Consider the following 144,179-nt stretch of genomic DNA (forward strand, 5'->3'; position numbering starts at 1 on the left):
ATGCTAATTTCATTACTCATTGTGAATCATCTAGACTGTGTAAGATTGATCGTAGAGGATACTAAGTCATGATGATGATTATATGAGCTTGAAAATATGGTATGAGCTTTCGAGCTCAACAACTAGCACCAAAATTAATTTCCTGATCTTTGGATATCTGGTTATTGGATGGAGAAGAGTTTTAGAAGTGTAGAATACCAGCAGTTTGGCCCCTAGCTCTTCTAGTATGAGGGTCGAGCTCATTGCTACTTTTGAAATTGCCAAGTAAATGTATAAGTCCTCTGCACTTCCGACTTAGATAGTAAGAGAGGCAATATGAGATACTTTTTCAGGTCTTGGAAAGCTCGCACTCATCATCCCATTTTTCTCATTATACCCTTTTGATTGCTTTGAAAAAAAGTTTGCATGGATTGGTGAATCGTGAGAAGAAGCGGTTGAGGGCGGCTGCTCGTCCAATCAAACTTTAGATCTCCTTCAAGGTAGTTGGAGACTCCATCTCTAGGATTACTCGGATTTGTTTGAAATGTGCTTCGATTCATCGTTGGATTACTAGGTACCTTAAGAATATGCTTGAAGATACTCCAAACGTGCATTTGGCAGGATTGAGCTTCATTTTGTACTTTATGAGAATGTCGAAAGTTTCTGCCAAGTTGCCAATGTGATCTGATTGTTGTTTACCCTTCACCATGATGTCATCAACGTAAACCTCTATGGTTACTTCAATTTGCTTCTTGAACATCATGTTTACTAATTGTTAGTAAGTAGCTCCTGCGTTCTTGAGGCCAAAAGGCATAACTTTGTAGTAGTAGGTGCCTCGCTCGATCATAAACACAGTTTTTTCATTGTCGGGCTTGTGCATGGCTATTTGGTTGTAACTGGAGTATGCGTCTAAGAAACTAAACAGCTGGTTCCTAGAAGTTGAATTTACTAGTAAATTGATTTAGGGAACTAGATAAAGATCATTCAAGCATGCTTTGTTGAGGTATGTGCATACGCAAACCTTCAATTTGCCTTTCTCTTTCTTCATTACTAGCATGACGTTGGTAAGCCATGCTGAGTGTGCTACCTCTTCTATGAACCCGGCCTCCAATAGCTTATCAATTTTTGCTTCAATGATGGCCACTCATTCAAGTGCGAAATGTCTTCTCTTTTGGATCACAGGTTTGGTAACGCGGTCGACATGCAGCTTGTGGAAAGCTATCTTAGGGTCAATGTTGTGCATGTCGAAAGGTGACCATGCAAATATGTAATAATTTTCCCTAAGGAAAGTCGTGAGTTCTTCTTTTTCCTTCGGACTCAGACGTGAGTCGATTCTAGCAGTCTTCTCCGGTTGTTGGGGATCAAGAATGATGTGTTTGGCGTCTTCTTCGGGTTTCCATCCGGTTTCGTCTTCTTGATCAGTCTACTGTAATTGCTATTTGGTATCTTCGTCGCCTCTTTGGACCTCTGTAGCCTCTACGAGGGTAAATGATTTCTTTTTTGTTTCTTTCAGTACTTGCACAGTGCATCGTCAATATGTGGCCTTATCAAACTTGATTTCTTTGACTACATATCTTAGGATGCGAAATCAGATTTTTTTGATACTTGACGGAGGTTACAACATCCAACTTTATTAACCAAGGTTGCCCTATAATTTCATTGTAAGGAGAGACAGGTCATTTACTATTGTGAACATCTGCTTTGAGACAACTAATGGTGTTCTCACGTCAAGTATAATGTTGCCGATGACAGTCGAGGTGTGTCCATTGAATCCGGTGAGTACTTTCGCTCGGTGTATGATTTGCTGAATTACTGAGAGTTGAAGTAGGTTAACCACACTTCCGTTGTCAACCATTATTCTGTCGACTATAGCGTGAGTTAGTTGGACAAATACCACTAGTGTGTCGTCATGTGGGAAGTCGACACCTTCGGCATCTTGTTCGATGAAGCTAACATGCGTCGTCATATGGGAAGTCGACGCCTTCAACATCCTGCTCAGTGAAGCCAACGATGGGTCCAGGTTGGGTGGGGCCCAAGTGCTTGGATTTGGCGAAAATGCCATTGATCCGAATTGTCTTAGTCGGTGACTTTTTGTCGACGTTTGTGTTTCTTCTAGGATATGTGGTTAGCTTGTCTAGGTATCTATCGATTTTGCCTTTTTTCACCAACCTTTTTGGGTAGTTCCTCTAAGTGTAGTAGTCATTAGTTGTGTGATCGGGACCTCGATGGAATGCACAATTCTTGGTGTGGTCCAACTTGGAGGTATCTCCATTTGATTCATTCGGTAACTTGAACCATGGTTCGCTCTTGATGTCACAGAGGATTTGGTGGATCGGGATCAAGAACTTAGAGTAGTTTTTGGTCGCCAGGCCTCGTTTTAGTTGGAGATCGGTCACTACGCTTGGTCTCCTACCTGTTTTTGTTATTATACTACTTCTCGTCCTCATTCTTTTGAGCTACTACCGGTTAGGCTGCTAAGGTGCCTTGTCTACTCGCTGAGGCTCATCCTAAAATGCATGTTTTTCTGCTAAAGCAAATGAGTCTGCCATAGTTAGGTCTTCTTTCATGATCAATTCTTCAAATAGCGAATGATTTGCTAAGAGTTTTTTTTAGAAGGTTGTATTAGCTATTGATTTGTTGTATCCAACTATCTTTGTCTTCTCTGCTTTATACCTATTCACATAGTCACAGAGCGACTCCTTAGGGTTCTTCTTAACTTGAACAAGTGGTCGAATTTCTTATTGATTGAGCGACATAATGAATACTCCTTAGTGAAAACCTAAGAAAGTTCAACGAAACTCCGGATGGATTGTGGCGGCAGGGTATGGAACCAATCTTAAGTCTCGCTTTGTAGAGTGGTGGCGAATATCTTGCACATGAGAACGTCATTGTTCTGATAGAGGATCATTATGTCTATTCGGAGCGCCTGAATTTAACTAGAAGCCATACTTATTCCTCAATTTGCTTTTGTTGGGGTAGCAAAGTTCTCGGTTACCCCTAGTTATGACCTGCTGGTCTAAGATGCTCTTCCATGTATTCGACTTATTTATGTCGCGGCTACGGTGCATGTGGTATGTTCCTAGTAGGCGACCAAATTATTCGCAGGATGCCGATTGAACTTGAGTTGGATTTAGTGACTGGTTTTCTTTTGTCTGTCGTGCTGCCTACTCTGATGTGAGGTGGATGATGTTTTTTACGAGCCTAGCCACGAATAAACACTTTGCCTGAAAGTTGCTCATTTTGATTATCGGAGTGTGGCCTCAACCGTAAATGTATGCTTGTCCACATGCCTAACCAAGAGTGCACGCTCCTTCGCGTGCTAAGATGAGAGTATACGCTATCTCGGGGGCCTAATCGGGAGTGTACACTGCCATAACGCTCGGTTTGTGGCTGGTCGGGTGGTTACTTATTGGGACGTTGTTGGAGAGGTTTGTCGTCTGCCTTGTCCTACTTTGGGACACCTCGTTTGGAACATGTTGTATCTTGGTGCGCTGCAAGAGCAGATTCACTAAGGTTGTCTGTTACGCGAGGGCGTTTGTCAACTCTATGACTTGTCAAGATAAGTGTTGTTCTCCATTTGGGTTGGAAGAGCTTGGATGATATACATCTCATTGAGTAGTGGAAGTGTAATGGACTCTGGGCGCGAGATTTGAGTTGGGATATGTCAAATCTGCAGAGAAATGGGGCGAAAAAACACCCAGTTCAATCGTAAGTCCAGAAATTTGAAGTTGGGACGGTTAAATAGATCCTGGATCTGTTTGGGCTGGTAAGAGAGTCATGGGTGTAGATTGGACCATGGAAGCGAGTCAGGTTACCGAAGCAGGTTGGGCCGCTAGAGCTCACGTGCGTTGGGCCTGGGCTTGACATTGTAAAGTGGCATGGGCCTGGGCTTGGCGTTGCTTTGTGGCATGGGTCTAGGCATGCCAGGCTGCAGTTGCTAGCGTCTGGGACTATGCTTACTCCTGGGCATGGGTTGCTGCAGTGGCAACAAGCTGGGCTACTTACACCTCTTGGGTCGTGTTGCGCTCCCTTATGGTGCAAGCCTGGGCTCGTAGTTGTAAAGTGACACATTCACCGTGGACTTGGGTTTCGCCATAAGTTGCCGAGTGGTTGCTGCTGTTAGCATAGCCACGGTGGTGCCCCGTATGGGTGGTGCCGCTCCTCTTGTTGTCGCTTTGAGCCTCGTGGATCGTTGTGGTGGGGCTACGTCACGATCTCCATCACTTGGTCCAAATCCTTGAACGTAGGAAGTTTTATTCGTTGTGATTTCTGAATTTCTCGTAATCGTACTTCTCTTTTACGTTTCTTCAAAGCACTTTATAAAAAATTCTAGGAATAAGAACGTACGAAAAATCTACGAATGAACGAGAAATGAGAAATTTTGAATGCGAGAGTCTTCTTCAAGCGTGTGAATCAAACTCTCGATGAAAACACCAATTTGTGGATGTAAGTTTCCGCCATCTTCTCATTTGACGAAAATGCACCTGCAAAATAATAACACCTAAGATTAAAGTCAAAAGTCTCACGCACCCACGATGAATTGGGGGCTTTGGCTGAAGCATCTTTGATGCTAAAGTTAAAATTCTGAAAAGAATGTATTTAAGAGTTTGTGGGTAACAAATGACCTACCTTTTTAGTAGGGTAATAAGGCTATTTATAGGGAAGTGGCCAACCTTGTTTGGAGAGTAGTGGTCAGCCATATGTGGTGTGAATGGGTGAATAATTGCAAGATATTATGTGAAATAATATCTTGCAGTTAATATGGCAATTAATCCTAAATTAGATAAGAAATTTGGGAGTTACCTTTTGAATAAGGATTTGATGAGGAGTGATGAGAAAGATTTGAATAAATACCATTTTGATAACCTTTAACTCTTCCTTGATTGAGCCGTTATTGTCCGTTGCATGTGCATGGGAATCTTGGTGTGCCTCGAGGGTAATTTTGTCATTTTCACCCAAAAGTCCACATGTCACCTTTGTCACATCTTAGTCTCGACTCCGCCGTAGTAAGATATTGTTTGCTTTGGGCCACGCCCTCACGATTTTGTTTCTGGGAACTCACACGAGAATTTCCTAGTGGGTCACCCATCTTGGGATTGCTCTCACCCGAACTCACTTAACTTCAGAGTTTTTATAGGATCCATAGCCAATGAGTCCCCAAAATGCCTCGTGCTATAGGGAGGGGAGCATGTACATATAAGGCACATCACACCCTCTCCATTGGTCGATGTGGGATGTTACAATCTACCCCCTTATGGGTTCGACGTCCTCGTCGGTACATTTGAACCACATGGCAGAGTGGCTCTGATACCATTATATCACATCCCAGTCTCGACTCTGCCATAACACGATATTGTCCGCTTTGGGCCCTGACCACGCCCTCACGGTTTTGTTTATGGGAACTCACACGAGAACTTTCCAGTGGGTCACCCATCCTGTGATTGCTCTCGCCCGAACTCACTTGACTTTATAGTTCTTATGGGAACCGTAGCCAATGAGTCCCCAAAAGGCCTCGTGCTATAAGGAGGGGAGCATGTACATATAAGGCACATCACCCCTCTTTGTTGGTCGATGTGGAATCTTACAACCTTCATAATTTTCTTGATTATTTTTTGCTCCACATCAAGTATCGACGTAGAACAGTTTCTAGCTTACAAAATATAAGTATTTTATCGTATTTGGTTCATTTTATTTGATGGATTGTGGTACTAATATTGTGATAATACTAATATTAATTTTATATGATTTGTTGTAGAAGAAGTAACATCTACATCGTCAATATTTCCAACATCCTTAATGGAGTTAGTTGTATTAGCCCATATAAAAACCCCAATCAACACATTCTCATAATAAACCCCAATCACAATCCCTCTTCTTCGACACTGCATCCATTGCCCCTTGAATCGTCTTAAAATCTGATGTCACGATCTCGTTTCTCTCTTTCATCCATTTGGTGGATTTCTTAGTTCACCACACACCGAAACACCTTCGATATCGTTGCCAATGCGAACTTCACCAGATTGACACAATCGCCCAAAGCCACTAGCACTTGGGACCACAAAGCCTCCAATTCTATTGTGATTATAGCAATAAATAGTTTAGAGACGAGGAACCATTGTAAATTTAATGACCCGTGCTGTTTAATCATTTGTTAACTCTCCTATCTCCTTTCTTGAAGAAAGAATAGAATTCCCTTTCTCATTCTTTTAAGGTTGTGAAGGTACCACTCACTTTATGTTTTTTCTTTTTTTTTTAAACATATTCTTTTGCGTAAAGAGAGATTTTTCACATGTCGAAAATACAATTCGGTACATCAAATGTAATAATACAATTAATTAAAAACTTGAAAAAAATTTCTAACTAATTATGTTATAATACTTGATGTACTAACTGGACTTCGATACACTAGAAAAATTTTCTTCGCTAACAAAAAAACAAAAAAATCCTCCTGCAGAATGTACGACAGGTGGATTTATACCATTGTGCTCCTTCACAAATCGGGGCAGGTTAAAAATGAAAAATCACATTCTCTCTCTCTCTCTATAACTTTTAACCATTTATTTTGATAATATCCCTCTCTCTCTAAAAATTCTCAAAAAAACTCACCACCTCCGCCACCACAACCCCCGTCGTCATCGTCGTCGTCGACGATAAATCCGAAAACGACGCCGTCTCAAAAAATCGTAACCTCATCTCCGGCGTATCTTAGCGGCCGCCGCCGCCATCGCTGCTTACTTCCACCCCAAAATCCGACCCATAACTGGACTTGTAGAACCAAAACGGAAAAACCAGTATCCTTTTCCCGGCGGGTCATTCTCCGGCGAGTCCACGTTGGAGAAGGTGCGCACCATCATTAACCTGCGCACACGGCACACCTCTATATTTCTCTCCCCGTATTGACCTTGTTTCCTGGGGAGCTATTACTGCGTGAGTCTGGCTCTCTCTGTATGCTCTCAATCATCGGCTTCTTTGTTTGGATTCGCTCATTTCGATGTGAGTTGTCTTGAAATTAGGGTTTCTAGGCATGAATTTAGGTTTGCCGTTCGTATTTAGGGTTTCTTGTGGAACTTTGAAGGGGCTTTTTGGCGGTTGATTTTGTTCCAGTCTGCGAATTCGGTCATTGATCTATTGCTTGCTTTGTTTGGCTTGATTATATGATTGGTCTTGTTGCATTGACAAATTTTTTCGTTACCGAGTTGGATTTTGTAGAATTTTCAATCAGTTTTCGCATGGTAGGCAGGGGTTTAGGTGCTTAGTTGTGTCTACTATATGAGTATCGGTATACACTCAGTTTGTTTTTCTTCTAGTTTTCTATGTCTATGAAATGAGTCGGAAGTATTTAGCGATTCCTGGTGTTTTTAAAGTCAATACAGTGTAATTCAACTGAAAAACTAAACCTGTATGCTGAAAATATGTGGGGGGAAGAAAGAAAAAGGAATTTCGAATTGGTATACCATCGTTTTACTTAAAATGTAATTCCACATGGCATCTTCAAGATGTTATGTTCGGTCCTAGCCCATTACAGTTCTCCATTTTCTCTTAAATAACTGTTTGTGATGTTCATTCTTGGGTTTTCTTTAGTTGTCTCAGGTTGGTGGAGGGTTCTAATTTTTTCTTTTCTTGTTCTGTGAATAGCCTAATTTGATATGGCATACGCTTAATGAAATATGTTTGTTGTGAATCGAGCAATGACGGTAACACACTGTTTCCAGCTTGACATGAATATGTCTTTGACCTGTTGCAGGTGCAGACATTATTAATATGAATCCATAGAATTCCCATGAGAAGTGATGGCTTTTTTTAGGAACTATTCTAACAACACAGTTTCACGAAGTGTCCTGGAAGAAAAGACCCTAGGACAAAGTGTTGAAAGAATTCATAGCTCCACAGGGAATGAAGATATGGATGTAAATTCTTATGAAAAGGAATGTGATATCAACATGGATGTTCAGTATCAAAGTGAAGGCGAACATGAAGATGCTAGTAGGTTGCACAATGAGGCAGCAGAAGATGAGGTTATTGGTACAAAAGTTTCCAATTTGCCCACTTCTGGGAGGAGAACAGCTGTGGCTGGAAAGTGGGGTTCAACCTTCTGGAAGGACTGTCAACCTATGCGCTCACAGGGTGGGTCTGATTCTGGTCAGGAAACTAAAAGTGGGTTGGACTACAGAAATGCTGTTGGATCTGAAGATAATTCTTCGGATGTCAGGGAAGATGGAATAGATTTTGAAGATGAGGGCAAGCCGAAAGTAAGCAAGGGACAACGGGGTCATTCTGACATCCCTGCAGATGAAATGTTATCTGATGAATATTATGAGCAGGATGGGGAAGAACAGAATGAATTGATGCGCTATAGAGGGTTTCATCACTCTGTTGGGTCAAATTCTAGGCCACAATCAAAGCCTAATTCAGTCAGCGACCGTGCACACTATAGAACTTCTAGAAATGATATTGAAGATTTTGAAGATGGTGATGATGCCAACGAAGATCTTGATGCTGCTGATGCTGATTATGAAGAAGAAGAAGATGGTAATTTGCTCAGCAATCTTTTTGTTTATTAGAATATTGCTGCTGTTGGGCAGGAATTTGGATCCTTCATTTCTTATATACCTTTCATCATTTTAATATTTTGATGATGTAGTAATTTTTTACTTCTCTTCATCGTTCTGCTTGCTCGCAGAAGATGATCCTGATGATGCCGATTTTGAACCTGATTCTGGTGTTGGGAGTGCTCGCACTGCACAGAAGGTTATAAGCCTAGTTTTATTAATTTACATTGGAAGTATTAGTTTAGTGGTTTGAAGTTTTCAGAAGTTAGTATACAAAACATTGTTCTGACGGCTCTACGCTCTGCGAGATCCTCATTTCTTGTAACTGCTATTTTCACTTTATTTTCCCAATTCCAATTTTGAAGTTTTTACTTTTAAGTGCTTAACTGATAAAAGACAGAGCTTTACTTGCGCCCATATGGTTAACCTTGAAGATCTTTTTGCAAATTTTAGTGCATAATTTTCAAGTGAACAGTTTCAAAGAAAAACAGTTATTATTTGTTGACTTACTTTGAGTAATGTTCTATTTGTTTAATTTTTCATGTATACTTGTCGCTTTCTCCATCTCTCTGTCTTTTCTGTTGGATGAATTATTTAGTGATTTTTTCTTTGTACTGTACACTAATGAAGTTGTTCTTTGATGACACCAGGATAATAATTGGAATGGTGAAGATTCTGATGATGATAATGATAGTGATGATGAGCTTGATGTTTCAGATGAAGATGATTCTTATTATGGAAAGAAACCTAAGAGTAGGTATCGTGGTAATGCTAAATCTACAAGGGAACGCAAATCATATCATTCGTCTAGTCGGCAAAGAAGAGGGAAGTCATCATTTGATGATGATGAGTCCTCAGCAGAGTACTCTGAAAGTGACAGTGACGAGGATTTTAAAAGTATTAAAAGGAAAGGTGTACATACCCGCAAGGGTAATGGCCGAAGAAATGTTACTGGACAAAATGGTGAGGTACGAACTTCTACTAGGTCTGTTAGGAAGGTCTCCTATGTTGAAAGTGATGGAAGTGATGAAGTTGAAGAAGGAAAGAAAAAGAAGTCCCAGAAGGTATCTGTTTACTTTTGTGATATTAGTATTACATCCATGTATTTTGGTATACTCTATTTAAGATCACATTTTTCATTTGCATGTGTGATTCTCAAGTTGGAAATTATGCGACTTGTGGAAACTAAGCCTAGATTTTCTAACGAGTGGCATAAGATTTGTTTTTGTGTTAAGGATTGTCATGTAATGATATATTTTGCTTTGCTACTCATCTCTTGTCAAAAGCTGTAGTTGGAAAAATTAATGTAACACATAAATTAGAATGCAAATGAATGTGGAATTTCTTTTTGGTTTGATTAAGTTTTCTAAAGTGCAGTGTAGATGTAGTTTAAAACTGTTTAAACTCATAGGCTAATATGTATTGGCAGATTTTTTCTAGAACATTCGAAGGAACGTACTGGATGGATGTGTAATTGTGCTCATTGTAAGATAGGTTAGACAAAGGTTTCATTTGCAAAAGAATAAAAAAGGAAAGGAAGGGAAAGAACTGAAAGATTTCTATGAAGAATCTTCATGTTCAAGTTTCCCATTATGTTAAATGTTAGAATGTCTAGTCTTAGTGGAATTTGGTTCCTTAGCCTGTTTTGCTAAACAGAGTTCCCCTTGGAACGAGTTTGAGATTGGGTGGTGATTTGTGTATCATTGAAGTTTAAGAAATTTGTTAGGCAGATAATTATTAATGCTGCATTGATGGATATCAAATCAGCAATGTAAGGACAAGGTCATGTAATTGGTCCTCTCCATCTCATAAAAAATGGGGACGTATTAAAATTGTGAAGCTGGTGATATTCAGGTTAAATTCCACTAGAGCTTTTGTATTTAAGTAAAAATTTTTGGACAAGTTTGAAATATGGTTGCATGTTAGGGTTCCATTTAGTTTTCATCGGTTGGTCCAGCAGTAGTTCTTGGACTGTTTATGCTTTCAGGAAGCATTTGTAATATTTTCTTTTCTCTAAATTAGAATGATCCTCTGCTAAACTAGTCCAGTAATCATCTTTGGAGGACTTTCAAAGTCCAAGTTCTTGCATGTGGTGGCACATGGGAAAACTAGTACTTGCAATGTGCAGCAAGAAAGAATACCAAGGTGTATTTGTCCAAATATGCTGGCAAGAGTGTTGGCCTTCCTCCTCCACATTGCAAATTTGTACTTAGTGGTGCTTGGCCATGAAAGTTTGGTCCTTTTGCTGGTCAAGGAGCTATTAGGTTCTGGGGCCTTGAGGAAGATTTTACCCATTGGTGATCTCCAGTTTCAGCTTTTATGTGGACCGTTTAGAATAAATACAACTACATACAATAATGGGGTTGAATAGGATATTCCCTTGATTGTGAATGTATAATTAATATTGAGTGGATAGGAGTGCTAACTTAATTTAATTCTTGTCATGCTATGGTAGTCTGTTATGCTGAGACGGACCTCTGTAGCTCATCTTTCTCTACTACGTTATATTTTTCAGTTCATGTCAGAAGTAAAAGAAAACAGCTCTTCCTCAGTTGAAATGATTTTTTTACTGTTTTTTGTTCTTTAGCTTGATCATCCCTCCTTATAATTATTCAAGATATCCTGATTTCCATCTGATTAATGGTGCTACCTCTACTATGTATGTGTCTGAGCAGACATGCGTATGTGAGTCATTTCTATATTTACAAAATGAAATGCTCCAGACCGTCAAGAACATGTAATGGGGCAGGGAACTATTGCACTTGGTGTTCCATGAGTGTACAGTTGTTAGTGTCAAACTGCTTTAGTTTGGGCATCCCTCATTGATTGTACTTTAAATTTTTTTATCTGTTATTTCTTATGCTTAATTTACTCATTTAATTTAGTAATCTCTTCTTTTAGGAGGAGATTGAAGAAGAGGATGGTGACTATATTGAAAAGGTGCTTTGGCATCAGCCTAAGGGCATGGCTGAAGATGCTCTGAGGAACAATAAATCAACGGATCCTGTGCTATTAAGTCACTTGTTTGATTCTGAGCCAGATTGGAATCATATGGAGTTCTTGATAAAATGGAAAGGGCAGTCCCATTTGCACTGTCAGTGGAAATCAATTTCCGAGCTACAAAATGTAATGCTTTATATAATTTCTTCTTGGTTATGCATAAACATTGGATTGAGTTAATTTAGTAGAAACATTCTGTCAAATGTAATTGGTGTTCTAACATTATCTTGTGGCTTTTCCTACAATCTGTTGTTAAAGATGCTCTTATGTTTTTGGTTTCTGTACTTTGCAGCTTAGTGGTTTTAAGAAGGTTTTAAATTACACTAAAAAGGTGATGGAAGATGCCAGGTACAGGAACACAATTTCACGTGAGGAGGTACTTTTTATTTTTCCCTTTTTCACCATGGATTTTATTTCCGAACTGATCATATCTCAATAAAAAGATTCATCTGCATTGTATGATATGTTATTTCAATAAAATAACGTATGACTTCTATTTCTTTAAGCTATAATAATGCAGTTTCGTTTTCTCATTAACAAATTGTAATACTAGGACAGTCATGCCGATGCAGGGTTTGCATAATCTGCCCACAATAAAAGCCACACAAAATAGAGAACACGAAACTTGTAGTGGTTTGTTTGTGTAATTCTTGTAGGGGATCCCAGTTTTAAATATAGAGCATTTTTCATGTCGAGATTTGATAGGTAGACTTTTTATGTCACTGTAGGAGAGTTATTTATTTTACCATCAAATTTTATGTAGTTTCTAATAGAACGCAGTAGTTGACAAATGGTGATTTTTTAATGAGGGCAATGAATGGGAATATTCTTGAGAAAGAAATAGCGTGAGTAATACCAGTAGATGAAAACAAAACATGATAGTGAACATGTCACTATTTCTTCCTTTTCCTTTCTGTTTTGTATTTTTTATTTTTAAGGTGGGATCATAGATCGCATAAGATTTTATGGTTTTTGTTATTATTTTTTAGTTGTTTTATTTACATGTGAAGTAGCTCATTTATCTAATTTTTTTTGGGATGATGTATATGCTTGCTAGATTGAGGTTCACGATGTGAGCAAGGAAATGGACTTAGATCTCATCAAGCAGAATAGTCAGGTTTGCTTTCATGCATTTCACAATTTTTGGTTTACTTTTCTGAACGTACATTTTTCTCTTTTGCTTACAATTGTTTGTAATTGATTCTCAGGTGGAGAGAATAATTGCAGACCGCATCAGGCAAGATAGCTCTGGCGATGTGGGTCCGGAATTTCTAGTCAAGTGGCAAGGATTGTCTTATGCTGAAGCAACATGGTAAGAGTAATGCAGATTATTTGCTTTTTTGTTTCTCATGCCTATCTCTTTCATATATGCTTAGGATGTTATAAGTTGCACTATTCATGCTAAATTAATTGTACAAGTTTCCAGTGCTTTAACTTAAATACTGTTTGACTCTTTGGTGCTTTTGTTTTTTCTTCTGTTTTAATTGCAATAATGAATGCTTATATTTGTCAATGATATCTGATGATAGGGAGAAGGATGTAGATATTGCGTTTGCACAAGATGCTATCGATGAGTTCAAGGTAGTGTGCTATCTTAAATCTTCATATTTTTTAGTTTTCATGCATTTGAAGGTACCTGAACATTGGTAGTTATTTCTTTTAGTACTTATCTGTTGTTAGTCCTAGTGTGATGGATAAGATGTGCAGTTACTGCTATGTGCTAGGTTGAAATATGAGAATATATGCTTAGTGGTGAATATATGGTATGATTACCCTAATGTGATCATGATATCGGCATTAAATATCTGGTATGATTACTCAATATGATATGTTGATCATTGTGATGAATGATATAACATTATATATAATTGAATTCGGAAAGAGATTAATGGTTATTTTGAAGTTATCATATACGGACATGGTGAAATACTGAAAGTACTCTTTGTAAGGTACTTGGTAGTTATTTGTTTATGACTAGGCATATTTTAGGAATCACGAAAATATTCTTTGAAATTATCTCTTCCTTTTTGCTGCGTCATTGGGTTTCTTTTCCTCATCAAGCTCTTTGGGGGTCTTCTTATTCTTGTTTCCTTTTAAGTATAATGATATGATAATTCTGCTTGTGGTGATTTTATTTTATTTTATATTTATGTGTACATGGTTGCTCATGATTAGATTTTTCTTTTGTGTGTAATCTTGGTTGTGGATCGTTATTATGAGCAGGTTCGTGAAGCTGCAATGGCTGTACAAGGGAAAATGGTGGATCTCCAGCGCAAGAGGAGCAAAGGTTTGGGTTTTAGTTTTTGAACTTATATCTTCTTTTTGCATTTTCCCCCTTTAATTCTCACTGCCTGGGTCATGTCATTTTTTTGTTTTTCTTTTTTGCTAGCAAGGTAGTCATTGCATCCTCTTTTTTTGATAGGAACATCAAATTTTAAGCATACAACCAGAAAAGGCTGGAAAAACATTGCAGTTAATTCATAACTTCCCTTTATTCATATCAATTATACAAGGCAATGACCTTAAAATTCTTAAGGAAGTGTTTAGTTTTTTTTGTTATGTCTTATCAGTGCATGGGTCTTTGACCCTAAATCTTAATTGGCCTTATTACTTGTGTGCTACTGTTTCGTTTTAGATTTGGTATAAAGTTTAAGTGGTTTTTAAAAAACCAAAATCATCTTAAAATACATATTTGACACATTAGTGCTCGATTTTGTTTCCCCTCATCAGTATATATGATTGTTGTGGATAATTGCTTGGCTTAGAAATTTTTGATTTCTATGAAGGGGGAAAAAGCTAGAGCTTCGTGGGGCTGTTTGGCATTGGCAGTTTGAAACATTTGGTTTGTGTAGTGTAAGAATTTTGAGGATTATAAGGGAGTGGGAGTAGATGAACTATATGGTATAGTTAGATACTGGGCATCAGTATCGAATGAGTTCAGGGATTATTCTCTTTCTTGTCTTAGAAATTTCATAGTTACACATTTTTTATCTTGGTCAATGTTTTTTGTATTTCAACTCTGACTCTCTGGGTTTGACATTTGTTTTTCTTCTTCCTCTTGTTCGTTTTGGCGAAATACCCTTTGATATATTATCATCTTAAATGTCTTCATTGACTTCTGATTCTATACAGTATTTAGGATATATGGTATGCTGACTATAATACACGGATTTCCCGGGAAGGAAATGCCCCTCCTTCGCTCTATTTCTTATCAGCATCTCACTTGATATTTGATCCTTAGTTTGGAGCTTTGTTCTTGACCCTTAAGAAACCATTCAACAAAGAGTAACTGTTTCTCAGAGCTGCCCAGTTCATACCAAAATTCTTAAGAAATAGACTCCAGATGGAGGGTGTGAATAAGCAACAAAGAAAATATGACTGAAACATCGCTTGCAGCTATTCTCAGTACACCTATGAGGTGATAGTGAAGTGTAAGGCATTATGTTTACGGTGTTCTCAAGTATTAGTGTTCCCATTAATCCCATACCAAGCAAGAAACGGAATTTTGGTTAGCACCCTAGCATTCCAAAAGGAACCTAAGATAGGAAGATTAGGGTTCTCAAGCAACAAAAGCAGTGAGTTGCAAGAAAAATACCATCACCCTGAGACACACCGAACTCTAGTCAGGATCATCAGAAGGCAAGAGAGAATCACTAAGGAGGGACAATATACCAGAAAATCTTTCCGATTCTTTATTGCTAAATTCCTATTAAAAGTCAAATAGAGTCCACGTGAGTGGATGAAAAGGAAACTGAGGAAGTTGTGACTGCTCTGTGGTTCAAGGAATACCTGTATAGATGAGGATTCAATATTTGACAAACCAAAGGGGTAGAAATTGAAGATTTTATGTGGAGTACTGCAACCTATCCACTAGGCACTAACCCATTTCCTCTTGTTCTGTTATTCTTCTGAGTAATAATGAAATGGATATGCTATTGAAGTATTTTTTTCTTCTTATATTTGAACATATAACGGTATATAATATTTTTATAGTATTATAAAGGCATATAATTAGTGCATCAGCTGTGAATTTTTTGCTCTTTCCCTTTTCGTCCCTTTCATTTTCTTGCTTTGTTTTGTTTTGTTTTGGTTTGTTTTTGCTGCTCTTCTTGACGTATTGTGATCATTGTTCTTTTATTTTAAAATTGTTGTTAATGTTGTTTAGGAAGTCTAAGGAAGCTCGAGGAACAGCCCGAATGGTTGAAGGGAGGAAAGCTTCGTGATTATCAGCTTGAGGGTTTGAATTTTCTTGTTAATAGGCATGGCTTGTTTATTACTTCTAACTCACATTTGTCGTTGGAAAACAGATACCTTAATGTGCCATCCTTGGAAAGTTTCTAATCAGCGGCTGTTGCGTGTGGCAGTTGGAGGAATGATACCAATGTCATTTTAGCTGATGAAATGGGTCTTGGTAAAACAGTTCAATCAGTTTCAATGCTTGGTTTTTTACAGGTGAAGATGAAATCCAAACTCTTTGCCGACTAGCTTGTAAAGTGTTATATTATTTAGCGTAATTTCAAACAAATGTGAGATTGTAATTTACATGAAATATTAACCTTTTTATTTATTGTTTTTTATTTTTGCATTTTTGCAGAACGCTCAACAGATCCACGGGCCATTTCTTGTTGTTGTACCATTATCCACGTTGTCTAACTGGGCCAAAGAATTTAGGAAGTGGCTCCCTGATATGAATATTATTGTGTATGTTGGTACTCGTGCAAGCCGAGAGGTAAGACGTGCTTTCTTGTACATGTGTATGAGGTTCATATATCAATTATTGATCTGTTTGTTATTTTCTTTGGTTGTAGGTTTGTCAGCAGTATGAATTTAATAATGATAAAATAGTTGGCCGGCCTATTAAATTCAATGCACTATTGACGACGTATGAGGTGGTTTTAAAGGATAAGGCTGTTCTTTCCAAGATCAAGTGGAATTATCTAATGGTTGATGAAGCTCATAGATTAAAGAACAGTGAGGCACAGTTGTACACAACCCTCTTGGTATGCAGTCAGCCAATCAATTCTTTCACACCTTTATCGAGTTTAATCTCGTCTTACTTTAAATGCTGCCATCCCGGTTTGACAGGAATTTAGCACAAAGAACAAGTTGCTTATAACTGGTACTCCCTTGCAGAACAGCGTAGAGGAGTTATGGTAATTGATTTGTTTTCTTATCCTCATATTTCTGCTTGTGCTTACATTAGTTCTGTTTTCGTTAAAGTGCCTGTGTTCGTGTGTGTGCTTGCTCAAGCGTTTGGGTCCAAAGGTGACTCTATACCCCTATGTATGTGTTAAGAGGGGTGGGGGTTTGGGCATTGCATTAATGTGTGCACATGTTCATATCATATGGGATCTTCCTGAACATGTTTGCGAGCGGTTTTCTCTCAGCTTGCATCACTTACCCTAACCATTACATATTTTCTCCCAAAAGTTACTCTTGTTCTCCTTTCCTTCTTCTCTCTTCCCCTTTTTCTTCTCTTCCTCTCTTTCTTCTCTTACTCTTGATCATATATAATTGGTGCCTTGAGTGGCCCTGATCCGAGGTGTTCGGCCACCCCTTGGATTCAGTGCTGGAGAAAGAAAATAGAAAATGAGTAGAGGGGAGATGCTGGTTTCCGATTGTTTGGAGGTAGAGAACGTGGATACCAAGAAGCTGGAGGGGTTGGGTGATGATGAAATGGAAGGGATGGGAGAAAATAGAGGGATAGAGATAATTTTCTTCCTATATGAATAAATATTGAATTTGTTTTATTCTGGGAAGGGTCTTTAAGGATTTTGAGGGAGCTGGTTTCGTGGAGCTTTTGGGTTGAGTTTTCTCTCTCTCTCTCTCTCTCTCTCTGTGGGCAAGAGTCGAAAGCATTTGTTCTCCAATGGCTTCTAGTGTCTGTGCTCTGTGTTTTCTTGTTTTAGTTTTCTAAGTCGTGTTTGTTTTCTGTTCTGGTTTGGTCTTCTTGGCCAACCTCTTTATTGTTTCCTTTGACCTTAATATAATCGTTTCTTGAATTGCTTTCTGGCAACTATAAAGTTTTTTTGAATAATCTTAACAAAATAAATGGTATACTGATTAATTCTTTGGCATCAAAGAGACCCTCCCATTGTTTTCATTGAGTTGTTTTTTCTTTTTCCTATCTTCTTCTGAAAGAGTTGATTGATTAGCACTGATGCCATGGGTGATGCATGAGCTTTCCAATGCCTTCCATATATTTTCTTTCTTCTTTTCTGTAAATTTTAAAAATTGTTCAGGGCTCTGCTTCACTTCCTTGACCCTGATAAATTCAAGAATAAAGATGATTTTGTTCAGAATTACAAAAATCTCAGTTCCTTCAATGAGATTGAGGTATTGTCCAGCGAACTTCTTTTTTACATTCTCTCTGCACCTTGGATTTTTCATGTTCACCTTTGTTTTGATAACTATTATTTGTCTATGTTTGCTTTGGGTTTATGTTTAGCTTGCTAATCTGCATATGGAATTGAGGCCTCACATTCTTCGAAGAGTTATCAAGGATGTGGAAAAGTCTTTGCCTCCTAAAATTGAACGGATTCTTAGGGTTGAAATGTCTCCTCTTCAGAAACAGTACGTGATTGAACTTGTAATGAAGTGGCCTTGTTTTAACTCTTTTCAGTGATTTGACATTCTGCTCTCTTGGTTCGGGATTATTTAGGTATTATAAGTGGATTTTGGAACGCAACTTTCATAACTTGAACAAAGGAGTTCGTGGGAATCAGGTTTTTTTCCCCTTTCCTCTGCCATGTGTGGAATTAATTGTAACTGTATGGTTTGCAATCAAGCATACCAGTCAATATTTTTTTTGGTATTCTAACTAAAAATTTGACTGTGTGTTTGTGTCTGCCTTGTGTAGAACAGTAGAATTTATTGTAACTGTATGGTTGCAATTAGCATATGCCAAAAAAAAAAAAAAAAAAAAATTTGGCATTGAAACTGAAAATTGGACTCGATCTGTGTTTGTGTTTTATCTTTCAACCTTAAAATAACTCAATCATTTGCATGAAACGAACTGTTGTGGTGAAAATTATTGATAGTTTGTCTCATTAAGTAGGGATGATTATTTTCCGAACATCGTCGGAGCTAAAGATAAATTTGGAAAAGCCTGACATTCTAACAAATAGTTTGTTTGAAGAAATTATATTCTCTCTGTCAAGTTTTATTTACTTTGATGCTGCCTTTTTATGTTCACTCAGTAATATTTCTTCCACTTCTCTGAAAAGAGTCAAAAGACTGAAATGTGACATATTACATTTTCACTTGTCTCTTGACTCAACATTTGAAGGCCGGCCTTCAGTTTCTTCTGACGTCCGGTAATTACTGAAACCTCTCCAATTTAGTTAAATACAGCAAGAAATTCCGCACCAAACTTAGGTTTGAAACTTTCACAACACCCTCTTCCTTTAAAACTTGATACTACATAAAACTTAGGACAGAAATTCCGTCTTTGAAAATTGGCAGTAAACATATAAAAATTATGATAAATATGAGTTAAAGTTGCCAAAATATTGCCTTATAAAAGATATTATAGGTGACTTTTGGGCAATGATTAATATAATTTGGACTATGCTTACAGCTGATAGAAAATATAATCAGTTGAAGAATACCTGCTTTACCTTTACCATCCCTTTCTTCTTTGTGTGACGATTGTTTAAAAATAATAGCAGTTTCATTCTTTTACTTTTATTCTTTTTTTTTTCTTTGCAGGTTTCGTTGTTGAATATTGTGGTAGAATTGAAGAAATGTTGTAATCATCCCTTTCTGTTTGAAAGTGCTGACTATGGTTATGGTGGGGACTCAAGTAGTAAAGATGGCAGTAAATTGGAGAGGACTATTTTAAGCAGCGGAAAGTTGGTTATACTCGATAAGCTTCTTATGAAATTGCATGAAACAAAGCACCGTGTTCTCATATTTTCCCAGGTTTATTTACTATTTAGTTGGATTTAATGTTTGCAGATACTTTCATCTTGTTGAGTTGTTTTTGATGCACTTTCTAACTTCACAGTTTTCTTTACTCCATTTCTATTCAGTATTGGAATCCATATCTGTTGCTATGTGTAGGGCAATATCATCCGTTGGTTGTTTGAGGATATAACACTTCTGGCCCTCTTTCTTGCCATGCTTTTACAGTTTCTAGAATTACCACTTTCTTAATCTCTGTTGAAGTAGGACAATGGTCTATTTGTTTATATGTCTTGATCTTTGATTTGGTGAGTGTTGCTGTTCATGTGGTAACATGACTTGTGTCTGTGTCAGCATTTTATGTCTTTGTTTCTGTAGCAGTTGGCTGCATGCTGGAATATGGGTTAAATAGTTAGCGACTAGAAAGTTACTCAGGCAGCTTAGATACTGGGGTTATTGGTTGATACAGAGATAGTATTGTTGAGAATATCGCGTTTAAGAATGGGAAAAATAGAACAAACTCCGGAAAGCGAAAAACAAATAACCAAGATAAATAACACTAAGAATTTACGTGGTTTGGCAATATGTGCCTATGTCCACGGGACATCAACAACAATCTTTCACTATATCAATAATGAGTACAATCAATAATCTTGCCAAATCTCTACAACTAGGACTTGACGAAAAACCTGAAGGAACAAGAACAAGAAATACACTATCTCTTTTCTTTTCTCTCACACATAGTTTACAATATTCTCTCACTCTAATCCCTTAAGTGGTATACAATTTATTGTTTTGCTCCCTCAAATTCAAAACTAGTACAATAGCCCCTTTATATAGACATAATAAAGGTCTTCTTCAATAAGGATTAGTAATCCTAATTGGAATCTAGTTATGAATCCTACTCCAATCGAGAAACTAACTCCAATTGGGTAAACAACTCCAATTGGGAAAACTATTTAATCCTCTAAGACTATAATTCCTTAGGACAACTTATCATGGGTTGGAAAAACCTAACAAGTACGCCTACTAAGTTATTGAAATAATTTATTGCAGATGGTAAGAATGTTGGACATACTGGCGGAGTATATGTCAATTAGAGGTTTTCAATTTCAGAGGCTTGATGGAAGTACGAAGGCCGATTTACGCCACCAAGCAATGGAACATTTTAATGCGCCTGGTAGTGAAGACTTTTGCTTCCTCCTTTCAACTCGAGCAGGTGGCCTTGGTATCAACCTTGCCACAGCAGATACGGTTATAATATTCGACTCAGATTGGAATCCACAAAACGACCTGCAGGTCTACTTAAAAGACTTTTTTTCTTAACCTTACCAGTGGGCATAGTTTTACATGTTAGTGTAACTAGCTTTCACACTGAAGACCTGACTTTGAACCTCCGCTTCTCTATGATTATGAATCAGGCAATGAGCAGAGCTCACAGAATAGGTCAACAAGAAGTTGTTAACATATATAGATTTGTCACAAGCAAAAGTGTCGAGGAAGATATCCTGGAGAGAGCTAAGAAAAAGATGGTATATTACATAACATTATCTTGAGATATGATTTATAAATTTGAACTGTGCAGTTTGTACATATAGTATCTGCATATGCATTATGCATATAATTTTTTGCTTGAGTTCTATTATTCAATCTAATATGTTTTGTTTTTTCCATTGTGTTCCATAGGTGCTTGACCATTTGGTGATTCAAAAATTAAATGCAGAGGGTAGGTTGGAGAAGAAAGAATCTAAGAAAGGGACTTTATTTGACAAAGTAAGGACTTAGTTAATTGTTTATCATGCTGAATTCAGTTGGGTTACATGAGGACTTATAAATGTGGGGGAAAATGGAAGCAGAAGGATTCGGAGATTATCTGTGGTTTTCCATTTATAGATGGATCTCCTTCTACACACACACACACATATATATATATATATATATATATATAGAAGGGGACAATACATATATTTATATAATACACACACATAGTTTTACTGTACACCAATTGTTCACTTTCTCTGAGCATAACTAATATATCTGATTTTTTGATTTCGTAATTGCAGAATGAGCTGTCTTCTATTCTACGATTTGGGGCTGAGGAACTTTTCAAGGAAGAAAAAAATGATGAAGAAAGCAAGAAAAGACTCTTAAGTATGGATATTGATGAGATTCTTGAAAGAGCAGAAAAGGTTGAAGAGAAGGAAACTGCAGAGGAAGGGAATGAATTGTTGAGTGCTTTTAAGGCATGTTTTTTCCATTGTTCTTTGTTCCTTTACTTTGATTGAGCCCCTCCTACAGAAGAGTTTTCCCTTTTTGTTGGTTTTTTTCTTTAACACAATGTCACTGTGGCCTAAAATCAAAGGCACAGGACTTCTCGGGTTTGGGGTAATTTTGGGTAAAGATGGTGGTGGAGGGATGCTGTATAGTTGCTACTGCTTTCATTTTAAAGCATATTCATCTTTGTTTTGTTAATAAACCTTCTACTCCTTGGTACGTATACTTCCAGGTTGCAAATTTTGGTACTGCTGAAGATGATGGTAGTTTTTGGAGTCGTTGGATAAAGCCTGAAGCAATATCCCAAGCCGAAGTACGAATCTCTTCTGTTATATACTGTCGTACCTAATAGTATTGGACTGGTCTTTCAGTAGGATAAAATGATCAATTTGTTATTTCCTTTTAGGAAGCTCTTGCTCCTCGTGCCACTAGGAATACTAAGAGCTATGCAGAAGCTGATCAGCCTGATAGAAGTAATAAAAGAAAAAAGAAAGAATCTGAGCCTCAGGAAAGAGTCCAGAAAAGACGGAAAGCAGATTATACAGTCACCTCAGTGCCAATGATTGACGGAGCATCTGCTCAAGTTAGGGGATGGTCTTCTGGGAACTTATCTAAGAGAGACGCATTGCGATTTTCTCGTGCTGTAAGCTCCTACTTATATGTTTCAGCTATGTTGTGCATAGTTGTATTAGGGCTCATTTAGGAAGTGCCTTTAAATGACTAAAAGCTCTTTTAAGAGAAAATGTTCTTTAAACCAATCCTTAGTACAAATGCAAGTTAGGGTGCTTCTAGCAGGAAGCACTTCAAGTACTTTTGGAACCCAAAAACATTCTCTAAAAGCGGTTTCAGTCATTTAAAAACACTTCCAAACGAGCCCTTAGTCATAACCTAGCAGTAACTGTGGAAAATACTTCTTTCTTCTCTCCATCCAAACCACCCATAACCACATATTTGCTTGGGTTGAGAAAGCTCATAATATTTCTACATGTGTAGCACCCAAATATATATAACAGAAAAGGTACCTGGTTTAAAAGAGGAAAAGAAAATACACTGGGGTAGGGGGGAGCATATCACTTTTGGATTGATATGGCTAGGTACTTTTTACAACACTAATCCGTGCCTCCTGGATATTTGATTTTTGTATTTTTTTTTACTTTATGTTATGATTTATCAAATGACAGAAATTTTTTTAGACTTGATCTGAGTGGACACCTTCTCGCAAATGGTTTTATTGTTCTCAGTTGTTTCTTTAAGGTGCATCTCATTGTTTTTGTTATAATACATTTCCTTTACGTAATTATAGATATCTATAGATTGTTCTGTTTCCGATATACTTGTATTTCAGAATTGAAGCAGCAAGACAACGTACCCTGGTTTTATGTCGATGTATTCTTGCTGATTCTATGATCAAAGTCCACTTTCTTTGAGAACTATTGTTTGGCATTTTATATGGTTTTAGCCTTTCCTTTTCGATAGAAAATAAATAATTTGCTATTTCATTGCTAAATTTTCAGGCTGGAGTAATATATGATGAACCTTTTTTTGTTCTTGCCTTCTAATTTTGAGTTGTTTTGGAACATTTTTAGACTTAATAATAGTTGGGTTGGGCTTGTCTTTCTCTTTTAGAGTAAAATAAGGGGGCAGGAGTGTTGTGTTCATCAATCAGGTTTTGTGAAAAGAAGTATGACCTGAAATATTAAAGGTCTGGAAACTCAGAAATATCAACTGAAGTATCAAGTGTAAGAGGCAAACATTGGAATTTGGAAGAAAAATGGAACTTGTGAATAATATATATTTTGACAAGGAAATAAGTGCATTTGCTTCTACTTTTTCTTTGTGGTTTGTTGTGGATAGTGTGTCGCAAGTCTCCTAACGGAGGAAAGCGCATTGCATTGAACCACTCCGAGCCAGAAGGAAACTACTACGACAGGAGTGGTTCTAAGGATATATTTACTCAAAAACTGTTTACTACAGAGAATAAATTATCAAACATTTCTCAAATATTGTTTATAATGGTCTAATTACTTATTTGTAAGTAATTCATATACAAAGCCAGAAGGCCAGAGTACTGCCATCTCACAAGGAAGGAAGGCATAAGTATCAAAGATACAAGCAGCATGAAGTTACCAACTAAAAAGTAGGAAAAACACTTGCAAACCATTAACCACACAAAGCCAGAAAAAAAAAAAATGGAATAGTTGGACAAGAACAGCAGTCTCACCATGCGATGATAATCCATTAAAAAAAAGGAGGGCAAGGCAGCCCATCTGCTAAAAAAATGTTACTTGTGCAGCTTTATAAATAGATTTGGTCAACTGCTACTTTATAAATTTATGCTTTATGTTTTTATGCATCATTATCTTAATACTGCCTCTTCTTATTAAATTAGGTTATGAAATTTGGGAATGAGAGCCAAATTGCGTTGATAGTTGAGGAGGTCGGTGGTGCAGTTGCAGCAGCTTCAACTGATGCACAGGTTGAGCTTTTCAAGGCATTGATTGATGGCTGCACAGAAGCAGTGGAAGTGGGGAGTCTGGACCCGAAGGTTGTTTTGGATAATGTCTATTCATATTTGTTTTGAACTTTTTGAATGCCTATGTTTAATAATTTTTCTTTTTGTTGCGGGGGGGAGTACTTGCTGGCTGATGAATTTTACAAATTTGTGGTACTTATTAGGGGCCATTGCTGGATTTTTATGGTGTCCCTGTCAAAGCTGGTGATCTGCTCAACCGTGTTCGTGAACTTCAACACCTGGCAAAACGCATTAGTCGATATGATGATCCCGTTGCTCAGTTTCGTGTCTTGATGTACCTCAAACCTTCAAATTGGTCGAAAGGTTGTGGCTGGAATCAAAGTATGTATTACATATTTTCTTATAATTTATTTTTTCCTTTTCCATCTAGAAAGGCGGTTACCGTTTGGTTACCTTTTGCTGATATTTACCTTGTTGATAGTTGATGATGCAAGATTGCTCATTGGAATATACTACCATGGCTTCGGAAATTGGGAAAAGATACGTTTAGATGGAAGGCTTGGCCTTACAAAGAAAATTGCTCCAGTGGAACTTCAACACCATGAAACATTTTTACCCCGTGCTCCAAATTTGAGAGATCGGGCCAACGCTCTTTTGGAAATGGTATGCAATAAACTTATGATCGTGCTTATAATTTCTGAAGTAGGATTGGAAAAGAAAATGGTTCTTTCTTGACCGGTTTGCGTGTGATTTAGCAGATACCTTATGAGTGTGCCGAGATGATTGTTGTTTTAAGAACATGTGACTTTGTCAAACTTAATGCTAGGTCTAAGATTAACCCTTCCATGGTCAAAGCTGATCCATTCTGAATGTGATTGATATTCTTGAATAATGTAAGTAAATGATTTGGCTCCTATATGGCATGAGTTGATGAATAAAACATCTGTAACCAGGATATTGCAGCTCTTAGTGGAAAGAATGCAAATGTTAAAGTGGGTCGTAAGGCTTCAAAGGAGAGGGAAGCTACTCGCAATGTTTCTTTAGCTCGCAGTGGGCCAAAGAAAGGAAAAACCAGTTCTTCTAGAGCTAATTTTCCAACGAACAAGGACAGACCACTGAAACCCCAGAAAGTTGAACCTTTAGTGAAAGAGGAGGGTGAAATGTCAGACGATGATGAAGTGTATGAGAAGTTTAAGGAGGAGAAATGGATGGAATGGTGTGAAGAGATGATGAAGGATGAAACTAAAACCTTAAATCGTCTTCAACGGTTGCAGACGATTAGTGCCAATCTCCCGAAGGAAAAGGTGTGGCTTAGATCATAAATTTGTATTTCTGCCATTTTTTGATCATAAATCTCATGCTGGTATAGTTTTTCATGTTTTTTTCAGGTGCTTTCCAAGATTCGAAGTTATTTACAGCTTCTTGGACGAACGATAGATCAAATTGTTTTAGAAAATGAGGAGGAACCGTATGGACAAGATAGTATGTGCTTCATCCTTGTATGCTTTATTTTTGTCATTCCTGATTGCTTCTGTATCTACGATTGTTGGATGTTTCAAGTTTAATTGATTAGATTATCATCTTTAAGTGAACACTTGATCCTACATTAGACAAGCCCTAGGACTGCATAGGTGAAAAATTCGTTTTTCCTGCTCACGGGGCATGTTTTAAATTGGAGTCAATATAGGTCATAGATTAACAAAGTGTGCCTCTACAGGGATGAGCATGCGCTTGTGGAACTTTGTTTCTACCTTTTCAAATCTGTCCGGGGAGAGACTTCATCAAATATACTCAAAACTTAAACAGCACCAGGATGTGGAGGCTGGCCCTTCCCACATGAATGGCTCTGCTTCTGGTCCCTTTGGCAGAGACAATGACCCTTCTCCCTTCTCCTTCCATTCGGACAGGCAAAGAGGTCCTGATACAGCGAAGTTTGAAGCATGGAAACGAAGGAGGAGAGGGGAAGCTGATAGCAATATCCAAGTTCAGGCCCCATCTCAAAGAAATATGAATAATGGTACCCGGTTAACTGATCCAAGCTCATTAGGGATTCTTGGTGCAGGACCATCAGAAAATAAACGCGCTGTGAATGAAAGGCCTTATAGGACACGGCAGACAGGTTTACCAACAAAACAAGGTTTCACATCAGGTATTAAGTAGTTCTACATACAAATTGGTAGGAAAGTGGCTGGTTCTCGTTTACTTGGGGGCATTTATGACTTCAGCCCATACATATATATTCTCTGGATTTTTTTTTTCAACCATGGGAATAAATTTTTGGAGACCCGACTTGGGTTTCTGAGATGATCAGAACAGGTTATCGGCCAAGTGGGATTGGCACCATTGAACAAGACGCGGCTGAGCCGCTGAGCTGACGATCCAAGGCTGGTGGAATTCTGCTGCATTTTATTTTTCTTCCCAAGATGAGTTCGGTTGGTACTGTGTTGACGTAAATAGGGCCAGTTAGTGAAACGATTTTCTTACTCATCGAACGTATACATACAGAAGGAGAATGTAGCAGGTGTACATTATCAATTTTGAAGTAGTTTTTGGTATTCTCCTCTTCCCCAGTAGTTCTGGAGACTATTATTTATGTCATTATTTCATATATTGAATTGTTGATAGTTATTACTTTCCAATATCTATATTATGGTTCATTGGTTGTATAGCAAGAATAAGATTGCAAAATCTTCCGAAGAAGGATCATTTGGACATGGTAATCGATCTTTTTCACTCTATTTTCCCCTTTTACCTTCCGAACTAGCAATTCCTTGGTGGTGAATGCGTGCTCAATTGCATTTGAACACGATGTTGAAGGAGAACATCTCCATCAACTTCACCATCACCTTCACCTTCACCTTCACCTTCACTAGTGTTTAAAATCTTATCGACCCATTAGATTCCTCCCCCATTCTGCCCCATAGTGACAGTTATTGGTCCCTCGAAAAAGAATGCTTTCGTGTGGCCGGTTTTAAGAGACGTCTCTCAGACTGCTTGGTTCCTTCGTTTTCATTTTTCTCGGCAATTTCTGTTTCCGTTTCTTATGAAGTGATGCAGACAACCTCATTGAACCAACGCAAACTACACATTAGTACATTACGCCCCATGTCTTGTGGAATGGAATCCATTATAAGAGGCAACATTTTCCTCTTAAAAAAAAAAAATTATCTAGTTTATTTTCTCACATTGCTCTGTGAGCTATTGAAATTGTACATATGGTTTGATTATACTTTTTTTAGGAAAATTAATGATAAAGAGTGTCAAAACTTTGCATTTTAACCAAAAGTCATCTAATAACTTTATTTAATGTTAAGTTTCATAAAAAGTGTAGTGTTATTAAGTTTTATAAACAGTGTAGTACCATTAAGTTTCATAAACAATATAGTAAGTTTTATAAACAACATAGGCAATTTCATAAACAGTGTAATAAGTTTTGTAAACAGTATGTGTGACGACGTGCCGGTCCTGCGCATCAGTTTCTTTTTAATTTTTTTAATATTAAAATTATGTCTTTTTCATTAAAATTTATGTCCTTTTGTCCTTTTTATTAAAGTTTAAGAATTTTTCATTAAAATTTAAGTATTTTTCATTAAATAAAGTTTATAGCATGATTTTTGCTTAAAATAAACTTAGCCCAAGCCATTTTTATGAAAGTTCCCTAATTTTTTTTCAAGGTCCTTGTGGCGAGGCACTAATTTTGAATTGATTCCTGTAGTAAAAAAAAACTATTTTTTTTTAGTACAACGATATATTTTATACTAAGGGGAGGGGAGAGTTCGGCTAAGCACACAATGGGCAATATAATTTTGTATCGAATTCGCCATTCACGAGATTCGAACATAAGACCTTTCACTTGAAAGTGAAGAGGAATACCACCAGACCATAGTACTGAGTGCCTAACAATGTAGTTCAAATTCGCCTTTCGTGAGAATTGAACTTAAGACCTCACTTACAAATGAAGAGGAATATTACTAAACCATAGTACTAAGTGGCGATGAAAGAACTATTAATCATGCCCATGTGGTGAAGCCTGTTAATGATGTTTCCTCAACCATTATAAATAAAAAAAATGCAATATAGTTTAACTCAAAGAAATTATTAATCGAATGTAAAATCTCTCACTTACAAGTAAAGAATAAAAATATAGTTTAACTCAAAGAAAAAAATTAAGATTACAAAAAAGAAATGGACAGAAACGTAGGAAGAAAACAAATGAAAAAGGCGTGTGTGGTGTTGCTTCCCACAAAGTAGGTGTGGTCTGCAGCTTCCCTTTATCACTTTATCCTTCACTTTCCTTTCTCAACCTCAACCTTCATTTTATCATCCAAAATTTTAATTCATTGAATTATTCTAGTAATTCATGTCCATACATTTTTTAAATATATTTTTATAACTACATTTTGTACTCCTACATTATCCTAGTTTCTTGTTTGGCTTGCATTCTTTGGTTTTTAATTTTTTATTATTATTATTTTCATTTTCATTTAAGTGGATTTATACAAGCAGATGCTGCTTTAACCCAGTGACAGAAATCAATTATGCCTTGTACTCTGTTACAGGTTTGATCCCATCAACTCTCCTCCCTCGCTGACAACTAACTATCTAACCCACTAACGCTATCACTCTACACAGAAAAAAAAAAAAGGAAAAAAAAAAGGCGGTTTGTAGAATGTACTCTTTTTTGTACTCAAGCTTTACGCTCTGTATATTTATATTAAAATAAAGAAATAAGGATTTAAGTTAAGTCATAAAATGAGTCAATTGCAAAAATTTGGTCCCAAACTGGCGATCCACGAAAGTCGAACATAAAATTTCTCACTTTTTGTTGGTTGTACAAAACTTCTCTCACAATATTAATACCAGTAAACCATAATGCTAAGGACCCTATGTCGTTTAGATTAGAATATTACTCAACTAAAAAACCGAATTGAAATAAACTTTATCTTTATACAACAACATTTGGATAAGGAATTAGAATAAGACACATAATGAAAGCAATAATTTAATTTTGAGCTCGTCATTTATGAAAGTTGAACACAATCTCACTTGCAAATGATATGAGATATACCATTGGACTGCGATGACAGTGGAGAAATTAAAATAAACCTTAACTCATAATTATTATTTTAAATTTTCGAAGTGGAAATCCAATGCAGAAATGAAATGAAAGAGGGTTTCATTGGTGTGGCTCTTATCTGCCACGTTTTGAGAAAAGTGGGTCCCCGTCAACATCCCGCCCACCTCATATCTTAGAAATATAAAAAAAATAAGCTTAAAGAGGAGAGCAGGCACTTGTCTTGTGCTTTGCTTTGCCATCAACACCCTGAAGAGAATTCTGTTTTGCCTTCCACTCGTTGCTGCCTTTGGGTACGTAAAAACTCATCTTCTTCCTCTCTTCTCTTTTCATTCATTATACACACACATACACACATATACATACGCATATATATATATATATATATGTATCTGTACATCGACATATTTCTGATAATCAGTTGGCGTTTATACTACATATCTGTTTTCTGAATTTTCTGCTTTCACTTTTGTTATCATGCTTTTACCTCTAATCTCATCTACATCACTTTTTGTCTCTTAATCAAATACAAGATATATATTGATCTTCAGCCTCATAGCTTCCTTCTCCAATTGGCGTTGCATGACAATTCTTCCGCAAAGTCGATTTATCACCAAAAACATTCTAAGTGTGCAAATTGACTGAAATTAAGGAAAGGAAAGCAATAAAGCTCTTTTATAATCAATTCCTTACAAAACCTAGGAATAATTCACGTGAAAATATGATAAATAATGCACCTATCACATACACACACTCTGTGTGTGTGTAGTTTAGTGTGTGCGAGTGTGTTTTTTGTATGACCCCAAATTTAAGTAGTTCTATATTAGCTTTTGTTTTGATTCAAAATATAAACAGATTAATACTCCTAATTCAGTATTTAGTTTTTATGTTAAGGGTGTTCTTAGTTCAATTTCAGTATGGTTCAGGTATGTAAGGAATTTGAGGTCGCGTTTGATGTCTAGGATTAGATTGTAATGGATAATTCTCTTAATACCGATGTTGCTCTTCATGATAAACAAATAATACAGATGTTTGCACTGATATATGTATCATTTGTATTTCTACAAAGTTTTTCAATTCAAATTCAAATTCAAATTCAAACGATTTTCACAATTAAGCATCAATTAAAGCATAACAAGTGGATGGATGAGTGTTTTTGTTTTTTTTTTTTTTTTTTAACTTCAGTTGGACTTTTTTTACTGTTTTTGTATAAAACTTAAATTATCGACGTGTATGTATGTCTAGTAAATAACACAGGTATGTTGATTCTCGCTCTACTCTCTGTACAACCTTAAATTATTGCAGGCTCAATATCGATACTACTTTTAAGAAAATAGTTGAGAAAATGAAGCTCAAGAAGTCATTAGCAGTAATATTTTCTGGTTTTAGGCTAGAGGAAATTAAGGAAATTAAAAGGCTTAAATTTGGCTGGTGGGGAGAAAAGAATCAAGGTCATTAGCCTGCACTGCAGAAAAGAATGGAAGATTTAACCCCCTCTGCCATATTTCTCCGAAACACTGTCAGTATCATTTTCACAGCATCGACAGTCGACGGACTAAAACCCTCGTACTACTACTTAGTCCAAATGATTCTGTGTATTTTACGATTGTGGAAAATGCATATGAAATGTATTCCCTGATTGGTACATAGTATGTCCGTGCATAGGTGTGTGTGTGTGTGTGTGAAAACATAATAGTTCTTTTTGTTTGTCTGAGGCTGAGTTCAAACTTCAAACTAGAAACGTGCACAGACGGAGACTGCTTTTTTTCGGTGCGGCTGAGGTTAAATCTTTAAGTTGGTTTGCAGCTGAGGTTCGGCTCATTGTGAGCCTGCAGGGAGGTGAAAATGGACTACGTTTATGGACCAGGAAGGAACCACCTCTTTGTTCCAGGCCCGGTCAATATTCCGGAGCCAGTCCTTCGGGCCATGAACAGGAACAATGAGGATTACCGTTCTCCCGCTGTCCCAGCAATGACCAAAACTCTGCTCGAGGATGTGAAGAAGATTTTCAAGACTACATCTGGAACTCCATTTATGATCCCTACCACAGGTATCTCAATAACCATTATGGTCTCAGTTTTTTCCATTCAGTTGTAATGTACTTTTCAGATCAGTTCTTTCTTTTATCACATCTTGTGAAAAGTTGTTTGTAGCGTCTCAGTATTATACATGGTTTGGACAACTAGAAGCGATCTTACGTTCATAATTAGGTGAATTGAGTGTGAATGGCTAAGTTCTTTATAACATTTCTCTAAATTTTTTTAGGCACTGGTGCATGGGAGAGTGCACTTACAAACACATTATCTCCCGGGGACCGGATTGTATCTTTCCTGATTGGCCAATTCAGTTTACTGTGGATCGATCAGCAGCAGCGCCTTAAGTTCAATGTGGATGTTGTAGAAAGTGAATGGGGCCAAGGTGCTGACCTTGACGTTCTGGAATCAAAAATTGCAGAAGATACCGCGCACACTATAAAGGCAATATGCATTGTTCACAATGAAACAGCCACCGGAGTCACCAACAACTTGGCTAAAGTCAGAAAAATACTTGGTAGGCTTGTCTTCTTCTATGCCTGATTTAGCTTTCATTTTATATCCGTAATCTGCTTGTGTACATGTTCTATTATCAGTTCTAAAATGGTTGTCTATATGCTTATGTATGTGGCTCTCCATTATCTATCCGAGGCAGAGCCACAGAGTACTTGCAGACATCAGTTAATCTTAGTCACATTTTCTTCTCAGTTACCTTCATGGAATGCTTCTCATGCTTTTTTCATTGAACTCTCAGATAACTACATGCATCCGGCTCTCTTCCTTGTCGATGGAGTGTCTTCCATATGTGCTCTTGATTTCCGTATGGATGAGTGGGGGGTAGATGTTGCTTTAACTGGCTCTCAGAAAGCTCTTTCCCTCCCCACTGGAATTGGGATTGTGTGTGCAAGCCCCAAAGCTCTGGAGGCATCTAAAACTGCAAAATCTGTGAGGGTGTTCTTCGACTGGAATGATTACTTGAAGTTCTATAAGTTGGGAACATACTGGCCTTACACCCCTTCCATCCAGTTGCTGTATGGGCTGCGTACAGCACTCGATCTTGTTTTTGAGGAAGGACTTGACAATGTGATTGCAAGGCATAGCCGTTTGGGCAAAGCAACAAGGTATAGCTTCTGGTTACAACTATTCGTCTCCCAATTGCTTACTGTTGTATTGCATTAAACGGGGTATTTGAACGTTGCCTACAACTTGGAAGTGCAGGCTTGCTGTGGAGGCATGGGGGTTGAAGAACTGCACCCAAAGCGAGGAATGGGTGAGTGACACAGTGACTGCTGTTCTTGTTCCTCCATACATTGACAGTACCGAAATTGTGAAAAGGGCATGGAAAAGGTACAATTTGAGCTTAGGCCTAGGCCTGAACAAAATAGCCGGCAAGGTTTTCAGAATAGGGCATCTTGGCAACCTGAATGAGGTAATGTCAATCCCTTGCATCTTACATTATTTACATATTTCAAGCACCATTCGACATCAGTTGGAATGGAAGTACAAAAGGAAGTGGACCTCTTTTCGGCTTAAACAGGATATCATGTAATAAAGTAGGTAGAAACTAGCCTTTTGACCTCCCTCTGTCAATTACGCTCCATACGAAAATGGGAGAACACAAAAATCTACAAATTATAACTTCACTTCAATGAGGCTTGTTTATAGCACCCAATTCATTTATTTATCATCCTCGAAGTTGTGCTATATACCATATGCTTTGCATTTTTGTTTGTGTAAAGAGAATGGGGCAAAAGTTAAACTTAACGATACATATGAACATCATTGGGGAAAGCTTGCAATGCAAGTAAAATGAAACGGTTATAATGAAGTACAAGGTTTACGTAGTAACTTTCTCAGTTTTTGATATCTGATAATTATTCTGTTTCCAGTTGCAACTGTTGGGTTGTCTTGCTGGTGTGGAGATGGTGCTTAAGGATGTCGGATACCCTGTTAAGCTCGGAAGCGGAGTTGCAGCTGCCAGTGCATACTTCCAGAACAATACCCCTCTGATCCCTTCCAGGATTTGATTCACAGTTTATCTGTGTAATTCATTTTCTTTCAGGATGCTCTGTAAATAATGCATATTTGTTCCTCCTCTTGCACTCTTTTGAGGCTAACAAAATTACCTACTTAATACATGGTCTTTTGAATGTTCGTATATCTGATTCAATTCGAGTACAATCTACTGTTTGTGTTTGTTTTGAATTTTCTTCCTAGTGAAGTGTGTACAATTAGGCCTCTTTGAAAATCAAGCTTTTGGTATTAGCTCATGGTTGCTTTGGTATTACTATCGTTTGAAAAAAAACTATTTCTGTTTGGCTGCTTAACGTTTTCAGTTTTTTTTCATTAAAAAGTGTAAAAATAAGCTATTTTTAAATGTTCACCAAACTTTTTTTTGAACTCAGCTTTTTTTTATACCTACTTTTTATAAAATGATGTCAATACCAAACCAGTACTAAATCAAATAGGTTTTTATAGCAGCTATGAAAGTTTTTCTGCGGACGTAAAGATGGCTTTTGTATTTGGTAGCAGTACATAAAAGCATAATTGCGGGCGAATAATTGGAGATGGTTTATCCAAACGTCTCTGCACTCTCTGCTCTCCTCCTCCTCCCTCTGTCAACATACTCAACACGTCGGCCGTCGAGTCCACTACACCATATTTCAGATCCAGACTTGCACGCTTCCACCTCCAACAACCTCCAAATCGAAGCTTCTCAAATCTGAAGGTGCCAAACTTCATGAAATTATTGTACCTTGATTTCGATTTGGATTCTGAATTTGAGGATTAGGGTTTTGAACTTCCAACTTGGGGATTTAGAATTAAAATTAGGATTTTTGTTTTGAAAATCCCCTAATTTCAATTACTGCTTGATTTCTTTCTTTTTGGTTTTCTGCTTTTGAATTTTGATCGACGGCTTCTTCGATCTTTGACTCTTTGATTTTTGAGGGTTGTCTGCAAATTTGGGATTAGGGGACTGGAAATTTGTTATTTGGGGACTGCATTCATTCGATCTTCCTAAATCCGACTGCATTCATTCCTGATTCCGAACCGAAAAACCGAAACAATTTCGGGAATCCTGACATTCGGGAACACCGAAAATTTGGTCGGTTTCGGGTTTTACAATCCTATACCGAAGAGAGTCTGTTTGGGATTGGGACTTTGAGTTTCGGTTGGGAATCCCGACCTCGAATCAGCCCAAATTATCCTAATTTATTTTTATGAACATTTTAACGTAAAAATATTTAAATTTCAATAAATAATAAAAAATTACACAAATACAAATACATTGGTATTGTATGAAATTTGATTTAAATAATCCTTTTTAAATTATCTGGATGTTAGATTTAATTTTGGGTCTCTGATCCTTTTTTATATTATTAGATTTGATATTATTTTATCACAACCGTTGAATTATAAGTTTAAAAAAAAAATATTTGAAATATAACAGTTTGGTGGACCCAGAATGATTTAAGCTAAGTATAATTTCTGAGGAGAATCTAACCCAAAGTTTTATTTTCTCTCTAAGGCTTATTTTAGACCAATAATTGGAGATGGTTTGATGGGATTTAAAGCTTAAATTTTAAGCTTGTCCCACTCATTGGAGATGAATTAAGTGTACGTAAATATCGTTTGTTCATAAAAAAAATTGTAATCTCCTGTTTGGTTAGCTAGATGGGATTGGACGATAAGAATATGATTGAATTGAAAACGACTGGTAACTCATGTATGAAGATAAGTTTGATGATTCACTTTATTACAGATTCATAACATATCATATTTAGTCTTGTTTATTTCTCATTTTGACGCAACAATGGATTGGACTTGATCCATTTTAATTAATCACAACATATCTCATCCAGCCCACCAAATAGGACCTTAGGCCATTTCCCATTGCCCACTCTGCACTTGATTTCCCAAACCAGACTATCCCGCAACCTATTTCCCATTGTGATTCTTTCCCCGAGTGACGGAGGCTTATACTGTTTCTTCTTCTTGCTGGAGATCTGGGAGATCGGTGAATAGGGGAGACACAAGTTCGCCAACGTGAAAGAGGAGGAAAGGCGCGTTCGGCTTCTTGTTAAGGATCCAGAGAGGATCCAAGTCCCACATCTAACCCGTGTCACATATTCACCTACTACAAATTTTGGGCTGTTACTAACAAATAATATCGTTTGTTAAAAAATAAAATAAGGCATAAACTCTCTTAAAGAGAGAAAAACAATGATTATCTGACTCCTGGTTTTTCTTCACGATAATTTGTTTAAGCGAACACTTGTATTAATTTTACATCTAATGTAAAATTTATATGAACAGGAAAGTCACAGGTCAAGCATACTGGATCACTTCTTCCGAGCCACAGCCGCTGCAATTCCACCAGCAAGCAGTCCAACAGCAGTCGCTGCAATTCCTATGCCAATCGCACCATCTGCATTCAAAGAAGGGAGAGTATTGACAGTTTCAGTTTCATTTTCAGAGAGAGGAAAGCGAGAGAGAAATGATTGATTTCTACCTCTTTTGATCCGGGCTTCGTTCATTTTCTTAAGGTTCAGTGCCTGTCTCCAATCAGGTGCAATCTACAAAAGAACCATATCATGGTAAATCTAGTGCAGACCATACAAGCACATTCGAGGATAAGAGATAAATAAAAAACCAACACTTCCTTAAGCACGCATAAGTACTGGCGTCAACATAATTAATGCAATCTGGACTACAATATAGAAAGAGACGGTAAACAGAAGATAATAACCAAGTGTTTTCCACCCATAGCTCCTGAGGAGCAGTTCTACATCTCCTTCTAATATTGACTATTGATGCTTTAAACGATAAGAGACATGCAGAGCAAGTAGTTTCAAAGTACATAGTCGTGCATTAAGTTCTGATATGTTTGCATAATCAAATCTAAACAAAATCATACCATCAAACTCTGTTCCACAAGTTCCCTGCACCTGGTATGGTCACCACTTCTGTAATACCCAACAGCAAGAAGATATGGCGGCTCTCTCGCTTCCAGTGGGGCTTTAGTTGGATCCCTCATAACCTCTGCAATATATCAAGTCAGAAAAATAAAAAGTAACAAAAAGCAATAAATTGAACAGCACAAAGGAGGTTGCGGTGTCAAGTGCTTAGGAAAAGACATCATATGGTCCAAAGAGTCACGGTAAGCAAATTGGCTCATCTAAAAAGACCTATGGAAAAAAGTGTTTGTGTATATATTGTACGTTAATGGGAGTGAGGGCATATAGGTGTGTAGGGGGGAGAGAGAGAGAGAGAGAACCTTCAAGCATTGCTATGCCACGTTGCACGTCTTCTGGATTCCTTGAATGAACAAGAGCCCATGATAATCGCATGAGACATTCCTTGAAAACGTGATCAGGGGAACCATTCTGAGCATCAGCAACCTCTTTTTCAATACCCTGTCATAGCATGCATTCAAAAACATAAATCACGTGCAAACATCTGCTAAGTGTGGTATGCAGCATGACCATTCCTGCCATCTCATCAACTCATCAACTTGTCAACAAATCATTTTCCTTTCTAGGATGTTTCTTAGTCATTCATTTACTTCCCCATCTGACCGGATTAGGACTCTATTATGAACCATCCAATACTAAACCTTTAATATCGTAAAATTCCACTATGATTTTAAATCCTGATGTTTCTGTTGGCTGCTCTACCATTGGTAAGGTGGAAGCCATCTACACCGGTAGCTTCACTCATCTACTAGTATGCAACCACTCAGCACTATAGTATATAATACCAACTTCAACCCTAGACATGGGATTTGGCTCATACCACTTGTTAAGAACCAGTCACTACTCTTCAATGGCTAGATCATGGAGCGGTAGAAGTAGTTACTTAAGCATTAAAATTGTAACAACATTCAGATGCTTACAGTAATCGTCGCACTTCAGACATAAAGAAATGCATTGCTGTTATTAGTAGTAAAGTAATTTGAAGCTATCATGTACCACAAGTTGTACACTTGTATTACACCTTCAAAAGATGGCGGTTTCTGTAGAAGCTGTTTGGACCCTAAATTGCTTGCTATTAGGAAGGTTCTAAAAGATACTAGGCGTTAATCGGACGGTGGGCTGGGGCCTAGCGCCTAGGTGGCTAGGGGAGGCCTAGGTAGGCTCCTAGGCGGATTTAAGTAAATGTATTATATTTCATATAAAATAAGTACCCATTTATACTTAAAAAATATATATAATTGTATTGAGATGCTAAATCGCAAAATCAAATGACATATAGATTGAAGTACTATAACATATTGAAAAGATGGAGAAAAAACATGCAGTGAGTGTTCATCAAAGTATTAAAAAAGTCTCTTACAATTTACTAAACAAAAATAAAATGTAAAACCAAAGTTATCGATTTTCTGTCTAAGTGAGCCGCGACCTAGGAGGGTTTAGGCGAGCGCCAGGTGGGCTAGGCGGACGACTAAGGAGAGCGCCTTTCTTGGTTTTCAAAGGCCTAGGTATTAATCGGGGCAGTGGCAAGTCACCTAGCGCCTAGGCGGAGATTTACAGTTCTGTTAGGGATATCAGCGGCTGAAAGTTCCTTTCAAATGAATTTAACTCTAATAGATCTATCCCAGTGCCTAACAGTAAGAGGGAATTTTGTAATATTAATAATATATTTATCTGATTTAATCCCCAACTGATTTCTATTCTTCCATTCTTCAAATAATTCAAAGAAATAACCAAAGAATTGTATTAACAGACAAATCTTAATAGAAAAATAAATAAAAAATCACGGCCCTCGCAAGCCACTGAGAGAAAACAAAATGATCGAATTCTGAAACCCTAAAGCTGCAATCCTATTTCAAATCACAAGTATGCCAAAAATTAAACACCAAATATTAATACATATACAAAAATAGCAGGGAAAGTGCTTACAGCGATGAGGTCGCGGTCGCACCATGGGATCTGATCGTCACCGGAGAAGAAATTGCTAACCGAGTCCAAGAACTTCCCAACGTTATCTGCCATTCTCGTTTCTTCTGCGTTGTTGGGTTTTTGATTGAGGATCAGAAAGGCGACTAAAACCCACAAACGTCACAATTGAGCTTTCTCTATTTTTCTTTTTTCTTTTTTTGGGAAACGCTTCCCTGTTTTTCTTTCGCTTTCTTTCTGGTAGGGACTCCGTTGAGTTTGATATATAGGGATATTTTATCGATTTAATTACTTCGGGTGGGAAAGATGAAGACGATTTCTGGAATTTTTTATTTTTTATTTTTTTTACTTTTATGTAGTTAATTATTTTAATATTTTAATTTTTTTATTAAGTGTTTAGCCACGTGGCACAAATGTAGCAACCACGTCATCCCAAATGGAGACCCCATATTTGTCACGTCATCACTTAACATTTAACTTAACAGATTTTTTAACGGTTGTATGAAATTGAAAACAAAATAATACTAAATGTATGATATTGAAATGTTTTAAAGATGTTGTTTGAAGTTGTAATTGCATTGATACCTGATGGGGTAAAATGTAATTTACCCTAGAACTTTTATTATATTAAAAAACTAGTACAAGGCTCAAAAGGAATTTGATAAACAACAGCAGAAAAGGCTTAAGCAAAGTGAGAGTTGCAACCCAAGATACAACGGGAGATCCTCACAAACTTAGGCTCGTAGGTTGCAATAACAAACAACAAAGAACCCCTAGTCTCAATTAGCATACACCTGACGCCATCATATCCTTAGAGAAAACTAAATTCTGAATCGAGATAATAGACACTAGATCTAAGTTCTCTTCACAAACCCCTACAAATATATGCAAACAAAGTATCATTTCGAATTTGTTCCTTCAAATTCATCCTCCTCATTTTGGTCTTGAAATGTGGTTTTAAAGTTTGATTGAGCATATTCCTACCGTCCAATTTTTGTGCCGACCCGTCCCGAATTAAAATATATTTTATCCTCGAGTGCATGGAAATGACTATTTTTCCCTTGTGGGTGACGTTACAAGAGCGTGGATGCAAGTTAGGGTTGAGTCAGGTATGTAGAGAAAATGTTATGTTGAAATAAGGGAGATTAGGTTGGTTCTTTTAGTTTGATCCAATTACATGGATCTTGGGTTTGGTAGCCCATTCAAGGCTTGAGGTTGTTTTAGGTGACCAACCTCGTAAACCACACACACACACACACACACACACACACACACACACACATACACGCACACGCACACGCACACGTGCAACCTTGTTCTTTCTCTCTCTTTCTTGAAAATTCGTTCCGTTCGTATGATTTGATTCCTCCAGCCCTCAAACACCATCAATCACCCATGGATCGAGTGATTGGAGGTCACCATCATATTCCTTGTGACTCCACAATTCTAGTGACACTTTTGGGATGAAGAACATTTCACGGGGACCTGAGAACTTAGAAGCTCCGACGGAGTACCCTGTTTCCCTAACGTGATCGTCGACGTTTTACTTTTTCTTGAGACTTATAAAGGTATTACTACAACTCCTTTAGTCTTTTAGACTAATTTTGGTTAAGTTTGAGCGACGAAATAAGCTCGACTATGGGTTTCCAGGTTTAGGCGGCTTCTCATCAGTTTTAGGACCTCTAAAAGGTAAGAACATGTTCTACTCGTTCAGGGCTTCAAATTGATATAAGGTTTGTGAAATTTGGTTGAAAAACGACGAAGATATTAAGGTTGAAAGATTTTTCCAATTTCCTGCGACGCAGCGGCGATCGGCACTGGAATTCGGCGAACCGCCGGAGATGGAAGGGGAATATTTCGTCAACTTTGACGAAATATGCTAACAACATCAAGTAAAGTTAACGGTATATGCTACTATTTAACGAAATATTCCCTAACGGCGTTAAAGATTCCGTCAATGGGCTAGGCACGTGCCTACGCATAGCTGTGCCTTGGCCGGCTCGTGAAGGCTTGTGGGATGTCGGAAAATTATTCTAAAAATATGGGGATGCTTGTGGTGTTGAGTAGGCCACGATGGTATATACAAACACCCCAATTGAGCAATGTATGAGAAGCTATTACACAGTTTTGGTTATGTACTTAAAATTAACGTTAAAATAGTGGTTTCACATATAGGTGAGACATTTCCGGAGGATGAGTGCAGTCAAGTGAGACTCGGGGGTTACGATCCAGCTACATACCAATAAGTGGGCTTTTGATTTTCTATATATACATATATATGCTTTGCGTTTTCCCAAAAATTTGTTTTAAATGGAGTCATGATTTTAAATGCCATGTCAGTTGCATTATGCTTTAGAGTATGCATTAGTATAGATATGCACATTGTTGTTTGATGCTGCTGACGCCCAGGTAAGCTTCAGGTGAGTATATATTGATGATATTGGATGCATTGTTTGTGGTTATACATATATGCATTTAAAGCTCATTATCCTACACCTCGGTGCTAGTGCTCCCACCCGTGGCCAGGGCACAGTCCTTCACGTGATGTTCACCTCCCGCACCGTATGCTCACCTTGGATCCAAGTTTGGTGCAGAGCTCTGTCGTACAGACCACATTAGGTGGTTCTGACTCGTAGGTGACATGTGATTATTCACACAGCCTTCACGTGATCGTAGCACTTGAGCGTACTTATTTGCACCCAGCCCTGTCGTACAGACCACAATAGGTGGTTCCGACTTGTGTGCAGGGATATCTGATAAGCTATAGGTTCAGCCGTACAGGTCACGTTAGGTGACTTCGGCTGGCATATCCTTTTACATTGATTTATTTCACCTGGTTACTTATTTCCATACTGGGACACTTGACATGGCATATATTTGATTTTCACTACTGTTGAGCGTGATTTTTATATACTTATGTATTTTTATTTTCTGGGAAACTATACGGGTTTTACGGTGAGGGGTTATTACTTTTGGAAAGAGAAATGGTTTTGAAAAGCTTTGTTTTTGCTCACTCACGTTTTCTGTTTTGCATCCCTCCAGGTTCTAGATAGAAGTGCGTGTTGGTGGCTCAAAAGGACTCTACAGCGGTTCTGACAGACATCCATCAGTGTAGGGTTTTCTTTCAATCCCTGCATAATTAGTATTTGGCCTGCTGGACTACACCTTGGTACCTACGCTCTGATTATGTGTATCTACACTCTAACACTTCTTCCTGCACTTGTTTACTTGTGTTGCGCACATGGCTACGTCATCATCACATGACGGCCAACATGCTTCAATTTAGGTTGGGGTGTGTCAATTTTAGTCAAAAATTTTATTACTGTATTTTTCTAGCGCGTGTAGATCTGACTGATCCAATTATATTTCGCCACTAACCGTAAAAATCATTTTTAAGGAATTTATAAACTAATGATAAAACTATGTAATATTATTAAAAGAATAATGCTAGGAAGATCAAGATTTAAAGCCAAATTTGTAAGAAATTGTTATTAGCACTCCAAAATTCTCACTTGGCACTCCAATCTTTCTATATTTAGAAAGAAAAATTAGACCTGGCATTCATGTCGTGTTTCCCGTGTTCGTGTCGTTTTCGTGTCATACCCGATATCTTAATGGGTCATGTCGTGTAACACCCGTTAAAATAAATGGGTAAAATAACCCGACCCGATAATATTAATAGGTAATATGACCCAACCCGTTAGCCGTTAAGGAAAATATATTTTAAACCAATAGATAATTAAATGGAAAACACAATACTAAATAAGTATATACATACCATATTATCACATTCAAAACATAAAAACGCATTTGTCTTTCAAGTATTACATATTTACATACCCAAAATAAGAGCATAATACATTATAAAAAACATTAGACCATTACAAAATATCAAATGTTCAAAAGATTTGCAAAATTAAGGGAGTTATGTTTCAAGGTTTGGAACCTTGCACATTTTCTTACAATCAAACTCTTCAATTTTCATCAATCACCATGGGAAACGGTATTGGAACTTTGACTTGATATATTATCTTCAAGAGTTATATTGATGATATTTTCAATGAGGCCTTCTACATTAGCACTTTCTTCTTATTTATCCTATGGCTATTGTTTAAGTAAAGTCTTTAATAGTTTTTTAATTAATGTAGAAGTGTAAAAATATAGAAAAAATATATAAACGCTCGTAATGACAAGTTTTACAACTTTCGTGAAGGGCTTAACTTTGAAATGTGCCAGTATAATTATATAAATCATAGTTCAAAATTTAACTGTTGATTGTTGTTTACATTTATGCTTCATTTTTCTCACCAAATTTTGTTTTTTGAAAACATGATCTATTAGAGGATATAGGAAGATGAATGGTTCGAATCGTTGATATTATGTTTAGAGTTTTACCGTTAGTGAAAATATTGCTTGATGTTTATAAAGTCTCTACAAACTATATAACATCGACTTATATTTCAATTAACCGTAAATATCGGGATGTGATATCAAAGATCCGAACCGTTCATCTTCCTACATCCGCTAGAAGATCATGTTTTCAAAAAAGAAAATTTTAAAAATGAAATTCAATATAATGAATAAAGCCTAAACGACTATTAGTTGTAAAGCTTGTCACTACGAGTGATTGTGTGTGTGTGTATATATATATATATATATTTTTTTTTTTTTGTTTACATTTCTTACATTTCTACAATAATTATTATTAATTTTACACTCAAATAAAAAAAACTATTCATGACGGTTTGGAGGGTTTTAAAAATCTAAACGATAATGTAAGTGTAACCATTGTCTACTCGTGGAGGAATGATGAATCACGAGTGTTTATATATTTTTTCACATTTTTCATACTTGTAGGGATGTCTTATTGCCTATACTAATACTATACTAGTTGATTTTAATTTTGGACAACAACATGTTATGTAAAATTTATCCTATTAATGATAATAAAAAACTCTCATAATAAAAATAAATAAATGAATAAAACTTAATTTTTTTAACTTGCATAGAATAATAATACAAAAAAATATATTTAATATAGAATATACCAATATATACAATATGGCTATTGTATTTTATAATAAATTTTTTGGTAATTAAACTTTAAAATTATAATTTATTTTTCTTAACGGGTCAAAACGGATTACCCACGTTTTACCAATGTGTATACTCGTTAAGAATCCATTATTAATGGGTTCTTAATGGGTCACCCGATAATGACCAGATTAGTTATCGTGTTGACTCGAAAACTCGTTATTTTCGTGTTGTTTTTGTGTCGTGTAAGAAACTGCCGGGTCTAAGAAAAATACACTTGTGAAAAGTGCAAAATAAGATTTTTGGAGTGCTAATAACATTTTCCATTTGAAAAACAAATTATGTGTCACAATTAGAAAATAAGTATGTTATTCTATACTTAAGTAAATATCCACGTCATTTGGTTGACAAATTTAGTTTAAAAAATTTGGTCTTCCTAGCATTACCATTATTAAAAAGAAGGGTAATGCTAAATAGACTAATGATTATTTTTTGAGATTATTACTTAAGTGTTGAGTGTTATTAACGTGCTTATTTTTCATTAGTAACACATCATTTAGTTTAAAAAATTTAGACTCTCTAACATTACCCTTAAAAAGAAAGCATCATTGTATTCCTTTCATTTGGTTCTTCCTTATACATCTAGGTTTGTGTGTTTAACATTTTTTTTTATTTTATTTTTTATTTTGATGAAATACCACCACATATATCATGATTGAAGTCGACACATTTCGTGGAACAAATTCGGATCCTAGCCGGATCATCTTTGTAAGAATCTTCAGGATTCATGAATCATGTTTGTTCATCGTATATCGTGGGGTAAGAAGTTATTTTAAATTTTTTTATTTAAAATTAAACACTGTTATTAAATACAAACAATACCTAATAAAAATTGACCGCACGATGTACGATGAACGAACACGATTTACGAATCCTCAGAGTTCTCACAAAGAAGATCTGGAGAAGATCCTGTTGGGTGTTCGAACTCCAAACGCTTTTCTAAACTTCTTGTTGTTTGGGGGGGGGGGGGGTCTTGCAAAAATCACTCTAGACAGCTCAACTCAGTTATCATAGAACCGGATCCCCTCTGGACCCAATAAAACTGAGCTTGCTGAGCAAGGGATTTGGGCAGTTGAAATTTGATCTAACGACTACAAATAGGGTACCCTCTAAAAGTTATAATAATTATAACCGTTGAATTAAATTTCAACGATCCGGATCTCTTACTCAATAGGCTTAGTATATTTGGATCCGGAGGAAATCCAGTTCTGTATATAGGTCCTCTACTGTATCGTGTGAATCGTTGACCTTCTTCCGTTGACCTGATTCCATTATGTAGTAACTAAATAGTTCGGGTGCAAGTCCCATTTCCGGAACTTGCGTCCCTCTTTGCGTCATGGAAAAGTTCATGAACCGCACCTTTCACATGTCACTAAATTACGCACCCCACTACTTGTGAGCCATGCACGAGTGACGAGTTGGCGACATGGTTGCTCTTTCTGTACAACATGCATTGGGTGGGTAGTTTGGTTACTCAGGCTTAAATCTTCTCGTAACTTTTTATCAGTTTTTTATTTTTTTTATTTTTTATTTTTTATTTTTTATTTTTTATTTTATTTTATTTTTAAGACAAAGAGACATGCTGATAACTTCGTCAATGCAGTCCACCCTTTTGGACGTCGAAAAGACTCACATAAACATTTCGGTCTCCCCTTGGCCAAACTCAAGACGTGCCGTATGAAATATAGACCTAAAATTCGTTCCTAACTATTGAGGCATTGCATGGTGGTTAAATCTTCTCGTAACCTAACCCTATCCTAATCCCATTTTACAACACCGTTCTTACAAGTACCAAATATTTTGGCCCCTACAAACATCAAGTTATATTGTATCCCTAAAAAGATTTGAGGATCCAACTCAGTCAATCTTCGAAAGGTACAATCAAAATCTGATAACAACTCTACATAGACGTGTCCTGTAATAACTAAAAGAATAAAGACATAAAAACAGAGAAAGTAGCACCACACGCTCTTCCAAAAGAAAAAAAGAATCAAGCGAAAGCTACCCTAGTCCATTTCCGAAGACACCTGAAAAATTGTGCAGGCACTTCAACATCTCAACTGACCTGGGCTCCGTCAATCAGTTTTCACGGCAGTTGATAATCTTGGTAAGGACAATGTCCAGCCTTTATAAAATCCAGGTGTCTGTTGGGGCTTCATCTGATTTAAAAGCTATATTTCCTTATTTCATAGAGTGAACAAACCACCCATTAAAGCCAGGAATCTTGGACAAACTGTATATGAAGCCCTGGCGAAAGTCAGCATCAATTGTCATTCCATTCTTCCTCCCTCTAGTCTACACAGCAAAACCACTAGCAGTTGAGAAACGTCCACCACCTGAACAACTTCTACCATTTTATATCTGGACTTGACCAGAACGGGGCAAGTTTAGATCTATCTAATGGACAATGGTGAAAGAATGGTTTAATTTTCTTCTTCCTTGCCCATGATGGAATGGGATGGTGTCATCCTAGGAGATACGATCTAGTACAATTCTGGTCTTCTTAAGCAAATTTCCTCAGAAGGTGAGCCGTTTTCTTCTTCATGCTTCAATAGTTCTCCGTTCCCATTACAAAGTCGCGCGGATAATGAAGGCGACACAGGTATATAACTACCTGCGTTTAAGAGAGTAAGTGGTTAGGAAATATATCATACTAGATAACAGAAAAAACAAAAATAAATAGCAGATTGGTCTTATACCTCGAAAAGACGAGCTTCTATCAAACTCTCTCGTCGAATGCAATACGATGGTTCCACATAATACAACAATAAATCCACATATTTCTGATATGATGGCTGCCCCACTTTGGTCATCCCAATCCTAAGATCATAAATTGTAGCATGTAATTACAATCATCAACTAAATATGCAATTAATAACCTGTTGTTTTAGAAGAACAAATAGTATTCTGCTAGACTGTTTCTTTTTTATTCACAGTGTAGATATGAGTCACAGTTCAGCAGTAAAAAACCGAGTATCTAAATTAGGATCCTGATATAGGGTATTTTGAAGTATAGACAGTAGCGCACTGCTGTTGTACTCTTTAGCAGGTTTTCTATAAAGTCCCTTGCCGATCCCAATCCATTCAAAAACAACATTTTTTTTCACGTCAACTAACATAATGAACTTGTCTTAGGTTCACAAAAAGCATGGGTTTTTAATTGGGGTGGTAATCTTTGCTTGACTCCGGTTGAAATATTACTACTCCACTCAAGGCTGAGCTTGAGCTACTTTTCAGAGTATGCTTTTAAGTCACATTCCCGATTCATGCCTTCCGTTAAACATCAATCATATTAACAACAATGCAACTTGGAACTGATGCTATAGACTTGGCAAAGAGGTATCACACCATCGCTTAACAATACCTTAAACATTATGACACTGGCAATGATTGCCAGCGTGGTAAACATGACGTAATAAATAGGGGACACGACTGCAGTGTTGAATGTGTCAAGTGCCTGAAAATTCAGAGTTGAGTTGTTAAGTATAAAATACAAAGACAAAGCTGCCTGTAATTCTTCTAAATAGAAGACTCCCATAAATCAGACTACGATTGCCCATATCTAACATAGTCACAATGTAATAGAATTTCTAACCTTATTCAGATAATTCATTTGGGTGATGACACATGTAGCTACAACCAACATAAAAAACCACGTCTCTGGATAGATTAACTGATTCTTCCCCTCAAAAGTTAACTTCAGAGCAGTTCCTAGGGCTTTAACACTCATCACCTGCAAAATCATGAAAAGTAATAAATATATATTACATGAGATGCAGATATAATGAAAACTGAAAGGAAATAATTGCATTACAAGAATTCAATAAAAGCAGACTCGGGTGCGGAGGGACTCAAGAATGAAGTGCTAACAGACATTCATCTTCATCAAACCAAGGAATCAGATTGACCAATATCATTATGTATCAATAACCCACCCAGGCTCCACCTTTATGTTTTTTTTTATATAAACATCTGTTCCCTTTAGGATGAATATGAGCATGAAGATATTACATATTAATGTTAAAACAATTTAAACACATGCCACGTGTGAACTTTGTGCCTAAATTTTAAAATTTTAAACGCTTACATCCCTATCAACCATGGTTGTTTAAGTACAGTAAGACAGGAATAAGAGGAGCTCAGTGCAATAATTAGTTTCATTTTTTCCTTTTTGGTGTAGAACACCACAGTTTGATATGAGAGGCACTCAATACAGTAAGGCAGAAAAGAACTATGACTATCAGAAATTCAAACGTTTTACCGAGAGAGAACCCATCAATGAACAAATGCCCGTGAAAACTAGCACATTCGTGTGCCCACATTGTGGCACAAAATGGAAGACCAGTATGAAAACCAGAACAATCACTGAACCCACATAAAGCAAGAAAGCTGAAATAGAAAGTACACATTGTTAATTTTCATTGAACGGTCATATAATTCAAAAGAACAAAGAGATAAAGAAATTAAAATAAAGTGAATGAGCCTAAATCAAACCTGGTTGAGTTGCCATGCTCCATATTTCAAGAACTGAAGTGATAGAATGTTCCTGTGGTGCATGGATAACAATTATGACTGACCCGGAAATGCACATTACACAGCCCAAAACTCCAAGGCGGTGCAGCCTCTCCTTCAAGATAAAATGCGCAAGCACAGCACTACATCATCCCATTAAAAAATTTTAAAACATTATTAGTAATTCTTAACATCACCATAGCCATAGGACATGATAAAAGTATATAGGAGTAACCAATCCAAGCACGGACAAAACAAATATATAAACAGTTACCTGACAATTATACTTAACGCACCGAGAGGGGTAACAAGAACAGCTGGAGCAAATGCATATGCAACGAAGTTTGCAATCTCTCCAACGATCACTATATCAAAAATCATAAATCAAGACGGATTCTGTGAGCCATCAGTGGCATTTAAACGAACAAAATGAATCTCAAAGCGCTGACATAGTGACATTGGATACCATCAATAGCTAAAATCAAACAGAAACGAAACTTCCACGGTGAAGGAGAATTATTGCCATTGAAAAGCACTTGAACTCAATAGCAAAATGAAACGTGGATGATGATAAAAGACCAAACAATCATAATTTAGAATCCATGTCAACGATAAGAACAATAACTATAAAGTTTCATATGACAACAATTTGCAAAGAATACGTTGGCTTCTGAAAGATCAAAACATACAACAAAAAATGAAAAAACAGACATGAAAACTTACTGGTAATAAATCCCACCCACCACAGAGGCTCCAAGAGGTAAGAATACCCGCCATACCCTACAAAAATCAATGAAAACCCATTTCAGAAAATCAAAATCCGTGAAAGAAAAACCGAAATTTGAAGGAAAAATCGAAAATAATAAATAAATAAATCACCAGCTCTGACTCCAGAAGCAGCTGCGGCTTTTCTAAGGCCTTTCTTCTTGATAATAAAGCTTGCCCCGATGAAGCCACTTGAAAGCAAAGCCAGAAGAACGCCTTTAAGATTGTCTTTGGAGAAACCCATGTCGAATCTTTGTCTCTTTTTCTGAAAATTTCCTTAATTTCCTCATGGGATCATACAACCGGTCAAACGCTGTGGGAAATCATCCTCGTTGGCAGAACTTTGTGAATATGCTCGTTTTTCCTGTCTGGGGGATGTGGGGACGGACAGCCACGGTGTTAAGCAGAGCTAATCAATTTGCCTTCTCCATTTTTCTCTTCTGTACCACTTTTAAATGGCTTATCAAATTCATCAATTTATATAATTAATCTGCCTAATTCTTTTGGTGAACGGCATCTCCATTTGAAGAGCACTTAATTCGAAACACGTGTTGAACAGAAAAAAAAAAAAATTAATCAAAACAAGTGTCTATAATAATGATAGGCTTAAGTGTCAAAATGGTCCTTGTATTATAATTAGAGATATGTTATCCACACATCATTTTTTTATTTCTCTTACATTTCTAGTTAATTTCTATCATTTGATCTTTTTCAATTCATCCGATCCGAATGTCGAAAATTAAAAAAGTATGTGAGAAGTAAAAAAGGGTGTGTGGATAGCACATCCCTTGTAGCTATGTGGCTATAGGCCTGTCAATTTCTAATATGACACGTTAACCCGACATGAAATGACACGAAATTAACAGGTTTTCGAGTTAACATAATAACGAATTGGATTGTTATCGGGTAGCCGATAAGCATCTATTAAGATAACATGTCGATTCAAGTATACACATAGATAACCTATTACATGATTAAAAAAATATTAATTTAATAATTTTAAACTGCTAAAAAAATTACTCTAATTAATAGAAGTAGGATTTAGTCTCACTTTTGTGAGATTAAATCCCTACCGTTGAATATATATATATATATATATATATATTAAATTTGGAAAATTGATGACCGTTGAATTGGTTGAGATTTAATCTCGATTGTCCGATATTTTTCTTAACCCTAAAGACTAAATCAGACTCTCTCTCTTATTCTCAATGTCGAAGGCTTAAATTGAAGCAACCACTTTCTTTCTCTCGAATTGAACTCTCGAATCTCAGTCTCGAACCTCAACTTCGGCCAACCACGAGTCCATGACCACCCTCTCCAATCTCCCTCCACCACATTGATTGGCTCTGAGCTTGTGGTAACCTTTTCTTTTTGTTGCTGTTTTTTCTAAATGTATTTTGTTTTAACTTCTGAGAAAGGCTTCACAACCTTGAAATGAAAAACTCCTTTATTTTACATATCCTTGCACATGGGATATGTACATTTGATATTTTGTAGTAGACTAGTAGTGTATTGATGCTTTTTTTTATTAGGCTCTTATTTGGAGTATGTAGATGTAGTACTTACAGCAAATGTGTTTTTTATGTTTTGAAGTAATATTTATGTGGCAATGTGGTATGTGTAAATTTAGAAAAAAATATTTTTCTTAACGGGTCATAATGGGTCAAGTCATTTTACCTGTTGGGTAAAATAACCCAACCTGTTAAGAACCCTTTACGATAATGGGTGTGACACAACATAACCCGTTAAGATAACATATGTTACATGAAAACGAAATGAACACAACAACACATGACTCGCTTAGTTCCGTGTTTTTAAATTGATCAACTTAGTCCTCTTGTTTATCTCTATTAGTGACACACCTCGATTGAGATCAGGGCATGCTGGCCGTCACGTGGAAGTGACGTAACCATGTGCACAGTGCGGAAGCTAATAAAATAGTAATATAAATAGTACGAATAAATAAAAACTAGCTTTACACAAAGTAATAATGAACAAGTGCAAGCGTAAGTGTGAACACTAAGTTCAGAGCATAAAAGCCTAATGCAGTCCAGGAGAAAACGATGCAACAAAAGCACACCCGAAAGTGGTCCTACACTGGTGATCGTCTGTCAGATATGCCGGGGAAATCCTCAGGGAAACCACCAAACGTGCTAGCCAACTAGAACCTGGAGGGGCGCAAAACAAAAGCGTGAGTGTGCAAAAACAAAGCTTTTCGAAAACCATTTAATAAATAAGTCTAACCCCTCATCGTAAAACCTGTATACTTCCCAGAAAATAGAATATATATATATATATATATATATATATATATATATATATATATAAGTCATACTCAGGAAAATGCTATGCCAAAACCTCAAAGTAAAATGCAAGTGCTCAGGTAATACCACATCAACAACACATAATCTGTCAGCCGGAGTCACCTAATATGACCTGTACAGCTGAATCTAGAGCTCAAATCTCAATCTCACTAACTAGACCTGCACACGAGTCAGAACCATCTAGAGTGGTCTGTACGACAAGCCTGGGTGTAACATATATATACGCTTAAGTGCTACGATCACATGAAGGCTGGGCGAATAATCACGGGTCACCTACGAGTCGGAACCACCTAGAGTGGTTTGTACGACAAGACTGTGCACCTAACTTGGATCCAAGCTGAGCGTGTGGTGCGGGAGGTGAACATCATGTGAAGGACTGTGCCCAACTCTGGGCGGGAGCACTGACACCGGGGGTGCAGGTTATGAGCTCTCTATGCATCTCAAATCACTACTGAATGTAAACATAAATCACAACTCACCTGACACTTACCTGTGCGTCCGCAACACCAAACATACATACATATATATATATATATATATATATATATATATATATATATATACAATTAACAATGCATAAACAACGGCAAACTATAGGCATAACATATAACGAATAAACGTTCTAAATCAATTTCTGGGAAAAGTATAAGTATATAGGTATATACGAAAAACCAAAAGCCCACTCACTGGTATGTGGAAGGGTCGTAACCCCCCTGCCTCGAGTGACCACGCTCGTCCTCGGGATAAGTATCACCTATATGCGAAACAACTATAAAAACGTTAATTTTAAAGCACATAACCAATCTTAAGAAATAACTTCTCATACAATGCTCAAATGGGGTGTATGAATACACCAACGTGATCTACTCAACCTCAGGAACATCCCTATATTTTTAGAATAATTTTTCACCGTCGTACGCGCCCCCACGCACCGGCCAAGGCACGGCCACACGCGCAGGCACGTGCCTGGCACGCTGACGGCGTCAGTTAACGCCGTCAGTAATATTCCGTTAACTTTAACGGATTCCGTCAACGGCGTTAGGAATATTTCGTCCAAACTGACGGAATATTCCGTCGTCTTCTCCGGCGCCGTCGACGGCGCCGGAAAATCGGGAAAAACTTCAAATCGTCCTATCTTCTTCATTTTTCAACCAAATTTCACAAAATTGGTACCAAAATGAAGCTTACAACGAGAGGAACAAAATCATACCACTTTCAAGTGCTAAAATCCACGAAATCTCGCCGGGGAAATACCCCTAACTCCGGCCAACCTCGAAACTCACGATCCCGACGTCCAAAACCTTGAAACGAAACACCCCAAGCATCCTAAGGACCTCACCAAGCTTCCTACAATTTGAAATTCCCAAAAATATAAGAATTTACGTGTGCATGAACAGTACCAAAAATCGGGTATCCCGAGTTCGACGTGAAAACGAAGGTATTCTTACCTGAAATGGGTATGGTTGAACTCCTACGGACCTCACGAGCATGGATATGTACTTTGTTTCTTCGATCTGTGAAGATTACAAGGGTTTTGGGGTGTGTCCGTACAAGGGATATGAAAATGGGAAGGGAACTGGGCACGGGATAGGTGCAGGGATAGGGGAAAGGGTGAAGGGAAGGTGTGGGGGAAAATGTGTGGTGCAAAACCAGCCACACCAAGCTCAAAACAACCACACAACGTAAAAATTCATGCTAGGGGCAAAATCATCTTTTCACGCGTACGTTTTAAAATTTTCGGAACGTGCTGTCACAATTAGCTAATTAATAAATTTTCATTTAATCTCTATTAAAAAATTTATAAAAATATTACGATCTATAGAAAAATATGTTTTCAATTAAAATAGGAAGAAATAAAATGAAAAATGATTTTGTGTTTTTTTTTTTTTTTTTTTTTTTTTTTTTTTTTTTTAAAAAGCCCACCCTTTCCACCTTGTCCTTGACTCAACCCCCAACCTTAGCCACATGCGCTTGCAACTTGAAGAACACATCTCTAGATTTACCTCGACCCTACCTATCATCGTCCCAAGAAAATTAACCACTACCACTTTGCCTTCGATTGGGTAATTGAGTAACATATCACAATAGAGACAACCATATATTACTCATTCTCTGTATTTAAATTTAAATTCACATAAAAGTGCATATAAATGAGAAATTACATTTGTTTTTAACAAACGATAGTGTACACTAAGGGTGTGGGAAGTTGGGAGAAGAGTATTTTTATATTAATTTTTAAATTTATTTCATTTTTAAATATTTTAAATTAAATATATAATTTTATAAATAAGTTTACATAATTCATGGACTTTTTAACAGAGATTAGATGAAATGTTCTTAATTGGCGGACGGAGGTAAACAAGAGGACTAAATTGGCAAATGACTATAACACAAGAAGCATTTTGACAATTAAGCCATAATTATATTATTTGTTTGACACTTGCCATTTTCGTATAGATATCAATCAATTATAAAATTAAAAATAAAATTCTAGACCATTCGACGATGTAATCTCTTTTTTGTTTATTAACATATCAAATGTAATAAGTTCACAATTATTATTATATTTTTTCCTAATACCATTGTATTACAAAGAAAGAGAATTATCATTAGATCGCAACTACTGTTATCTTGATATACCAAGTCGAGTACATCATTAAATGGATTTTTTTTAGTTCAATTATTGGGTAAAGTACAAAAAACTACCTCAACTATTGGTGTCACGACACTTTTATACCTCATCTTTTAAAATTGACAATGTCATACCTTATCTTTAGAATTTGGTCTAATGTTATACCTTCCGTTACTTGGTCGTTTACTTTTCAGTTAAATGCTGACGTTGCTTGATTTGGGGCCCACTTTCTATTAAAAATTTTATAAAATATTATTAAAAACTAAAAAAAAATTATTTAATATTTTTTATATTTTAAAAGAAAAGTAAAAAAATTAAAAAAAAAAAAAAAAAAAAAAAACCCTCGGTAACCCCCCCTCCAAAAGAAGAAGAAGAGGAAGAAGAAGAGGAAGAAGAAGGAGGAAGAGGAAGAAGAAGAAGAAGAAGGAGGTCACAAAGGTTTCCTGATTCCACCTTAATGGGATCTGGGTTTTTTGTTTTTTTTTTTTCCTCCTCCTTCTTTTGCAAATTCGGGTTTTTTTATTTATTTTATTTTTCTTCTTCTTCTTCTTCCTCCTCCGCCTTCTTCCTCCTTCTTTTGTAGATTTGGGTTTTTTTTTAATTCCTTCTTCTTCTTCTTCTTCTTCTCCTTCTTCCTCCTTCTTTCTCCTCCTCCTTCTTCTTCTGGGTTGCAGATTCGGTTTTTTTTTTCCTCTTCTTCTTCTTACAGAAGGTCTTTTTTTTTTTTTTTAATTTTTTTATAACTTTTCTTTATTATTTTAATATTTAAAAATTATTAATGATTTTTTTTAGTTTTTAATAATATTTTATTAATTTTTTAATAGAAAGTGGGATCCGGATCAAGCCACGTCAGCATTTAACTGAAAAGTAAACGGCTAAGTAACGGAAGGTATAACATTGGACCAAATTCTAAAGATGAGGTATGACATTGTCAATTTTAAAAGATGAGGTATGAAAGTGTCGTGACACCAATAGTTGAGGTAGTTTTTTGTACTTTACCCTCAATTATTCTATTCTTGATTTCATGCGTAGTTGCATACTATATTGGTTTGGTTTGCAAATTGACCCTTATAACATAGATGCATAAATTTACTAAAGGATCAAACAATTAATTTTATCAAACATATTAATTAATGCAATTTCTATATTTTATAGTGTAAAATAAGAAAATTAAAACTTCATGACACATTTTCAAACTCACACAAATATAAAGGATGTGAAACATAGTTCGCATTTTTAGAAGCATCTCCAATGGAAGATGAAAAATGCTTTGACATTGATATTTTATAATTTTGATTGGCCGAAAACCACTACAATGATGATATATAAAATATCTTCTTTTTTTTTTTTTTCTTTTTTTTCTCTCCAGAATATGTATATAAAAATGTAAATATACATCTTTTTTAAGTACATTTTTAGGATGTGGCCATGACAATCAAAGAGAGAACAATAAATAGCATTCCAGACTTGCATCTCTCTCATTGGAGAAGAACTAACATTTTCACAGAAATATAAAATAAAATGCAAATGTGACTTTTACATCTCAAATTTACATCTTTCTATTGGAGATGCTCTAAAGCATGTTAATATGAGGTGAGTCAATTCAATAAAAGCATCTCCAACTAAAATTGGTAACAGCCGGAATATCCTGTAATTTAAAATTCAATATATGCTTGACTGACTAATCAGCATCATCAGTCAACTAAGATCAGATTTGTTAGTTTACCAAAACCAAGAATAAACAATTATACCTGGTTTACTAACTTAACCCTAGTTAACAAATGTCCAGTTTAGCGCATATTTAAACTTTGTTAAACTTAGTTGAAAGCACAAATCTATTTGCAAACCCTAGAGTCAATGAGTTACAAGCAAATTAACATGATATGTAAGCAAGAATAACAATAATCTTTTTGGCAGGCAAAACCCACATCTGGGTTAAAAAACCGGGGACTCACCAATGAGTCCAATCCACTAGTGTAAATAAGGTTCATACAAAGACTACACAAGCTCAATTCCTAGATCCCTATCTATGAAGCAGCTTTACCTTTGTGCAACCTTACCTTACACAAGAGGAACTTCTTCGGTCTTCATGAAGTGGCAGCTCTTCCTGAGCTCATCACCTTGTGGCATCGAGAACCAACACAACCAATGCAAATGATATGACAATGATGGTTATGTGAAATCTGGATTTAATGACCAGTTAGTTTCTCCAGTCAAACATTTGAAGGAAGAAATTGATGAGAATCCTAAAAACATGTCTATATAAAGATTTGAAACTTAATGCAAGACCATGAAAACAATGCAAACCTACTTCCTAATGATTGGTGTTTAATGCATGAAGAAGGTTTGACAGAAGGGGTTTCATAATTGGAGAAGAGGCAAGCTCAAAGCTTTCCATGCAACTATCTCACTCTAAAATAAATTCTAAACCCATAAAAACACAAATTGAAACCCTAGGGAACAAATATACCCAAGGAAATATGATTTCCATCAGCCAACTTGTGCCAAGGACACTTGTCGGCTGCAAAAGAGATCTAGGCAAATCAATGGCCAAAAACTAACCACCAGCAAAAAGATTTTAGTCAGCCCATGTAGGTTGTCTTAAATTGTGTGCCTAGACAGCTAGAAGTTAGCGCGCAAAACTGATTAGACAATCAAACTAGACATAATGCAACACAAATAATATGAAGTGCACATACATGAACAAACCTTTTGAGGTGAATGTGCCCCATCTTAAACATTTACTTCAACAACAACAACCCATAATCATAGTATAGCCTAAAGCTAGATTGAGCATGTGTGAAGTTCAATTATAATATTTGACAAGGAAAGCCAAATCTAAGAGTCTTGACTTCACAATCTCCCCCTTTGGCTTTCCTTGACAAAATACCCCAAGCCTAAAACTAATTTTGCTCAAAACCCACACTCATGAGAACATCAATCAATAAAAGGAGACCAAGTAAGAAGTCCTGCAAAAGAGCAACTCTTGATAAGAACAAGTGAAATTTGTCATGGGTAAAAGGCTTGCCAAGGTATGAAACACAAATTTTACTCCCCCATTTTGTGATGGCAAGACAAAGACAAGGCGGAATATCACAATCAATGTCCAAAGAGGCAGCAAATAACATAAGGTAGGAGTAGCACAACAGATTAAAATTAGCAATAAGTCATATAAGCATGCCCAAGAAAAATGAAACAACAATTGGACAAACAACAAGTAAGCATAAGAAGGTGAACCAACTCCCTTAAAAAGGATGCATGCAATATAAAAGACATCCCCCAAAAGTGATGCTCTTGATATAAACAAACTCCTCCATAAATATAGGCACAGCTTGCAACAAGCACAACAGGCAAACCCTTAAACGTTTGCACTTTTCTGACGAGGAATAGAGACTCAGTAGAAAAGAAAGATACCCATTAGGAAGCAGTTTTGAGCAAAAACAAGACATAATAGTCCCAAACAACAGAAGGCAACATATTAAAATGATAGAGATCAAGATGATAGATGTCATCTTTGTAGCAATAAAAGATAGCTAAACCATAAGTGTCACGCCCTAAATTTTTATTTTTATTTTTAGAGCATGAATAAAAGGGGTAACTTAAATGTAATAGCAGGTGACTAAGTTGAGCTAAAACGTTGCATTAAACAAAGTCATTACACATAAAAGAAACGACAACAACTCCTTAAAATGTTTAAAACTATTTACAAGCAGTCTCTTTCTTCCAAGTTAGCCACTAGATTTCTATCTCAGCTCCTGTAAGACAATTAATAAGGGGTGAAATAAAAGCTTAGTAGGGGTCCAATATCTTAAATGATTAATATTATTAATGTTATTAATGTTTTATGAGTAATGTAATGCAAGAACGTACTTCTTTTCTACCTAACCCGTTAATTTATATATTAAAACAAATAGACTTGCATGTCCCATACCATGCATTTTACCACTATGGTCCTGAGTGCTTTAATATATAAATAACCCCCATAAAATATCCCAAGTTCATAAACCCCTGTTGCTAGTCATCTTATCTAATTCATTGATCTCCAGCTCAAATCACCCACATTGATGATTTTACCCGCCAATACCCTATTCTAATGTGCACACTGGGCTCACCTGGAACTGCTTTCACAATGAATAGATTCCACTACACAAAAGCTAATTTCCACATATTCCCACAACCTAAGTAACTCCTTTACTTCGTTGACAAATGATAATGAGCATGCCAGTACATAATATACCACATTTATAATATATCACATCTAAGCCAACAGTTAAATATATAGCATGTTCACATACCACATTTATAATATATCACATCTAAGCCAACAGTTAAATATATAACATGTTCACATATCAACATTTCACGTAATACAAATAACACATGTAAACCCTGACACACCCCGACCGAGATCAGGGCGTGCTGGCCATCACACGGAGGTGACGTAACCATGTGCACGTGCGGAAGCTAATAAAATAGTAATAAAAGTACGAATAAATTAAAAACTAGCATACAAAGTGATGAAAACCAGTGCTAGCGTAAGTGAGACGCTAAATTCAGAGCAATTAGTCTACAGCAGTCCAAATGAAAATGATGCGACAACAGTACACCCGAAGGTGACCCTACGCTGATGGGTGTCTGTCAGAAATGCCGGGAAGCCCTCAGGGAAACCACCGAACCTGCTAGACCACTAGAACCTGGAGGGGCGCAAAACAAAAGCGTGAGTGGGCAAAAACAAAGTTTTCATAAAACCATTTAATAAAATATATTATAACCCCTCGCCGTAAAACCTGTATACTTCCCAGAAAATAAATATACATAGTATATATGTCAATCATGCTCAAGAATATGTCAAACGTGCTCAATAATATGCCATGCCGAAATCTCATAATGATATGCAAGTGCCCAGGTATAATCATATCAATAACATGTAATCTGGCAGCCGGAGTCACCTAACGTGACCTGTATGGCTGCATCTAGAGCTCAAATCTCAAACTCAATAACTGAACCTGCCCACGAGTCGGAACCACCTAAAGTGGTCTGTACGACAGGCCTGGGTGTAATACATATATACGCTCTAGTGCTACGATCACGTGAAGGCTGTGCGAATAATCGCGGGTCACCTACGAGTCGGAACCACCTATAGTGGTCTGTACGACAGGACTGTGCACCTAACTTGGATCCAAGCTGAGCGTGTGGTGCGGGAGGTGAACATCACGTGAAGGACTGTGCCCTACTCTGGGCGGGAGCACTAACACCGGGGGTGCAGGTTATGAGCTCTCTAAGCATCTCAAACCACTACTGAAACATAAATATAAATAACACTCACCTGGCACTTACCTGTGCGTCCACAGCACCCAATATGCATATGTATATGTATATCACTACTATTGCATGCAATGATGCATAAACGATAATAATATGGTGCATGGCATAAAATAATTAACCCTTTTTAAACAATTTCTGGGAAATAAATGTATATAGGTATATACGGAAAAACAAAAGCCCACTCACTGGTAAGTGGAAGGGTCGTAGCCCCCCTGCCTCGAGTGACCACGCTCGTCCTCGGGATACGTATCACCTATATGCGAAATAACTATATAAACGTTAATTTTTAAAGCACATAACCAACTTCTCGTAATAACTTCTCATACATTGCTCAAAATGGACAAATGAATATACCAACGTGACCTACTCAACCTCAGGAACAACCCCATATTTTTAGAAAAATTTTCCACCGCCGCACGCGCCCCCACGCGCCGGCCATGCGCAGGCACGTGCCTGGCACGCTGACGGCGTCAACTGACGCCGTTAGGAATATTCCGTCAGTTTTGACAGATTCCGTTAACGGCGTCAGGAATATTCTGTCAGACTTGACGGAATATTCCGTCTCCTTCTCCGGCGAACCTCCGGCGACGTCGCCGGTGCCGGAAACTGGAAAAACCTGCAAACCGTGTTCTCTCTCGTTTTTCAACCATTTTTCACAATTTTTGAACCAAAATGAAGCCCTAGACTAGTAGAACACGTCCATACGATTTTTAAGGGCTAAAAACTACTAAATCATGATAGGAGCATATTCATGCGACTTAATTAGCTTGTTCTCGTGCATTTATGTTGTGTTTACTTAGCTATTTTAGTGTTTAAGGCTACTTTTGTGTATTTTCAGATTATAAGGCCAAAGTGTGCAAGAAGATGCAAATTGGAGTCTTTTGGAGCGAAAGAGGAATGAATGAGTTGAAGATTTGAAGAAACGACGAATTCCTACTCCAACGATGAATTCTTACCAAAACGAGGATTCCTACTCAAACAAGGTTTCCTATTTGAAGTAGGAAAGTTAACCCTAGGTTTTCCGTTTTGGTAACCTTTCCTAAACTTAAACGTCCGTATTTTCTAGCCACTTTGAAGGCCTTGTAGGCACTTTAGGCACAAAACCAAGGCCCTAGCCCAATTACACAACCTTGCCGTGCCTTAACCCTAATTCCCTTCCCTTGCCGTGCAAGGGGGGGCACTTTTGTCCAATGTTGTGCAATTAAACCCTATTTCCCTCTCCTAACCTAACCCTAGCCGCACCCTTTAATTATTCCCTCTTTAATTTCTGATTTAATTCCCTAATTCTAGCAGCCTTTGAATTAACTTTAATTTAATTTTAATAAGCTAGGGTTTATTTTCTAAAACCCTACACATTTTTACAACCTAGCCGCACATTATTCTATATTTTCCCATTCATTCTATTCGGCCTTGACACATTAATCCTAGCAGCCGCAAGAACCTAATCTTTTCACTCTAAGCCGTGCATCCCACCATTCCATTCCAGCTATTCCCAAAAGCCGTGGCCCCCCCATCAATTTTTGACCCTAATTTCAACCTAGCCGCTGAGATGGCATTGACTTTTCATTATTGAAATGATCAGCCATGCAGCCACCATCCCATTTTATTTTTACCTAAGCCGTGCCCCCATTTGATGATTAACCCTAATAAACAATTAACCACACAGCCGCAGCCACTTTTCCATATTTTTCCCTGCAATCCGCAACCAACACATCAATTCATTTACATTCAACCCTAAGCCGTGACTTCCCATGGATTCGTGCCAGCCATATTCTCTCCATTCTTTCCCTTTAGCCGCAAGTCTTCACTCATAATTCATATAAGCCGCAAGCATCCCATCACCCTAAAATTCTCCCAACAGCCGCACTTTCTCCCTGCCATTCCAGCCGCACTTCTCCCTGCCATTCCAGCAACTTTCCAACCTGTCCGCACCCTTCTCCACCCTTCCAGCCACCATACCAGCCTTCCTCCATCACTCCACTACCTTGCCGCACCACCACAATTCCCTAAACCCATTCCCAAACCAGAAAATCATCCAAAAAACCACCCATACCATCTCTGCCGCAGCAAGGAGAAGAAGAAAGAGGAGCTTGGACGCGCAGAAATTCAAGTGGATTCGTTGTGCATCCTAGGTGTAATCAATCTTTTGTTCGTTATGTTTAAATTCAATTTTATTTCTCTTTCTGTGAACATGAGAGGCTAAACCCCCTAGTTAGCTAGGGGGTGATTCGAAACCATGATTATATATGTGAAATAAGTTGATTACTTCCAATTATCGTTGCATAAGTTTTGAATACAATTTGCTTAACCGTTTGATTTAGAACTTATTCTTGTATGTTGATTGAGAGTGCACGCTTAATTTGCATGCTTGAATTTGATGCTAGGATATAAGTTTGTTTCACCTAATCGTTATGAATTTATATTCACAAGTAGTGAAGGTTGCTAGTCACGATCATGTTAAGTAGATTCCTGGCAAGCGTATCATGCTTTTCATAGTTACAAATGCCTTGTCGATGCTTATGATTTCCAAAGAACGTAATGATTCTAACTTATATCTTTATCATGCTGTTCATATAGAGAATTTGTTAGGAATAATTTGCTTGCGATGCATATTCATCCAATTCAATGATTCTAGGGAAATCTGAAGGTTAATTTAAGCGGACCTAATTAACTTGGAGTGTCGAGGTTCACAACTTATTGGATTGATAATTGGAAATTGATTTATGTTGCATATATTTCATGTGTGGAGAAGAACCCCTTAGCTATCCCATCATCCATTGATTCATCCAAATTTTGTCTTAAAATCTATTTTCTTTACAATCTGCCCATTTAGTTTAAATTCATCCAACCACAATCCCCCCATATTTTGTTGAGTCGTAGTCATTTGTATTTGTTTTATTTTGTGTTTTTAAGCATTTGGAGTCATAAACACTTTCAAATTCGACCAAATTAAATTTTAGTTTTTGTGTTTTTGAGTCAATTCAAATTAGATTAGCACCCCTAGTTAATCCCCGGTTAGAACGATCCCTACTTACGTCATTACTACAATTGTCACAAATAGGGTTAAATTTATGTGTCAAGTAATTGTTCGCATCAAATCATACCTGTCACCAAGCTTAAAATCCGGCCAACTTCAAAAACTACGATTCCGACGTCCAAATTCGTCCAACGAGCTACTCCGAGGCTCCTGGGGACTCCACCAAGCTAGCTATGAGCTTCAAAATCCCAAAAACTTACTAAAATACGTTTGCATGAATAGTACTCAAATCGGACCACTTCGAATCGACGTGAAAATGTTAGAGTTCTCACCTGAAAATGATATGGTTGCACTCGCACGAGCTTCACGAGTTCAAAAATGTAATTGGTTCCTTCGATCTGTGATGATTTGAGTGAGTTGTGTGTGTGTCCGTACGTTTATGGGGAATGGGAAGGGAAAGAGAGCACGGGAGAGAGACAGGGAGAAAGATAGAGAGACAGTGAGAGTGAGAGGGTGTGTGTGTGGCCCAACACATGCCAACACAACCCAAAACAGCCACTAAGCGTAAACGAAACGAACTAGGGGTAAAAATGTCATTTCACATGCATGTTTTAGATAATTTCGGGACGGGATGTCACAAACCCAATTAATTAATTCACCAAATTCCCCTAGTCAACATTTCATTAGTCATCATCATATTCTTCAATAGTCATCACACTAAAGTGCTTACTAAGCACTCTAAAAACACCAAGTGGTAACACATAACCTACAAACTTTCCACCAAACATGCTAATAATATGATTAGTGTCCTTAGGTTGGCATGGTGGGTAAACACCACGTGGCAAACTTAGCCACTCAATGGATGCCATTTGTCATCAATTCCCTAGTCCAACTGTAAATTCTAAATTCATATAGACTCCGAAAAGTAAACCAAAAGTTGTCGTGAGCTTGAAATGAAATACTCTTTCATCCTATGACATTCAAAATAGTAAAATCTACAACGCCTTCTAAGCACTTTAAAAATTTAGGAGTATAATAATCTATCTAAATAAACTAAAGAAGGGTAAAATCAAACTGGATTTTTCCTATTCCAAATGGGTTAAATATAAATTGTGTATGGTTTGTAGTCTAATAATTTCAACCCATCCTTAGTTAACCTAATCAACTTTCTATTTAAATATGTGCTCAATACAAATGTTCCCATTTATGCAAGACTAAAAAAATAATAAAGGTAAGAGAAGTCTAAAATTTTAATCATATAAGCACATTTGGAAGAATGTGCATAAAATTTAGAAATTATAAGACTCCACAATCTACCCTCCTTAAATAAATTTCATCCTCGAAATTTAAAACGTACTGGTGTCAAAAAATAATTCTGGGTACTTTTCTCTCATTTTAGCTTGTAATTCCCATGTAGCTTCCTCTACATTCCCATGTAGCCAAAGAACTTTGACTAACAAAATAGTCTTTGTATATAACATTTGATTCTTATGGTTTAATATTTGTATTGGTCTCTCTTTGAATGATAATTTCTCATTGACGTTGAGTTCTCCCCAATTAAGAACATGTGTTGGATCGGGCTAATACTTTTGAAGCATTGAGACATGAAACACGTTGTGTACATTCGAAAGTTGAGGTGGTAATGCTAACTTGTAAGCCACTTCTCTAATTCGTTCTAATATTTCGAAAGGTCCAATAAATCTTGGAGCTAATTTTCTAGATTTTCCAAATCTTTTAACTCCTTTTCCTGGTGAAACCTTAAGAAAGACATGATCGTCAATGTTAAATGATAAAAATTTTACCACACATGCAATCGGGTTAAAAACTCTTATATTACTTGCAAGAATGACAAGGTTGTTGTAGTATAAACGGTTCTTGCAAGGTCGTTCTCCACAGGGATTATTAAATAATTCGAAACAAACTAAATTTCAATTAATTACTATAAAGCAGAAAGTTGAGTTGATTGCTTTTATAACCTACTTAAATTAAAACGAATTTAATTAATAAAAATAAACTAATATGCAATATTAAAGATGAAAGGAAAATAAAACTGTTTTGGAAAAATCAAATTAAGAAAACACTAGGGTTTCACCATCACCTAGCAATCCTATGTATTTTTATCAATTACTTATGATCTATACATGCCACTTTGAAGGTTAGGTTTTCCTAATTTATATTCTACTTGGAACCTCCAACATAGAACGTATATCTAACATGCAACCCGTCCGGACGTTCGGATCAAATCTGAACATGAGAGACTCATTATGCTTTATGAAAACCCTTTGAAAAACCATGCAACCCTTAAGACGTGGTGTTCATCTTAAGTGAAATTATAATTATTAATCACAAGAAGCCAGCATCAATTTCAGGGAACCTTCCGACCAAAATTGCATCAAATTACTTTTCTAAAGATCCTAATGGTGATCAGGCATTAAGACAATTAGATAGTTTTAATCACGGTGATCAATAATTCAAAGTATGCATGCAATCAATCATAAGCAATTAAATAAAAGTCACATATTTATGCTAAGGCTTACGGCTTCACCCTAGCAAAAGGAATTAGTTACGCATATTCATAATTGAAATCATAGAAAATATTATTAAGAATAAACAGAATGAAAACACCTTAAAGTAGAAAATCTCCAAGAACCCTAACCAAGTTCTCTGTATCCCCCAAAGTTGCATAAAAGAAAGCCTCCCAAATTAAGAACGGCCAAGCCTTTTTATATCTCCCTGAAGCTAACACACAAACCCTAACCCTCAAGTATTTTATTCCCACTAAGAAACTAAATAATAATAACATAAAATAGAAAATAAATTCCTAATTAACCTAGGAAAAACTGCACAGAAACTGTTCAGCTACGTTTTAGCCTCAAATCTCCTCCAAATCCGGCCCAAGATAGCTTGTTTTAAAGATAAGAACATTCTGAACACATCTCCAGAAGGCCACAAGCCCATCCGAGGTTATCTTGGGCTCCAAAAATGCAATTCAAGCCCGAAACGTCACTATTCCAGCACTGCACATTGCTCCTTTATTTTATTACCAGAAAATATTCGCTTGGTAGAAAAATCTGATATTTTGACACGATCAAGCTAAGTGACTCACGAATGTCCTCCAATTGGAATTACTCCAAAATTCGTCCATTTGACCATCTTTTGCTCCAGAGGAAGTCGAAAATTCTATATTGGAAATATAATTCAAAGTATCAAAATTCTTCCAAATTATTAACCAAAATATACTAAGAATAGGGTTAAATATATAATATAAAATATACTCATCATTAAACTCCAATGGCCTTGTTCTTTTATCAGCATAATTCTTTTGTCGACTTTGAGCAGTAAGTACATGTTGTTTTATAATCTTGATCATCAATGTTAAACTCCTTTTCCTAGTAAAATATTTTCACCTATTTCTGCCTAACACAAAGTTGATCGGCATGGTCTCCCATAAAGTGCTTCATAGGGTGCCATCTGTATACTTGATTGAAAACTATTGTTATAAGTAAATTATGCTAAAGAAAGATGATCTTCCCAGCTTCCATGAAAATCCAAGACACAAGCTCGTAGCATATCTTCTAAAATTTGAATGGTTCTTTCTGATTGACCATCAGTTTGGGGATGAAATGCACTATTAAAATTCAATTGAGTCCCTAAAGCTCATTGAAACTGTCCCAAAACCGAGAAGTGAATTTCGAATCTCCATCCGAAACAATTGACAATGGAATTCCATGTAATTTAACTATCTCTTGAATGTAAATCTTGCCAAAGATTTATGTGGAATCCGTCATTTTCACTGGTACGAAATGCACAGATTTAGTCAAACGATCTACAATGATCCAAACAACATCTTTCTTTTTAGGTGAATGCAGTAAACCTATAACGAAATCCATAGTTATATGATCCCACTTCCATTCTGCAACAAGTAAAGATTAAAGAGAGCCATCCGGTTTTTGATGTTCGCTTTTGCTGACAAGTCAAACACTTGGATACAAGTACCGCTATAGCTTTCTTCATACGACTCCACCAAAACTGACGACGCAAATCATGATACATTTTTGTACTACCTGGATGAATAGTGTATGACGAGTAATGTGCTTCATGAAGAATGTCATCTCGCAATTCTTGGAGATCTGGTACATATAATATGCCTAAGTATTTTAGACTATTATCATCATGAAGAGTCCATTCTTCAGGCTTATCTCCAGCTAAAATTTTCTCTAGAATTGACTTAGAAAAGGCATCATCTTGTTGTTTTTTTAACTAGTTTTCTCAACAAAGTAGGTCTTGTAACCAAATTATAAAGACATGCCTTATTTTCATGTATGTTCACATGTAAATTGTAGTCTAAAATAGGCTTAATCATTTTCCACTTCTGGATTTGTAACCATGCCACAAATCCATGCGATTTTCTACTTAAGGCATCTGTTACGACATTGGCTTTTCCAGGGTGATAGTGTAAACCAAAGTCAAAATCTTCTAAATATTCCATCCAACATCGTTGTCTTAAATTGAGTTTTTTCTGAGTAAAAAGATAGTTCAAACTCTTGTGATCAGAGTCAAGCTCAAATCGCTAACCATAAAGGTAATGTCTCCAGGTCTTCAAAGCATGCACAATTACAGCTAATTCTAAGTCATGTGTTGGATAATTCCTTTCATGTGTTTTCAATTGGCAAGAAACATAAGCTACTACTCTATCAGATTGCATCAAAACACATCCAAGTCCTTGTAAAGATGCATCAGTATAAACTACATAATTTATGCCTTTTTCAAGAATAATTAATATTGGCCCTGTCATCAAGCAAGTTTTTAATTCTTAAAATGACTCTTCATAGTCCTCATTCCATATAAACTTCGCTCCCTTTTGTGTCAACTTGGTCATTGGTCCAGCTATTCGAGAAAAATCCTTTATAAACCTTCTGTAATATCTAGCCAATCCAAGAAAACTCCATATTTCCAATACATTCTTTGGTTAGTTACAATTCAATACTGCTTCCACTTTAGAAGAATCAACGACAATGCCCTCACTAGAAATTATGTCTTAAAAACTTTACTTCTGTCATCCAAAATTCACATTTACTCAACTTGGCATACAATTTATTTTCACTTAATGTTTGTAAAACAGTTCGTAAATGATCCTCATGCTCTTCTTTGGTTCTAAAATAGACCAAAATGTCATCGATGAATACGATCACAAATTGATCCAAGAAATGTTGAAAGATTCGATTTATCATATCCATAAATGCTACTGGTGCATTTGTCAATCCAAAAGGCATAACTAGCAATTCTTAATGCCCATAATGAATCCTGAAAGCTGTTTTAGGTATATCTTTTGTTTTGACTCGAAGTTGATGATAACCTGATCGTAGACCTATCTTTGAAAAATATAGAGCACCTTTCAGTTGATTAAATAAATCATCAATAATAGGTAGTGGGTACTTATTCGTCATAGTGGTTCTATTTAGCAACCGATAATCAATGCGCAATCTAAAGGTTGTATCACTTTCATCATAAATAATGCAAGAGCACCCCAAGGTGAAATACTTGGCCAAATAAATCCTTTCTCTTAAAGTTCTTGAAGTTTCTTTTTGAGTTATTTCAGTTCTGCTGGTGCCATTCAACAAGGAGGTATAGAAATAGGCGTTGAACCTGGGTATAATTCTATCACGAACTCCAGTTCACGCTTTGGTGGCAATCCAAATAACTCTTCAGGGAAAACATTAATGAATTCCTTTATTGTTGGAATTAATTCTTCCTATGACCCACTTACTGCTTCGGTTATAATGCTGGCTAACAAGCCCAAATAATCAAATTTTCTTTTATGCACTTTGTGAGCCTGCTTATCCCAATAGAAACTGAAAGTCTCCCCCTCAGGAGTATTTATTGTAATTTTCTTTGTGCTCTAATCAACTATAACTTCATATTTTTTAAGCCGGTCCACCCCTAAGATAATATCATACTCCAACATGTCTAATAGCTTCAAATCAAAAGAAATTTTATGGTTTGACATTTCTATCTCGCAAGATTTACGCACTTTAGTAACCTCTTTGCTACCACTCGAAGGAGATCCAACTAACAAAGAAAATTCCATGTTTTGAGTTTCTAACCCGAGAGTAGATGAAAAACATTTCAATATAAACGGGTGTGTAGCGCCACCATCAAATAACACTCTAGCCGAAGAGTTGAAAATTAGAAACATACCTTCCACTAGTTCATGCTTAGCTTGACTTGTCACAGTTCCTATAGTATAAACTCGTCCCTATGTAAGTTGTCCAGATTTCTTTGTATTTGGAGGACCTCTTGGTTTGGCTTGTGAAAATTGTCTTCCTAGATGTTGTGACGGTTGAAAAGCTTGTCGTCTTGGCCAATTTCCTTGAGTTTGATAAGGGACATAGTTATGAGGTGATGGTGCCCGAAATTGTGTTTGTGGAGTATAAAATTGTAATTTTACGGGCGGGCGCCGGCGGGGGGGGGGGGGGGGTGGTGGGGTGGGGGTGTGGGCACAATATTGCACTTGAGGTTATTGATTCCTTTGTTGCCGTGGTCAATTCTTCTTAATATGTTCGATTTGCTGACAGTGATAACATGTTTAGGGTTATTGGCTTTCCTGTGGTTGATACGGAGGAGGATTAAATCTTGTCTTCTTATTGGTATGTCCGTTGCTAAAGTTTTTATAATCCGAAATTCTGTTATTTTCTTACCGTTCCGCTATGTACGCCATTTCCTTTATATCAACATACTTGCTTAACTTTAGAATTTCCACCTTTTCCAAGTTTGGTTGTCTCAACCCTTCTTTAAATTTCCCCACTTTTGCGACATCATCGGGAATCATATAAGATGCAAAATGCATAAACTCTTCAAATTTAGCCTCATATTCATCGATAGTTAAGTCTCCTAGTACAAGAATAACAAACTCTCTTGCTTTCATACTCCTTAAAGTACTTGGGTAATACTTCTCTAAGAAGATAGTCTCAAATTCTTCCCAAGTTGTAACTTATGTATCTGGAATACTTAAAATTGACTCCCACCAATGGTATGCTTGTCCTTCTAAACAAGTACATGCACCAATCACTCAAAGGTCTTGTGGAACCTTTTGGTTATCAATTTTTCTCTTCATCTACCTCAACCATTCTTTTGCAGCTATAGGGTTTGGCTCACCACTAAATATAGTTAGTTTTGTCTGGCGGAATTCTCCTTGTATCCTCATAACTCGATTTTCTTCAGTTTCATGATGTCGGTCTTGGTTATTACTTTCTCTAATTGCTGTGGCCATATCCTGAATAGCTAAAATTACTTCGACATTTCTGTTGAACTCGTTTTGATTGTTCGCCATCTCAAATCCAACAAAGAAATTTTCTCAAAATAAAAGAAAGAAAGAAAGAAAGAAATAATAATAATAATATAAAGTATATGATAATACAAAGACAATTAAGAAAACATATTTGTAATAACATTTACACTATTTTACAGCAAAAAGTTGTACATACTACTTCGACTATCTTACACTATGATACAACTACCACCACATTCATCCTTTTTTAATCTTCCTTATCTGAATGGATGATGATCACTTCTGGTGGTGTACGTCATGGTGGTGTAATGCTTGTAATTGAATTTTCACTCGGATCTTCTTCTTTTTCTTCGTTTTCTTCTTGTACTGGTTCATTAGGTGGGTCTCTAGCCAATAGATTTTGGATATCTACTGGAGGCCACATATTTCCATTCTCTTCTATAAGTTCCACTACTACGGAATTGTAAACATTATCATTATTGATTCCATCATCAGTAGCTTCAACAACTTGCCTTCTCGTTCTAATGCTATGCTTTGCAATACGCTTTTGGGCTCAAAAAGTGTAGTTGTGCCTTCTAATTGCGGAATGTTTAATTATCTCCTCAATAAGATCTCTGGTGGAACTTCGAATAAGGTTATTATATCGACCAAGATTGGTTGGAATACACCCATTATAGGAGAGATGGAATTCTTTGCACGATCCATCAATTATATTTGACTCCATTGTATCTTTCAAGGCCATAAATGTGACATCCCACATCGCCCAGGGGAGTGATCCTTAAATGTATATTCCAATCCCTACTTAGCACGAGGCCTTTTGGGAGCTCACTGGCTTCGGGTTCCGTAGGAACTCCGAAGTTAAGCGAGTAGCGCGCGAGAGCACTCCCAGGATGGGTGACCCATCGGGAAGTTCTCGTGTGAGTTCCCAAAAACAAAACCGTGAGGGCGTGGTCGGGGCCCAAAGCGGAGAATATCGTGCTACGGTGGTGGAGCGGGCCCGGGAAGTGGTCCGCCCCGGGCCGGGATGTGACAATAAAGAAATAAGACATCTAGAATAGAATAATTGTATAATAGATTGTCAAATTTGTAACAAAAACAAAACTTCCTTCTTATTGGTAAGAATACTTAAACATGCAATTCTTAATCGAAGGATTGTAAACCTAATGCTCTGACACCAATTTCTCATACCCTAATTTTTTTTTTTCTTCAGAGCATGAATAAAAAGGGCAACTTAAATGTAATAACAGGTGACTGTGTTGAGCTAAAATGTTTCATTAAACAAAGCAATTTGCATAGTCGTTACACATAAAAGAAACTACAACAACTCCTTAAAAGGTTTAAAACTATTTACAAGCAGTCTCTTTCTTCCAAGCTAGCCACTAGATTTCTGCCTCAGCTCCTGTAACACAATTAATAAGGGGTGAGCTAAAAGCTCAGTAGGGGCCCAATGTCTTAAATGATTAATATTATTAATGTTATCAATGTTTTATGAGTAATGTATTGCATGAATGTACTTCTTTTCTACTCAACCAGTTAATTTATATATTAAAAAAAATAGACCTGCATGTCCCATACCATGCATTTTACCACTGTGGTCCCGAGTGCTTTAATATATAAAATAACCCCCATAAAATATCCCAAGTTCATAAACCCCTTTTACTAGTCATCTTATCTAATTCGTTGATCTCCAGCCCAAACCACCCACATTGACGATTTTTCCCGCCATAACCCTATTCTAATGTGCACACTGGACTCGCTTGGAACTACTTTTACAATGAATAGATTCAACTATACAAAAGCTAATTTCCACATTTTCCCACAACCTAAGTAACTGTTTACTTCACCAACAAATGAGAATGTTCATGCTAGTATATAATATACCACATTTATAAGATATCACATCTAAGCCAATAGTTAAATATATAGCATGTTCACATATCAACATTTCACATAACACAAACAACACAAACAACACATGTAATTAATTAATTCCCCAAATTCCCCTACCTCGAATCGAAAGCTATGCACTACACAAGCAAAGCACCTCACTTCTTACTCCACGAGTACTTCTTCTGCGTATCTCCTTTATCACTCTCTTACTCACTTTCTACATAGGGTATGTAAAGATGGAGCATTGCTCCTATTTATACTATAAATGAGGCGGCAAAACTAGTTGTTCTCATTGGTTTATTTGGCTTGCTAGAGATTGGTTTCTCTACAATCAACTGCTCATGCTGAAACACCATTCCACGTTAACTATAGGGTTCATTAGTCATCATCATAGCCTTCAATAGTCATCACACTAAAGTGCTTACTAAGCACTCTAAAAACACCAAGTGGTGACACATAACCTACAAACTTTCCACCAAACATGCTAATAATATGATTAGCGTCCTTAGGTTGGCATGGTAGGTAAACAACACGTGGCAAACTTAGCTACTGCATGGATGCCATTTGTCATCAATTCCCTAGTCCAACTATAAATTCTAAATTCATATAGACTCCGAAATGTAAACCGAAAATTGTCGTGAGCTCGAAATGAAATACTCTTTCATCCTATGACATTCAAAATAGTAAAATCTACAACGCCTTCTAAGCACTTTAAAAATTTAGGAGTTTCACAATCTATCTAAATAAACTAAAGATGGGTAAAGTCAAATTGGATTTTTCCTATTCCAAATGGGTTAAATATAAATTGTATATGGTTTGTAGTCTAATAATTTCAACCCATCCTTAGTTAACCAAATCAACTTTCTATTTAAATATGTGCTCAATAAAAATGTTCCCATTTATGCAAGACTAAAAAAATAATAAAACTAAGAGAAGTCTAAAATTTTAATCATATAAGCACATATGGAAGAATGTGTAAAAAATTTAGAAATTATAAGACTCCATAATAAGCCACGAAGAGAACAATGAAAAAAAAAAAGTTTGAATATCAATGCTCCCAAGAGATATTGATAAGACAAGTGTTTGGCAAAATGATATGCAATGCAGTTCTCAAAAGACAACTCTTCAAGGGCATACAAAGATAGTAATATACAAATGAAGACTTGCTCATGATGCAACTGTGATGTGTGAAGGTAAGGAAATAAGATTGGTGATAACCATTTCGAAATCATAGAACCAAGCACTTAATCTCAAAAGCATTTTCAAAGTTAACCAAGCTTTTAATAATCTATTGACTTGAAGAAACAACACTTCCTACATAATATGAATAGGACAAGACTTGGAAAAAGCAAGGAACAAGCCTTGGAAGAAAATATAACTTTGGTGATGAGCTTTGAGTGAGGCACCAAGTTGAGAAATGCCAAGGTCATATGAATGAAGGTGAAATTTTAATGAATCCCCATTTGATTTTTCAGACATTTGGAAATATGACTTGCTGAGGGGATCTTGAAGCATTACACATGATATTGCATGGAAGGTCAAAATGAATGGATTTTCCCATTTTTTGATGATGTACTATTTCTTTTGAAGACACCCCTTTCTAACAACAATCTCCCAATTGAATTTATTTTAATTTAGGGAGAAGACAAAAAGAAGATGAAAATTGACACTTGGTTCAGATTATAGAGTAAGTAAAGTCACTGCCATTCAATTAGAACCAAAGAAATATTAAATTCAAAAACACTAAGTAAAGTCACTGCCACTCAATTAGAACCAAAGAAACATTAAATTCAAAAACACCACAAAATTTGGATGAGTAGAAAAATGATTTTGCAGAGGCCATTTGAGAGAACAGGGAGAACCTTTGACATCACAGTGAATAATTATCCAAGGTTAATCCACATATTACAAACAACGTATGACAGTTAAGAGATGCTTACAAAGAGCAAAAATAAAATTATTTGATGAGATAAATGTCTACACAAAAATGTGCACAAAGACTAGACAAAACATTCAACTCTTGGAAGTAACGCTATACAACCTATTCAATTCATGTCACAAAGACTAATAGACCATCGAAGATCTTTGTACCTTCGATTATCTAGGGCTTTAGTGAAAGTGTCAACTAGTTGTCTTTTAGTTGGCACAAAGGTCAAGGTAAGAATGTTACTTTTCACAAGATCTCTAATGAAATGGTACCTTATATCTATATGTTTTGTTCTTGAATGTTGAACAGGGTTCTTAGAAATATCAACAACACTCATGTTATCACAATAAACATGAAAAATGGATTGAGAGATACCATAGTCGTTGAGTATTTGCTTGATCCATAATAATTGAGTGCAACAGCTTCCAACATCAACATATTCAGCCTCAGCTATAGACAAGGATACACAATTATGTTTCTTGTTGTGACAAGCAACCAGATTGTTCCCAACATAGAAAGCTCCCCCAAAGGTACTCTTTTGGTCATCAATGCACCTAACCCAATCGACATCACTGTATCCAACCAAGTTAGTGTTGGTGTCATGCATATATTGTAGCCTAAATTAAGTAGTCCATCCACATATTTGATAATACTCTTAATTACCAATAGGTGAGACTCTTTGGGATAACTTTGAAATCGAGCACACACCCCAATTGCAAAGGCAATATTCGGTCTACTTGCAGTAAAATAGAGTAGGCTTCCAATTATGCTTTTATATAGGTTTGGTCAACATCCTTGCCACTTGAGTCCTTGTGAATTTTGGCACATGTACTCATTAGTGACCTAGCAGCTTTTGATCATTCAAGACCAAATTTCTTCACTAAATTCTTGGCATACTTGGCTTGAGAGATGAAAATGCCATCTTTTTCTTGTCTGACTTGAAGTCCCAAAAAGTAGTTTAGTTCACTGATAAGGGTCATTTCAAACTCACTGGTCATTATATCAATGAACTGCTTCATAAGAGAATCAGAGGTGGATCCAACAACAATATCGTCCACATATACTTGAGCAATCAAAACCTGAGACTTCATTTTTTCACAAACAGTGTCTTATGAACAGTGTCACGTGTATAGCCTTGAGTAAGAAGATGAGAGGACAATCTCTCATACCAAGCACATGGAGCTTGTTTAAGACCATAAAGAGCCTTCCTCAATTTATTCACCCCATCTGGCTTGTGAGGATTTTTGAAGCCCTTTGGTTGTTCCACATAAACTTATTCATTAAGATATCCATTAAGAAATGCGGTTTTTTGACATCCATTTGAAATAGTTCGAACTTTAAATGGCATGCAATGGCACAAAGAAGTTTGACAAATTCAGGCTGAGCAACATGAGTGAAGGTTTCATCAAAATCAACACTTTCAAGTTGATAGTATCCTTAAACAACAAGTCTGGCCTTATTTTTTTATCACATTTCTTGACTCATTAGACTTGTTGTTATAGACCCATTTAGTGCCAATAACATTAGTATTTGATGGAACATTTACAAGGGACCAAACTTCATTTTTCAAACTAATTTAGCTATTCCTGCATGGCCAAAATCCGTTCCTCAGTAGTTAAGGCATCTTTAGCATTTTTGGGCTCAATCTGGGACACATAGCACACATTGGCAACTTCAACAACAATTTGCCTTTGAGTTCTAACACCTTTGTCAACATGACCCACTATTTCATCATCTCAATGACTTATGGCTCATTTTGGCTTGTCCTTGAACATGGTATGGGAATCTTGGTTAGTACTAGATTCACTTTCAATGTCACTTTCTAACAACTCATCTGACTTAATAGAAACATCACCTTTATCCTTCAAGGGAGGATAGAACAAATCAACATTTTCAACATTAGGAGCAGGAGGAACAATGGAGTCATCAACTTTGACATTTATGGATTTCATGATGGTATTTGTTCAAAGATTGTAAACTCTATAGGTTCGGCTTGTGTTAGAGTATCCCAAAAAGATTCCTTCACCACTTTTGTGTCAAACTTGGCTAGGTGTTCTCGATCTCTCAAAATATAGCAAACACTACCAAAAACTCTAGAGTACTTCAGTATTGGCTTTTTACCTCTCCAGATTTCATAGGGAGTTACATCAGTTCCTGGTATAAGAAACACACGATTGGAGATGTAGCTTACAATGCTCATAGCTCCTGCCTAAAAGTGCTTTGCTAGATTCTTGCTATTCAACATCACCTCTAGTCATCTCAATTAGAACACAATTTTTCCTTTCAATAACCCCATTTTGTTGAGGAGTGATAGGAGCAGAAAATTTATGTTTGATGCCATGAGGAGAACATAATTTATAAATAGAGCATTCTCAAATTCAATACCATGATCCTTTCTAATTCTGACAAGTAAGGGACGACTGGACAGAGATTCATTCATCATTACTTTATACACGGTGATGAACTATTGAAAAGTCTCTGATTTTTCCTTTAAGAAACACACCTAAGTATACTTAGAAAAGTCATCCATGATTACAAAAATATACTTCTTCCCTCCAATGGACAATGTCTGGATTGGGCCAACAAGGTCTATATGCACCAATTGTAAAGTCTTGGAGGTTGCAATATCATTCAACCTTTTGTGAGCCACTTTTATCTGCTTTCCCAACTGACAAGGTCCACAAACATAGGAATCAGACACTGAAAGATGAGGTAAACCCCTAACAGCTTCACGAATAGACAACTTTCGAAGATCTTTGAAGTTAACATGGCCAAGTCTTTTATGCCATAACACATTAACATCATCAATTGCTTTGTTGCACTTTAAGGAATCACCACCCTCTGAAGCGTCAAAAAGGTAACAATTGTCACAAGATCTTGTAAGAACCATAATATTCTTTCCATGTTTATCCAAAATTCAATAGCCTTTCTTGGAGAAGAAAACTTCATCCGTCACTTCATCACATAGTTGGCTAATGCTAATGAGACTAAACTTCAAACCTTCCACATAACTAACTGATGTGATATAAACTAACATACAAATTAAACCCTCTTTTTGATAGTTGTAGTATGTGAAAGTAGGGATCGTTCTAGGTCGGGGATTAGGAGGGCTGCTAATCAACACAAATTAGACTTAAAAACACAAAACTAGACTCTAATGACTCAAAACTGACCAAACTAACTCAAATGACACAAAACTAAGTTAAATTGACTCAAAACAAGCAATAAATGATGATTTGAATGAAAATTGACTAACTTGACTCAAAACATCAAAGGGAATGTGTGTTGACGAAAATTAACTTAAAACTGATATGTTGCAGAACTAAGTAAAGGTTGCACGAAATTAAGGTGACTAAAGGGGTGAAAGGCTAGCTAAAGGGTCCTTTTCCAGTTATTATTCCAGTAAACCATGAATGACAATGCCCCAAATTAATTGTGAACTGCACAAATTAACCATCAGATTTTCCTAATTTCATTGAATTGGACTCAGCGACGCAATCAAATTATTCTTATCAAGTTCCCTATATGAACATCATGATAGAGATACATATCAAAGATCATTAAGCTCTATGAAAATCATAATCATTGACAAGGCATTCTTAACTATGAACTACATGATACTCCTACCATGAATTTACTTAACACAATCATGACTAGTGACTTACACTACTTATAAATATAAATTCTTAACTATTAGGTGAAATTCCCTTATATTTTAGTATCAGATTCATACATGCAAACTAAGTATGCATCCTTAATCAACATACAAGAATAAGTTATCAATCAAACAGATAAGTAAATTGCATTCATATTCTACGAAACAATAACCGGATGTAATCAATTCATATAACACATATGTTCATGGCTTTGAATTCACCTCTAGCTAAAATGAAATTAGTTCCACATGTTTGCAATTAAACAAAACCAATCTAATTTAAACATTGAACTAAAATTAAGGATAGAAAGAACCCAGAAACGCTCCATCACTCCAATGGCCCTTGATGGCAGGTCACGGCATAAGTCCTTCTTCTCCTTCCTTCCTTGCAAAGTTGCGGCACAAGTGTTTATTTTTCTGAATTTCTCTCTTCAGCTCTCCTCCTAATATGCGGCAGAAGTGGTTATTTATATAGGCTAGGTTCATGGCACCAATCCTTGGAGGACAAGGATAGGGCATGGCAGAGTTGTGTTGGAGAAGGATTTCACATTCCAATCCCACAAGGAAAAGGTTAATTACATGGCACAAACCAGGGAGAATAAGGAGAGGGTGGTTGCGGCAGATTCTTAGGGGAGAGGATAAGGTAAGGTGCATCACAAATCTAGGGCAGAGGATAGGGCTTCTAGAACCAGATATTTAGGTGATTTAATGTGAAATTGATTCCCTCTTGCAGCTGGAATTAAGGTAGGATAAGATTAGGATAGGATAAGATAAGATAAGGTTGGATAAGATTTGGATAAGATAAGGTAGTTTGGATAATGTTTCCTTCATTTTAGTTGATTCCTTATCTTCCAAGTCTTGAATTAATTTCTCTAGATGTTAAGCACATTCCTAGCCTCTTTTGATCTTCAAAAATGTCCATCCACCTTGCTCCATTCATATGCTATCCATTTCAAGCCTAAAACTGCTCTAAAGTGCTCCAAATTGCCTTTTCTTGCCAACTTTGCCATTTGGACCTACAAACACACGAAAATGGTTTAAAACACTCTAATAAATATAAACTAACTTACTAAATGCAAAGAAACAAGCTAACAAAGTCACATAAATATGTTCTTATCAAATTCCCCCACACTTTGCTTTTGCTAGTCCCCGAGCAAAACAAAGAAAACAAAACATAACCTAAACCTTCCAACAATTGCCTCAGGGATTTCCAATGAAACATGACACGTTAAAAATCACTACTCCCACAGATTTTAGCTATCCTTACCCTTGACCTTATACTTAACCGCAGTAACCACTCACTAGCTCGCATTTAATCAATTAAAACAACATTTTGAATGTAGTAACATGCCTTTGAGAATTCACTCAATTCCTCACTGGATATACTCTCTATTTTCACATAAATTTTCTGACTACACTCCTTATACTAAGTATATGTGAGAAGATTGATGTAAACATGTAGACTAACACTCACATATGTTATAACAAAGAAGGCACTTTCTGCAATTATTAACATGTATATGTATATGATCTCATGAATGGAATGCCACTACTTAGAAACAAGAACCAGGGATACCATATGCTTGTACCAATTTCAAACTCCACGTATTGAAACACATAACAATCAAGATGGAAGTCTAAGGGTTGTAACGGGGCTAAGGTATTGGCTAACAAAGAAAGGTAAGGATAAACAAAAGTTCTTAAACTGATAGTAAGCAAAGTAATGAAATAAACACTTAGAATTCAACTTTTGATTGCAGAAATCAACTTTAAATACCCATGGGAGATTCACACAACACTTAGGGCCAGATTCAAACTTTTGGGCCCTTTCTTCAACAAGCAATACTTGTGAGTTCATTCTCACTTATTTCTCAACTCTTTTCTTCTCTTTTCTCAACTTCTTCTTCTTTTTCTTTCTTTTTCCACCTTTTTTTTTCTTTTTCTTTTGTTCGTGCCCTTTTCTTTCTTTGGCACACTAAATGTACAACCTTATAGATTTCCAACGAAAAACCTTCTCCCACAGTTGTTTTTCTGTATAATGTTGATCAAAAGGAATTCCCTCTAAGTCATGCTCCACTATTCTTTAAGAACAAGGGTATGGATAGTCCTATTCTAGGCTAGGTAAGGATAATGTGGGCTAACAAAGAAAATTAGGCTAATGAAGGCTCAAAGGGGTTAAACCTACAATACATATGCTAAGGCTTTTTGGCTCTGGTTTAACTAAACACCTTCATCTTGTTATTTGTTATGCACTCAATTTTATGCTTTGAATAAAACGGGCATGAGTTCTAGTATTTGGAACTAAAATGATGAAAACGCATTCTAAGTAGCAACCAAGCAAAGAAATAAAAAGATTATGCAACGACTTTAGAAAACAAAAACATCATAGATTAATAACTCTCCAAACAAAGTTTAGGCTCAAGTTTCTCAGGGTTATAGCGTTAGTTTGAGTTCCTTCCTTCAAGCATGTTACAAAAACTGATTTTTTCTCTTTGTGATTACATGTGAATTCGTAAATGACAACTACAACTAAGCATAAACCAAAGAGCATATTAAACTTCCATCCATGTTTGTAACTTTCTTTAGTACCAAATCCTCATCATTGTGTTGGAAGGTACCCTAAGACACAAACAAACAAACAAACAAAAACGACTCTTTTTTGGTATTTTCTCAAGCTTTTTTGAATTTTTTTCAAAATTTTCAGATTTTCTGTTATAAGACACATTAAAACACTTCAAAACACAATAAAAACACTTAAAAATAGTGAGTAACAACTTTAGAAGTGATAGGTGATAAAATTCAAAAATAAGTCATGGAAAACATTCTGTTTACCCCCCCAACCACTTAAACCAAACATTGTCCTCAATGTTTCAAAAGTAGACTCACACGCAAACAATCAAACAACATAACTAACAAACATGACAATTATGGCAAAGTAAAAGCAATAAAGAGTAGGGTTAAGGAACGCAAATCTGGTTTTGGAGTCGGAGATTGCTAGGTCTTCTTTATTTAAACGCATGGGTTGCCTCCCAAGAAGTGCTTGCTTTAACGTCTTCCAGCCGGATGATACCTCCATTCAAGCTTCACTAGGGCCAACGGCATGGAGGGGGTACATCCTCCACAACATGCTCCTCAAAATACTCATGTAAGGCTTCAAACGATGTCCATTCACTTTGAATTCATGTCCTGTCTTTAAACTTTGAATTTGGACTGCACCATAAGGAAAGACATTAGTAACAACAAAAGGACTAACCCTTCTAGAACGCAACTTACCTGGAAACAATCAAAGTTGGGAGTTGAAAAACAACACTTTCTGCCTTACAGAGAATGTCTTACTACGAATCATCTTGTCATGGAATTCCTTCATTTTTCTCCTTGTAAATATAAGCGTTTTCATAAGCCTTGTAAATATAAGCGTTCTCATTCAATTGAAGCTTCCTATGAATGCCAATAGCATCTATGTCGATATTGAACGTCTTGACTGCCCAATGAACTTGATGTTCCAACTCAACTGGAAGATGACATGGTTTCCCATAGATGAGCCGAAAGGGAGACATCCCAATTGGTGTTTTGTAGGCTGTACGATACGCCCACAGTGTATCATTCAAACGCAAGCTCCAACCTTTCCGAGTTGGCCCAACTATCTTTTCCAAAATCTGCTTGATTTCTCGATTAGAAACCTCGGTTTGCCTACTTGTTTGAGGATAATAAGGTGTTGAAACCTTATGCGTGATGTTATACTTCTTGAGCAGTGCCTCGATGGTTCGATTGCAAAAATGAGAACCCCCATAACTTATAAGTACTCTTGGCATTCCAAATCTGGCAAATATGTTTGTTTTGACAAAATCTACAACCACTTTGGAATCATTAGTACGGGTGGCTTTTGCTTCCACCCATTTCAATACATAATCAACCGCAAGTAAAATATAATTGAAACCATAAGATGAAGGAAAAAGACCCATGAAATCGATACCCCAAACATCAAAAATTTCGACAGAATAGATTGGGGCCTGCTGTATTTGGTCTCTTGGACCTATATTCCTTGTTCTTTGACCACGATCACAGGTTATGCAAAAAGTTCTAGCATCCTTAAATATAATAGGCCAATAAAATCCACATTCTAGAACTTCAAGTGCTGTTCTTTGAGTGCCAAAATGACCCCCACATGCATAAGTGTGACAGAAAGTTAAAATTGAATTAAACTCATATTCATGCACATACTTACAAATAATCTGATCAGGACAATATTTCCACAAGTACGGGTCATCCCACGCATAAAACCGTGTATCATTTTTAAGTTTGTCATGTTGGTGCTTGTTTAAGGTGCTTGGAACTTGTTTAGACACCAAATAATTCACTAAATAGGCATATCATGGCTCACTTACCTCAACGGACATCAGCTGCTCATCTGGGAATGCTTCTAGGATGGGTAATGGCTCCTCATCGTGTACCAAATGGCTCAAGTGGTCAGCCACCACGTTCTCACTTCCTTTCTTGTGCCGGATTTCGATGTCGAACTCTTGGAGAAGAAGCATCCAACGAATAAGCCTTGGTTTGGCTTCTTTCTTCGTGAGCAAGTATTTCAAAGTTGTAATGTCAGAATAGATTATGACTTTAGTTCCAAGTAAATAAGAACCAAACTTATCTAAAGCAAACACAACAACAATGAGTTCTTTTTTAGTGGTGGAGTAGTTCAATTGATCATCATTCAAGGTCCGAGATACATAATAGATGACATGTGGCTGCTTGTCCTTCCTTTGTCCCAAAACAACCCCTAACGCATAATCTGAGGCATCGCACACAAGTTTAAAAGGAAGACTCCAATCTGATGGAACTATGATGAGTGCCGAAGTGAGCATCTCCTTGAGGTGATTGAAGACTTTCTCACATTCTTCATTGAACAAAAATGGCACATCCTTCTGTAGGAGTCGGCATAGATGTCTAGAGACCTTTGAGAAATCTTTGATAAAACGTCTATAGAATCCTGCATGTCTAAGGAAAGAACGAACCTCTCTCACCGAAGTGGGAGAAGGTAAGTGGCGTACAAGATCTAATTTTAATTTATCAACTTCAATTCCCTTTTCTGAAACTATATGACATAAAACTATGCCTTGTTTTACCATGAAGTGACACATTTCCCAATTTGAAACAAGGTTAGTTTCAATCCATCGTTTCAATATCAACGTGAGATTATTTAAACAACCATCAAAAGAGTCACCAAAGACACTAAAATCATCCATGAAAACTTCAATAATCTTCTCAACGAAATCTAAATAGATACTCACCATGCATCTTTGAAAGGTGGCTGGTGCATTACATAAACCAAATGGCATTTGATGATAAGCAAAAATACCAAACGGACAAGTAAAAGTAGTTTTTTCTTGATTATCTGAAGCTATAACAATCTGATTATATCCCAAATAACCATCAAGAAAGCAATAAAAAGAATGACTGGCTAACTTTTCAAACATTTGATCAATGAACGGCAAAGGGAAGTGATTTTTCCTTGTGGTGGCGTTGAGCTTCCTATAGTCAATACAAACTCTCCAACCTGTTTGGATACGAGTGGGCACAAGTTCGTTATTTACATTCTTCACCACAGTGACTCTAGATTTCTTTGGAATAACTTGAACCGGTGAAACCCAACGACTATCTGAAATTGGATAAATCACTCCACAATCAACAAGCTTAATAACTCTTTTTTCACAACTTCCATCATTGGAGGGTTGAGTCGACATTGAGCCTCTCGAGTTGGTTTAGCCCCTTCCTCTAGAAGTATATGATGCATGCATTTTGTAGGACTTATCCCCTTAATATCGACCAAGGTCCATCCAATGGCTATTTTGTACTCCTTCAACGCCCTAACCAATTTCTCCTCCTCTCTTGCTGTAAGTGTAGAAGAGACTATGACAGGCAAGGTGTCTTGGTTTCTCAAGAAAACGTACTTTAAATGATTTGGTAACAGTTTAAGCTCGAGGGAGGGTGGCTGAATCACTAAGGGTAACAACTTATTAGTAGAAACGGGAATTGGAATTGGGATTGGAAATTTACCACTATGTTGTGGCAAAGACTCAAGGGCAGCCACCATCTCGCCAATTTCTGCACAATTAGGCACAGCCACTTTGGGTTTGAGTCCCATTCCTTTAGCAATGCTTGTTTCAAGGGCATCCCCATTTAAGTCTTCAAGATATTCCTGCGCCAACGAATCAAATACATCAATAGAAAAACAAGAATGATCATCTTTAGGATACCTTATAACTTCAAAAATGTTAAAATCAATAATCTCGCCATCAAATTCCATTGTTAACGTCCCCTTGAACACATCTATCTTGGTGCTGGTTGTCTTCATGAAAGGTCTCCCAAGTAGGATCAGCAATGATGTAGAATGGGCCGAATCTTCCATGTCAAGCACATAAAAATCTGCTGGAAATATCAAGTGGTTAGCCTGCACCAAAACTTCTTTCAGATATGCATTAGAACAATAAGCTAATTGAATAATAACACCATCGTTTTTAAGCTTTCCTAGGTTCATAGATGCATAGATAGAGTAAGGCATGACATTAATGGAAACACCTAAATCTAGCATAGCATGTTCAAACATAGTATTGCCAATAACAAAAGGGTTTGTGAAATTACCTGGATCTTTGCATTTAGCAGGTAGTTTCCTTTGTAAAACTGTTGAAACATTCTCACTTACCCGTACCATTTCCTTGTTCGAAATCCTTTCTTTGTTGTACAAAGCTTCTTCAAAAGCTTAGCATACTTCGGAATTTGCTTTATCGCATCAATGAGCAGGATATTGACTTGCACCTTCTTGAAAGTCTCTAGAATGTCTTTTTCATTCTCTTCGTTCCTAGATTGCATAAATCTACCAGGGAAAGGTATATTTGGTGGAATAACATTAGAAGGAATTGAATTTGGACCTACCTTAGTTGAGTTGGACGACATAAGGTGCTTAGGGGGTTGCGGCAAGGGGTGTTTTTCCCTTGCCATGGCTTTGGCATCCTCCTCTTCCTCGAGCAGCAACTTTTCGTCCTCATTTTGACTTGATTTGGGTGTTTTTAGGTTGGTTCCAACCTCCTTGGCACTTCTCAACATGATAGCCTTAGCAGTTTCAAAACCTCCATTCGGATTTACAACAGTTGAACTAGGCAGTTTGCCTTGTTCCCCAAATTGTCCCATGAATTCCACCATCTGCCCCATTTGATTCTTCAATTCGCCCATCTCCTTGGCTTGGTTTTGTAATCCCTGCGTCAACGAAGTTAGTATTTGAAGAATTTTATCATTATCCATTGACGAACCTGAATTTGGTTAGGCAGATTGTGGGTGAGGTTGTGGTGGTGCAAATGGCCTTTGATAGAACTCCTTAGATGGCTGCCAATATCCTTCTTGTTGAACTTGTTGAGGTTCCCTCCACATGAAATTTGAATGATCACCACCACTGGATTGTAAGTGTTAGAAAACAAGCCATTCCTTGATTGATTATGGCCTTGATAACCTAAAGCATTGACACTCTCCCAACCATCATTCTCAATTAATTGAGGATGTTGATTAGTTTGATATCCTTGCCTATAGGTTACACCAAATGTAGGGACACTTTGCATTGTGGACCTTTCGATATACTGTGACAATAGAGAAGTAAGATTCGCCATTTGAGCTTGAAGATTAGCAATTGCCTTGTCTTGCTTCTCTAATACCTAAAATCAAAGAAAACAAAACAAAGCAAAATCAGAAACACAAGAAAAACAAAAACAGAAACAAATGGGAGATTAGCAATTTTGCAAATCCCCAGCAACGACACCAAAATTTGATGTAATATAAACTAACACACAAATTAAACCCTCTTTTTGATAGTTGTATGTGAAAGTAGGGATCGTTTTAGGCTGGGGATTAGGAGGACTGCTAATTAACACAAAACTAGACTCTAATGTCTCAAAATTGACCAAACTAACTCAAATAACACAAAACTAAGTTAAATTGACTCAAAACAAGCACTAGAGGATGATTTGAACGAAAATTGACTAACTTGACTCAAAACATTAAAGGGGAATGTGTTTTGACAAAAATTATCTTAAAACCGATAAGTTGAAGAAATTAAGGTGACTAAAGGGGTGAAAGGCTAGCTAGACGGTCCTTCTCCACACATGAACCATAAGCAACACAAATCGATTTCCAGTTATTATTCCTATAAACCATGAATGACAATGCCCCAAATTAATTGTGAACTGCACAAATTAACCATCAAATTTTCCTAATTTCATTGAATTGGACTCAGCAACGTAATCAAATTATTCTTATCAAGTTCCCTATATGAACAGCATGATAGAGATACATATCAAAGATCATTAAGTTCTATGAAAATCATAAGCATTGACTAGGCATTCGTAAGTATGATATGCATGATACTTCTGCCATGAATTTACTTAACACAATCATGACTAGTGACTTCCACTACTTATAAATATAAGTTCATAACTATTAGATGAAATTCCCTTATATTTTAGCATCAGATTCATGCATGCAAACTAAGTATGCATCCTTAAGCAACATATAAGAATAAATTATCAATCAAACAGATAAGTAAATCACATTCATGTTCTACGAAACAATAACTGGATATAATCAATTCATATAACACATATATTCATGGCTTTGAATTCATCTCTAGCTAAAACGAAATTAGTTCCACATGTTTGCAATTAAACAAAACCAATCTAATTTAAACATTGAACTAAAACTAAGGATAGAAAGAACCCAGAAACGCTCCAGCACTCCAATGGCGTTGGATGACAGGTCATGGTACAAGTCCTTCTTCTCCTTCTTTCCTTGCAAAGCTGCAGCATAAGTGTTTATTTTTCTGAATTTCTCTCTTCAGCTCTCATTCTATTATGCGGTAGATGTGGTAGCACCAATCCTTGGAGGACAAGGATAATGCATGCCAGAGTTGTGTTGGAGAAGGATTACACACTCCAATCGCACAAGGAAAAGGTTAATTACATGGCAGAAACCAGGGAGAATAAAGAGAAGGTGGTTGGGCAGATTCTTAGGGGAGAGGATAAGGTAAGGTGCGGCACAAATCTGGGGCAGAGGATAGGGCTTCTAGAACCAGATATTTAGGTGATTTAATGTGAAATTGATTCCCCCTTGCAGCTGGAATTAAGGTAGGATAAGATTAGGATAAGGTAAGATAAGATAAGGTTGGATAAGGTTTGGATAATATGAGGTGGTTTGGATAATGTTTCCTTCTTTTTAGCTGATTCCTTATCTTCCGAGTCTTGAATTAATTTCTCCAGATGTTAAGCACATTCCTAGCCTCTTTTGATCTTTAAAAATGTCCATTCACCTTGCTCCATGCATGTGCTATCCATTCCAAGCCCAAAACTACTCTAAAATGCTCCAAATTGCGTTTTCTTGCCAACTTTGCCATTTGGACCTACAAACACACGAAAATGGCTTAAAACACTATAATAAATATAAAATAACATTCTTAAACTGAGGTATACCAGTAATATCAACAACCCCCTTTGTAGTGATTTGGGACTTATCTCCGCTACCCAAAACAACACCACCACCACCATTGAAAGGCATCCTTGTCCCCAGACATGTGACGAGAACACCCACTATCAAGATACTATATATTTGGTTTGGTAGCAAAGAATGCATTAAGAACAACCTAACATCGGTTGGAGACTTTTTGAGTCCATTTAGAGTGAGGCTTCACACTTCCCAAACTGGATGACTGCATAAGTTGTGCGATTCTATTGACTTCATTGACTAGTCGGTCCACTTGATTCTTCAACGTGTCATTCTTCCCAAAGTAAAGTTTCTTGCACTTCGTGTCGAATATGGCCTAATTCATCAGCGATGACATATAGGAACATTGTTCTAAAAATCCCCCCTAGGGCCGCCTAGGCGCTCGCCTAGACCGCCTAGGCACCGACGATTCACTTAGATAGAAAATAGATAGCTTTCATTTTGAATTTTTTTTTTTTTTAATAAATTGTAAAAACTTGTTGAATACTGAAATGAACACACATTATATGCTTGTTCCCCATGTTTTCATTATGTCCAATACTTCATAATATATATATCATTCTCTTTTTGTAGTTTATGATAAAATTATATATATTTTAAGTATAAACAGACACTTATTTACACAAAATATAATAAATTTATTTAAATCTGCCTAATTTGCCTAGACGCTATGCCTCAGCCCGCCGCTCGACTAGCACCTAGTGTCTTTTAGAACCTTGTGTGGGAATAAATCTAGTCTTCGAACTTGAATTGACTTTAGATGACATAGGAATAGATTCTTTCACAAACTTTGATTTTGTGGTCATTGAGCTTGAGACACCTTCTACATATCCAAGACCACATTTGTCACCATGTGGTTTCTGAACACTCAACATCTTGTCAAATTTTTTAGCTTCAATGGTAACACATTATTTGCCTTCAACATATGAATTTGATTCATCAAGTTTTCTTGAGATACCATCAAGCTTTGAACCTGAGCTTCAAGACAATAACATTATCTTTCTCATCTTTGTCATCCTTCATATTTAGCTCCCTAACATGGGCCTTAAGATAACTATTCTTTTCATCCAGTTCAGATCTGATTACACGAGACTTGATTCTTTTTGCAACTTAGCAATCGTCTTAGTCAGTTCATCTTCTTCACTTTTGTAGTACAAGACTCATCAAAGAGAGTATCATACTTAATCCATAATTCATCATAAGTCATCTCCTCACTGTCATTTAGTACAATATCATCACTACTTGGACTCACTTTTTGCATTGGAGCAACAAAAGCAACAATATTTACTTCATCATCTGATGACTTGTCAGACAAGATAGAATCTTGATTATCACTATTCTTCCAAGTAGCCATCATTGTTTTTTCATGCTTTTGTCCAAGGAATTTGGTGTTAGCACATTTAGCAGCATGGTGCCCATTTCCCCCCACAAGCAAAGCAGGGACTAGGTACCTTTGACAAACCTTTGTCTTATTTTCTAGCAAACCCTATGTGTTTCAGTCCAGTAGATTGTTTCTCCTGACTGTTTAATGACTCACCAAACCATTTAGAATCTTTTCCTTTGTTTTTGAGAATTCTTCTGAATTGTTTGACGAATAGGGCAAGATCATCTTTTAAGGAATGTCTAAACACATCACCAACAACCTCATAGTTCTCAACACTTTGAAGGGCCACTTCTTTTCTCTTCTTGGAGTCACTTTCATCTATGTCAAGCTCCATCTCATAGGTGATGAGGTTCCTAACCAATTTTCTAAGGTTGATCTCATTTAGGTCTTGAAACTCTTGAATGACAGCCTTCTTTGCTTGAAATCTCTTAGGCAAGCATCTCAAGATCTTTTGAAATGGTTGTTTCATCAATAGACTTTCCTAACCCCAAGGCTTCATTTGTTAACATGTCAACTTTCTTGTAGAAGACTGAGAAAGTCTCAGACTCGAGCATTCTTAAATCATCATTTGTTAACATGTCAACTTTCTCGTAGATGACCGAGAAAGTCTCAGACTCGAGCATTCTTAAATCCTCAAATTTTGAATGGGTCATCTGGAGCTTTAAATCTCTCACTTGTCTGTCACATTCATGTAGTATTCTGAGCTTGTCCCAAGCTTGCTTGGCAGTTGTGCAATAACAAACATGAGCAAACTAACTAGACGAAACGGCAGAAACAATAGCATTTCTTGCTTTTCCATTTGACATGGCAAAAGTAATTTCTCTTCGAGTCCATTCACCCTTGGGCTTAACCACAGGTTCACCATTAACATTTCTTGACGATGCCCTCCATTCCAGGGTAAGATAGTCAACTGCAACTAGGTCTTGAGCTTCCAAAAAGATTTGAAACTTTTTACTCCATACAACATAATTAATTCTGTCAAGTATGGAGGAGAATTACAAGAGACAACAACACATTCATGATCCATGGTAAGATTCCACCCAATACCAGTCACTCACAGAGATCACTCGATGTATATCTAAAGCAAAGCTCTAATACTAATCAAAATCGGTACTAGGCGGAAGATCCTGTAATTTAAAATTTAATATATGCTTGATTGGCTAGTCGGTGTCACCAGTCAACTAAGATCAGATTTGTTAGTTTACCAAAACTAAGACTAAACAATTATACCTGGTTTACTGACTTAACCCTAGTTAACAAAAGTCCAGTTCAGTGTACATTAAACTTTTGTTAAATTTAGTTGAAAGCACAAATCTACTTGCAAACCCTAGAGTCATTGAGTTACAAGCAAAGTAATAAGATATGTGAGTAAGAATAACAATAATCAACACAAGAAGTTTTTGGCCGGAAAAACCCACCTCTGGATTAAAAAATTGGGGACTCATGATTAAGTCTAATCCACTAGTTTAAACAAGGTTCATACCAAGACCACACAAGCTTAATTCCTAGATTTCTATCCACGGAGCAGCTTTACCTCGTGCATCATTGCCTTACATGAAAGGAACTCATTCGATCTTCACGAAGTGGTAGCTTCTCTTGAGCTCATCACCTTGTAGCACTGAGAACTAGCACAACCAATGCAAATGGTATAACAATGATGGTTATGTGAAATCTGGATTCAATAACCAGTTAGTTTCTCCAGTCAAACATTTGAAGGAAGAAACTTATGAGAATCTTAAAAACAGGTCTATATAAAGATATGAAACTTAATGCAAGACCATAAATGTGATGACCCGTCCCTATTTTTCATTGTAATATCTTTTCCGTTAGTGAAATTTGACGATTTTACCCTTCTTCGGAAGCAAGTGGAATCTGACGTGGAAGTAGTTATTCGACTGTTGTTTCTTTTCCTGGTTTCGTACTTAAAAGGTACTCATCATTACAAACGTGTAAGTGCATGTTAGAATCGAATTGGATCTGTAACGAAAAAGTTACGCCCCATTAAAGTACGTTAACTATGGGTAATTTTGTACATGTACGTGCAAATTTATCAGCTTCGAAAACATTATTAAGGATACAGATCTTCTACATTTAAATTTGTACAAAATCTGAAAATCCTTTCGTTTCCCTGATTGGTGAATCCGGTCTTTTCTTCACCTCACACATCCACGAATCACTTTCCATGAAACCTTCTTTACCACCAATCAAAAGTCATCACTATCACTCTCACTTAACCAATCAGATTTTTCCCAAAAATCTGTGCCCCAATCAAAGCACTCAAACCCTTTATCTTATCTCTCTTTCTTTCTCCCCGAAGGCTCTCTCTCTCTCTCACTCTCACTATGTAACTCTCTCAAACAACACCAAAACCTCACAAACGTGACCTGAAAACCACACGATCATGCTCCCCTTGAACACACAAGCGTAACCATACCCTCAAATCACTTTTTGATGGAGTTTTGGACATCGAACTAGGAAGGTTAGACTCGGCTTAATTTTTCCCTGACGAGTTACGAGCAAGTTACAAGTTTTTAGGAAGTCTAAAGGCCTCAACTCAACTCCTCAAGGTCTTTAATGAAGGTTTGAAGAAGAAACAACCTCGAAACACAAGGTTTCGAGAAGTCAGAGTTTAACCTAAACCTTTCGAGCCATTTGTAGGCCATTTTCCGTCCGTTTTTGGACTTCCAAAAGGTACAATCATGTTCTAATCTTCGTAAGCTTTATTTTCATATAAATTTCATAAAAAATGGTTAAGAAGTGAGTAAGTTATGAAGATTTGAAATTTTACCCAGAAATGGGCAAAAATTTCCAGTTTCCGGCAAGTTCAAACGGTGGCAGACGACGGCGACCAGCGAGACCACCGAAGAAGACGTTAAAATATTCCGTCCAGGTTGATGGAATATTCTAATGGCATCAGGTAACGCTATTAACTTCTGTTAGTATTTAATGGAATATTCCGTCAGTTTTGATAGAATATTCCTAACAGACGTTAGGGTTTGGTCTGCTCATGGTGGCGCGTATAGCCGTGGCCTAGCCAGTACGTGGCGGTGCGTCCGGCCTCCGATTGGCTTTCTGTAAATTTGTATAGGTCTGTGACGTCGAGTAGATCGTTCTTGTATATTCAAATCCTATATTTGAGCAAACATGTTATTAAACTTATGGAATTAGTAATTTCACGTATAGGGGAAATGTATCCCAAGGAAATACGGGTCAAACAAGGCTCAGAGGCTTCGTTCCTACTGCGTATCTGTGAGTGGGCATTTTGTTTTTATATATAGTTTCCACAAATGTTTTGAAGTTGATTTTTGCATGTTATGCCACGTTTTACTTTTAAAATAATGCCATGGTAGTTGAGATTTATATTTGATCATTGCATATTCATATGCATTTTACTTGCTCATAAATATTTTGTTATTGTGAAATGCTAAGTAATTCTACAGGACACTCATGTAAGTACAAGTGAGTTTATTGTGTTGTTTAGAATGATTGAATTGTAAAGCATGCTCATATACATATAGTTCGCTCAACATTCTACACCAGTGTTAGTGATTTCAGCCCGAGCCAGGGCCAATCCTTCACGTGATGTTCACCTTGCACCCCACGGTTACCTTGGATCCAAGTAGGTGCTAGTCCTATTATACAGGTCACATTAGGCGACTCCGACTCGTAGATGACGCGTATAGCGCTAGCCTTCACGTGATCGTAGCACTAGAGCGTATATTATTACACCTAGTCCTATCGTACAAGTCACATTAGGTGACTCCAACTCGTGTATTAGCATAAATGGATAAGCAATAGGTGCAGTCGTACATATCACATTAGGCGACTCCGACTGCGTGCTAGTATAGATTGTTGAGCACATGGTTTTATTCATATTGCCATTGAGATATTTTATTGTGGCATATTTCTGGATTTTGATAGGAGCATATTTACGCGACTTTATTAGCTTAATTCCTTGCATTTAGTGAGTTAATTTCTATTTATTATAGTGGCAAGAAAAGGCAATTTGGAGCATTTCAGAGCAGTTTTGGGCTTGGAATGTTAGCAAATGCATGGAGCAAGGTGGATGGGCGAATTTGAAGTTCAAGAAGGACTAGGAATATGCTAAAGAGATGGAAGAATTAATTCAAGACAAAGAAGATATGGAGCTCAGCAAGAAAGAAGGAAACAAGAGCCAAACTACCTTATTTTGTCTTAGCCAATCCTAATCTTTCACTACGTAGGTTCCAGCTGCAAGGGGGATCCCTAATTATATTAGTACACCTAAATAAATGATTCTAGAAGGCTTAATCCCATTCCTAAAGGAAGCTACACCTATTTCTTCTAGAAAACCTTTTCCCTTGCCATGCAAGGCATTTCCCTTTCCCTCTAGGTCCTGCTGCATATTCCTTTCCCTTTTTCTCTTGGATTCTGACATTTATGTACCCTTTTTCCTTAAGGATTTGGAGTGCAAATCTTTCCCAAAATTTAATTAATGTCGTGCCTTTTCTCTTTTGAAAAAGATATGTTTCTGTCGCATAAAGGGAACAACCATTCATCCATCATACAAGATAATTCACACATCCATCATACACACAAAGACCCTTGTGCTGCAACCTTGCAAGGAGAAAAGAGAGAAGCCCCTTGGAGCCGTGCCCTGCCATTCAAAGTTTGGATTGTTGGAACGTTCTTAGGTGTATTCTATCTTTTGTTTTCAATGTTTAATTTAAGTTATCTTTGTTTAAGTGCGAACATGAGGAACTAAACTCATTTTGGCTAGAGGAGAATTCAAAGCCATGAACATATATGTGATATGAATTGATTTCATCCAATTATTGTTTTGTAAAACATGAATGTGATTTATGTAACTGCTTAATTGATAACTTATTCTTGTATGTTAATCAAGGATGCATACTTAGTTTGCATGCATCAATTTGATGCTAAAATATAAGGGATTTTCACCTAATCGTTATGAACTTATATTTGCAACTAGTGAAGGTCACTAGTCACAATCATGTTAAGTGAATTCTTGGCAGAAGTATCATGCTTTTCATGGTTATGAATGCCATGTCAATGCTTATGATTTTCATAGAACTTAATGATCTTTGATATGTATCTCTATTATGCTGTTCATATAGGGAACTTGATAAAAATAATTTGGTTGCGTTGCTGATTCCAATTCAATGAAATTAGGAAAATCATAGAGTTAATTTGCGCAGTTCACGATTAACTTGGGGCATTGTCATTCATGGTTTATTGGAATAATAATTGGAAATTGATTTGTATGCATATGTGTCATGTGTGGAGAAGTACCCTCTAGCTAGCCTATCAACCATCAATTCACCCAAATTCGTGCCAATTTACTTTGTTTCTGCAATCTGTTTGTTTAAGTTTTAAATTCTTCAAAACCAATCCCCCTATAATATTTAGTGTTTACGCAGTTATAACCTATTTAAAGTTGTTTCTTTTAGTTTTTTTTAGTCAAGTTAAGTTAGAATTTGTCCAAAATCACCCTTAGTTTATGTTTTGAGTCAATTTGCTTGTTTTGTGCTGTTTTGAGTCATTCTAGTTTGTTTAGAGTCATTAGAGTTTAGTTTTCTGTTTTTGAGTCTAGTTTAGTGTTTTAGAGTTTCAAATTGAGAGATTAGCATCCCTTCTATTCCCTGGCCTATAACGATCCCTACTTATTCATACTACAACTACATAAAAAAGGTTTAAGTTTGTGTGTTATTTTATATCACATCAAATTTTTGGCGCCGTTGCTTTGTTTCTATTCGTGTTTTTTAGTTTTAGTTTCTGATTTTTGTTTTGTTGATTTTAGGTTCTAGTTTATGACTTGAAGTTCTCAACCTGTTCGTGCACATATCTTGGAGTTTGACGACAATTTTGAGCAAATTTTGAGAAGAAAGTAGAAAGAGCCAGAACCTTATAAAAATGACAAGCTTGGTGGAAAGCTCTTAGGAGGGAAAGCTCATTCCTTTACCTGTTCTAAAAGAAGCTCAGTTAAGAAGTCAGACCCGGTTGTCTCACTCGAGGAAGAAAGTTCAATATCTGGATATCCACGGACAAGGAAAGGTAGAGAAGAAATCTACTACTTTATGAAAGGAAATTCCCAGTAAAGAGACGTAGACTAGAGATCGATTGCAGCTTATTCTTTCTTATCATTATCATTTTTGTTTTAGAGAAAAAGGCCTCGAACAAAGGCAACTTAAGATACAAGGACTAAAAGCCAACCCTTATGCTACACATAAGCTTTATCTGTGCCAACCCTGCTTTAGGAAAAGATGGAAGAGAAAAGGCTATGGGAACTTTAGTGAATAGGGCAATGCAACAAGAAGATAGCCCAGCTAGCGATACCAAGGATTGTTGGCAAGGCTAAAAAACACATCATATCGCGACTGATGTCGTTGTCACGCTTGACCTGCTAAGCCTTTTGGGCTTAAATAAGGAATCCAGGATAGGATGGATTGGTTGAACTTTGCCGTTGGACCCTCTAAGAGATCGACCTCTAGTAGGTTTGGCTTGGAGCCATGATGCCACCGTTGCCTGTAAGGATTGGGACATCTTATTAACATTTATGGCGCCCGGTTAGGCATTAGTGAAGCTCTACGATCAGCTAGCGTGCTCATCCCTAGCTTGGTTTTTCCACTACTTTTCACGAATCACGAGCAAGAACGAGACTGCAAAAAACTTACTTTAAAAGAGAATTTCACCTCAAAAGGAATTAAATTCAGCTTTGAGCGATAAAAAGGGGTTGTGACGATACAAGAAAATAATTTCCTAGCTCTGAATCTGAGTTTGACAAAGAAGAAGAAGAAGAGGAAGAGGAAGAACAATTCATGGCTGCGGATAATCGAACAATCAAGGAACTTTCAGCCTCGGGATTGGACAATGTCGTACCCTTATGCATTCAATATCTTAGGGCAGCTCAAGATAAGACTGATGAGTTCGAATTGAAGTCTAGCTTGTTGCATCATATTCCCAAATACCATAAGCTGTCCATGGAAGATCCAAACAAGCACTTGAAGGAATTCGAAGTGGTATGTTCAAGCATGACCCCAATCAACGTGGATGGCAACATTTTGAAGATGAAAGCTTTTCCATTCTCTCTTTTGGAAAAGGCTAAGGATTGGTTATACGAATTGGCACCTGGAACCGTCACCTCTTGGGAAAGCATGAAGAGAGCATTCTTAGAGAAATTTTTCCCAACTTCGAGAGTCATTCTTTTGAGGAAGAAGATTAGTGGAATTCAACAAAACCAAGGAGAATTTTTTCCAGTATATTATAAGTGTTTCAAGACTCTCGTTGCATCATGGCCTTAACATCAAATGAAAAAAGAGCTTCTAATTCAATATTTCTACGAAGGAATTCTTCCAATTGAGAGACAAATGTTAGATACCTCAGCAGGAGGTGCTTTGGTTGACAAAACACCAATTGATGCCAAGACTTTAATTGCAAATCAAGCCTTAAATGCACAACAATACGAGGGAGCTGGACAAAGAGACCCCCCACGGTAACAACAACAAGTGAATGAGGTAAGTGAAATTTCTGAAATTCAATCTCAATTGGCTAATCTCACAATTCTTGTGTCACAGGTTGTTAATGGATCCAAAGTGCAAAGAGCAAGTGTTTGTGGCATGTGCACTATGCAAGGACACTCCAATGATCAACGTCCTCAATTGATAGAGAATGGGGGATGGGAAAGTGCCAATGTCGTGGGCTATCAAGGCCAAAATCAATCATGGCATGATCCATATGCCAACACTTACAATCCGAAATAGAAAGATCACCCAAACATGAAGTGGAGAGAGCCTTAACAACCTCAATAACAATGAGGATTTCAACAGCCACCCCCTGGGATATTTCAAAGGCCATTCACACTAATGCAACCTCAACCAAATTCAGGTATGTCTTTGGATAATGATACAGTTATTCAATTACTCACCTCTTTGATGTAGAGAGTACAAAATCAAACCAAAGATATACAAAATCAAGCTAAAGAGGTGGACAAATTGAAGAAGCAAATGGGGCAAGTAGCAGAGTTCATGGGATAGTTTAGAGAACAAGGCAAACTGCCTAGTTCAACCATTGTGAATCCAAGAGGAGGATTTGAAATCGCGAAGGCTATCACGTTAAGAAGTGGTGAACAAGTTGGAACTGACCCACAACCATCTAAATTAAGCCAAAAGAAGGACGAAAAGTTGCTGGAAGAGGAGGAGGAAAAAGGCAAAGCCATGGCAAGGGTAAAACAACCCTTGCCGCAGCCTTCTAGGGACCCTAAACCATCCAACTCAAGTAAGTTAGGCCCAAGTTTGGTTAATTCTAACCTTATTCCACCAAATGTGCCTTTTTCTCGCAGATTGATGCAATCTAAGAAAGAAGAGGATGACAAGGACATTCTTGAGACGTTTAGAAATGTGCAAGTCAATATCCCGCTCCTTGATGCAATCAAACAAGTTCCAAAGTATGCCAAATTCTTGAAAGAGTTTTGCACAACAAGGAAGAGGATTTCGGATAAGGAAGTGGTAAGGGTAAGTGAGAATGTTTCAGCGGTTTTACGAAGGAAATTGCCTCCTAAATGCAAAGATCCAGGTAGTTTCACAATCCCTTGTGCTATTGGCAATAATAAGTTTGAGCATGCCATGTTAGACTTAGTTGCATCCATTAATGTCATGCCTTATTCTATTTATACATCTATAAACTTAGGAGAGCTGAAAAATGATGGAGTTATTATTCAAATAGCCAATCGTTCTAATGCATATCCAAAAGGAGTTTTGGAAGATGTTTTGGTGCAGGTTAATCATTTAATCTTTTTGGTTGATTTCTATGTGCTTGATATGGAAGATTCAACCTATTCCACACCTTTGCCGATCCTACTTGGGAGACCTTTCATCAAAACAGCCCGCACCAAGATAGATGTGTTCAAGGGGACATGAACAATAGAATTTGATGGCAAGATTATTGATTTTAACATTTCTGAAGCTATAAAATATCCTATTGATGATCATTCTTGTTTTTCTATGATATAATTGATTCATTGGCGCAGGAATATCTTGAAAACCTCAATGAGGATGCCCTTGAAACAACCATTACAAGAGGAATGAGACTCAAAGAACAAGGGACAGAAATCAAGCACACTTATGGCAAAAATGAGAATTCCCTTGCCGTGCCCAATTGTGAAGAAGTGGAGATGGTGGCTGCCCTTGAGTTCTTGCCATAACATATTGGTAAGTCTCTAATCCCAATTCCAATTCCCATTTCTACTAATAAGTTGTTACTCTCAGTGATTCAGGCACCCTCCCTCGAGCTTAAACCATTATCAAATCATTTGAAGTACGTTTTCTTGGGAGACCAAGAGACTTTGCCTTTCATAGTCTCTTCATCACTCACGGAAATGAAGGAGGAAAAACTAGTACAGGTGTTGAAGGAATACAAAACAGCCATTGGATGGACCTTGGCCGATATCAAAGCAATTAGTCCTACAACCTGCATGCATCGCATACTTCTAGAGGAAGGGGCTAAACCAACTAGAGAGGCTCAACGCCACCATAAGGAAAGATCATTTCCCTTTGCCGTTCAATGACCAAATGCTTGAAAGGTTAGCCGATCATTCTTTTTATTGTTTTCTTGATGGTTATTCAGGATATAATCAGATTGTTATAACTCCAGATGATCAAGAAAAGACCACGTTTACTTGTCCATTTGGTACTTTCGCTTATTGTCGAATGCCATTTGGTTTATGTAATGCACCAGCCACCTTTCAAAGATGCATGGTAAATATCTTTTCAGATTTTGTTGAGAAGATTATTGAAGTTTTCATGGATGATTTTAGTGTTTTTGGTGATTTGTTTGATGATTGCTTAGCTAATCTCTCTTTAATCATGAAACGATGCATTGAAACTAACCTTGTTTTAAATTGGGAAAAATGTCATTTCATGGTAAAACAAGGCATAGTTTTGGCTCACATAATTTCAAAAAAGGGAATTGAGGTTGATAAATTGAAAATAGATCTTGTACACTACTTACCTTCTCCTACTTTGGTGAGAGAGGTTCATTCTTTTCTTGGACATGCAGGATTCTATAGACATTTTATCAAGGATTTCTCGAAGATCTCTACACCTCTATGCTGACTCCTCCAAAAGGATGTGCCGTTTGTGTTCAATGAAGAATGTGAGAAGGCTTTCAATCACCTCAAGGAGATGCTAACTTCAGCTCTCATCATAGTTCCACCAGATTGGAGTCTTCATTTTGAGCTCATGTACGATGCCTCTGATTATGCAAGAGGAGCTGTTTTAGGCCAAAGGAAGAACAAGTAGCTGCATGTTATCTATTATGCATCTCGAACCTTGAATGATGCTCAATTAAACTACTACACCATTGAAAAAGAACTCCTTGTTGTTGTGTTTGCTTTAGATAAGTTTCGTTCTTATTTAATTGGCACTAAAGTTATTGTTTATTCTGACCATGCAGCGTTGAAGTACTTACTCACCAAAAAAAAGGCCAAACCAAGGCTAATTCGCTAGATGCTTCTCCTCCAAGAGTTCGATATCGAAATTCGAGACAAGAAAGGAAGTGAAAACGTGGTGGCTGACCACTTGAGTCGTTTGGTGCACAATGAAGAGTCCTTACCCATCCTAGAAGCATTCCCAGATGAGCAGTTGCTGTCCATTGAGGTAAATGAGCCATGGTATGCTGATTTGGTGAATGATTTAGTGACTAAACAAGTTCCAAGAACCCTAAATAAACACCAACATGATAAACTCAAAAGGGATACACAGTTTTAAATGTGGGATGACCCGTACTTGTGGAAATATTGCTTTGATCAGATTCTTCGTAGGTGTGTGCACAATTCTAAGTTTAATTCAATTTTAACTTTCTGTCGCACTTATGCATGTGGGGGTCATTTTGGCACACAATGCACATCCCTTAAAGTGTTAGAATGTGGATTTTATTGGCCTACTATCTTTAAGGATGCTAGAACTTTTTGTATGACTTGTGATCGTTGTCAAAGAACGGGCAATATAGGTGCAAAAGATCAAATGTCGCAGAACCCTATCTTTTTTGTTGAAATTTTTGATGTTTGGGGCATTGATTTCATGGGTCCTTTTCCTTCATCTCATGGTTTTAATTATATTTTACTTGCGGTTGATTATGTATCGAAATGGGTGGAAGCAAAAGCCACCCATACTAATGATTCCAAAGTGGTTGCAAATTTTGTCAAAACTAACATTTTTTCCAGATTTGGGATGCCGAGAGTTCTAATAAGTGATGGGGTTTCCATTTTTGTAATCAAACCGTTGAGGCGTTGCTCAAGAAGTATAACGCCACACATAAGGTTTCAACACCTTATCATCCTCAAACAAGTGGGCAAGCTGAGGTTTCTAATCCAGAAATCAAGCAGATTTTGGAGAAGACAGTTGGGCCAACTCGAAAGGATTGGAGCTTACGTTTGGATGATGCATTGTGGGCGTATCGTATAGCCTACAAAACACCAATTGGGATGTCTCCATTTTGGCTCATCTATGGGAAACCATGCCATCTTCCTGTGGAATTGGAACACAAGGCACATTGGGTAGTCAAAACATTCAATATGGACATAGATGTGGTGGAATTCATAAGAAGCTTCAACTGAATGAACTTGAGGAGATTAGAAACGAGGCTTATGAGAATGCTCGTATTTACAAGGAGAAAACAAAGGCATTCCATGACAATATGATTCGTAGCAAGACATTCTCAAAAGGGCAGAAAATGTTACTTTTCAACTCTCACCTTCGATTGTTTCCCAGTAAGTTAAGTTCTAAATGGATTGGTCATTTTGTTGTTACTAATGTTTTTCCTTATGGTGCAATCCAAATTCAAAGTTTAAAGACCGGACAAGAATTCAAAGTGAACGGACACCTTTTGAAGCCTTACTATGAGTATTTTGAGGAGCATGTCATGGAGGATGTACCCCTCCATGTCGTGGGCACTAATGGAGCTTAAAAGGAGGTATCGTCCAATTGGAAGACGTTAAAGCAAGTGCTTCTTGGGAGGCAACCCATGCATTCAAATAAAGAAGACTTACGAATCTCCGACTCCACAACCAGATTTGCGTTCCTTAACCATACTCTTTATTGCTTTTACTTTGCCATACTTGCCATGTTTGTTAGTTATGTTGTTTGATTGTTTGTGTGTGAGTCTATTTTTGAAACATTGATGACAATGTTTGATTTAAGTGTGGGCATGGGGGGGGGGTAAACAAAGTGTTTTTCATGAATTTCGTCAAATTTTATCACCTATCACTTCTAAAGTTGTTACTCACTGTTTTTAAGTGTTTTTATTGTGTTTTAATGTGTTTTGAAAGGGAAATACGAAAATTTTGAAAAAAAAAAATCGAAAACAGCTTTGGAAAACCCAAAAAGAGTCGTTTGTGTTTGTTTGTTTATGTCTTAGGGTACCTTCCAACACAATGATGAGGATTTGGTTTTTAATTGCATGACTGTTAAAGAAAGTTACAAACATGGATGGAAGTTTGATTTGCTCTTTGGTTTATGCTTACTTGTAGTTGTCGTTTACGAATTCACATGTAATCACAAAAGAAAAAAAAAAATCAGTTTTTGTAACATGCTTGAAGGAAGGAACTCAAACTAACGCTACAACCCTGAGGGACTTGAGCCTAAACTTTATTTGGAGAGTTATTAATCTGTGATTTCTTGTTTTCTAAAATCGTTGCATGATCTCATTATTTCTTTGCTTGGTTGCTACTTAGAATGCGTTTTCATCACTATAATTCCAAATACTAGAACTCATACCCGTTTTATTCAAAGCATGAGATTGAGTGCATACACATACAATAAGATGAAGTTGTTTAGTTAAACCAGAGCCAAAAAGCCTTGTCCCTTTGCATTTGTATTGTAGGTTTAACCCCTTTGAGCCTTATTTAGCCTATTTTCTTTGTTAGCCACATTATCCTTACCTAGCCTGGAATAGGACTATCCATACCCCTGTTCTTAAAGAATAATGGAGCATGACTTAGAGGGAATCCCTTTTGATCTACATTATGCAGAAAAACAAGTGTGGGGGAAGGTTTTTCGTGGAAATCTATGAGATTGTTTGTTTTGTGTGCCAAGGAAAGAGAAAGGGCACCTTTAAAAAAAAATGTGAAAAGAAAGAAAAAGAAAGAAAAAGAGTTGAGAAATAAGTGAGAATGAACTCACAAGTATTGGTTGTTGAAGAAATGGTCCAAAAGTTTGAATCTGGCCCTAAGTGTTGTGTGAATCTCCCATGGGTGTTTATAGTTGATTTCTGCATTCAAAAGTGAATTCTAAGTGTTTATTTCATTACTTTGCTTACTATTGCTTTAAGAACCCTTGTTTATCCTTTACCTTTCTTTGTTAACCAATATCTTAGCCCCGTTACAACCCTTAGACTTCTATCTTAATTGTTATGTGTTTCAATATGTGAAATTTGAAATTGGTATGAGCATATGAAATCCCTGGTTCTTGTGTCTAAGTAGTGGCATTCCGTTCATGAGATCATAAACATATTAATAATTCCAGAAAGTGTTTTCTTTGTTATAATATGTGAGTACTAGGCTACATGTTTACATCAATCTTCTCACATATACCTAGTGTAGGGAGTGTAGTCAGAAAATTTGTGTGAAAATAGAGATTATATCCTGTGAGGAATTGAGGGAATTCTCTAAGGTATGTTACTACTTTCAAATGTTGTTTTAATTGATTAAATGTGAGCTAATGAGTGGTGACTGCGGTTAAGTGTTTACTTAAGATTAGAGATGGCTAAAATATGTGGGAGTAATGATTTTTAACATGTCATGTGCGCTGAAAATCCCTAAGGCAAATGTTGGAAGGTCTAGAGTGTGTTTTGTTTGTTTTGTTTTGCTCGAGGACTAGCAAAAGCTAAGTGTGGAGGAATTGGATAAGAGCATATTTATGCGACTTTGTTAGCTTAATTCCTTGCATTTAGTCAGTGAGTTTCTATTTATTATAGTGATTTAAGCTATTTTCGTGTGTTTGTAGGTTCAATTGGCAAAAGTGGCAAGAAAAGGCAATTTGGAGCATTTTAGAGCAGTTTTGGGCTTGGCATGGTTAGCACATGCATGGAGCAAGGTGGATGGACGAATTTGAAGTTCAAGAAGAACTAGAAATATGCTAAAGAGATGGAAGAATTAATTCAAGACAAAGAAGATATGGAGCTCAGCAAGAAAGAAGGAAACAAGAGCAAAACTACCTTATTTTGTTTTAGCCAATCCTAATCCTTCACTGCCTACGTTCTAGCAACAAGGGGGATCCCTAATTATATTAGGACACCTAAATAAATGATTCTAGAAGGCTTAATCCCATTGCTAAAGGGAGCCGCACCTATTTCTTATAGAAAACCCTTTCCCTTGCCATGCACAACATTTCCCTTTCCCTCTAGGTCCTGCAGCATATCCCTTTCCCTTTTTCTCTTGGATTTTGACATTTATTTACCCTTTTTCCTTGATGATTTGGAGTGCAAATCTTTCCCAAAATCTAATTACTGTCGTGCCTTTTCCCTTTTAAAAAAGATATGTTTCTGCTGCACAAAGGAACAACCATTCATCCATCATTAAAGATAATTCACACATCCATCATACACACAAAGACCCTTGTGCCACAACCTTGCAAGGAGAAAGGAGAGAAACCCCTTGGAGCCGTGCCTTGCCATTCAAAGTTTGGATTGTTGGAACATTATTAGGTGTATTTTATCTTTTGTTTTCAATGTTTAATTTAAGTTATCCTTGTTTAAGTGCGAATATGAGGAACTAAACTCATTTTGGCTAGAGGAGAATTCAAAGCCATGAACATATATGTGATGTGAATTGATTTCATCCAATTATTGTTTTGTAAAACATGAATGTGATTTACTTAACTGCTTGATTGATAACTTATTCTCGTATGTTGATAAAGGATGCATACTTAGTTTGCATGCATGAATTTGATGCTAAAATATAAGGGATTTTCACCTAATCGTTATGAATTTATATTTGCAAGTAGTGGAGGTCGCTACTCACGATCGTGTTAAGTGAATTCTTGGTAGAACTATCATACTTTTCATAGTTATGAATGCCATGTCAATGCTTATGATTTTCATAGAACTTCATGATCTTTGATATGTATCTCTATTATGTTGTTCATATAGGGAACTTGATAAGAATAATTTGGTTGTGTCGCTGAGTCCAATTCAATGAAATTAGGAAAATCTGAAAGTTAATTTGTACAGTTCACGGTTAACTTGGGGCATTGTCATTCATGGTTTATTGGAATAATAATTAGAAATCGATTTGTATGCATATGTGTCAAGTGTGGAGAAGTACCCTCTAACTAGCCTATCAACCATCAATTCACCCAAATTCATGTCAATTTACTTTGTTTCCGCAATCTGTTTGTTTAAGTTTTAAATTCATCAAAACCAATCCCCCCTTCTAATATTTCGTGTTTACTTAGTTAGAACCTATTTAAAGTTGTTTCTTTTAGTGTTTTTGAGTCAAGTTAAGTTAGAATTCGTCCAAAATTACCCTTAGTTTCTGTTTTGAGTCAATTTGCTTGTTTTGTGCTGTTTTGAGTCATTCTAGTTTGTTTAGAGTCATTAGAGTTTAGTTTTCTGTTTTTGAGTCTAATTTAGTGTTTTTGGCTTGCACTTGATTTCGTACTTATACTTAGTATTATTTTCAGGACTATACTTGTTTTACAGCAAAAGGTTAGTATGTATAAAAAATAAATGGATTTTATAAATCTTTATTTTTGTGCCCACTCGCCCTTCTGTTTTTCACCCCTCCAGATTTTGGTAACTGTACTTGCTTATAAACAAGCACTCTGTCAAATCTCAGTAGATGGTTATCTTCAATGGTATAACTCTCACCCTATTTACTATACTATTCTTATGCTCTGACGTCACGTGTGAAACGGGTTCATTTCAGCTCCCCAGCGCACTTTTGTATTTAGGCACTTTTAGGTTTAAATTTATTCACAATTTCCACATCACTACACTTTATGGCTTCGTCACCTTCCAGGTGTCGGCCAACACAGCTCGATTAGGAGTCCTAGTGGACATTTCCGGTTGGGGTGTGTCAATAAAACAATGCAAACCTACTTCCTAATGATTGGTGTTTAATGCATGAAGAAGGTTTGATAGATAGGTTTCATAAATGGAGAAGAGGCAAGTTCAAAGCTTTCAATGCAACTCTTTCACTCTAAAATAAATTCTAAACCCATTAAAACACAAACTGAAACCCTAGGGAACAAATATACCCAAGGAAATCTGATTTCCATCAGCCAACTTGTGCCAAGGACACTTGTCGGCTGCAAAAGAGATCTAGGAAAATTAATTACAAAAAGTGATCACTAGTAAAAAAGTGTCAGTCAACTCATATGGGCTGTTTTAATTTGTGTGCCTAGACAACTGGAAGTCAACTCGGAAAACTGACTAGACAATCAAACTCGACAGAATGCAACACATATAATACGATGCACATGAATAAGAAACCTTTTGAGGTGAAATGTGCCACATCTTGAACATTTACTCTAGTAGCAACAACCCAGTATAGCCTAAAGCTAGATTGAGCATGTGTGAGGTTCAATTAAAATATTTGACAAGGAAAGCCAAATCTAAAAGTCTTGACTTCACACCAGCGGATGCCCAGTTGTCGTTGCAATTGGGGTTAGTTGCCATTGGACAAAACTTTGATGCTCCAGTGATGGAAAAAATGGCAACTGACTAGACAAAAGGCTAGGCAGGAGCCCTATGGGCTGCCCTACCAATTGTTGCACGGGCTTGCTCCCTTTGAATAAACAGGAGGGAAAGGGAGGGCCCCACCTATGTGATAGCCCAGCCTCCATCAACACAACCCAATGCCTTGCAAAACTTTGGATTTCCAATGGTCATTTCATCTGGACTGTTGGATTTCCAATGTTAAAAAAAATTGAAAATACCAAAATAATACAAAAAAATCTAAGAAAATACAAAATGCTTTTTAGCAACACACTTAAAATTATACACACTTAAAGAAACTTACAAAGTTCAACCATATTCATTTGCCTTTATTTTTAATTGATTATGCTTGTTTGTAATGCTATGCTTTGCTTTGTATTTAAAACAAATTTTTGGAGTTAAATACGAATTTTTATTTTCAAAGACAAATTTACTAAGTACACATTTACAAGGCATGACAAAAGAAAAATATATTGTGAATAGTAGTCACCATTGTCTTATGCTTTTCTCAAACAGGCACAAAGGCAACTACTAGTGAGAGTGAATGGTAAAGATAATTTCATTGCCCTTTCCCTAGCCTTGCCCTTGACCTCCTAAAAAGAGAAAAGAATAAGCCCTTGGCCTCCTAAAAAGAGCAAAGAATAACACCTTTTGACGCGTGTTGGAGAACCCAATGCAATTAAACTCCTTGGCTGGAGTTGAGGCAACACAAATTGATAGGAGCATATTCATGCGACTTAAATAGCTTGTTCTCGTGCATTTACGTTATGTTTCTTTAGTTATTTTAGTACTTTAAGCTATTTTCGTGTGTTTATAGGTCCAAAGGGCTAAAGGAGCAAAAAGATGCATTTTGGAGACTTTTGGAGCACTTTTGGGCTAAGGATGGATAGCTTATGCTTGGAGCCGAAGTGTTGGACGAAATTGAAGACCTAATTGAAGACCAAAGTGTTGGAACCTTGTTCTCTTTAGTTTTAGGACATTTAAAACCTTTCCTAATCCCAATCATGCCATGCATAACACACATCCATTCTAACACATTGTCATTGCACATGCATTTCCTTCATTAGTTAATTCACATGCTCCATACTTATCATCACCACTCATTACTTATCACATATCATCACCACTTATCACTTATCATTCACCACTTATCATATCATACATTCATTTATCACTTATCATAATCATTCACTTATCACTTAACATATCATACACTTATCACTTACCACCTACTTCACCTACAACATCCACCTACTCACCTACAACATCCACCTACTTCACCTACAACATCCACCTACTTCACCTACAACATCCACCTACTCACCTACAACATCCACCTACTTCACCTACAACATCCACCTACTTCACCTACAAATGACATAGCCATATGTTCCCTCCACTACTCCTATAAATACCCTTGCATTCATTCATTCATGAAGATCTCATTTCATACACAACACACCACAAACACATCCTTTTCTCTCTTAGCCGTGAGTCTCCCTTAGAATCCAAACTCCATCTCTCCATTTCACACACCACAACTAACACAAACACTTCCCCTTAGAATCCAAAACCGTGAGTCCCCATTCCACCATTCCTCATCCATTTCCATAATTCCCCAAACCTCACCTTAGACCTTATGCTACAACAACGAGGAAGATAAGAGGGCCTAAACGTTCATACAATTCACGTTTGAGTTGTTGGAATGTTTACGCGTTTCTTTGATTTCAATGTTTAAATTCAATTCTCTTTGTTTTGTAATATGAGGAATGGAAGAGAAGAGTGCCTAAACGTTCATACAATTCAAGTTTGAGTTGTTGGAATGTTTAGGTGTTTCTTTGATTTCAAAGTTATGAGGAACTAAACCCTTTTTGGCTAGGGGTGATTTCAATACCATGATTATTTATGTGATATGAATTGATGAATTCCGGTTATGAACTCTTGATTTGTGAATGAAATTGGCTTAACTATTTGATGATTAACTTATTTGTGTTTGTTGATTGAGGGTCGACACTTAATTAGCATGCATGAATATGTGGCTAAAGTTTAAGAAGGTTTCACATAATCGTTACTAACTTATACTTGAAAGTAGTGAAGGTCGCTTGTCACGATCGCGTTAAGTTAATTCTTAGCATGAGTAACATGATGTCATAGTTGCAAATGCTTTGTCAATGCTTATGGTTTTCATTATTCTTAATGATCTTCGATTGTATCTCTATTATGATGACATCTAGGGAACTTTTGAGAATGTTTTGGGTTGTCGAATGATGCCATCCAATCCAATAATATAAGGAAAATCTGAGGGTTAACTAGTGATGTCACGGTTAATTTGGGGCATTGTCGTTCATAATTCAATGAAGGAATAACTGGAAATTGATTCATATGCATAAATATCATGTGTAGAGAAAGAACCCTTAGCTAGCTTCCCATCCATTCATTTCCGTCAAATCCATATTTACAATTTGTTTTGTTTCCAAGTATTCATTTTAGTTTAAATTCGTCCAAATCCAATTCCCCCCTATTTCGTTGAAGTCTTAGTCTTAATCTTCCTTATTTTTAGTTTTGCTTTCTTCGAGCATTAAATAGTGTTTTATATTGTGTTTTTATGTTTTTAAGTCAATTTAGAAGGTTTTAGCAAGCCCTCCTAATCCCCGGTCTAGAACGATCCCTCACTTATCCATTCTACTACAATTGTCAAACGAGGGTTTAATTTGAGTGCGCGTATAAATCTCGCATCAAATTTTGGCGCCGTTGCCGGGGATTAGTAACTTTGCTAATCCCTTGGTTCTTTTTTTTTTTTTTTTTTGTTTAGTTGTTTTCGTTTTAGTTTCTAACTTAGTGTTGTTTTCTTTGTTTGTTGTTACTTTTGATATTTGATTTAGTTCTCTTTTTTTGATTTTAGGTACTAGAGAAGTAAGATATGGATTTTGCTAGCATTCAAGCTCAATTGGCAAATCTTACTTCTAAATTGTTGCCGTATGCCGAAAGGACCACAATGCAGAGTGTCCCTACATTTGGTGCTTCATATAGGCAAGGATTTCAAGCCAATCAATGTCCACAAAAAGATTGGAGGGATCATTCAAACTCTATATGGTGGGAAGATCAACAAGTTCAACGTGAAGCATATTGGCAACCATATGAGGAGTTATATTCAAGACCTATGCAGCCACCACAACTTCATATGCAATATGCTCAATTAAATTCAAGTTCGCCAATAGATTATATTCAAATTCTTAATGAAATAAATTCTTTGGCGCAGGGGTCACAAAATCAAGCCAAGGAGGCTCAGCAAGAAGCATATTGGCAACCATATGAGGAGTTCAATACAACACCTATGCAGCCACCACAACCTCCCCCACAACAATTCCAATCAAGTTCAAGTATGTCCATGGATAATGATAAAAATTTTCAATTACTAACCTCTTTGACGCAGGACGAACAAAATCAAGACAAGAAGTTGGGTAAATTGGACGAGCAATTTGGGCAGATTATGGAGTTCATGAAACAAATTCAAGAGCAAAGTGAACTTTCCAACTCAACTATTAAAAAATCGAAGGAAGATTTTGAAATCCATAATGCTATCACTTTGGGAAGTGCTATGGAGGTTGGAGCTGACCTAAAAATGTCCAAACATAGCCTAGAAGTGGATGAAGAGCTGCTAATTGAGGAGGAGGAAGAAGACATGCACACGGCAAGGGTAGAACAACCCTTGCCGCAGCCCCCTAAGCCCTCTAAACCACCCACCACCAGTAAGGACGTCCCAATTCCATGTTATTCTGATGTTATTCCACCCAATGTCCTTTTTCCTAGCAGGCTTTTGATTCCCAACCAAGAAGAGAGTAAAAAGGACATCGTGGAAGCCTTCCCAAAGGAGCAAAATGCTATTCAAATTCTTGGTGCAACACAGCAAGTTTTAGATGGTGTTGAATTCTTCAAAGGACTTTGTACACCAAGAAGAATGATTCAAGAGAAGGTAGTGGCTGGAGAAGATGTAGAAGGCATCAAAGAGGACATATTTGAAACCACAATTCCCAAGGAAGTTGGATTTTATGACACGGGACAAGTCATAACTTTCGAAGGGGTGTTTATTCTGGAGTTCATTTTGGAGCACACAGGTAAGCCGCCTCCCCGAATTTCAATTTTCTTTTATACTAACATGTGGTTAATGATTCAGGCACCTACACTAGAATTCAAACCAATGCCGGTTTACTTCAAGTATCACCTTCCATTCAAGGACAAATTCCATGCCGTTTGATTTGATTAAAAAAAAAAAAAAAAAAAAAAAAAAAAAAAAAAAAAAAAAGATACTAAACATGGAGAAAGATGGTGTCTTCACAAAGGTTGTTTACGTGAAGCCCCACTACGAGGCGTCGGAGCGGAAGGCATAGGAGCGGAAGGCATAGAAGCGGAAGGCATAGGAGCGGAAGGCATAGAAGCGGGAGGCATCGGAGCGGAAGCCATCGGAGCTAGAGCATTCCAGGCCTCAATACTTGGCCAAGCGCTGGACGAGCCAGGAAAAATGTGCCTCTGGAAGTAAGCCGCAAGCCTTTGACGGTCACTTTGACGGTCACTTTGCATCCGACCATTGGATTCTTGTAGCTCATCAAGCTTCCTTTTCATGCCCGTCGAATAGTTGTTTGCAAGCACATGCAAACTTCTATTCTCGTACTTAAGCAGTTTGATCTCTTGCTTAAGACTTTCCATCTCCGCCATCAATGATTCCACCTGACGGGAGCGGGCAAGCAGGCGTTGGCCCATGTTGGACACAGAACTCGCACACTGAACACTAAGTGCGAGGGACTCTTGAACGGCCAACTCATCGGACCGTCCTGACAGCAGCCTACTATCTTTTGGAGTGAGGAGGTTCCTAGCTACTATTGTAGCTGTTGTGGCGTCCTGCATCACAGAGTCTTCACCTGAAAGAGGACCGTTAGAAGAAAAAAAAGAAGGGCGCCATACGTTACCTTGACGGGGCGCAACCGGATCGCTGCTGAGACTCAAATCTAAGCTAAGGTTCGATGAGTTTGCCATTTTTTTCAAAAGTGTTCAAAGAGAATGGGTGGATGGAGTTAAATTTCGAAGGGCCGGAGACGATTTTCAAGAATGGGAAATCTTCAGAGTGTGTTTGTGGCGGTGATCGATACCTCAATAAGAAGCCAAGGCGAAGCGTCCACCGATTCAAAAAGCCGGAATTTCCGGCGTAATTTAGGCGACGCTTTCTCAGCTTTTCAGAAGACGTGTTCAACTTTGTCAAAAGAGTTCTTCTTTTCAGACAACACGTGGAGGCCATCATCGCAACTACACATCTTTAGCCGACAAACGTAAAGTTCGGCGACGCTTTCTCAGCTTTTCAGAAGACGCGTGCAGCTTTGTCAAAAGGAGCCGCATCTGCACTACCACGTGTCGTTCAGAAAGCGAAGGGGCGTCGTTCAGAAATCGAAGGGGCGCCTGCTCAGAAATCGAAGAGGCGTGTTCAGAGATTGAAGAGGCGCCATTATTTCAAAAAGCCGGATTTGCGGGATCAAAACGTCTGTCGACAAGGGTAAAAGAACAGTACCACCACTTGCTATTATCTCTATATATGTCGACCTTCGTTTTTATGGCAAGGAAAACCTGAAGAAAATGTCCAACCCTCCCTCACCTCTGAGGGCGCACTCCCAGCAAAGCCTCTTGAAATACTCAATTTTTTCTCCCCCAAAGAAGATACCAGAAACCTGGAGTACAAATGAGGCAGAAGGAAACGGTCGATCGAAGCATGTGGAGACAACCACAACAAATACATATGCTGCTTCATTCGCCGTTTCTTCAAAAGCAAAGGTATCTCATATCAAGAAGGTCTAAAGCAAAAGTATCTCATATCATGCTCTTTCCCTGTCCTTTTCTTTGTCCTTGTTCTTACTCGCATGGCAAAGTGAAAGAAGCAATCAGCCGGCACTTGGAGTCAGTCTTCCGATCTGGAGCCAACTGCCTGGAATCTATTCCTGATTGCTTACCTAGCGTTGCTCTCGAGTAGTCATCTTCAACGGTTGATACACTTCCAGAGAAGGGACCACTTCTGCAAAAGGGAGCGAGTAAGGCAAGTGAAAATGATACATTGAAGCATGTGGAGACAAACTTAGGCTGAGTTATCCTCCAACCCTTTTCAATACGAATTGGAAAGATTGAACAAAGAAACAGACCAAAGGAGTAAGCTCAGACCTTCGGGGAAGACCAAAAGAATCCTGCTGCCCAGATCAAGAGTAGCACAAAGGAAAATCAACGATGGGTGGCAACCAGTTCGAGAGTAAGCCTATGGAATCATCCAGATCAAGCCTCAATGCAATCAACAAAGAGAAGACGGAATTTACACTCCATAACCAGATTTGCGTCCCTAAACTCTTTTCTTTGTTAATTACATTCTGCCATGTTTAGTATGTTTAAATGTTTTTTGTGTGTTTACTTATGTTTTGTGTGAATCTATGCTTAAACCATTGAGGACAATGTTTGATTTAAGTGTGGGGGGGGGTAACTAAGTATATTTAATGCAAATTCGTGGGATTTTATCACCCATAACTTCAAATGTTGTTCCTTGCTGTTTTAAGGTGTTTTTAAGTTGTTTTAGAGTGTTTTAGTATGTTTTGTTTTTATAACTCCGAAAATCACATAAAAATTTGAAAAACGTGTTTTAAAAAGCCTAAAAAGAGTGTTTTGAGTCGTTTTTGTGTGTTTGTGTCTTAGGATACCTTCCAACACAATGATAAGGATTTGGTTTGTAATTGCATGACTGTTAAAAAGAGTTATAAACATAGAGAAAAGTTTGATTTACTCTTGGTATATGCTTAGTTATGGTTATAATGTATGACTTCACATGCAATCATAAAAGAAAAAAATTCGTTTTTGTAACATGCTTGAAGGAAGGAACTCAAACAAACGCTACAACCCTGAGAGACTTGAACCTATAACGTTCTTTGGAGAGTATAATTTGTGATTTCTTGTTTTCTAAAGTCGTTGCATGATCTCATTATTCTTTGCTTGGTTACTACTTAGAAGGTGTTTCATCATATAGTTCCAAATGCTAGAACTCATGCCCTTTTCATTCAAAGCATGTTATTGATTTGCATAACACATATTCAAGAAGAAGTTGTGTAGTGACCACCACCATAGCCAAATAAACTTACTTCCCATACTTCGTATTTGTTGTAAGTTTTAACCCCATTGAGCCTTGTTTAGCTTTTATTCTTTGTTTTCCCACATTTCCCTTACCTAGCTTAGTGTAGGACTTTCCTATACCCTTGTTCTTAAAAGTATAGTGAGCATGACTTAAATGAATTCCTTTTGAGTTACATTATGCAAGAAAATGAGTGTGGGGGAGTAAAAGTTTGTTCTTACGTTTATATGTATGTTTCGAGATTCAAAAGAAAAGGAAAAAAAAAAAAAAAAAGAAAAAAAAAAAAAAAAAAAAAAAAAGGAGTGAAAATAAGTAAGAATGAACTCACGAGCGTTGATGGTTGAAGAAAGGGTCCAAAAAGTTGAATATGGCCCTAAGTTTTGTGTGACTTTCCCTTGGGTGTTCAAAGTTGATTTTTGCGTTCTAAAGGGAATTCTAAGTGCCTAATTCAAATACTTTGCTCACTATTGCTTTAAGAATGTTTGTTTATCCTTCACCTTTCTTTGTTAGCCAAACACCTTTAGCCCCGTTACAACCCTTGACTTCTATCTTGAGTGTTATGTATTTCAATTGTGGAGTTTGAACTTGGTATGAGCTTATGGTGTCACTGGTTCTCGCGTCTAAGTAGTAGCATTCCATTCATGAGATCATATCTAAACATGCTTATTAACTCCAGAAAATGCTTTCCTTATTATAACATATGTGAGTGTTCGTCTACATGTTTACATCAATCTCTCACATATAACTAGTGTAGGGTGTGTAGTCAGAAAATCTGTGTGAAAATAGAGTGCATTCTAGTGAGGAATTGAGGAAATTCTCTAAAGGCATGTTACTACTTTCGAAATGTGTTTTAAATGCTTAATTGTGAACTAGTATGTGGTGACTACGATTAAGAATGTACTTAACTGTAAAGATGGCTAAAAATCTATGGGACTAATGATTTTTAACTTGTCATGTGCATTGGAAATCTGAGACGATTGTTGGAAGGTGTAGGTTGTGTTTTGTTCGTTTTGTTTTGTTTTTGGTTTCTTTTGTTTTGTTTTGCTCGAGGACTAGCAAAAGCTAAGTGTGGGGGTATTTGATAGGAGCATATTCATGCGACTTAAATGGCTTGTTCTCGTGCATTTACGTTATGTTTCTTTAGTTATTTTAGTACTTTAAGCTATTTTCGTGTGTTTATAGGTCCAAAGGGCTAAAGGAGCAAAAAGATGCATTTTGGAGACTTTTGGAGCACTTTTGGGCTAAGGATGGATAGCTTATGCTTGGAGCCGAAGTGTTGGACGAAATTGAAGACCTAATTGAAGACCAAAGTGTTGGAACCTTGTTCTCTTTAGTTTTAGGACATTTAAAACCTTTCCTAATCCCAATCATGCCATGCATAACACACATCCATTCTAACACATTGTCATTGCACATGCATTTCCTTCATTAGTTAATTCACATGCTCCATACTTATCATCACCACTCATTACTTATCACATATCATCACCACTTATCACTTATCATTCACCACTTATCATATCATACATTCATTTATCACTTATCATAATCATTCACTTATCACTTAACATATCATACACTTATCACTTACCACCTACTTCACCTACAACATCCACCTACTCACATACAACATCCACCTACTTCACCTACAACATCCACCTACTCACCTACAACATCCACCTACTTCACCTACAACATCCACCTACTTCACCTACAAATGACATAGCCATATGTTCCCTCCACTACTCCTATAAATACCCTTGCATTCATTCATTCATGAAGATCTCATTTCATACACAACACACCACAAACACATCCTTTTCTCTCTTAGCCATGAGTCTCCCTTAGAATCCAAACTCCATCTCTCCATTTCACACACCACAACTAACACAAACACTTCCCCTTAGAATCCAAAACCGTGAGTCCCCATTCCACCATTCCTCATCCATTTCCATAATTCCCCAAACCTCACCTTAGACCTTGTGCTACAACAACGAGGAAGATAAGAGGGCCTAAACGTTCATACAATTCACGTTTGAGTTGTTGGAATGTTTACGCGTTTCTTTGATTTCAATGTTTAAATTCAATTCTCTTTGTTTTGTAATATGAGGAATGGAAGAGAAGAGTGCCTAAACGTTCATACAATTCAAGTTTGAGTTGTTGGAATGTTTAGGTGTTTCTTTGATTTCAAAGTTATGAGGAACTAAACCCTTTTTGGCTAGGGGTGATTTCAATACCATGATTATTTATGTGATATGAATTGATGAATTCCGGTTATGAACTCTTGATTTGTGAATGAAATTGGCTTAACTATTTGATGATTAACTTATTTGTGTTTGTTGATTGAGGGTCGACACTTAATTAGCATGCATGAATATGTGGCTAAAGTTTAAGAAGGTTTCACATAATCGTTACTAACTTATACTTGAAAGTAGTGAAGGTCGCTTGTCACGATCGCGTTAAGTTAATTCTTAGCATGAGTAACATGATGTCATAGTTGCAAATGCTTTGTCAATGCTTATGGTTTTCATTATTCTTAATGATCTTCGATTGTATCTCTATTATGATGACATGTAGGGAACTTTTGAGAATGTTTTGGGTTGTCGAATGATGCCATCCAATCCAATAATATAAGGAAAATCTGAGGGTTAACTAGTGATGTCACGGTTAATTTGGGGCATTGTCGTTCATAATTCAATGAAGGAATAACTGGAAATTGATTCATATGCATAAATATCATGTGTAGAGAAAGAACCCTTAGCTAGCTTCCCATCCATTCATTTCCATCAAATCCATATTTACAATTTGTTTTGTTTCCAAGTATTCATTTTAGTTTAAATTCGTCCAAATCCAATTCCCCCCTATTTCGTTGAAGTCTTAGTCTTAATCTTCCTTATTTTTAGTTTTGCTTTCTTCGAGCATTAAATAGTGTTTTATATTGTGTTTTTATGTTTTTAAGTCAATTTAGAAGGTTTTAGCAAGCCCTCCTAATCCCCGGTCTAGAACGATCCCTCACTTATCCATTCTACTACAATTGTCAAATGAGGGTTTAATTTGAGTGCGCGTATAAATCTCGCATCACAAATACCGAGTAACTTCAAACTCTGATGAATAATTTACTTAAGGATAATGTTAGAGAGACCAAATTTCTAAACTAAATTTACAAACAAAGGATGTGTTACTAATAGGAAATAAGCACATTAATCAACACTTAAGTAACAATCCAATCATCAATAACTATATCATTTGGTTTACAAAATTTGTTTAAAATTTTGTCTCCCTAGCATTACCCTTTACTTAAATCAGCATCATTTTCTTCTCACAAATGCCTCATATATAGGAGCTCTTTGAATGATAAATGGATGTGATTATTTTTTTTTGGCTGCAATTTTTGTTCACTGCCTTTAAGTGCTGGTTATGCTCACCACCATACTTATTATCATTGGATGAGTTTAACTTTTGAGATTTGTGTCTATCCACTACACAATCTCAAAATTTAAATTCATGCAATGGTGATTAATAGAGTGGTGAGTATCACCATCACTCGAAAGTTAGGATAAAAATTAATTTTTTTTTTGAGGACGATGAATATGAAGAATGGGAGACTACATAGAACTCGGGATCTGAATGGGTGTTGAAAAATATTAGTATTTAGGTTTACTTTAATGTTTGGTTTTCTGGGTTTAGCCCATTAGGATTAGGGTTTCGTTTCTTACATTTTAATGTTAGGGCTAGTTTATTATAAATAGCATACTTGTTATTCAGTCGAGAATAAGTTAGTCACGATGTGGCCTCTTGGGATTTTGTAGGCGTTTCGACATTCTCGTTTGTTTAATAATATTCTTATTATTTTGTAATCTTATTCGGTATTGGAGCAGGTTCAATCCTTCGGAATTTGATCTACTTTGGTTGTTATCAGTTTCGTCGACATCTGTTGCTTCTGTCATGTTGCTGTTTGGGTTTAGTTTAATATTACAAAAGAAAAAATTGATGAAGCTTTGTCGTGCTTCGCCGTTTCCCGCATCAGATCACTACCAAGTCGCGCCTGCAAGCACGGCGTCACACCACCATCTGCTGCCGCTTGAACCCACCTTTAACCTCGATCCATCACCGTCTTCCTTACTGTCCACCATTTGTTTTGACGAAGCCTAGATTCAAGAACCCAAACTCGGATCGAGTTCGTCTTTTCCCTGCACTTTGCCATATCCTCGTACTCGTACCGACTCCTATGAGTTGGATCTATCGAACCACCGCAACCCTGCTGTTGTTGTTGCCTGTTTGGAAACCTTGTTCTTGCTGTCCTTTTGTTGATCCGACAATTGCACTGTACTTCCATGGCTGATTGTTGCACTCGTTCTCACAAAAGAGAAGAAAGAAGAAGAAAAAGGAATAAGAGAGAAAAAAGGAGAGAAAAAAGAAGGAAAAAGAAAAAAATTGTTTGGAGGTTTTGACGCCCACACGGGACAGGAAAAGGAAATGGCTTGTTTGCTCATTTTTTGTGTTTGAGGCCCACACAGATGAGTGTTGTCCCTTGAATGAAAAATTAGATTAGAGCCTTAAGAGTCTTAATTTAATATTTAATAAGAGTATTAATTTAATAAAACTTAGTAAATTTTTTTATGTGTGGTGATCAAGTAGTTATTTAATTTATAGGAATCAAAGTCAAAATCCAAAGAATGCGTCTGTTACTCGAGTGCTTAGATTTTTGACCACTCAAGTGATTGTAGTTTTTTGGTTCTTGCCTTGGGATATGGAAATTTCGTCTCTTTAGTGACGAGAAGCACTCGTATGCTTTCTCTCCATATTCTCAACGCCAGTCTGTATTGGATCAGCAGTTAGCACCAGTCAAGTCAAGTTAAGTCAAGTTCGCCAATTCACAAGCAGTTCACCGCCAGTTCACCAGTTCGCTAGTTCGCCAGTTTGTCAGTCAAGTCAAGTTCACTAGTTCACCTAACGGAGCCAATCCACATCTGCTTGTTTGCAAATCCATGTCGTATACCGCCATGAGTTTGACAGGGGTGTTGGAAAATATTAGTATTTAGGTTTACTTTAATGTTTGGTTTTCTAGGCTTAGCCCATTAGCATTAGAGTTTTGTTTCTTACTATTTAGGGTTATGGCTAGTTTATTATAAATAGCATACTTGTTATTCAGTCGAAAATAAGTTAGTCACAATGTAGCCTCTTAAAATTTTATAGCCGTTTCGACATTCTCGTTTGTTTAGTAATATTTTTTTTTTGTAGTCTTGTTCGTCCCACATTCTGATATTTAACTATGGGAATATCATACGACATATGTAATGGGCTTAAAACTCTCCATATATAATAAGAATATTATACTAATTGCTCCTGTATTTTTGGAAAACGTTAATTTGTTGATTTGATCTCTTCAGTTAGGCAAACAGAGAAAGATCAAAACCCTATTCCTTGTATGACACACCCCGACCGAGGTCAGGGCATGCTGGCCGTCATCGAGGAAGTGACATAACCATGTGCACAGTGCGGAAGCTAATAAATAATAAAAGTACGAATAAATAAAAACCAGCTATACACAAGGTACGAACATACATGTGCAAGCGTAAGTGTGGAAACAAAGTTCAAAGCACGAAGATCTAATGCAGTCCGGGAGAAACAACACTACAAAAACACACCCAAAGGTGGTCCTACACTGGTGATAATCTATCAGATATGCCGGAGAAATCCTCTGGGGAGCCACCAAAAGTGCTAGCCAACTAGAACATGGAGGGGCGCAAAACAGAAAGTGTGAGTGGGCAAAAACAAAGCTTTTCAAAAACCATTTCATAAACAAGGTTCTAACCCCTCGCCGTAAAACCTGTATACTTCCCAGAAAATATAATATACATATATGTAAATCATGCTCGGAAATATGCTATGTCAAATGCCTCTAAATAGAATGCAAGTGCTTAGGAAATGTCAAATCAATGCCATGTAATCTGTCAGCTGGAGTCACCTAACGTGACCTGTACGGCTAAATCTAGAGCTCAAATCTCCATCTCACTAACTATACTTGCACATGAGTCGGAACCACCTAATGTGGCCTGTACGACAGGACTGGGTGTAATATAAGTACGCTCAAGTGCTATGATCACGTGAAGGCTGGGCGAATAATCGCGAGTCACCTACGAGTTGGAACCACCTAAAGTGGTCTGTACGACAGGACTGTGCACCTAACTTGGATCCAAGATGAGCATGTGGTGCGGGAGGTGAACATCACGTGAAGGACTGTGCCCAACTCTGGGCGGGAGCACTAACACCGAGGGTGCAGGTTATGAGCTCTCTATGCATCTCAAATCACGACTGAACATAAGCATAAACCATACTCACCTGGCACTTACCTGTGCGCCCGCAGCACCAACATACAAATATATATATGCTACTAATAATGCATAAACAAACGGTAAACATAATGCATGGCATGTAAATGTATAAACGTTTCAATTCACTTTCTGGGAAAAACATAAGTATATAGGTATATACGGAAAACCAAAAGCCCACTCACTGATATGTAGAAGGGTTGTAACCCTTTTGCCTCGAGTGACCGCGCTCGTCCTCGGGATAAGTCTCACCTATATGCGAAACAACTATAAAAACGTTAATTTTAAAGCACATAACCAACCTTACGAAATAACTTCTCATACAATGCTTAAATGGGGTGTATGAATACACCAACGTCATCTACTCAACCTCAGGAACATCTCCATATTTTTAGAAAATTTTTCCGACGCCGCACGCGCCCCCACTTGCCGGCCAAGGCAAAGCCACATGCGCCGCCCACGCACAGGCACGTGCCTGGCACACTGACGGCGTTAGGAATATTCCGTTAACTCTGACAGATTTCGTTAACGCCGTTAGGAATATTCCATCCAAAATGACGGAATATTCCGTCATCTTCTTCGGCCAAACTCCGGCGCCGTCGCCGGCGCCGAAAAACCGGGAAATTTTCAAAACCTTGTAACTTCTTCATTTTTCAACCAAATTTCACAAAATCGGTACCAAAATGAAGCTTACAACAAGAGGAACAAATCCATACCACTTTCAAGCACTAAAACCCACGGGATCTCACCGGGAAAACACCACCAACTCCGGCCAAACTTATAACTCACTATCCCGACGTCCAAACCTTCAAACGAACCACCCCGAGCCTCCTAAGGACCTCACCAAGCTTCCTACAAGCTTGAAATTCCCAAAAACACAAAAATTAACGTGTGCATGAACAGTGACCAAATCAGGGGATCCCGAGTTCGACGTGAAAACAAAGGTATCCTTATTTGAAATGGGTATGGTTGAACTCCTAAGGACCTCATGAGCACGAATATGTAATTTGTTTCCTCGATCTGTAAAGGTTTCAAGGGTTTTTGGGTGTGTCCGTACAAGAAGAATAGGAAATGGGAGAGAGAGAGTGCTCGGGACAGGGCAGAGAGAAAGGGTGAGTGTGTGTGGTCCAAAACCTTCCAAGCAACACCCAAAAACAACCACACAACGAAACAACCATACTAGGGGCAAAACCATCATTACACCTCTACGGTTAGAAAAGTCCGAGACGGGCTCTCACACCGTCCCTAATCAAGACAACGATAATAAATAAATGAATAAGCAAAAAAAAAAAAAAAAAAAAAGGGCGCAATAATATTCGTGGTTTGGAAGATATCCAAACTAGCAACTTGAAGAAATCTTATTAAATACCATGTAATATCGATGGCCTTGCTGAGCTGAGAGTAGTCAAAAGCATGGTGGTTATTGTGCCAGCCTTCTCCAAGGGTCGGCAATGCCAGCAACCTAAAACAATTCAACTTCACAATTACTTTTACTATTTATCCATGCAAAGAACGTACATAATATATGGAGATTCCGTTATGGCTACATTACACACACACACACACCAGTTGTTTTTAGAGAAATCATCGGTATCCCATGCTTGTCTACCACATATGTGGGCAATAGAATTTACTGAGAAAGTAATGTGGTAAAGTACTACCGTCCTCACAGCCTGCAGTGAATAAAAATCCAGCTGGTTACATTAAAAAACGATGGACGCTGGTTAATAATATTTACGTGTCATGAATTATAAATAATGTAATGGCAAAGATACTATGATATTTATGGACCATGTATTGCGTCTAATTACGGAGCACGACTTTCAAAGCATGGGTATATTGTCACTGTGGTGTTCTGTGCCAATAATACAAAAACATGCATAAACATTTGCACACGTTGGTCTGCTTTGTATGATTCGGATGAGACGGCACTGTGGTTGTGTAATTATATGTAAGTTTCTTTATGACGAGCTACCGCTTCACTAAATCACTTGAGGAGCTTGTCATGTTTTCAGCGTAAGAAAAAAAGGGTATGAAATTTAGGTTATAGTTTGAATCTTTTTCCTAGAGATACACGTGAAAGTAAATTTGGCAGGGCTAGCTGCCTTTGACGAGAAAGAAAATAGTACAAGTAATTTACCATTCCCCAGACTAGAAAGGGTAGTCCGCCCATGACATACAGTAGAACTCCAAGAACAACCGAGTTGAGAAGATGCGTACGATGAAGAAACCTATAGTACGGCTGCCTTTTTAAATCATCAACATTATTTAGTCGTCTTTCATACTGCAAAATTGGTATGCATCTCACTTTGTCACAGAGAGAGAGAGAGAGAGAGAGAGAGAGTGAGAGAGAGGGAGTTTTATACTGCGGGGGAGAGAGAGAATTTTGTTCACTTACAAATCGAAAGCTGTTCTTGAAGATCCAACCAATGTGACTAAACCAGAACCCCATAAGTGGGCTATGAGGGTCTTTCTTTGTGTCTGTAAACTGGTGGTGGTATCTATGTGTGCTCACCCATTCAATTGGACTTCCCTGCAAACCAAACACAAGATCAGTTCACAAAAAAAAAATTCTAAACTTAATGAAAAAGTATAATTACATAAATTACACATCAATTTAATGATTCTGGTGAGAATCAGATCTCAAACACCAGCAATGTTAAAAGTACAAATTATTTTATCAAATTATCAACTGCGGTTTTGCGATATATATCACATGGTTTCTAAATTCGTATATATTCCTCTATTAGCATCTCTTAAGCAGACCTGAAGTGCCAAAGCACCGCAATAGGCAAAAAAATTCGAGCCACCTGGGAAGCTTAAAACTCGTTGCGCAAGGCTCCTATGGTAACCTAGAGTTATTCCTAGACCTGTCAAAATATATAGCGCCACGAACAACCAAAATGCACCCCAGTTGAAATAAAATGGCGCTAGAAGAGAAAGGATACGGAAAAGCAGAACAAATATCGAAGTGGCTATGTCGAACAAGTTCCACTGCCTCCCAATAAATTCTACCCGCCGCATCATAAAATGGGGCGGCGCCATTAGTTAGAACAGTGTGTGTAGGTTTTTCTTGAAAGAACCAAACAGCAGCGCGAAGGGAGAAAGAGTGAAATGAAGGAATTTTTGTTTTGTAACCAGCGTATTAAATAATGGTGTTAAACATGATTACATATAAGTCCTGGCTGAACTCTGCTTGAGTTAATAGCTTTGTTTGGAAATTATGTTTGAACAGTGGACGAGTATGTTTGAGTTAACAGTTATAACGGTCTTATCATGAATTCTTAACTTCATAACAGATTCTTATATTGCGTGTACGGTTGGCACAATGAGAAGTTTAGGGCAATTAGCGATGATTTTCTCTATTCTAAGTTCTTCCACAATAGTTTGAGCGAGTGTTATTATAGGAATCATGCAATCTGGGTTTGATATCTATAACACTAGTGCTACACTAGTCTGAATTATGAAACTGTGACAGTCTTACTTAGAACATACTAATTTATAAGTATCACACTCATGAGTTCAATATATTGGTATCACACTCAATTTTTTTGGCCCATTATAGGAGTATGATTCCTAGATTAGCTCAATATATTGGTATAAGTTATAACCCTCATTTTTCTTTGCTCTACTGTGGAATGTCATAGTTTGAGTGAGTGAGTGTGATATCTATATATAAGAATTAGACAACCTGAGTGTGATATCTATAAATACTACTTCTACACTAGTGTGAGTTCAATATATTGAGTTTAATATGTTTGATATGACCTTCTTGAGTTAATATATCACACTCAATTAGGATTAACAACTCTCTTGTCTAATAACTAAACAAGAGATAAAATATGCAATCTACCCTCTTTAAACTAATATAAATAAATAAAAAAAGTTGTTATAGATATTATATTTAAGTATGATTGTGTAAATCATAGACAAGTTTAGTTAATAGTTATTCTTTCCCTATATAATTCTATTCACTTGGAGGACAAGTAATTCATCTCATCTTTATTGCTATAAATTAAACCAACAGGAGGGAGCAGGTGCCCCCGTGCCTCCCTTACTCTCTCGCACCTCTCCCTTGCTGCACAGACCAGAGCCAGCAGCCCAAGACCCAGGTCCATGCGCCCCATTGCTAAACTTCTCGGCCTAACCGAATCACTCCTAGCCCAGCCAACCGAGCCATGCCATGCAGCAATTAAAGCCGCCACGGCAGCAGCTCAGCAGCCTATGGCTACACATTTTCCCAAGCCCTCGACCCGCATCGAGCCAAAAGTTCAAGCCCCAAGGCTCTAAAAAATCAAGAAAGAAAATTAATTTTTCTTACCTTGGAGAAGAAGAAAAATAAGGAAACACAATTGTTTGCACGGGCAAGCGAAGAAGATTGCTGGGGAAGAGGGAACAAATATCATCTATCTAGCTTTCTCTCTTTCTTGCGGGGTTTTAATTGCACTCCAAATTTATTTAACCCTCTACTTAACGCAGTCTTAAATAGGTTTTGGTAGCAATTACATTTCTTTCCTAGAAGAATTTAAATTCCAAATCAAAGAGGGAATTTACATCAAATTGGGACACAAACTCCATTGCAACTTTGGATTCGTACATCTCCTGCCCTTTCCTGCAAGTAGCCCAACAGCTATGGGGGCATTTGTGGAGCCTAAACTAATCCCAAAAATCATGGAGTTGACACGTGGATTATTTTCCAAGGAGGACAAGACTGCCCTTATTGAATGAGCAAGAAGCAGCCTCATTCAGCACGCGCAACTGAAAGAGAGTAGGAAAATACCAACGACTGCTCAAGGCATCCCTGCCCATAGGAAAAGTCAGGGGTATTTGTGATAGGATAATTCCTTATTCTTATCATAAATATATTCCTAATCAGAGAAGACCTCTTTCAAGTAAGTAATTCTAATTCCATTTATTTAGGATATTTACCTAATTACTCCAAGATAATTATTTAAACAAATATCTTCGAATATTATCATCCAAATTCCACCCTAGGGCCGGCCTATTTCCTCATTTTCTCCTATAAATACTTCATTTATCTCCAAAATTCAGTAAACTGGAGCTGAGCCTAAAGAGGCTTTTTGCTTCCCACAAACACTCAAACACATTCTTTTTAGAATTCTAACTTTGGCATCAGAGATTTTTCGGCCAAAGCCCACCCCTCCTCTATTCATCATGTGCGCATGAGGCTTTTGACCCTAATCTTAGGTGTTATTATTTTGCAGATGCAAATTCGTCAATTCAAGGAAAGCAGAAATTTGCATCCAAAGTATACCTTCCACTTCAGTTTCAATGCCTTCCAAAAACTTTAACTGGGTATGTAGGTTCGTAAAAGTAGTGCCTAAGATTACGCATGACTTAGACCTTGTACCATAACAAATGGTGTTTCAAAATATACTTCATTTTGAAGAACGACTGCGTCTGACAACTCATATTATATTCTCATTAGCTGGCCGGTTGCATTCTAGAAGATCTCGAGAAGCTTTTGAGAAGTACTTTGTGGGTAATACTCCTTCGTTTATACAGTTTAGGTCTGCTCCATAATCAATCAATGTTTCAACCGCAAACTAGAAAGTTTTTTTTTTTAATAATAAAAGTAATAAAAGAATACCATTTCTGGGATATCAATTTATTTTGCTATTAACAAACTTAAAGGTAGAGACATGGCTTGTTTCTTCATCCTTAATTTTCAGGACTTGGGACTTCTTCTCTTTGAAAAATCTCCCATCACTCCTTAAAACTCCTTTTCAGTTTCGTCTTTACTTCAAACATCTTCGAAGAATTCGAGAATTTGAACTCTATGATTAAGTTCTCTTAACTCTTCCTTGGTAGCATTGATTTTCATTAAGACTTGGTTCCTCCTTATTGGTAGTTTTAACTATCATGTTGATAGTAGTTTTGAAAGTATAAGTGTTAGCTGGTTGTTTTTCCGAAAGTTCTTTCTTTTGGTTTTTCATTAGTTGTGGTTAAGTATCTTTCTAGGGTTTCACTTTTTTCTGATGGGTCTTCTATTTGACCAATTAAGTATAAAATCATACTTTCTTTATTCAAATCGGAACAACTACTTTCAGTTGTTGACTCAAACAATTTTTCATCTTCGAGAACTGCTATTTCACAATGGCTTTCTGTCTAAGTAGAAGAATTTATCATCAGTTCATATAATTGACGTTTCATGCATTCATCAAGATTAAGATTATTAATCTTATCTTTCATCATACACTCAGCTTTATAGTGTCCTACTTTTCCACATTTGTAGCAAACAAGAGCTTTTTCTTTTCCCTTGTTACCACCTTTTTGTCAATTTTTTTGAGCTTTTTTTGAGGTTTTATTGAGGATGATTTTTGTATGGGTTCGAAAATGAAGTATTCACAGAAATCATCAATTTCTTTCCTTCCTAAAATCTTTTGCTTTTCAAGCTACTTCTTAAGCTTAATATCATTACAAAGTGCTAATTCTTCAGCACAAATTTCAAAAGTTATTTCTCCATTGGTATACCTATGATAAGGTATAACTTCTGACACACCCCGACCCGGAAGGTCCACCTGGACTCCGAATCAAACTGTGCTGGCCGACATCGGAAGGTGATGAAGCCATAAAGTGTAGTGAAGTGGAAAATGTGAATAAATTAAAAACCTAAAAGTGACTAAATGCAAGAGTGCGCATGTGAGCGAGAATGAACCTATTTCACACCTGATGTCAGAGTATAAGTAAAGTACAATAAAAGTAGAATGATAATTATTCCATCGAAGGTAACCTCTTATTCCAACATTTGCCAAGAATACTCGGTGACATGAAAGCTCAGCCACTAAAACCTAGTGGGGCGAAAAAACAAGGGTGATTCAAAAATGAAAATCATACCTCTTGATGAGATGAAGAGAATGGTACCTTTCTCGACGGCTAACTCATCGTGAATTGGCCGGAAAATGGTCGGAAGGGTCACGGCCAGATTGAGATTCGATCCCGAAGATCCAGAAAGAATTTCGAGGTGAGGTTGGGTGTTCTGAGCTCGTGAGGACGAGACAAAGCTCGTGGTGTTCTTGGTTTAGGTGGTGGTGGTCCAAAAATTGGTGCACCGTGTGTGCATAGTAACAAAGAGAGAAAGAGAAAGATGAGAGTGAGACCGAGAGAGAGAGTGAGATGAGGGAAAGAAGAGAGAGGTCCAGAAGTGTTGGGAGAACGGAAACGTGGCAAGAAGAAAGTGGAAAGTTTGTGATGTGTGGGCCCCATGGGCCAAAAATAAATTATTAAAATAACAAAATATCGACAAAAAATTATTATAATAATTATGAAAAATATATAAAATATAGAATAATAATTTTTTACAAAAGTATTTTTCGAATTTGTAGTTCTATAAAACCTCCATCGTAACTCCGATTCCGATTATGTTTGCGCCTACACGTTTGTACCGTCGAGTACTTCGGGATTACGGTAAATTAATAGCTCATACGTGTCACGAAATGACGGTCAGCAAAAGTCAACAATCTCTTCTCTAGGGACATTTTCGTCAAGTCACTCCTTTAAAATTAATAAAATCGTAAAATTAGGGACGGGGTGTTACAACTTCACCAAATTTGTTCCTAATTCTATTGGGCACCTTTTCAGCAAAAAGAGAAGGCAATCTAGAAAAAAAAAATCTCTTTCCAGAAATTAGCGTAGCAATCTAGTCTAGTAAATACCATAGCATAAAACACATCATTGTACCCATATAAAATGAGACAAAGTTGGACACTTTAGATTCATCATGAGTTCTCTAGATCGGTCTTGTTGGAGCTCAATAGTTCCAACAAAATGGAGGGTAACAGTCTATATTAGAGTGTTAACCGCACCTTCTTGGTATATTGGTTCACGATTACTGTCTCCTTCTACACACGTAGTTTTAAATATTTGTTCTTTTGCTTGATCGCTTAGCACACAACTCATACCAAGTAAGAACCTTGCAATAAACTTCTTTTGCTTCATAAATTGAAAATGAGCTTTATGAAGGAATGCCCATTTCTCAGAACTATAGGTTTTCTCTAACCGTTCTCATTTTAAGGTATTTTCTTCACAGTTATAATCTAATTCATGACATTTTTATCAATTTCAAGCATTCATCAAGATTAAGGTTATTAATCTTATCTTTCGTCATACACTCAGTTTTATAGTTATAAACATGAAAATCATGTAGCAAATAACAAGAAAACACATGTACAAAGTGAATTTTGTATTAATGAATTTGTAGGGTTACAATCTCTGTTTATAAGTTTCCTCTGATTTAATCTTCAAAAGATGTGTGGATGTGTAAATTGTTGATCCAAGGGTTGCGATGACTTGATCTCGGATGAACAGTTGTCGCGAGGTTTTTGCTCTTGGTGATTTGAAGGATCGGCACTGGTAGTAGTGCTTGATGATTCTTTGAAAGTTTGGTGAAAAGCACAAAGAACTTTCTAAATTATTCTAAGCACTTGGGGGATTTGGGTGCTTGAGCTTTGGTAGCGTTTGGGTGCTTGAATGATTTTTGGACCTTTTTCTTTGTCTTGGAGCCTCCTATTTGTAGACTCTCCAAGGCTTGCCTATGGATGGATTTGACCTTGATTGTGGGCTTGATTAATTAACGAAATAACCAAGACTCAATTTGTAGGCCAATTCATGATTTGTCTCTGTCAATTAATATTTGATTTAATTAAATTAAAATCAAATAATTCCTTTCCGTCAAGTGTTGACACGTGTCCTTCTTTATGACTTGTTCGATTTTGATGAATCGCATCCATGTGTACAATTTGTGTGACACATGGCATGCCACATATACGCTGGCATGTCAAATTTTTAATGTGTTGGTGATCATTTATTTCACCAAAATTTTGATGTCTACAATAATGTCGTACGTTTCCACATTTGTAGCAAACAAGCGGTTTTCTTTTCCCTTGCTACTGCCTTTTTGTGAATTTTTTTTATTTTTTGGGTTTTTTTTTAATGTTTTTTGGAGGATGATTTTTCTATGGGTTTAAAAATGAAGTATTCACAGAAATCACCAATTTCTTTCTTTCCTAAAGTCTTTTGCTTTTCAAGCTGCTTTTTAAGCTTCATATAATTACAAACTGCTAATCATGCAGCACAAATTTTAGAATTATTTCTTCGTAGGTATACCTATCATAAGGTATAACTTCACCAAATTTGTTCTTACGCACCATTTCAACAAAAAGGGAAGGCAATCTGGAAAGAAAATTTTTCTTTCCAGAAATCAGCGTAGCAATTTGGTCTAGTGAATACTTTAGATTCATCACAAGTTCTCTAGATCGGTCTTGTTAGAACTCAGTAGTTCCAACGGAATGGAGGGTAATAGTATATATTAGAGTGTTAACATCATCTTCTTGGTATATTGGTTCACGATTACCGTCTCCTACTACACTTGTAGTTGCAAATATTTGTTCTTTTGCTTGATCACTTATATGGAAATATCCACCATCCACGAGGTTCTAAGAAACAAGCCTCTTTAGTGATATAAGTTATGAAGGAATTTTCACCAACACTTGTACACTTAGCATATTTAGGAAACTTCCATTTGATAGCACACCACTCATTCAAAGTAAAGAAACTTGCATTAAACTTCTTTTGCTTCATAAATTGAAAATGAGCTTTATGAAGGAATGCCGCCTGTTTCTCAAAACTATAGGTTTTCTCAAACCATTTCCATTTTCAGGTATTTTCTTCACACTTCTAATCTAATTGATGACATTCTTATCAATTTCAAACTTAGATATAACACAGATGTTAACACAGATGTTAGATTCAACATTTGACCATGATGGTTCTGTTGAGGAGGGTTTCTTAATGGAGTAGAAGTTTCTGAGGATTGTACTTCATATAACGGAATTTGAACTTGCTTACGAGTTTGCCTAAGACATTCTAGAACAACTCTCTCATGATCTTGCTCATAAGAGTTTGACCTTGTTATTGACCTTATAAACGAATTTATTCGAAAAAAAAGAGGTCTTTGTGCGTTTAAAGAATCAATGCTTAATCTAGCCATTCTATTAGTAGAAAATTGTATTCAACATCTCCATCTTTCAAATAGAGTAACTTCATTCTATCTTATCATTTTAGGTACCATTATATGGGCCTTTTCTATATGGCTTGGAACAAAGTAGTTTATCCCTTACACCCATAACCTTAGCCTTAGGTACAATGGTATTTATTACCTTATAAGAAATCCTATAGATCAAATTTTGTGATTCTAGCTCCATATCATTACTTTGTGTCAACATTAGATTTCCGGATCGAATAACGCCACAAAAAAATTTGGAAAGCAATTGAAATAAATTTGTCCTTCGCTATGAGATGACTCCACTAGACCAAGCATAGAATTTACAACGTTTTTGTGTCTTCGTCTCTCAAGTAGAATAGGATAGAAGTATCTAATCCTGTTCTTGCTAACGGGTTTCACCGCCACTTGAATCAGACCAATATGCAAATAATTGTGACCCTTTTACGTAGCCTGACTATTTGATGTTGAGAAAATAGCTGAAAATCTGCACTTGCATCAAGGGCAAAAACTGTTTTCTATATATCGGGTTAGGATCTAGGGATATACGTTTTTGACACACGTTTTTGTGGAGCTTACTCCGTAATGTATTTTAATGATCTAGCTGTCTTATCTTTTATATCTTACCTCAAATATCTCGTCTCCCAAAAATTATCCAAATCCAAAAACATTTGATTGCTGGATTACATTTAATATTTCTTTGTAAAACCGTATTCATTCATTTTCTTCACTTCAAATGAATGTTTTAACGGTTTTAAATTTGTCCAATTTTTTTTTTGTTGCAAAAATGATCTATGAATGATGTACTAAAATATAAATGATCTGATTCGTAGAATTACACTGTGAAGTGGGCCCTATAAACTAATTATTAAAAGTGTGTGTTCTCGAATCCTAACCCATATATATAAATCTATTTGGCGTTTTTGTTGAGTACGATTTAGGTTTTTCTTCCTTTTCATTTCTAAATGAAGTATCCATTGCACCCTCATGCATATATACGTGGAGCATGTTGCGAACCTAGTTTTGGAGCGTGACACATTTACTTGACGAAGAACAAGAAGCAACTATTGACTGGGAATTTAAGAAAAGTCACTTTGTAACACATGGCTCCTAAGCCCTAAACCATATATATCTATATAGAGTTTTCGGGGACATACACTTTTGATCTACATTTTGACACCTACTTTTTAGGGCCCACTTCGTAATGCATTTTAACGATCTGAAATCACTATTGCATTCAAAAACAAAACCATTAATACATTCATTTGTAGTAAAGAAAATAGACGATTGTAGTTCTACAAAGAAACACTAAATTTAATCCAATGGTCATATTGTTTTGGATTTAGACGATTTCTGGTAGATATAATCTTTGAGGTAAGATATATAAGAGAGGTAAGATCTCAAAAATGATGAAATAGTTGGGGGCCTTTCACTTGTGCGCTGTTTTTTCCACAATACAAGGTTTTAAAAGATGCTGGTTACTAGTTGAGCAGCAGACTGTGATACATAATTGTATTAAGATACATAAATTGCAAAATAGAATGACATATAGATTATAAAGTATTGGAACATATCGTAAACATGAGAAACAAGCACATAATGAGTCTTCATCAAAGTATTTAACTAGTCTATTACAATTTATTGAAAAAATAAAATGTAAAATGAAAGTTATCAAGTTTTTGCCTAAGTGAGAGTCGCGACCTAGGAGTCTAGGCGGGTTAGGTGCACGCCTAGGTAGGTCTAGGCGCTCTTTCTTAATTTTTAAACGTCTAGATATTAATCGGGACGGTGACCAACCACCTAGCACCTAGGCGGGGCTTAGGCGACGCTTGAAGGGAATTTGTAGAAAAGTGATTTTATATCATTGGCTGAATCTAAATTTAAAGGTCAGGTAATTAAATTGTTGAACCTTCAATTCCTACCATGTCAAATATTAGGATTTTGAAGTGGTTCTAAATACGTGGATGATTAGAAAACGAAAGATGGATTTTATCCATCTAATAGTAACATTGTTTGGGACTGTGCCTTTTTTGGAAACGAAATTGAAACTTCGGATCATCTTTTCGCTAATTCCACTTTTGTCGCATCTAATGGTACATAACATAAAGACATGTAGTTTTATTTTGAGAAAACTATTAAATATATTTATTTCCTTAATCAACCATCAGTTCTTAAAAACAATTACAATTACGAACAGACATAAATATATATTGTACTATTATTGCAATTGGAAAGATCACTTGGACGGGAAAAAACCTTGCAGAAGCCTGAAATGAGAAAGTCAGCATGGCCATTCCACCGGTGGTGCAAGGGACGCAGGCAGCCAGTAGGCCGATTGAGCTACATCACAAACTTCTGGGACTTAGTTGGAGCTTGAGTTTTCATATCTTCTGCCACCATTTCACTATTGAACATCTTTCTTTGTTTCTGAGACTCAGTTGGGGTTTTCACATCTGTTGCCCATCCGATTGCTTTGAAAATTTTAATTACGTACCAAGTTAAGTCAATTTGCCACCATTCCAAACCATGTCGAGCTGAGTAGTCAAATGCATGGTGATTGTTGTGCCACCCTTCTCCAAATGTAACCATTGCCAACCACCTAAAACAGTTAAAATTACATATAAACATGTAATAAATTTCCATATTTATCAAAGACTACATATATAGAAGCAAGAGAAGGAAGTTAGGTAATATATACCAATTGTTCCTGGACAAATCACCGGTGTTGTATACTTGTTTCCCCCACATGTGGCCAGCCGAATTTACTAGCAAAGTTACGTGCAAAACAGTTACTATTCTTACTCCCTGCAATCACAAAAGGAGTTTTAAGGTTCATAATACATTGATCTCTCCGTTTATCCTTGTTAGATATGGTTTTCAAACCACAGAAAATTAAGAAGCATATAATAAATACTTGGATATTACCAACAGTACTAGAGATCTTTGTGATTTGCAGGAAAAATAAAAACACCAGCAAAGGTAACTTTATTATTAAAAAAAAATAATAGACAACTTTATTAACGTGTTCCATATTGCAGGGATTTCTCCAGGCTGGAAATTTTCAAGATCCGGTACTATTTTTGATCGATTTGGTTAAATCTGAAGAAAGTTGGTATTTTACTATAAAATTAATTTACAATATGAAAAGTAGTTTAATTTTTTATTAGTGCATGCAAGGTCTATTATTTTCATGATGTGGGATTAATAAGCTCAACAAGCTTTTTTTCATGCGACGAAGTTTTAAGCCTAATGTGTGGATAACACAAACAAATGACGTGAAGTACGTGTAGCTGTTGGACTTGACACATCAGGCAATTTACTCTTAAATCATAAAAAAAGTTAAGATTCCACTATAAAATTAAATGACAAAGTAGCTAATTACATATAAACACATGAAAATTCCTTATTTCTCCGATATAAAATTAATACTCCCAACAAAACTTCATCCAAAAGTTGCAAGTGAGGCTTAGGTGAAAAATGCCTATTAAATGAACTTTTTGACCAAAAAACAAAATTTTTAAGAATGCATATCAACCAGATCTGACAGTTTACTATAAAGTACAATAGTCATGTGCATATTAAATATGTATTATTGTAATATTATACCATATATATATATAAGTTTTAAAAAATTAAGTTTTATTTATTTATTTATTTTTATTATAAAAGCTTTACTAGGATAAATTTTACTTGACTTGTTGCCTAAAATTCAAATCAACTAGAATTATTAGTACATGCAAAAAGAAAGACTTTCAATTTTAGAGTTAACCACCTAACAAAGTTTTTTACTCTCTTTTATATGGTTATACTCATAAATGTTTTATCCTCTTAAAAGTGAGATTATAACATTATAAAAACATTAAAAAAATAAAATTATCAAAGTAATTTAAAAATACCAAACCCATTAAAAAGATTATAATAATTAATTTACAAGTGTGAATACTTATGTTTTTTCATAGGCTTTTATTTTGCAATATGTAATACTTGAAAGACAAATGTAGTTTTATGTTTTGAAGTAATATTTATGCGACAATGTGGTATGTATATATTAATTTTGTGACATCCCACATCGCCCAGGGGAGTGATCCTTAAATGTATATTCTCATCCCTACCTAGCACGAGGCCTTTTGGGAGCTCACTGTCTTCGGGTTCCATGGGAACTCCGAAGTTAAGCGAGTAGCGTGCGAGAGCATTCCCAGGATGGGTGACCCATCAGGAAGTTCTTGTGTGAGTTCCCAGAAACAAAACCGTGAGGGCGTGGTTGGGGCCCAAAGCGGACAATATCGTGCTACGGTGGTGGAGTGAGCCCGGGAAGTGGTCCCCCTCGGGCCGGGATGTGACAATTTGGTATCAGAGCCAATCCTTGGCCATGTGCCGACGAGGACGTCGGGCCCCTAAGGGGGGTGGATTGTGACATCCCACATCGCTCAGGGGAGTGATCCTTAAATGTATATTCCCATCCCTACCTAGCACGAGGCCTTTTGGGAGCTCACTGGCTTTGGGTTCCATGGGAACTCCGAAGTTAAGCGAGTAGCGCGCGAGAGCATTCCCAGGATGGGTGACCCATCGGGAAGTTCTCGTGTGAGTTCCCAGAAACAAAACCGTGAGGGCGTGGTCGGGGCCCAAAGCGGACAATATCGTGCTACGGTGGTGGAGTGAGCCCGGGAAGTGGTCCCCCCCGGGCCGGGATGTGACAAATTTAGTATTATGTTTTTCATTTGATTATTTATTCATTTAAAATACATTTTCTTTAATAGATAATGGGCTGTATCATATTACCCGTTAATATTAACGGGTCGAGTTCGGGTTGAGTCATATAGCCCTTTCATTTTAACGGGTGTTACATGATACAACCCGTTAATATATCAGGTACAACATGAAAATAATACGAACACGAAAAACATGACACTAATACGAGGTCGAATATTATCAAGCCACATGGATGATCTGTGCAATTTTTTCCTTGATTCAAATTGGTATTATAAGGTCACGTGAGAATAATGCAAACAAATTTGTTTTGGGGAAGAAAAGCTAAACTTAGTTAGGAGGAAGCAATTAATCTCACCAGTCCCCAAGCCAAGAAGGGAAGGCCGCCAAAGGCGTATAGTAAACTTCCAGGTATAACAACTGCATGTATAAGATAAGTATGGTGAAGAAACCTATAGAAGGCCTGGCTTTTCAAATCTTGAACGTTCTTTAGTCCTCCATACTGCAAATTTTCCATTGTTAATTAAAGAGTTCAACAACATATATATGTAAGATGGTATTCCAACGTATGCGTGAAGGTGGGGGTTGGGGGGGGGGGGTGTGGGGGGTGGAGAAAGAGAGAGAGAGAGAGAGAGACAGAAATAGTTGTGTATGCTATTACCTTTCCAAACCGAGAACCGCTATCGATGATCCATCCAATGTGACTAAACCAGAAACCTTGAATGGGGCTATGAACATCTTTCTGGGTATCTGTATGCTGGTGGTGGTAACGGTGTGAGCTCACCCATTCTATTGGACTACCCTGTATATACGTGCAACACACCAAACTCAAACATTTTCTCTAATATTATTGAGCAAAAGAAAAAACATTTTCTCTTATAATTTTGCAAGAAAAAAACAATTATTTAAACACGGAACGATGCTAAAAAAATGGAACAAACGGTTGCTCAGGACGCACACATTTATATAATATACCTGAAGTGATAGAACTGCCATGTAGGCAAATAAGTATTCGAGCCATCTCGGAAGCCTGAAACTCCTGTGTGAAAGATTTCTATGGAAAGACACAGTGATTCCTAAAATGTTTAACTGATGGAGTACAAAGGCCACCCAAAATGCACCCCAAGTGAAATAAAAGGGTGCAAATGAAGAAAGTAAGTGCATAGACGAAAGGATAGTCGCTATGACTAGGTCCTGCAAATTCCATTTTCTCCCCAAGAATTCTCCACAGGGCATCATCACAATGTTCACCCAACGCCCCATAATATATGGTAGCAGAGCACTCTCACTTCTACTCTGTTTCTTTAACTCGTGTAGCAAGAAGCTGAGCTACTACTCGATCTAAAGAACGTTGTATGAAAATGCTTTTGAGTTTGGAAAATGTTGGTTGGCGAACCATTAGATATATAGAGAAGCAATTTAAGGGCAATGCTAGAGAGACTAAATTAGGAGACTAAATTTGCAAATTAAATGATGTGTCACCAATAAGAATAAGCACGTTTAACGTGTAAGTCATAAACCAATCATTAGCTTCCATCCTTTAGTTTTCAAAACTTTGTCTACAAATTTAGTCTCCCTAACATTACTCGTAACTTAATAAGGTGGTGCTATTCTCTCGTTCAAAAAAAAAAAAAGGTAGTGCTATTCACACACTCGTTTATACTTGTCTTACCATCATATGTTTCATTTCTTTTATTTGTTTGACAATCATTGTAGGCAAGTTATTTTGTGTGTATGTATTAGGCATATTTTGTTATAATTATATATATATATATATATATGTGTGTGCGCGTGCAAATAATTTACCTATATTTTTATGTAAAATATAGGTAACTAATTAATTTTTGAATCAAGTGGCTAGAAACATTTATTTATTCTATATGTAAATTATTTTTCTTGTGATATTACATATGTCACATCCCGGCCCTAGACGGATCATTTCTCGGGCCCACTCCACCACCGTAGCACGATATTGTTCGCTTTGGGCTTACCATTCCCTCACGGTTTTGTTTTTTGGGAACTCACGAGCAACTTCCCAGTGGGTCACCCATCATGGGATTGCTCTAGCCCCCTTCTCGCTTAACTTCGGAGTTCCTACGGAACCCGAAGCCAATGAGCTCCCAAAAAGCCTCGTGCTAGGTAAGGATGAGAATATACATTTAAGGATCACTCCCCTGGACGATGTGAGATGTCACAACATATATACTAGCCACATTTTGTTATTATTATATGGTGTGTGCAATCAATCAACATTCTTTTATTTTGCTATCATGTAAAATCTAATTAGCCAAGAACCCTTTTAGGTTTAAACAAAAAAACCACATCTAATACTTGGTAATAAGTTTCGACCCTCTGTTTTTCCATTTAAAAAAAAAGTTTCTAATCTTATTACAGATCCAAGAACCCTTTTTGTTTTTTTGTCGTGTACGTAAAATACAAATAGCCAAGAAACGTTTTAAATTTTAAGCAAAAAAATCATGTTAGTGTGTTAAATTATTAATTATATTAGAATAAAAAGTAATCGGTAGGAATCGTACACCAAGATTAATTATTTTTATTCAATGTAACTTCAAACCAACTACTTGCAGAAAGTAAATTTTATTAAATGCTAACTATTTATATAGTGCGTAAGAGTAAATTGCCGTCTGAATTGAACAACCACTTTATTCAAGGATGATGAAAGAATTCTCCGCTGGAGCTCCTGCTTTATGACAACACATGGTCCTGTCTGGGAGAGGAAACAATTAATATTTAGAGAAATGATAAGGAGATTATCTCAAAGTGAAATTTTCTATGGATTCTCTGCTATCTCATAGTTTAACGTTAATGTGACAACATTAAAAAATATTGTGCTAAAAACATGAGATGACAGAGAGTCCATGTACCACTTCTGAGAAAGTCTTCTTAGCATTTCTTACAATATTTAATATTGTGTGATTGTGATCACTTAGTATTACGATCTAGTGGTAGTTCTCTTCACTTGTAAGTGAGAGGTCTTATGTTTGATTATCGCCAAATGCGAATTTGAACATTTGAGACTTAACCCACTTCCTCATCCCTTAATGTAAATAATATCGTTTGTTTTAAAAAAAATATATTGTGTGATTGTGTAAATCTTTGGTAAATATTTTTAGGATTCATATGTAATCTAGTGATTTTTCCTATTAAGTTTTCTATTATTTAGACAGTAAGTTTCTCTCTCCTCACGGTTTACTATAAATAATGACACTGTCATAGGGAAAATATCATTTATAATTTCCCTAAGCCCTATTCTCTCCCTTTTCTCTTTGATGCCGCACCTCCCTCTCTCCCTCCCTTTAGTAAATTGGCGATTACACGTTATCAAGCATGCTCATGATGCTGCGTTAAGGAATCTGAAGGATATTTTTTGCTATAAACCAATTCATAATCTTCATTGAGCAATCTAGATTCTTTTAAAACAAGGTCTAAATCGTTGATATTTCTTTAGCTATGATTGCATGAAACATTCATCATGATACATAAATCCCAACTTTTACGCGTTTTGAATTATAGATTGTGCTTAAATTGTGTTCATATTATTTTATTATATTATATTGTGAATTTGATGACTGTTTGAGAAACTAAACAAAAGAAGCAAAAAGGCAAAAATTAGGGTTTTTTTTGCTTTAACCCGCGCGAGCCAACAAGCCACGGCCTGAAGTCATATGAACCGTTGGAGCAAAGACGCTCTTAACTGAGCCGCTGGGCTAAACCCAGCACAAACAAGTTTTTTGAGCTTCGTCTACACTCGGCATGCACCCAAAACAAAAGTTCCATTGAAATTTTCTCGCGCTCGGCCTGCCAAAGCCCTGGCCGGCTTGTCCTGGCTTGCATGCGGCAGTTCAGCCCAGTTTTGGGCCTAGGATACCTACTTATTTTCCTTGCGCTTGGCCCGTCTGCAACCCAGCTAGATGTGGCCTAGAAGTCCCTGCATAAACCTAGACCACGCCTTTGGGCCTAGCCACCAGCTTCTTCTTCTTTAGGCCCTCCACAGTGGGCCTGTCTTACTCCCAAACCAAAACAGCCTAGTTTTTGTGGTTGGGCTTTCTACCCTAGGCTTATCCTGCTGGCCTGCAGCCCAACAGCATTCAAAAGCCAATTTATTTTGGATTTTGTCATACATTTGTGTTTTGCTTGCAAGTACTTGTGAACTTGAGGTTCATAAAATCTAACCCGAAGTTTTGAATAAGTGCCATAGAAATCTAAAGTTTTCTTAAAACACGTTACACGACACCAATAGTTTCCCAAAGTTTTAATGTAAATTTAAACCAAAACATATATAATAGAAGCTGAATATTTTACTACTTGTGCATGGACGATTTTTCTCTATAGAGCTAACCACAATCTTGTCCCCTTCGTTATAACGATATGTCAAATTTAAACAAACAGAACTTTACCGCTCTGGAAATCCCTGGAAGAAGCTACCTAACGTGGGTCTAAGGTGTGAAGCTTGACCTCAATTTCACACAGCAATAAAGACGTAGTGACCCTGTGTATGCCATTCAATCTAGAAACCAAAATCCAAATTAACTCCATGTCTTTCGATAATGGAAGAGGAAGTTGCTTTCAATTTAATCTCATTGACGGTTTGTGAAAATGAAGAGGAGAACGAAATAGTGATGTGGGGCTGAGAGACGTGCTATGCGAGCTTGAGAATGTATAATTTAAGCAAATTGCATTTGACTGATTTGCTTTTGATTAAATTTTTTATTTTTTTTTGAACTGAAAGATGGAATTAATTAAATTCGAATAGAGATGTTTACATCCTCTGCCATAATATTGAAAAGAAATCAGGACCGATACAATCCCACACTACATTTTCTCCTGTCTTGAAGACGTGTGCTGCAACTACTTGCGTAGAGTTGTTGGCGCGACGAGGGGAGTATGCAAACTCCATGACGCAAACATCCGCAACCTTCAATAGTAATTCCCTTGTGATCATGCTTATGAAAATTTTGGCATCAGATTCCACAATAGTTCATTTGATCCCTTCCTTCAAACAGGTATATAAAGCTGCTCTCATCACAGCAGCCTCCCCTGCCACTATAAAAGGGGAAAACAGGCCTCCAGTGCAACCTGAGAAGTACAAGATGCCCGCAAAATGGTCTACGACCCAACCAACTCCTCATTTCTTAGTTTTTGAAAGAGGACCACCCAAAGGAGTACTGCGAACAGAATAGTTAAGCAGTTATGATATGCATGTACTTGTGAGTGGGCCTTTTGGTTTTGATGAGTATTATATATATATATATATATATATATATATGTGTGTGTGTGTGTGTGTGTGTGTGTGTTTTACGCATAGTTGACGTGACATGCCATGTTTAGCCTTATAAATATACTTTTCGTACATTTTATATTTGTAATATTATTTGTGAGCATAAACCTATGGCATGACAACCTTGCATCTTATCTGCTTATAATTACATGTTTGCATGGTATCTCTTAGTTATTTGTATTGTCCTGGGCCAAGGACCATCTTCACGTGTAGTTCACATGCATCGTTTACATTCTCTTTAGATCCAAAGTTAGGTGCTAGCTTGTCCTTGTGTGTGATGTTTAGGACTTGTAAGTGATGCTACTAGCACAACTCACGTGATGTAGTACCAGAATGTAAAACTTACACCCAGCTTGTTCCATTGTCCGAATAGCTCTGCAATGAACTTGTGTGCCTACATAAGTTAATGAGCATTGATCTCTTGTTGTGATAACAATTTGATATTTGATGTTAAGATACCTTGTTGTAGTACCCTACATCCTCTAACTCACTTGTGTTGCAGGGTACCTTATTACATACTAGTATTATAATACTTTCGAGAAACTATATACTTGTTTTATAGCGTGGGGTTACACTTTTCAAAAAGGTTTAACAAAATTTTATTTTCAAGCCCACTCACCCTTGTGAGCGGTTTTTTTTTGCATCTTATGCAAAGTTTTAAAAGACGCAAGACGTTAATCGAGCGGCAGATTGTGATACATAATTGTATTAGAATACATAAATTGCAAAATAGAATGTCATATAGATTCTAAAATATTAGAACATATTAAAAAGATGAGGAACAAACATATAATGAGTCTTCATCAAAGTATTTAACAAGTATATTACAATTTATTGGAAAAAAAAATGTAAAATAAAAGTTATTAAATCTTTGTCTAAGTAAGAGTCGCGACCTTGGAGTCTAGGCGGATTAGGCGTACGCCTAGGCAAGTCAAGGAACATTTTTTTAATTTTCAAACACTTAAAGATTAACCGGGATGGTTACCAACCGCTTAGGCGAAGTTAGACGAGTATTTTTAGAATAGTGATTTTATATCATTGGCTGAATCTAAATTTAAAAGGTCAGGTGATTAAATTGTTGAACCTTCAATTCCTATCATGTCAAATATTAGGATTTTGAAGTGGTTCTAAATACGTGGGTGATTAGAATCATCAGATGCATCATTATAGCAACCAGTAAAGCCAAACAGTTAAAGCACCAGGTAGGCTGATTACCAAGATGCACAAGACCTATTTGCATAAAGCCATGTGAAATAATAAGTCAAGCTATGTGAACACAGTCAGTAACCATGTCAGTTACCATGTGAAGAGTTCAGTCATCATTTCACACCAATCAAGACATCATGTGAAGTATTCAGACATTATTTGCACAATAAAAGCATGGAATCCATCAGTCAGCAGGAATCACTTAGCACGTTCTACAGTAAAAGCGACAATTATTCTGATAAGTTCACTATTCATCAATAGTAAAAGGAAGTCATCTTCCATCCCGTGCTTCAATAGTAAAGAATTCAATGATTCAAGTCTCCTTTTCCAAGTTTACAAGAGGAAGACTCCGAAGATAAAGAAAGCAAGTTAATTTCCACATTTTTTCCTCAGTTCAAATTTTCTTTGAGTTCACATTGTATTCAAAGATACCAAACACTTTAAACACTTTTAATTTTAGAAGAAGAAGGTTGCGTGCGGACACCAATTTCCAATCCATTCAGTAATTTGTCCTACAGTCAACATTTGTAAGTCTTTTGGCTTACAAAAGAAGTAATTTCAAAACTTTATTTGAGGATTAACGAGAAAATACCCTAAAAAAGGATTTAAGGAGAAAACGGTTGTTTTTATTTTATTTTTCCTTTTTACAACGCTATTCTAGTTTTAAGGAAGAAAGATGATTACTCGAAATGGTGGGAGGAATGAGTTAGACCATATAATGAGTTCACTTACTAGGTATTGAACTCAATAGAAATATAATACGTTCTCGCTATCCATGTGGATCGAACTTGAAACTTCTCACGTACATGTGAAAAATAATGCAATATTAATATGCAGCTCTCACTCACTCAATTTTTTTTTGGATAATCATTTTCATTTTACTCCCCTCCGTGGGTCCACCCAATGAAATGATTAACAACATGGAAAGTGGAAACAGAGCCATAGAAAAGCAATATTTGACCATCTTCAAAGGAGATGTCAAATTTTAAACATAAAATTTAAATTTGAAAGCTTATGTGACACTTTGACATCTTTTAAAAAGAGGTGATTATGTATATTCTGGAAGGATATTAGCCAGGTCTCTTTGATCAAATATTCGAACTTCTACAGTGAGGTTTGTGTCACGGATGGACATAAACAACCTTGGAGAATGATGGCGGTGTATGCTAGTACGAAGGAGGAAAAAAAGAAAAGAGCAGTTGTTCGGGCATAAATTTCAATGGGAAAGGTCTTTGGCTTCAGCACACAGCTCCCCGAGGAGTTGGCACTTTGGTTGTTTGTCGGGCTCTTGCATGTTGAAAGGCTACAAGACGAGAACAAAGTTAGTTCTGAAAGGTGCCTTTGTGGGGCCTTAGGTGTAGGCCTTGAGGCTCACAATCAAAACTAACTAAGTGCTTAGGTGTGCCACTGCCATCTCAGTATGGCAAATGTAGTACAAGTGTTTAAGTCGATTACTTGCGCCCCAAGTTATTCTAACTTCTTATTATCAAGGGATTGTCGTAGATGGGTTAAATCTACATTAAGTTCTTTTCTGTGCCTTGACACCAAAGACTTTTAATTCATTATCTTGTATGCTTTAAAGGATGAAAGTCCAAATTTGGCTTAAGCCATCAGTTTAATTCCCATTCATCTTTTATGATAGTAAAACCACTAAGTGAACCATATCTGAGGACCAATGGAGCTTCTGATCACCAAAAGATTGGAAATAACTTGAATATATACTGGAGAATACATCATAATACCAGTTTATGCGATTGGAATGGATGGATGGTAAAAGGTTGTGTGTTTGGAATGGATGGATGGTAAACAAGTTTATGCGAGAGAATCGATACTATACCACTAGGGGTGATAGCAACTAGACAAAAAATGGCTTTTGTGGGGAGTGATCCTGAAAAGGATTGAGATCTGGGCTGATTACAGCTTTTAGATGCAAATCTGGCTTGAGAGTAGAGTTTGTATGTTTGTTTGTGTCATTAGTTTAGTGTCTTTGTCTCTGGGCCCTGTTTTCCCTTTTATAGGCAATGACCTTGGCTATTGTAAGCTTTGCTCGAAAGCACTTCAGTGAGACATCACATTTTTTACACGTTCTGCCATTTACAAAGTGCTTTTGGGCTGACAATAGGTTGATTTCCATCGGTTGTCACTTCTCTTGTAAGCACATAACCTTTTCATTAATGAGGGGTCGTCATATTGTTTTTGAGATAGATGGATGGGCTTGGTGCTAGGCTTCGTGCAAGTTTTATTTCTTTAGTTCGTTTGGGCTTTCTTTCCTCTAAGTCCACAGTCTAAATATTGACCTAAATAGTGCCCCTTTTAATCTTTGATGAGCCTACCCAAGGCGTAAATAATGATTGAACAGTCGCTATCGTCGCACGCCCCTACTTGGAACTTGTACCATTTTTAATGCAACTGTTTGTGAACGGGAGCTCTTTGTACTTCCCCATGAACACTACCGTTACTCAACCATTCCTTTATATAATCCTTACTTGATCTCTTTGGCAAAATATCCCAGCTATTTTGAGCATCTGAATTTTCACAACTCCTTAGGACTCATATAGTTCAAATTTCTTCGGGAATTCGAATTCCTCTTGTTCTTCAACTCTTCTACCTTGGCTCCAAAATTATTTATTCCCACCTTTGGCTTCAAAATTCCTAATGGTACCCATATTAGCTTGGGTTTAATCTCCATTTGAGATTGGTGAGGGGATTTCTACCATGAACCGTCCTCTTAACAACCTTCATCGTCCTCTGGTAGGCCTCCACACTGAACTCTTCTTCAAAGAGGGAGAAGTGCATTCCTCGGGACCTGGATGGACTTTTCAGGTCTCAATTTCTGTTGGAAACAACATTCCTATGGAGAAATCATTTTTTATAATATCTTCAGAAATGCTCACTGCTTCCAGTTTCCGTTTCAAGACTTCTATGGCTTTGAAAAGTAATCGAGCAGCCTTAATCGCACCGGTAGATCCTACTCGTGTTGCTATCCATAAGCTTAAACTTTCCCATAGCTTTTGCTTTCTTGATCACTTCATCATCATAGATGTATGCTTCAGGATCAATTATCATGAATCTGCCGGCCAAAACAACTTGGTCGGGCTTGAAGGTTCAGAAGATTGGAAGAATTTAAGACAACAAACGGAAGTTGGATGTACTAGAACAGTTTTAGGAAATATTAGCAATGTTTAGGAAAATTCGGGAGAAATGTAGACCCACCATTCTAAGATAGCTGCCTTAGTCAAGGATGTAAAACTCATTGAGCCAAATTTGATGTAATTCTCAACGTTTACTGAAATGAAAAATGACTTCTTCAATTTGCTTTGGCTTGCTTTCTTTTCTTGAGATGTGAATTTGATGAGCCCAAAAACTGCCTTTAAATTTCATGTAATGCCTATACTTCTTCAATGTAACAGTCTGTCTCTAACATCCCACAAGGTTGGGTGATATTTCTTTAAAAACTTAGCATTAATTGATGCCTTTGTAAACTTCATTCCAGATCCGCCAAATAAGATCCCCCTTTGTCGAGTACTTGGTTGATAATGAAAGGACCCTCCTAAGTTGGACTCCACTTCCCAAAACCTTTAACTTAAGCTCCCAAGGGTTGAATGGCCTTCCATACTAACTCTTCTTTTCCGAAGTTCTTCAACTTCACATTTTTATTGTATGCTCGGGCAACAACTTTCTTCCTTTCTTGAATTTTATCTAGAGCTTCAATTTGGGCTATATCAAGATCTTCAACTCCTTGACACATAGCCTAAATGTACTCTTCACTATGTAGCCCGAATTGATTCTGAATCCTGATAGAACTTACATTAATTTCCATGGGGATGACAGCATCTTGCCCGAAGGTTAGGGCATATGGAGTAGTTCGAGTTGCTGCCCTCTTAGAAGTTCTATAAGTCCATAAAGTGTGTTCTAACTTCTTATGCCACTTTTCTGGACTATCTGCCATCATCCTTTTAATAATGTTCACCAAGATCTTGTTGCTAGCTTTTGCTTAACCATTTGACTGTGGATAGTAAGGTTTGGATTGGATCATCTTAATCTTGAACTTACTTGCAAATTCTTCTACCTCTTTTGAAATAAAAGACAGCCCGCGGTCTGTAACAATTGTCTCGGGCACCCCATATCTGTTTAAGATCTTGGTTTCAATGAATTTCTTGACCGAAGTTGAGGTTACGGTCTTCACTGCTGAAGCTTCTACCTATTTGGTGAAGTGGTCCATCGCCACAATTATGAACGTGTGCTTTTTGCTAGAAGCTAGATGAATTTTCCCGATGAAGTTTATCGCCTATCCTCTAAAGGGCCAAGGTTTGACCACGGGGTTTAAGGCTGCTGAGGGTATGTGTTGGAGAGGTCCATGTCTTTGGCATTCTTCACACCCTTGGGCATAAACTTTGCAACCTTTCTCCATCTCGGGCCAGAAGTAACCATACCTGCTAAGCAGCCACCTCATCTTGGTTTTCGCTTGATGTGCTTCACAGATCCCTTCTTGTACTTTGGCCATTACCCTCATTGATTCCTCTTGGCCTAAGCACTTCAACATTAGTCCATCTGGAGTCTTTCTTAGTAGATTTTCCTCCCACAAAACGTACTTAGGTGCTTGTTGTCTATTCTTCTTACTTGTGGGGAAAGAATGATCTTTTAATACTGAAGAATAGGTGCCCTCCAATCTTCAACCTTCATTTCTTTAGACATCACATCTAGGCTGAATCCTCTTTCAAAGATAGAAGGGAGATTTCTGTTTTGGACCTCTATATCTCCTTCATACCTTATTTCTTGGATCTACATTCCAGAAGCTAATTATGCCATCTCATTGGCGATTGCATTCAATCCTCTAGGGATATGGTTGACTGATATCTTAGTGCCCCAATAGCTTCATAGTTGTGTAGATGCCAAATAGTAACCTGCTACGGTGATGTATCTGCACTTGTACTCTCCATTTAGTTGATTGATCATGATGCGATATTTATACGCACACAAACTAAACCCTATTTGTGACAATTGTAGTAATGATGTAAGTAGGGATCGTTCTAACCGGGGATTAACTAGGGGTGCTAAACACTTGACTCAAATAAATAAAACTAACTTTTAAAACACTAAGACAAACCAAAAGACTCAAAACAAGTTCAAAAGACTCCAAATACTTAAAAACATAAAATAAGACAAATCAAATGATTAAGACTTAACAAAATAGGGGGGGAATTGTGGTTGGACGAGATTAAATTAAACGGACAGATTATAATTTAAAACAGATAGTAAAG

At 37.0% G+C, this 144,179-nt stretch overlaps 5 protein-coding genes across 15 annotated transcripts; 2 read left to right on the forward strand and 3 right to left on the reverse strand.

The window, feature by feature from the left end:
- Positions 1 to 6,461: 6,461 nt before the first annotated feature.
- LOC137716421 (protein CHROMATIN REMODELING 5) lies at positions 6,462 to 26,735 on the forward strand. 9 transcript variants are annotated; one of them, XM_088691023.1, is made up of 31 exons: positions 6,462 to 6,972; positions 7,724 to 8,508; positions 8,660 to 8,727; positions 9,179 to 9,592; positions 11,430 to 11,654; positions 11,821 to 11,904; positions 12,586 to 12,645; positions 12,737 to 12,840; positions 13,058 to 13,109; positions 13,752 to 13,815; positions 15,694 to 15,787; positions 15,893 to 15,980; positions 16,123 to 16,257; positions 16,337 to 16,528; positions 16,614 to 16,681; positions 17,771 to 17,864; positions 17,977 to 18,101; positions 18,190 to 18,253; positions 19,239 to 19,451; positions 20,490 to 20,732; positions 20,855 to 20,965; positions 21,120 to 21,206; positions 21,497 to 21,676; positions 21,940 to 22,020; positions 22,114 to 22,350; positions 24,097 to 24,252; positions 24,384 to 24,561; positions 24,662 to 24,843; positions 25,134 to 25,484; positions 25,550 to 25,662; positions 25,898 to 26,735. In XM_088691023.1, exons 2-30 carry the CDS (start codon positions 7,770 to 7,772, stop codon positions 25,637 to 25,639), a joined length of 4,779 nt encoding a protein of 1,592 aa, XP_088547149.1. In that variant the 5' UTR covers positions 6,462 to 6,972; positions 7,724 to 7,769; the 3' UTR covers positions 25,640 to 25,662; positions 25,898 to 26,735. The 9 variants fall into 9 exon arrangements, with proteins under 9 accessions (XP_088547149.1, XP_068311976.2, XP_088547146.1 ...); XM_068455875.2 differs by having other exon boundaries at positions 25,569 to 25,662; XM_088691020.1 differs by having other exon boundaries at positions 6,479 to 6,972; positions 8,663 to 8,727; positions 25,569 to 25,662.
- A 2,493-nt stretch (positions 26,736 to 29,228) lies between these two features.
- LOC137715771 (serine--glyoxylate aminotransferase) lies at positions 29,229 to 33,445 on the forward strand. Of its 3 annotated transcripts, none has more exons than XM_068455118.2 (6): positions 29,229 to 29,547; positions 31,061 to 31,304; positions 31,520 to 31,804; positions 32,042 to 32,408; positions 32,506 to 32,716; positions 33,177 to 33,445. In XM_068455118.2, the coding sequence occupies exons 2-6, from the start codon at positions 31,100 to 31,102 to the stop codon at positions 33,312 to 33,314; spliced, it is 1,206 nt and encodes a 401-aa protein (XP_068311219.2). In that variant the 5' UTR covers positions 29,229 to 29,547; positions 31,061 to 31,099; the 3' UTR covers positions 33,315 to 33,445. The 3 variants fall into 3 exon arrangements, with proteins under 3 accessions (XP_068311219.2, XP_068311220.2, XP_088547150.1); XM_068455119.2 differs by having other exon boundaries at positions 29,455 to 29,547; positions 31,050 to 31,304; XM_088691024.1 differs by having other exon boundaries at positions 29,460 to 29,547; positions 30,993 to 31,304.
- A 2,013-nt stretch (positions 33,446 to 35,458) lies between these two features.
- LOC137715464 (mitochondrial fission 1 protein A) lies at positions 35,459 to 38,423 on the reverse strand. The gene is made up of 5 exons (XM_068454806.2): positions 38,190 to 38,423; positions 36,566 to 36,704; positions 36,206 to 36,330; positions 35,801 to 35,864; positions 35,459 to 35,716 (listed from the first exon to the last, which is right to left on the reverse strand). The coding sequence occupies exons 1-5, from the start codon at positions 38,280 to 38,282 to the stop codon at positions 35,631 to 35,633; spliced, it is 507 nt and encodes a 168-aa protein (XP_068310907.2). The 5' UTR covers positions 38,283 to 38,423; the 3' UTR covers positions 35,459 to 35,630.
- A 6,700-nt stretch (positions 38,424 to 45,123) lies between these two features.
- Positions 45,124 to 49,114, reverse strand: LOC137715504 (putative magnesium transporter NIPA6). The gene is made up of 9 exons (XM_068454850.2): positions 48,672 to 49,114; positions 48,516 to 48,572; positions 48,067 to 48,157; positions 47,775 to 47,935; positions 47,542 to 47,669; positions 46,876 to 47,013; positions 46,645 to 46,737; positions 45,980 to 46,100; positions 45,124 to 45,894 (listed from the first exon to the last, which is right to left on the reverse strand). Exons 1-9 carry the CDS (start codon positions 48,799 to 48,801, stop codon positions 45,764 to 45,766), a joined length of 1,050 nt encoding a protein of 349 aa, XP_068310951.1. The 5' UTR covers positions 48,802 to 49,114; the 3' UTR covers positions 45,124 to 45,763.
- An 80,708-nt stretch (positions 49,115 to 129,822) lies between these two features.
- On the reverse strand, positions 129,823 to 133,896 carry LOC148697936 (palmitoyl-monogalactosyldiacylglycerol delta-7 desaturase, chloroplastic-like). The gene is made up of 5 exons (XM_088691025.1): positions 133,389 to 133,896; positions 133,075 to 133,215; positions 132,772 to 132,915; positions 130,405 to 130,511; positions 129,823 to 130,305 (listed from the first exon to the last, which is right to left on the reverse strand). Exons 1-5 carry the CDS (start codon positions 133,674 to 133,676, stop codon positions 130,047 to 130,049), a joined length of 939 nt encoding a protein of 312 aa, XP_088547151.1. The 5' UTR covers positions 133,677 to 133,896; the 3' UTR covers positions 129,823 to 130,046.
- Positions 133,897 to 144,179: the final 10,283 nt, after the last annotated feature.

The sequence above is a fragment of the Pyrus communis genome, chromosome 3 (genome assembly GCF_041283825.1).
Source record: "Pyrus communis isolate YQ-2024b chromosome 3, ASM4128382v1, whole genome shotgun sequence".
Taxonomy (NCBI): domain Eukaryota; kingdom Viridiplantae; phylum Streptophyta; class Magnoliopsida; order Rosales; family Rosaceae; genus Pyrus; species Pyrus communis.

Excerpts from the sequence above, each read along its gene's own strand:
- LOC137715771 (XM_068455118.2), top strand. The coding sequence starts at position 31,100 with ATGGACTACGTTTATGGACCAGGAAGGAACCACCTCTTTGTTCCAGGC. Across the intron at positions 32,409-32,505 it reads CGTTTGGGCAAAGCAACAAG|GCTTGCTGTGGAGGCATGGG; the intron begins GTATAGCTTCTG and ends TTGGAAGTGCAG. Across the intron at positions 32,717-33,176 it reads ATCTTGGCAACCTGAATGAG|TTGCAACTGTTGGGTTGTCT; the intron begins GTAATGTCAATC and ends TTCTGTTTCCAG.
- LOC137715464 (XM_068454806.2), bottom strand. The coding sequence starts at position 38,282 with ATGGCAGATAACGTTGGGAAGTTCTTGGACTCGGTTAGCAATTTCTTC. Across the intron at positions 36,331-36,565 it reads TGGCATAGCAATGCTTGAAG|AGGTTATGAGGGATCCAACT; the intron begins GTTCTCTCTCTC and ends GATATATTGCAG. Across the intron at positions 35,865-36,205 it reads TTGTGGAACAGAGTTTGATG|ATTGCACCTGATTGGAGACA; the intron begins GTATGATTTTGT and ends GTTCTTTTGTAG.
- LOC137716421 (XM_068455875.2), top strand. The coding sequence starts at position 7,770 with ATGGCTTTTTTTAGGAACTATTCTAACAACACAGTTTCACGAAGTGTC. Across the intron at positions 20,966-21,119 it reads AGAGAGCTAAGAAAAAGATG|GTGCTTGACCATTTGGTGAT; the intron begins GTATATTACATA and ends TGTGTTCCATAG. Across the intron at positions 24,253-24,383 it reads TGGGGAGTCTGGACCCGAAG|GGGCCATTGCTGGATTTTTA; the intron begins GTTGTTTTGGAT and ends GGTACTTATTAG.
- LOC148697936 (XM_088691025.1), bottom strand. The coding sequence starts at position 133,676 with ATGGGGCGTTGGGTGAACATTGTGATGATGCCCTGTGGAGAATTCTTG. Across the intron at positions 130,512-132,771 it reads CCTTCTTGGCTTGGGGACTG|GGAGTAAGAATAGTAACTGT; the intron begins GTGAGATTAATT and ends TTGTGATTGCAG. Across the intron at positions 130,306-130,404 it reads GATTTGTCCAGGAACAATTG|GTGGTTGGCAATGGTTACAT; the intron begins GTATATATTACC and ends TAACTGTTTTAG.
- LOC137715504 (XM_068454850.2), bottom strand. The coding sequence starts at position 48,801 with ATGGGTTTCTCCAAAGACAATCTTAAAGGCGTTCTTCTGGCTTTGCTT. Across the intron at positions 47,936-48,066 it reads GCGTTAAGTATAATTGTCAG|TGCTGTGCTTGCGCATTTTA; the intron begins GTAACTGTTTAT and ends GGGATGATGTAG. Across the intron at positions 45,895-45,979 it reads TAGAAGCTCGTCTTTTCGAG|GTAGTTATATACCTGTGTCG; the intron begins GTATAAGACCAA and ends TCTTAAACGCAG.